Below are 124,068 nucleotides of genomic sequence, written 5' to 3'. Positions count from 1 at the left end.
TAAGGAGATATAATTATTAATTAAAATAATGATTTGAGAGAAAATAAAAAGGGTATTTCATTTATTTGTTTGATAGAAAATAAAATAGAGTTTGTTTTTATAAAATAAAAAAATAAATAAATATAGAACAAATAATAGGCTGAATACCCTAAGTATAAATAGTTATGTTAAGTCAGGTGCCTCTTTTTGGCCTCATTTCCGTTTTTCCTCTTCTCTCAAAACCCTTTCTTTTTCCCGCAACCCACAAAACCTGTCTCAGAAAAATGACGATCTCGAACTCTTTCACCATTGGATCGTCGTGAAATTTGAGTACCCCGTTTGCAACCCAATTTTGAACATTTTAACCGTTGGGAATTTCAAAATCATATCTGAGCTTATAGGAAAACCCTTCGCATTGTAGCATTTTAATTTCCCGCAGAAACCCAAAACTGTCTCGGTAAAACTATGATCTCGGTTTCGTTAACTGTTGGATTTTCATGAAATTTGGATATGTTGTTCGAAATTCAATTTCACACACTTTCACCGTTGAGATTTTGGAGATATTATTCGTGGAGGGAGAAAAAGGAATCGCATGAAGATAATACAAGTGGAGGTTTCAATCTCTTCTCTGTCTCTCTGACGTTTGGGAATTCTATCGGAGCAGTCAGAGAAATAACTGAAGGAATCTCAGGGAACCGCTAGAGATGTTACTATCGCTGGCTGAAGACACGTGAGTCCGCTCAGAGGTAAGGGATGAGTTTATCGCAATTTAGGTTTAGAATGAACATGAGTAGGGACCCTTAGAAAACTAAATTTGGGTTTATTTTGTGATGTTTATTGAATTATAATTTTTCCTTTATGATTATAAATACAATATTATTGTGTTCTATGTATCAATTGATGTCCTGATGAGAATTGATTGATAAACTTGAGTGCTCTTGATGTCTTTGTGTTTAACCCATGATTTTGATACAATTGTGAGAAACTATTTCAGAGGTTTTACACCTCATGTTGCGATAAAATCTTTTGTATAAATTGTTATGTTTAGGTTATGAAATGATGATTCAAACTGTGCGTATGTGATAAATTGAACATGTGATGGATGATGAAATACATGTGTATTGAGATGAGATGCATGTATTGAGTTGTGAACTATGAACTGTGCAATCACACAATTGTAAGACCCTTTAAGGGTGACGAGTATTGTGATGGGATCCATTGTGGGAACCCAACGAGTTAAAATGATTTTGAAAACAATTGAGTAAATGTGTGTATTGCATAGTTCATAAGTAAAGTGTATATGATTCATGAGGTGTGATAACATGTTAAATTGACATTATACCATGGTGATTGGGATTAAGTGTATGTGATAAATTGAGTATGTATATGATTGAGATATATATGTGCATTGAGGTGTTGTGTGCATTGAGTTGTGGACTATGAATTGTACAATCACACGATCATAGGTCTCTTTAAGGGCGACGAGTTAATGCTAAGTCCCTTTTAGGGCGACGAGTTGATGCTAAGTCTATTTTTGGGCGACGAGTTAATGTTAAGTCCCTTTAAGGGTGACGAGTTAATGATAAGACCCTTAAAGGACGACGAGTTAAAATTATTTTGAGAACAATTGAGGAGTCGTGTGTTTTGTACAGTTCATAGATAGAGTCTGTGTGCTAAAATGTTTTCTGGGTTGGACCTGAATCAGGAGGGAGAGACCCTGACAGACTCTTCGGAGTGTAGGCCTTGGGGGTCACACGGTTTGAGTGCTCCTTTAAGCCTGTGTTGATCCCATATGGTTGGAGCATTCTCGCAAAACACTGTGACCCTGACTGGTCTCCCTATGATATTACCTAGTGAGAGTGACTTGACTTACTATTGTGTGGTTTGTCTTGTTATGTACTCCTAGGCGCCCGACGAGGTTTTTCACTGACATGGTACCACATTGCATATAGGCTTGAGTCTTAGCATAACTGTTGCATACGCTTGCTAATTGTTTATTATGAAATTGAAGTGTTATTATGTCTTGATCGGAGTGTGTGATTCCTGTGTATTGTGATTGATGATTGAAAGGTGTGATTGATGGATGAAAAGTGTGATTGATGAATGACAAAGTGATGAAATAATGTGAGATATGCTAAGTAAATTGTATTTGGCTACTATATGTTGTGTTGTTTCTCTCTAGTAGTTAGAAATGTGATAACTCACTCCCGATTTGCTGTTTGTGTTTGGATCCTGTGATGATCTTGAACTTTGTGTTCGGGGGAGCAGATGAATAGGTGGATGACTATGAAGAACCTCATGCTAGAGGACACAAGAACACCACGCTCTGATAGGATGTGACATTAGGATATAAGTTCTATATTAATTGTATGAAACTTAGATGGCCTTCTTTGAGCCGAGATGACTTTATTATTTATTTGGACAAATTTGAATATGATGTAGAAGAAAGTGAATGTGAACCTTTTACCCATTTGAAAGGCTTGTATTTAAAAATGTTTTAAAAATACTTTTAATTAATATTTGAATTTTTATTCCTTTATTAACATATATGTGAGGGGTAAAGAGTGTCACATATCCTGTATAATTCTCTTGTGAGGTTGAGAGTGAGTGTGTTGGAGGTGTGAGTTCCACCTTTGACATGGATTCTAACAAAAGTTCTAGGTGATTTTATCCTCCAAAACCCTTCAATTTATTCCTTCAGCATCAAATTTTGAAGATAAAAAAATTTGAACCTTCGAACATCATTTACCAAACATCATTTATTCCATCATAAGTGATCCTATTTTTTGGGTACAACCGGGACTTTGTGCGTGAATGACAATGGTAGATGACCCTTTGGATTAATCTTGGATATACTTTGATAGCATCTTAGATCCCTTTGGATTAATCTTGGATATACTTTGATTGCATCTTAGATTCTTAAAATGTGAGTTTATGTCTAAATCAACCTCAAAAACTAACTCAAGTGATAGGGTTATCCCTCACTTCTATACTCTAACTTGCCTTTATTTTTAGTCTACATGCGGCTTGCGTTTTACCCAATGCAGAATTTAAATATAAGCTTTGGATGATGAGTGGTGGTGTTGTCATTAACGGCTTTCCTCTCTTTAATTACTTCCATTATCTGCATGCAACATTCTGCATCTTACCATAAGAATACATGATCTTCCATAAATTCAAGTGGAGGATCGGGAATAAAACAGACGTTTTCTTTTTCAAAGAAACTTGATATATTGATCCATTCATCCCGGTTAGTTTCCAAGTAGCATTCACATCCAATACTTCCACGGTGTCCAATGTTGCATGATTGGATTTGAGAAACAACCAAGTAGAAAATGAAACCTAACAAGTTAGGGGGGAGATCCTTAGTATTGACCAAAGGTTGTGTAAAGTGGCAATGGAACCAGTCTCCAACTTTGCCTATTCTAGTTGGTAAATAGTAGCAAACCTTACCAGTTCTTGTTAATTGAAAATCACCGTCGACATTTTCCGATGATGCACTTCTTCATTTTCTAGTGATACTGCTGACAATGGTTTGGTTCTAAGTTTGATCCTATTAATGGCATCTTTCAAAATTGCATCATATGAATGTTAATTCAATTTTATACAGTTAGCTATGGAGCAGAAAAGTACAGTTAAGCCTTTTGGGTAATTCAATCGTTGAACTTACTTAACACTGTCTGAAGAGAATGGCAGTTCCAGACGTCAAAGGACTGAATGAATGGTGGAAGTGCAGATATATGTTGAAGCATTTTGCATTCACCAACTGTAATAAATTCGAGTCTTGGAAAAGAAAATGCTTTGACATTTCTGATATGCAAAATTGACGGGGGCACTTCATTTAAACCTGAATCTTCCAAAAACAATTCTCGGAGAGATTGTGGCCAAGTGTTGCTGCTAAGGCTCATAAGCGGCTTACATCCACGCAAATCTAAATAGGAAAGCTTTGGGAGGGAGAAAATTGATGGATCAACAAAAGACAAGCTTTCACATTCACCCATATGTATAAATTTAAGATTTGGTGCGTGAGATAACTTCGGATACTCCATAAGGTGTTTCGAGCCCCTAAGAATATTTTCTTTTTAAAATTTGGCAAATTCTGCATTGCAACAAACAAATAATGGACCAAACAAGTTAGTACGTTTTAATATCCTGGAAATTTCTTTTTATTAATTCATAATTCATTTTATATTGAAATAAACTTTAATTTCTAGCAAATGTAAAACCGAAAGTCATATACTCACGCCGGTCCTTATTATAAAGTCCAATTAATTAATTTATCGAGAAAATTAATTAACATAGGTGAAAACATTAAATTTATCTTAAACTAATATTTTTTTATCGAGAAAATTAATCAACATAGGTGAAAACATTAAATTTATCTTAAACTAATATTATTTATGTTTATCTCACTATCACGTTATTTTAAAACTAACTTTAATTACGATTAATTATATAAAAAAATAATTAATACAGGAAAAATATTAGATTGAATCTTATAAAAAAAAAAGGATCAAAGCATATTTTTAGTTTGGAACTACTAATAAGGATCCTGGCGAGTAATTGATATGTGAATCATGTGTACCTGTACTCCATGCCAAAGTTTTTTCACATTGCTGTAGGGCATGGAAAACTCAACAAGCTTCTCAGAGCAAAAAGTTGACGGTAGAGATTCCAATGGATATCCATCCCACTCAAAATATCTTAAGCTTTTATGTAAGCATTCGAGACCCTTTGGAAGGTACACTGAATTAATTATCTCAAAGTCTTGATAGGATTTGAAAGCAAGTAATCTAAGGTTTGACATCTTTCTGAATGCGTTAGAGCTTAAATTCATATATGTAATTTGAGTCATATCTAAACATATTCCTTCAACTGCACCATTTCCCTGACAAATAAAAAACAGAATTAATCTTACTTCTTTTGTAATAATTTGCATTATATTATACAAAGACATGTGTTTGGGAATTGCAAGTTATCATTAACTTACTCTATTATTTGTCAATACATCATAGACTTCCTCAGGATTCCACAATCTACTGCGTTGCCCAGGATTTTCGATTGATTCTTGACGAACAACTTCTCTACCCATCTGCTGTATTAGATCGTGCATATCTACGTGATCACCATCTGAAGTAATAGAGATAAGAGCTTTGTCTAAAAGACTTCTTGTCCCTATATCTGCAGAAAAATTGCCCTTTAGAAAAACAAGCTATGTCTAGAAAAATGTTTTTCTCATCATCATCTAATCCTTCATAACTCAATCTCAACACTGCCTGAATTTCTGGATTGGGAATTTTCTTTAATTTACTTAGTGCACCATGCCATTCATTTTCACTTCTGGAACAAAGAAATGATCCCAAAACTTTCAAAGCTAAAGGGATCCCTTTGGCATACCGCATACTCCACTGCTCTTTTTGATAACTCCTCATAACCTTTTTTAGGGTAGGTTTTGCCAAAGGCATTTATGCTGAAAAGTTCAAGGGAGTTTTGGAAGTTCATTTTCTTAACTTGATGAATTTTGTCAACAACTTCACCCATAAGTACATGCTTATCTCTGGTTGTCACAATGACTCTGCTACCCTAGGCAGTCACGGCCCACTCCCACCAATTTGTCAAGAACTTCTGAGGTATTCACATCATCTGTTACGACAAGAACTTTCTTATTCATGAGTCTTCTCTTAACAATATAGGGTATCACCTTAGGAGTGTCAATATGAAGATCTTTCTTTAGTAACTTAGAAAGAAGTTTGTTGTATACGTAATTTAGGCCATGCCTTTTTGTTTCCTCTGCCATATTTTCTGAGAAACAAGTGTCTTCATAATGAGAAGAAACCTTATGAAAAATAGCAGCAGCTAGAGTTGTTTTACCAATACCCCCTATGCCCCAAATTCCAATGACTCGAACTTCCTCTGACTCAATTTTCAGTAAAGATTCAATGTTCGAACAGTTTTCATCTGATATGAAATGACCTCTGAAGTCATTTGGGTAGTTTTTGTGATTTAGTTTTTGCAAAACAACTCTGGCAATTTCTTCAATCATGTCAGATTCAGTCCTATAGAAGGATAAAAGAAAAAGAAAAAAAAAGAAAATTACGATTAATAACTTAGTTAATAAAATGGAACTTTAATGAAAATAAATCAATATTGAGAAGAAAAAATTTGGATTGAAGGACAATTACCTGTTTATACGCAACTAGATTATATGTATATGATATGAGTGACACTCAATTATTTGTAGTATGTTGAAATAATCCTTAAACACTAGAATTTATAAAAATAAAAGCAGAAGCAGTATAAGATATAGAATACCATATGCACCTGTATGCGTTAGAATGGAAGCCAGATAAATTGGTTGCTTCATAGAGAGCGTTCTTCCACTTTTGCATCTTCTCTTCACTCACCTTCCTATCCTTCTCGTGTTTTGCGAATGCCGCATGATAACTGCCACTCTGTTTGCGTACCTGAGATGGGTCTATTTTGTAGAACGCAGGAATAACATGAATGTCTTCTCCTTGTTTCTTGCATTCCATTAGTTTGATGAGTTCATTCAAGCACCAACTGGAAGATGCATAGCTCTCTGAGAAGATAACCAAAAAGAGAATGAAGTCTTTGATGGCTTTCACAAGTTCTGCCCAAACCTCATCATTTCTGGATAGGGTAGTCTATGTAGGTTTCAATGCTGTTTCTGCAGAGAGCAGCATGAAGATGGCTAGTGAAGTCAGGGCGAGTATCCTCTCCTCTAAAGCTGATGAAAACATCATATTTTTTGGTAACAGCAAGAGTGGAGGAAGAAGCAGAACCAACAATAGCAGAACAAGTAGAAGCCATGGATGTGCTATTGCTAGGGGTTTGCAGATGAAAATGCTCTTCTCTGCTGTAAATGTAAATGCAAGGCATTCTGTTCATATCTTTGTTTTCATATGCATGTAAATAAATGTCACTTTAATGTGAATTTAATAGTGATTAGTTGTGTAATTGACTTTAGAAAAAAGATATAGTTTTTGTAGAGGCATGACCGACCGAATGATGCCCATACTGTGATGCTTTTCAAATTCTAACCAGGAATGTCGTTTTTTTTTTCATGCTCCTATCTTTTCCCATGTAATGATATTTATACATTACACTTTTACAGTAAATTATACATAAGGGAGGGAAATAAGAGAAAAAAGAGAGGTGTAAGGGCTTACTTCTCAAGAAAACATTTACCCCAGCTGATCAATGAATTTCGTTTAGAAAAAGAAATTGTTTTATAGATAATTTGCTTCAAATTGTTTGATAGAAACTAACCAGCTACTTATCTTCCGGATACATAAATTAAGGTTTATGTTTTGTCACGCGACTTCGTCATTTTGTCCAGAAAAATATCACGTAAATAAGGAGAATTGAGAATGCTGATTAATCAACGAAGATTGGATAAACAAAATTCTCCCCCTCAAAAGCTCACAATCAACGGAGAGCTTTCATATTCAGCTTTCCCCAGTTATTGATTGGTAAGTCCTTGAATATATCAGCATCTCTTAATTCCTCTTGTTATGTTTTTTTTTTTTTTTCATCCGTTTTAGATTGGAAAGAATCACAAAAATGCAGAAACTCAAATAGCAGTGATAACCAAAACGAGGGAAATATACAAGGCATTGCAAGTAAAAGAAACAACTAAACAAGAAGGGATAGGTAAACTAAACATTCTTATTTTTTGGTGTCTCTTCCTTGCAGACCATTTGCCCGTTAATCTTCATTCCTTGATATCAGCAGTACATAACTTCCTAAACATGTATTTCCCTTTTCTTCAACAGCAATCTGATCATGTTAGCTTGAGTGTTCAAACTTTGGAGCCATAGTTGGGTCCTCTTTTAGCATAACAAGTGATAATGCCCACCAAGACGGGACATTGATTTAAGAACAAAGCCGAAATAGAAACACCAATCAAACTCAACCTGCCATTATATACAAAGCAATGTACTCCCTCACTTGACAATTTAACCACTAGGTTGTTGAAGAGGCCAGATTGGTATTATCTTCATCATAATATAACATGGTACTATATGTAAAGTAAAAAAACATGATTGCACAAAAGGATCCATCATTTGCAAGATACAAGGGTGCTAAGAGTTTCATGGCAACCTATTTCGAAATTGTAAGCACTTCCTGAAACATCTCCAGCATTAGCTCCCTATCTGCATGTCGGAAAAAGGTATCCATTTCGTCTCTAACATCATAAATCTTACCATAATAAAATAAGTATGAGAAACATCCTTTCTTTAACGCTTGCAACTGGTAAAGCCAAGCATCATTTAACCTATCCAGAACATTTCCCGAGTTAAGATCTTCCAGTAGGCTTTCCTCACAGGCATCTTTAAGATCTCCAATCTCGTATTTATCGGCTGCTCCAAGCAATGCAAGCCTGTGTTTCCAGAAATCTTCTTGTTTTATAGTGCCGTACAAGTAACTCAGAAGGGCCATGCAGGACTCTTGAGACATATCTTCCATGTTGATAGTAGATGTCTCTTTTTCATCACCATTGTCAAGATACAAGCTATGCAACACAGTAGAACTAGCAGATAAAACTGCCTTATGAGCCCTCAGAGTACCATCTGCGGTGATAATGGTGAGGTCAGCATGTATAGCCTCATCAAGCATGTGAGACAGGCATCGAAGAGTGCTTTGAGCTGCAACAGTTTGCAGTTTTCCATCAGATGGCCAAACAGATCTGGTTTCACCCTGATTTTCAAAAGAAACGATCAAAGGTCAAGACTCAAGAAGCAACAATCTAATACTAGTTCAAAGGTTCCCAGGAGCTGGAGACAATGAAATTGATCAGATAAAGAACATGATGTGCTGCTTAGTGCTTAGTAAGTAACTTGTACCAATATTTTATAAACAGATGGATATTTAGAGGAAAAAACAAACACCATTATATTTACATAAATCATAAAATTACTTATTTACATCAATATCATATAAATACAGTAATGATTATAAAAATTAGGGACTCACATTCACAGGGCAGGTCCTCAAGTCAAGAAACTCAATATCAATAACGAAGCGACCAAGGAATGCAGTATCAACAGGCCAGACAAAGTCCTCACTTGTCCGAAGAACCCTTTCATGAACTGAACATTACAAGCACATACGGGTGAAGGCATAACCTCTGTCAGCATTTCATTGTACAATCTTGAAGTTGGTACAGGTAAATGCAATTTCAATCTTCATGGTTGCATTTTGAGGTGGTGATGCAAATTGAGCCCTAGGTCTTGTAGGTAAGCAAAAGTGAGAGTGTATGTGTACAACAGCAGATGCCAAAATCATAACACTAGAACTTGTACCATAAGGATATACCCTGATGATACCAAAATTGGAAAGCAACATCAAGCTTATATTGATAACTTGAATTTAGGGGTCGTCCGGATAAAAAAAAATCTTAAATGCATTTTGAGAATGAATTTCTAGATTCTAATGAATTGATCAAGTGTTTTTCACTCAGCATACTGGTGTTTATATACACAGGATAAATAAATAAAGCCCAAGATTAAATGTATTTTTAGTCAAGAATGATAAATTACTTTATTTGAGTTTGGTCCTTCAAAAAAATTTATATTGGTTTTGATCCTCATAAAATTTTAATTGTTTTTTCAAATGGTGGCTGTTAGCCTGTTACCACTTTGTGGAAATGTGACACACATTTAGTCATGTCATGTTAGCAAACATTTCAAGGTGACATGTGAGTGACATGACACAACTAGATGCATGCCATGTCATTACTAATTTTTGTTATTGGACAAAAACATCATGTCATTATTACTAAGTAGCGACAACTAACAAGACCATTTAAAAGTAAATAAACTTAAATGGACCAAAACCAAAAAAAATAGAAGACTAAAACTATAATAATAATAAAAATAGAAGCCATATCTACAAGTACTAAAATCACATTTTACTCAATAGTATTAAATAAGTAGACTGTTTTCTGTGATCCTAATGTTCCCTGTGCTTGATAAATTTCTTTAATTGCCAAAGGCATAACTACTAATATCATTTCCCACGAAGGCCAAAGGCAAGATCATTCTAGAAGAGAAATAACAAAAGGTGTGAAAAATAAATAACTAGGATATGAACTTTCATAACCAAAATTATAATTTTTCAGCAGGACTTTTATCATAATTATAGGATATGTTTCTGGTCATGTAAGCCCAATTAAAAAAGGTTTGTACTAAGAAACTACTAATGATATGATCACAATACAACATGAAAATTCTGTAACTAGTACAGGTAATTAAATGTGCAAGTTGACAATTTTCAAGGCTTGACATAACTCTAGCATTTTAAAGTCACAGATTTCTTATTGCTAACCATAAATATTAAAAATATACATTGTTCAACATCACCACAGTTAAATGTCTTAACAATGTTATTTATTATGAATTCTGAACAAGCAATTTTTTTTACCTGCTTACTCTAGAACAATCCTTTTGGTGATATGGAAACTACTACTGCTGCAGAATAATTCTAGTTGGAATATGAAATTGATAAGCACCCAAGCACTTGGGGAACCCTCCCTTATAAGCTAGCTGTCAAGGGGCATAAGCAACATAAGTACTTCAACAAGGATCCCATACTATTCGATGTGAGACTTGGGCACCCAAAATATCAAAGTCTCTATCAAGCACCGCCCTTTAGAGCCAACATCTCGGCAAATGCACTTTATGACACTTCACTCAACATTTCTAGTCAACCCTTTGTAGGTAGCCCTTTCCAAGACACTAATAACTAGCTTTGATACCAATTGATAAGCACTCAAGCACTTGACGAACCCTTCCTTAAAAACTAATTGTCAGGGGGAGAAAATTAAGCCATTTAAGTACTCCACCAAGTATCCCGTAGTAATCAATATGAGACTTAGGCACCAATAACCAAATCCCTATAAGAAATGTATAATGATCACAAGTTCTTATTAAATTTGTGTCGTAAAAGTTTCTGCATACTTTGTGACACAGAAACTTGAATATTGCATAGACCTAAACTATACTACAGCTAACATCCTTCTTTTTTTCCAACTCCCCTTCTTTTATTTATAATAACCACATAATTTCCAAGCCATTGATCTCATTTGTCGGAACAGTTTGCCATTATTTTGTCCGCCACAGCCCATTCTCCATTAACAAATAACCCACGCTCAGGAAAAGAAATATAGCAACTTATCTAAAGCAAAAATAACCAAACCACCTTTCAAGCATGCCCCACCCAGTGTCCCCGTCTTTCTATGGTATCAAACTAATAGACCCGGCAGAACGATCCCAACAAAACAACACAAAACAAGGCTTAAGCACACACAGAGAAGGCCAAAAGATTTGGATGGTTATGCTTAACCCAGACTTGATTAACCAGATACCAACATAGCCCAAAATTTGAATACAGGGAGGAAGCATAGCTGTGTTGTGTGTAGCAGGATGTAGTACATGAGCAGTGAGATGATGCATCAGTTTGTTAAAAGCTAGTCACTATTCCTTAATACCTGAATCCATCAGCCACATTTGTCTGCAATTTCCTACAACATGAAGAAACACGACAAAACCCCAACAACCGCAACCCCAATTGAAAATCTTGCCCACACAACATAAAAATCACATTGCCCAACATTTTCACTTCTTTTCACTTGGTAGCTCCCCTTACTTAAAACCAAGGACTCCATTCCTTGATAATAGCCACACGGTTATAACTACTGACTAATAAAAATCAGAATCTAGAATCTTAACCTACAAGTATAATCTCCATCAAATATTCCATCATATCTCCTTGCAACCAACAACCCCAAATTCCATCTTTTTCATTCACAAACCACACAAACACGCATGGATCAACTCAAACAACTTGAGATCTTATCTTTTCACATGATCAATTAAGGTCTCACTATCTCAAGTCAAGTCTCAACATTAAGATTTTACTTTTTATGTGCCCAGAGTATCTTGCGCTGAGAGCCAAATACTAATCTTTCATATCATAATCTAATTCCTTGAAATACAAAAATCCATTTAAGAGTCCGACTTCTCCCAACAGATGTTATTCCATATACACATAAATGGAAATCCATTGAACCAATAATCACATACTCTAAAGACATAGTTATTTGCCAACCATATAAATATAACACACCATGTTGGTCTCAAATCTCAATAGTAAGATTTATAGCATGTTTGGAAACACGTTGAGATCAGAGGAATCACATTTACGATGTGAAAGCTATAACTATTAAAAATCACATCCAAAATGTGAAACCAAACGCGCTATTACTAACAGAAAACCAAAACCTGAATTGAAAACCTTGGCTACAAAAGGGGAAAGAGAACAAGGGAGTGAGGAATGTGGCACAGACCAGGGGAAATGTAAACTTTGCGGGTAGGGCCAGAGCTATTGGAGACTCGCAGGATGAAGCGCGCCACGGGTGGCTGTTCCTTAGAAAGCCGAGAAGGCTCTGGAAAGATGTGTATGTAGAGGTACCTGTTCCTCTCTATGGACATGAACCTTAAAAAAAAAACATAACACGCACATAACGTAACAATTCAGGCACAATCACTCACAACACAACACAAGGACATTAAATTAACAAAATTAGGTGTACCTACCAGTTCCAAATTCCGAGCTTGAAAGGATCTGATCTCTTGAAGGAGCAGGGTCCGAAGTTGTCGATTTTCCATTGGGCTAATCTGGCGATGGTTTCGACCTTCGAATCGGACATGATGTCGGTGGTGACTGGTGAGTGTGTGAGTGTGTTGTTGTGTGTAGCTATTGGGAAAGTGCGGGGAGCAAAGAAGAAGAAGAAGAAGGGAGAATCACAGGCAGAAAGACCAGGGTTTGACTGTGTCTAAAAGCATCTTTGTAGAAAGAACAAAAAAAAAAAAAAAGTCAAGTTTCTAAATTTGATGATATGTGTGTCATTGATTGTTAAGTCCCGTTAATTGGGTTAGTTTATTGTTTTCTACAAGAGATCTATAATCTACAAGAATATCCACGTTTGATATCTAACATTTTTCAAATTTTTAATTTTTTTTCTAATTTACATTAACTTTTCACTACTCTTATATTATTAATTTTTTTATTATATTATTTTTTATTATCTATATTTAACTTTTATTTTTTTATTATTTAAAAAATTTAGACAAATACCTAGTTATTAATAATAAAAATTATCTCATTTGATATCTACTTTTTATTAAATCATTTTATCCTTAAATTACTTTTTAAATTTTTATTCTAACTTATATTAACTTTTCACTAATTTTATGTTATTATTTTTTTAATTTTATTATTTTTTAATTAGTTGTATTTAACTTCTATTTATCATTTAAAAAATTTACAGAGACTGTCTTGCCCCTGTAGTAATAAAATAAATAAGTACATTACTACAGCGATGGGTAGTGCCGGGTGTGAACTTGTGCATTTATGGTTACAGGGTCGGTAAAGTAAAGTTTATTATTCTTATTATAATAATTTCTATGATTTTTATTATTTTTTGTTTGAAAATAATTTTAATTTTCGGAAGTTTATTTCTGCTAATTTGTTTACCGTTACATATTGAATATTAATATTATCATGTATATAAATATGCGCAACATAAAAAAAATTACTAAAACATTCTTCTCAAAGTTGTTGTTTCACTTAAAGGTCAATCTCATCCAATTTCTTACTCACATTATATCCCAAATTCTCAATTTCTTTTTTATTTATTTTCATCGAATGAATCCAAACCAATTAAATCTCAAATATTGGTTAAATTTGATGCACCATTTATCAATCTACAATCTCTTCAAATTTTCAAAATCCTTCTATTTTACGAAACCTACAAAATAACCCAAATATAGATAATTTTCAATTTCCTATCAATTTTACATATTTTGATCACCACGAAATAACTTCACCATGGATCATGGCACTTACATGGGTACAAGTAAAGAGCAATTTTGTGAGAAAAAAAAAATCAAGAATCTGAATCTCAAGCTCCATTGTTTTAATTAGATTATTTTTATTATTTTAATGTTGGGTTTTTGTGTTGTGATAATTGTGTATTTTAGCTATTTTATAATTTTAAGTAAAAAAATATTTTAATTATATATTTTTTCTATGCTCCCATTTTCCTATCCATTTTACATATTTTGATCACCACAAAATAACTATGGACCATGGCACTTCAATGGGTACAAGTAAAGGGCAATCTTGTGGGGAAAAAATAATCAAGAAATACCATTTGAATCTCAAGCTCCACCGTTTTAATTAGGTTATTTTTATTATTTTAATTTCGGTTTTTTATGCCCTGATAATGGTATGATATTAGCTATTTTCATAATTTTAAATAAGATTTATTTTAATTTTTATTTTGTATTATAAAAAAATATTTTGCAAAATAATAGTGTAGATAAATGTCATAATTTTTAAATTTTGATTATTTTACAGATAAGATCATTATAACTTAATAAATAAATTGTTGTAATGATGTGAGCTTTTTGGTGTGGTCCATTTAAGAACCCAAACAAAAGTGTTGCATTGGAGAAAATATGTGCTCATGAAGTAAGAGTAGGTGGATCATTACCTCATTTTATAACTTAAATAATTATTTTCCTTGATAAAGATTTTGATAATGATTTCTGCTATATTGATAAAAAAAAATTATCCTTATTTTTAAATAAAATGAGATGTATATAAGATGAACTTGTTTAATTATCTAACTAAAAATTTTACATTAAAAATGTTCTAAGTAAGAAATAAAGAAACATTTACATAAACTAACAAGATTTAACACAGTTGATTGATGTCTTAGCTTCTTAAGCATCATGAGATATTCGATTTCATGATAATGTGTATGAAAAAAATTAATCTATATCTATATTTATATACTATACATTTTCCACTCACTTTCAAAAAAATATTTATCACATGTTAATTTATTATCGTGTTGTCACTAAACAAATCTTAATTGATGATAAATATAAAATAAAAAACAAATTATATGGTAAAAAATTTAAAATTTAGATCAAAATCAAAATGAGTTATATCACATGTATGAAAACATATTTAAATTATCAATTAATGTTGATTTTTTAATTGATTAGGCTAATAGAAAAGTGTTTGGAAATCCATTGAGTAGAATATAACATAACATGTGATAAAATATACTAGGAATTGTCACGTGGCTGGATAATGAATGTCACAAATTTAATTATTCTTATTCATCTCTATTATTCATTAAATTTAATTATTTTTATTTCTACTATTGATAATTATTTGTTGTAAATCAAAATAATTTTTTTTGTCAAAATAATGTGACATAATTAATTGATAATCTTATTTGTTAAGTATATAATTAGTTGTTGGATTCCTAGTCCCAGCATATGTCACAATTCCTTAAATAAAATTTAATACTTTAAAAAATTAGTCATTAATTCTTGACTGAAAGATAGTTGAATTTATATAAACAAATATAATAAGCTTTTTTGAATTTCTTAGCAGCATCATATCTGGGCCCTCAATAATTTAAGTCTGGATTTAACCTCTAACAAATGGGTCTCACTAGATCTGTCCAATTTTAGCAAAATGATACGCAACATGTTGTTTGCTGTAAGGGAGGGTGATAACAAGATTTTTTTTTAATAACTTATATCGCTCTCTACTAAGAGTAAGATACTTTTAAATCATCTTATTTTTAATTCAAAATTATATTCTTTTCTTATGTAAAAATTTAATTATAATACACGGTTAATTTAATTTTTTATAGATTGTAGCTCAATTATAATTTTTCGTTTCATCCTATTAAATCCCAAAACTGAATAATAGAAATTTAAAATTAGTTTGTAACAATGTTAAAAGGACACAAAGAACAGAATACTGTTATTAAAAAAATTATTCATATTAAACATATTCAAATATAACACATATTTGCCCTTTAATAAAAAAAATTAGTTTTATCTTCAACATCTATAAAAAAAAGAGAAAAATATGATTTTTTATTTTATTTTCCACTTTGGTCAATGGGGATGATAATGAAGTTCACACATAACTTAGCCCAGGGTAAAAGAAAAGGGCAAAGCCTTCGGCTTTTGCTTTGTGCACTTAGTATTTTGCTTGTGTACCCAATATTTTTTTGAAATTCTAGAAAATCCTTGGTTACTTCTTTTTCTTTCTTCAAGTTATTCATTCTATTGCTTTCTTCACATTCATTCATTCTGGTGAGAGGAGAGGTCCTTTGTTGTTGTGTCCATTTTGATCGAGGTGCAATTGTTACGGTGGTTTGTCGGCAAGTGGTGGTTGTGGTGGTGGCTGGTGTGGTTGTTAACGTCGGAGGTAAAGTACTGCAACTTCTATTCAATCTAGTTTGTTTTTTGCGTATAAAACTTATGGATTGATAATCCGTAAGAATCTTATGAATTGTCAATCCGTATGATACTTAAGGATTGTCAATCCGTAAGAAACATACGGATTGTCAATCCGTAAGTTTCTTACGGATTACCAGTCTGTAAGTTATTTTTTTTAACTTTTTTATAAATTTGTTTTATTGTTTATTTAAATATAATTAGTATTGTTATTTTAAAAAAATTAAATAGGTATAGTTTCATCATTCATTCGTAACTTTTAGTTTTTATAGTTTAGAAGTGGTATTTATTTTAAAATAATTTAGACTTTTAATTTATTCGAGTTGTTTTATTTTAAACTTGGTTTTTTAGTGCTTATAATTTTATGAATTGCAATTAAGTACAAAAATATTAGAAACACATTTGTAAGTAATTTATCGCAATATAATTTGTAATAAAAAAGTTAGTGTTTATAACTAATTTGTGGGTAATTACTTATGCATATTTTATTTTTGTAGCAAGGAGTAAAATGTAAGTCCCTAAAAGAGTTAATAATTTTTTTGGTAGCTAATACTCCATGAGTATTTAAACATTTATAATATTTATGTAAATATTATTAAGTTGACTACTTTATGGAAGTAAAAGAATAATTATATTGTGTAATATATTAGTTTATCAAACTCTAAATTTAATATATATATATATATATATATGGTTATCAATTTTAATGTATTATATTATTAAATGCAGTAAAAAATTAAAAAATTGTGTGATAGTATATGTATGCTGTGATTAGGGGTCATTTGTTTGTCATTGAATTTTTTTTCAATGTTTTATCGTTACTTGACATTGTTTGTGTGACACCAACATGAATGACATTTTCTGTTGTTTTAACCTATTTGGAGGGAGAACGTCTAAATAATGTTGTTTTCTTAGACGTGATGCATTCCCTGGAGTTATTGTTACCGACATAGATCTAACATTGATGAATGCACTGTTTTCCCTAAGTTTACCAACTTGTTGTGTCAGTTTCACATTGATAAAAATCTGAAGGAAAAATCTAAAACCATGGTTGGTAAAAAAAAAATGCATTTGATTATGTCATGGAAGCCTGAGGGAGTTTGGTGGATTGTCCTTCTGAGCAACAGTTCGATGAATGTCTTATGAAGTTTGAAATTGTTTGCTCACCATGACCAATGTTTGTTGACAATGTCAAGCAAACATGGTTGATTCCCCATAAAGAAAGAGTTGTTAAAGCCTAGACGAATAAGGTGATGCATTTAGGAAACACAATAACTATCAGGTATGAAAGTTGTAAATATTTGTTGTTGTTAGGGTTTAGGATTTAATGGATAAAAATAATTGTCTTTCTTTACTTGTTTGTGTATTTTATATACAGGATTAAGTTTGCTCATTAGGCCTTAAAGAAACTACTACAAAATAGCCTTGGAGACCTATGTGATGTTTGGAAGCTATGAACAACATGATCACGCTGTAACACACCAAAATTAAGGCATCCTTTGAGACAATTACACATGTGGTTGGACATGTTTTTAAAATTACCTTATACATGAAATTACTTGGTATGGTATCAAGGTATGCTTTAAACCAAATTGTTGCTGAGTTTGAGCATGTAAGTTATGCTGGTATTGACAGTTCTTATTATGGACGTGTAATGAGAACTACTCACGGTCTTCCTTGTGCTTGTGAGTTAGCTAGATATGTTGTTGGTAGCATACCCTTTAGCGTAATCCATTTGTTTTGGCGGAGGCTAAGTTTTTCAGACCAAGGGTTATTTGAGCCCAAAGTCATCATAACCAAAGAGATGGAAATCATATCCAAGCGGTTTGAAGAGTTTGATGTTTGTGGCAAAGTTACTCTACAAAGTAAACTTTAGGAAATTGTCTACTCTGATCTAAACTCTATGTGTGCTCTTCTAGAAAATGTCAAAACAAAAGGTGATCAGAAGAAATCGATGACCAAACATCAAAGGTCAACAAAGCGTGATCCTTCTTACTGGAAGTATGTTGATGCATTACATTCTGTGTAAAATAGTAATTCTTTAGTCAAACGTAGTGCATCATCATCTGAGCAAGCAAAACCAAGAAGGACCATGCCAATGTTGGATCAATTTCATCCATGCATTCATGATTCCATTGAAAACATTGTCAATGTCAAAGTTGATGGTAATTGTGGGTATCGTGCAATTGCTGCCTTATTAGGTATGGGTGAAGATTCATGGTCTTTGATTCGCAACCATTTTCTTAAAGAACTTGCAAAATGGTCTGATAAGTATATCAACCTGCTTGGTGGCATAGACAAATTTGAGGAATTAAAGCGGTCCTTACTTGTTGATGGATTATCCATGGTATATAAGTTTTTTGTTATGTTTTGATGGATTAAATTTGCTTTAAATAAATGTAACTAAATTGTTACATGCAGGTTACCATGGATAAACTGATGAATATAACCGACATGGGAGATGTGATTGCATCAAAGTATAATGTCATCCTTGTTTCTCTTTCTCTCTAACAAAGCATGATGTTTTTTTTTTCTCTTAGAAGTCAACCAACAAGAGATTATTTTGTACATCTCATTATATTTGTTAACTTATTGGCAAGTGTACCAATTTTATCACAAGTAGTAAAGATTAAAATGGAAGTCCAAGTGTCGAATCCACATGGACTTTGGTTGTACTTAAGTAATGCATACCCAATTATTAAGCAATAAGAAGAAATAGAATAAGAGATAAGGAATTAGAAGTGTGAAATTTAGAGTAAGGCAAAGAGAAAGATAATAAGAAAAATAAAGAACAATTTAATGTAAAAAGATGAAATCAAAATGTGATGATGTTGGGGTCTAGCATGCCAAAACTACTTATAATGTAGTGTAGAAGATTTTCTCTAATTAATGAAATTCTTGTTTCCACCCGCATCTACTGAATTACCCTGTCTTTGGTTTCCCGCACAAATGGCCTAGTTTATTTATCTTTTTTCCCCAACTTTCTTTGCAGAGATAAAATAACAAATCACATTAAGATAAGAGATGCAAAAATTCTTGGACAAAATATATGTCAATCTATTTCTAACAATGAATTTATTTAGATACCATTCCCTAGTTCTTTAAAAAATAACTATTTTTCAATGCATTACCCTCTAAACATTATATGGGTGATTAGGCCATAACACAAAAAAACATAGAGAAGAATAATAGAAACATAATTGCATTAAATAGATAATAGGAAAAAATTACATTACAAGAGTTTGGCTTGAGGCTCCCAACAAAATGGGTTTAGCCTCTTATAGCCATGAGAGGCTTTATACTTCAGGGGCTAATGGAAGAAGGGGTTGGATGACTAATAGCAAGAAAATGGGGAATGACTAAGAAAAGAGGGTTTCTCCTAAGGGAGAGGCTCAGACTTTGGATTTCTTTACTGGAGAGCTTTGAGACTCGGTGTATCTTTTTCTTCTGCTTCCTACTCCTTTTATAGGCATAAGGTATTACTTTTCACGTTGACTTCATGCTAAGCGTGCCTTGGGCTTTTCTCGTGGGCCTTCTCGTGCTAAGTCTGACCTACACACTGAGCGAAATTGCACGCTGAGCCTGGCTTTATCCGCTAAGTGAGAGTTGCACACTAAGCCTGAATTACGCGCTGAGCGAACTGTCCAATTCTTCCAACTCTTCTTCAATGCTTTTTCTTCCACATTTTTTCATAAATTTTCCTCTAAAGCACTTCAATTCTTCTTTTTTTGACTTCTGCTAATAATAAATTGCACAAGTGTTAATTTCTTCATTATTTCATTAAATACAATAATAAAGTGAAGAAATTATTATCATTATTGGCAAAAAAAAATGACTATCAATTTAGCTCAGATTTCGCAGTTATCAATATCGATCATGTGTATGACAATAATTTTATTTAGGTAAAAGCATGATCATCCTATTTGTGTAGGGTTTATGTAATAAAATATGTTCTGATAATTTGAATGTGTATGTCCCTATGTAACAATTATTTCTAAGAGACCATTGTCCCTTACCGTCAGTAGCTTTGTTATGATCTACACAGTGTCATTATCAAGCAAAGCAGTGGCTTACACCATATATTAGGAGAATGCAACAGTATACAAATTTAACGAGGTTGAAAACAGACTATTGATTTAGGAGAAGATTGAACATTTAGTTATTATTAAGCCAATATTTGTAATGTACATAGTTTTGACATACTTATGGGCTTGTCATGTAATGTGATAATTAACGCGTGTTTTATTGGACATTCATATAATTATTTATTTTACTTAATTGTCGACTGTGCAAACAATAATATTTGAAAAGAAAAAACAAAACATCAAACAATATATAATTATTTATGTTTTAGTGTTTTTATTTAGGATTAGCTGACTAATTAAATTGAATTAGGGTTTAGAGATATTTGACTAATTAGGGTTTATAATCATTTGACTAATTAGGGTTTAGGGATATTGGACTAATTATGGTTTAGGGTTATTTGACTAATTATGGTTATTTAAAGTTTAACATAATAATGTAATTATGTCATTAATTTAATATTCACATACTACATAAACGAAAATAAATAAAAACCTTATCAAATAACACTAAATGATAAACATTGTTCAGTCATATTGCATACATAATTCATATAAAACCTAAAAAATCCTAACAATCTTCATGTGTCCGGCATATGTCGCTTTCGTCTCAATCGAACATATACATTCCCTTAAGCAGTCGTACCTCTAGCAATCCTTAGGTACTCCTTGGTCACAGTGTATGCTTCTGTTCCTTTAGTGACTACCCTCAGGTTGATCAAGCATTCCAACCTTTCTGCTATTGTTTGGCAAGCCTCCTATGACATTGACAACAAGGTAAAAAGTAAACACTTAATGAATGACACATAAAATGACTAACAGTGACAATTCAAAATATATCATACAAGAGCATGTCGAGGCATGTCTACATCAGCAGATGCAGCAGCAGGTGGTTCTGCCATAGTCGCTGCAACGATCGGCTGCTAAGGAGGATCTGGTTCAATAAACGTATCATCGTGCACCACAGGTGGATTTCTAGGAGGATCCTCTGGTTGTGTTGGACTCATGAAGGGATGAGATGTGAAGCAGAACCACTTGATGTAGTTTGCTGCACACTTTCTAGGAGCAACACAAATCTAACCTATTGGTGCAAGGTATTCAAAAAACAAAATTCATCTATCATCAATATCCTCTATAAATAAAGATGGGGCAGTAGGGTGTGGAGGAATGATCTGCACATAACCAAACTGTTGCACAACCCTTTCTGGTCAATGTATGACAATAAATGGACCCCATTTGTTATGTCTGGAAAATAATGAGATCAACTCAAGTTCTCTGAATGCACGGTGGTCACCATAAAGAATCCAACACACAACATTAGACGTCAATCTATCCAATTGTTTACGATACGTCGACATTGGTAATGCCTTCCTAGACTTCCAACTGCAAGCATGTGGTTTCCTCTCATCATAATCTTCAGCAGCAATAGAAGAAGCAACAGTAAAAAAAATGCTCGTATATGCAACACTGCACACATTTAACAAACAAAAAAAAATTGAAACAATACTCAATACAAACTACAAAACTAAAAATTAAATTTAAAATAAATTATAAATACCTGTAAAAGTGTGATATGTCCTGCAAGTTGTCTAACGCTTCTCTTTGACGCATCATTCAAATTCTCATACATATGGACCAGTGCAGCATCTCTCCATGCATAACTTCCAGTTTGGCTGAGGTTACAAAATGCATCCAAGAATACCACATGCATGAGTGTGACATTCTTGTTAGCAAAAAGTGTGCAACCTACCAGATGCAAAAGATATGCTTTAGCTGCTATAGTCCACTATCCTACGTCACATTTGCTATGGTAAATGTCTCACAGCCAGGATAGCCGAACATATGCCCCATGACATTGCAATGTCTCATCTCTTGCTTCTTTTGAACTGAATTCAACCAAGTCAACTAATAGGTCCACGACTTCATCTACATGAAGAGCCTCAAAGCTATGGAGGTGCTTGTAATGAGCAGATGTAGCAATGATGCCACATCATCTTGGGTGATAGTGACCTCTCCTACCGAAAGATGAAAACTACTAGTTTCCTTATACCACCTCTCTACAAAAGCAAATATAAGTCCCCTGTCATCAGCTTCCAAGGAACATGCAATCAGAGGACTTAATCCTATGACAGCCATTAAGCCTTTAAGCCTTCAATCTCTGGAGCAGGCCTGTCAAATTTCTCTATCTTCCTTCCATGGGAGGACAACTTCAGCTCAGGACGTTCCTAAAAATAAAAATTTAAATCATTTCAACTTGAATAAAAAATAGTTATGAAAATATTTTTTATTTTAAAAAATAAATACCTCTCCATTCCAAACTGTGACTACCACATGATGAACATAGTCCATCAAAATTGATGTATCATAGGGTCCGCTTAGAAAACCTTGGGCATCAACAACTACATAATCAGCAACTACCTCCTGAGGTTGTTCATGGATCTCATTAGCTGCATGATCCACATGCTCAACATCCTTAACAACAGGTGCAACTGCCCGTTGCCTACGTGCAGATGCTGTGGGCCTTCGCCGCTGAGAGGTTTCATCCGCATCACCACTAACTTTTCTTCATAAGACTCTTCTTATATTCCTGCCTGAAGCCTGACGCAGTCCCCTGGTTTTAACCATAATCTGCACATTTAAACAGTAATGACAATTGATGTCATCGTTCAAATGATACTTCAATCAATTACTATTTGATAATTCATAAATAAAAAAAATATTATTTTAGAAAAGCTTTTTTTTATTACTTTTATATATTCATAAATGAGTATAGAATTTTTTTTGTCAAATTTATAGACTTCACATCACTAATTCTAATAAATTTAAATTACAATTTTGGTTTTTTTTATTTCTAATAAATGACTATTTTATTTTTTAATAAATTAGTATCTCAGTACCTTTAAACTTTTTTATACAAATGAAGAAATTTTAATTTTATACTTCCAAATACTATTTATATAAATATTTAACATTATAAGTGTAATATATATATATATATATATATATATATATATATATATATATATATATATATATGAATAAAAAAATTGTAATTTACAAATTTAGAGTTTTTTGTTAAACTAAATTATGAAATGTATACTAATAAAAATTTTAAATTTATCATATTTAGCAAATTTATAAAAAACTTTTTAAAATAGCAAATATGATTAAATTACTTATATTTTAAAAATAAATAAATAAATAACAATAATATTTATACATTCACTTTTAAATAAAAAAATTCTTAAATAATTTATCAAAAACCAACTTCAAAAAAAATACAATTAATTAAATAAAAACACAAAAAAACATATAACAATATTTATTTATTAAAAAAAATTTACAACAAAAATATTAATTTATTTTTAATTTGAAAAAAATTATTCAATTATTATTTTATTAAATATTAAATTAATAAATTAAAAAAATTATTCGGATTAGAAAATCTATATAATTCATACAAATCCGCATGACTTATATAAATCTGAAATCTCCCCAATCCTGTGCAATCCTGGAAGGTGAAGACGAAGACGATGGATGGCAGTGGCGATGATTGACAGCACGAATGGCGACTGCGCGAGGAGAAGAAGAAGAGAAATGGGCAACACGTTGGGACATGAAGAGGGAGAGGAGAACTTTTTAAAATTTGAAGTGAAAGATAATTTTCCGGCTTCACTTAAAATATTGGTGCATCTAGCAAATACCCAAGCCTTCCTAGCAACAACTGCATTATTGCATTACAAAAAGGGAAAAAAACTACGGTAGAGGAAAAGGGTATTATAGTAAAATCAAAGAACACGATCTGATCTCTCACACTGCAATCTGTCTCTATCTGTGACCAATCCAAATAATAATAATTTTTCTTTTTTACCGAAATCGAAATTCATTCCCACATTTCACTTTGATCTGATCTCATTTCCATTCATTCATTCGTTGTTCTTCTTTCCACCAACAAGAAAGAAAACAGAGAGAAACTTTCATTTCATAGATTTTCATCATCTCAGCAAAGGAATCAATCAATCAAGCCATGGCAGGCTTCAGTGGCGACGAAACCGCTCCTTTCTTCGGCTTCCTCGGTGCCGCTGCGGCCCTCGTCTTCTCCTGTTCGTCACTCTCTTTTTATTTGTAAAATTTTATTCAATATAACGATAACAATAATAATAATAATATTAGGGTCTAGATCTATCGTAGTTGGTTGAACAGTTATTGTAAAAACCTTTTTGTACCTGTCTTCGATTGCTACAGATTAAAAAATGATTTATTCTGTGGCTGTTTTATTTTATGATTGGTAGGTATGGGAGCGGCGTATGGAACGGCGAAGAGTGGGGTGGGGGTGGCGTCGATGGGAGTGATGAGGCCGGAGCTGGTGATGAAGTCGATCGTGCCGGTGGTTATGGCGGGAGTGTTGGGGATTTACGGGTTGATTATTGCGGTTATTATCAGCACTGGGATAAACCCAAAGGCTAAGTCTTACTATCTCTTTGATGGATATGCTCATTTGTCCTCTGGCCTTGCCTGTGGCCTAGCTGGCCTCTCTGCTGGAATGGCCATTGGGATTGTTGGTGATGCTGGTGTCAGGTAATTGTAATTCATCATCATCATGTCATGTCAAGCCTATGGGCACTTGTAGAATGTTAGGTGTAGTAAGTTTTGGAGATCCTTATATTGATTAGTGATATGGCAATGCGAGGGGGGAGACAACTCTCAGTCTCGGGTTGAGTTAAGCTCAAACCCAAATTGTAAGATGGTATTAGAGTCTGTTATTGTGGTTGGGCCTATTGGGTCACTTTATATGGTGTTGTTGTTGGACTACTTACAAATGTCTAGATTGCATGTTGAGTCATTGGCGGTGTGAGAGATATGTGTTAGAGATCCAATATTGACTAGTGATATAACCAAAGTGGTGTGTATAAATTGGGGGATAACCCATTTCATGAGTTAACTTTTGAAGTTGAATTGAGCCTAAATAAGACTTTAGAAATAGCAAGGAAAGTGTAAGTAATTACTCAATATAATATAATGGGGATTGGGTCTAGCAGAAGGAGGTAGTCTTGCACAACGTGTTGGACTAAGGAGCTAGTGCCCAACCATGCTCCAGGCTGGATTTTCTTTGAAGGAGGATACATGTGGGAAACCAAAAAAAAAAAAAAATAGTTCAAAACTTATAAGTATTTTTATGTTGTTGTCCAATTACCTCACTAGTTTATGTAATAAAAATTTGGATTAGAAAGGCAGCATTTGTTATGGAGGGAAATCTCCAACTCTGGTAGGAAAATAATACAACTGCAACTAAGTTTTGGACATTGGTTTCTGGCATGACTGGTAGTAATGACATTGATTAGATTGTTGTCTTGTAAAAGTCACATGTTTCTTTTTGTTAGCCATTGCTATCTTTATGGTAACTTGTAGGAGACCTTTCGTATTGGTTCAGGGTGTTAAAATGTATTGTGCTTGCAATTTTGTTTAATTTGTGCTATTATATGGTTTAGTCCTTTTCTTATTCAAACTCATTTTCTGTTGATCCTTAAAAATGTTAGCTAAAGGAGTATGAAATATGAATCTTGTTTGCATAATTTAGGTATTGAATTGTAAACTTAATTAAAATCATGGACTAAATTGTGAGTGAGAAATGTTTTCGACTTCAAGAACCAGTGTGCTATTTTACTTGTGGGAAAAATATGCATTGTTCCTCACCACTAAGGTTAGATGCGTTGCACATGTTCTGTTATTTATTATGGATTTTGTACAATCATTTGTGTACACGTTTGCACTGAAGCATTCTTTTGGTGACTCGGAAATTAGTGACTACTAATGCTTGGCTAAATAGGCATTTTGACTTTTTCAAAATATCTGCTTGTGGAAATTGCTGCTCAGTTTAATTCCTGCTGCCAATATTGTGTATTTAAGTGTTCGTTATATGTTGTTGGAATGTAATATGCCTTAATGTATGTTGTTTTTTTTTAAATTTACGGACTTACTAAAGTTTTATGCTTGTTGCCTGTGGTTAATAAGGATTGAGCTAATGAAATTTGTTTGTAAGATGCTTGCTTTTAATTTTGTTAGAGTTTTTTGTTTTTAGAAATATTGTGCCTCTTTCTAGTCCACTATTTTTTAACTGGAAAGGGTAAAATACTATAAATTTATTCGGGAGGGGATAGCTAGATTGACTTTTGTTATATCACTTGTTTGTGTGAATGAAGACCTTCTTTCGCTTTCTCCAGTGGTTATTATTAGAAGGGAAAATTCATAACTTAATGTGCTACTTGTGGAGATACTTATCTATTTTAGAATCTCATTTTTAGTTTGCACTTTTTTTTTACAATAGACAATGAGGTTTGAACTTACAATCTCAAGCAAATTATGCAAACTCTCAAGTCTCAATCACTAGGCCAACACTAGTGGGTTGGAATTCACTCTTTATTTCATGTTTTTTGATTAAAAGAAATATCGCTTGCAAACATTTTCAGCCGCTGCTACACTCTTTCTCCCTCTTTATATAAATTTTGACAATGTAATGTTGATGTAAATAACTCTACAACCGTTTTCAGGATTCAGATGCTTAATTCTTATTTGGTTCTTGGGATTTGTCCATTTGATGCTTAACTTTTTCCCTTTTGGCTTTTCATCATGTTGTTTTTGTACTTTAATGCCTTGCCATTTTGATTTTCCACCTTCAAATTGTGTGCATGTGTGTGGGTGCTTGCTTGCTTTTCTCAGCTAAAACTATAGTTTGTTTCGTAGATCTATGTAATATGTATGTTATTATTAACTGAATACTTGAACACTGAGTAAGGTGATTCCTTTTTGTTAGAGCTAATGCCCAGCAACCGAAGCTGTTTGTTGGCATGATTCTTATCTTGATTTTCGCTGAAGCTCTTGCTCTGTATGGCCTCATTGTGGGTATCATCCTCTCATCTCGGGCAGGCCAATCTCGTGCCGATTAAAAGCAGTCAACTCAATCATACTTGGTAGTCCAGTAAATTCCAATATCAGGCTTGTATTTGAAATGGGAGATACTTGTCTTTAGTATATTATTACTATTATTTCATTTGTTTTCGTACACAAACCCTGTATCCAAACTCCATCAGTTTTATGAAGTATTTTCCTATGGATTACATATTTGGATGGCTTGTTTTAATGTTTGTTGTGCAGAAACTCTTGATAAAACTTATACAATCTAAAAGTTAACACTATTGGTGACTTGCGTATCTTTGTTGCAATATGAACTTTTAACTTACTGATATAAACACATTCATGAAATTAGGACAAAAGGCATCTATTAGAACAAAAGGCATCTATTAGAAACAAAAGGCATTGCTTGCTTTCCATCCTTTGATGAAGATAAAAATTAGTTTAGGGAAAGGAAAGCTAGCACATTCCAAGTCCAAGGATTTTCAGGTGCCTCAAGAAGTCATATACTTATTTATACGTTGCCTAATGGCAGTGCGAATCAAATATTTAAGACTTCCAAACATAGTGCTGAGTACATGTATTCGCATATATATCACGTATGTACTCTAGATGAGATAATGTGACTTATAGAGATGTGCAACTTGCAGTTTTCTAAGCCTTAAATGTATGTTTGGTAGAGTGAAAAAAAAAAGATGAAAGTAAAGAGTAAAAGTGTGGGTCTCTTGGAATTTTATCATTCCTTTTACTTCTTTTCCATCATCTTTCGACTCTATCAAACGGTTTCTAAAGCCCCAGTGATGCATAGAGTAAACAACTCAAATATTGGCACATTTGTGAGCTGTAACTACCATCAATTAGAAATAAAATGGCATGCATCAATTATGCTTCAGAGATGGAAAGGGTGAAAAAAGCGGCGAAGCACAAAAGTCGTGGAGCCACTTCATCTGTTAGTTTTCATTCTGTTCGCATCAATTAACATCCGAATGACATAGCTTGATCATATTAAATATTTATTGACTGAAATTATAAAACTTCACAAGAAGATTTTTTTTATATATAAAAACATTATATTCGTTATTAAATTATTTAAAACTGATGTACAAAATGCATATACCACTTTTTTTATATGCTTAAAAAACTCCACATTTCTTTTTTTACTTTTATTTTCTAATTACATATTTTTTTTCTTTTTGAAATTACTATTATCAAACAAATTCTTGTTCATGGAATAGTATTCCTAGGCCTAATAATCCCAAGAATGACATTTTTAAGGAAGGACAAAACCGGAATTTTGAGACGCAACATTAGCCATCTGTATGAGGCTTATTGGAATTGACAAGAAGGGCAAAATTGGAACTAGATTTTGTACACAAACCCTGCCTTTGTACAAATACCTAGAAATCCGTATGAGTTGATTTCTAGGTTTTCGTTCGATTGCAATCGCGTTTGTATAATTTTATGTTTTATCTTTTGTATTTCTCACTTTTAAGTACGTTTATGCTTCTATGTTTCTAGCTATCATGAGTTGATTTCTAGGTTTTTGTCTAATTCCCCATTGAAAAATAGTCATGTTTGATTTGTTTTTTCTAGTATTTTATACTCATCTTCCACGAGGTGATTTTACAGGAAGAAGGAAAATGCATATGATGGCATGGGTTAGGTGTTTCATTTAAAAGTAAAGAGAGTAAAACAAGGGTATATGTTCCATGACTTGTCTTCTCTGTTGTTCCTGTACTGTTCCTTCGAAACGATATTATTTTCATGATTTTTAAAATTGAATCATAATTAAATATTAACACAACTGTTATACGTCGTTTTGAATGAACAGCACAAGGATAACTTGAAAAGGAGCAACAGAGAAGCCAAATCTATATGTTGCATTGACTAATTTATGAAAATTAAAATTCTATTTTTTCTGCTTCTTTTCTACAATTTTCTTTAAAATTGTGGCGGTTAAAGATAAACCTTCAATTGTGTGACCGCTAAAAAAAATCTCACCATTTTTTTTCCTCTCACCTTCCATTGATGGAAATGTACCTTTAGGTATGCTACGCACTTCACACATTTCTTCTGTTTTATACATAGTGTTTGACTCTTTTAGCTTCATGTACATGTCGTATACTTCAATATGACAAATACTTCAAGCTTATAGTAGGTTTTTTTTTTTGTGGCACTTAAAGAAAAACCTTTGATTTTGTGATGGTTAATTTTTTTTATAACAACTTTTAGTCATCAATAATTTAAAAAATAAAATAAAAAAAATGAAAAAAGTGAAATCATATTTCATTTGAGTATATTGAAATCGTCTTTCAAAACATGACTTATCCATTTGTTTTCTTAAAAAATTACCCATTTCGATAATTAATTGAAAAAAATTGTACCACTTTTGTAAAAAAGCCCAAAGTTGCTTCAGCATGAGAATTTACAGGAATAGTGTGACATAGGTTATGTAGCCTCTGAACTAATAATATACACTTGAAAGGATTGTGAGCAACGTATGAGATTCATTGGTCATGGGTTCTAGGCAGATTGAATTTCAATAGTCGTAGATGGGTCGAAATCTAAGGTGTGATGTTTAATTCCAAACTGAATTAGCCCGACATGCACGACAAATTGATTTGGTTCTAAATAATTATAGTAGTAATAATTTGACCTTGTTTAAGCTAAGGATGTTCAACGGTCAAATAAAGGTGTGATCCCATATTGAAGTAGTTTGTTTTACACACTTTTTCTTTTTGATAATTTGTCATTCCACTAGATTATATTGATGAAATCCACTTTGATTTCCATACATTGCTGCAAACTTTTAGGGAATAATTGTATTTGTGTTCCTTTTAGTTTAGATTAAGCGGGTCCCTCGAGTGTGTTCCAACTTTCAATTTAATTAAGTTTCAAATTAATTAATTTTAATTTTTTTATTAATATTCTTTTATTTAAAACTCTTAAACTATTGTTTATCTATTCCAATATTTTTCCACATATAAAAAATCTATCCCAATATTTGGGGGATTTATATTACAATTGGGACATGAAATAGTTTTAAGAGTTTAGAAATAACAAACATAGTTAAAACTTGATAATTTTTTGAGTATTCAACAACTATAGTGCGGTTTAAACCTAGAATTTCATGAAAACTTGATAGAATTTGAGTAGGAAATGAGAAACTGTTGATTTTAAGTAAAAAAATAATAGTAAAGGGCCAATGTTTCTAAATTTTAAAAACAAAAAATTAATTGATTCAAAAAAGCTTAAAGAACTAATAAAATAAAACACAATCCAAATTAACTTATAGTATTGCTTAAAGAGATTAAAGATGCTTCTAAGGTAACTTTTAGTAATGGATCAATTATTATAGGAGGCCACTTTGTTCCTGATCTGCGTGATTTTAGGAGAATAATTCCTTCTTTGGGGTCATTTTATTTAATTTTCATCGTGTTTCGCTATTTTAATCATTTTGATGATGGAAAAATACACTTGTATTTTGCTTTATAGTACGGTGCTGATGATTTTTGTGTCATATTTGTGATTTGTGATTGTCACTAGTTCAATGATATTTTATACATTATAAAAATTAAATATAAATTTTTTTATTAAATAAATCGTTTTCACTTTCATGAATATAATATAATGATACCTGTACCAATCCTTTGGTTGTTAAAGTGTTGATGATGGAATAAAGACGAGGAATCTTGACCCTATCCAGTAATTAATTATAAAGCCAGAGGTGAATGTGATTCGCATTTCAGCATCCATGACTTGAATGTGAGAAAGATTATAGTTGCTTACATGTCAATAGTGCAAGTTGTGGCATCGCTCCTTAGGATGTGTATGTTTGGCCAAGTAGCTAGTCATAGTAGTCTGAGCTACTTGTTGGGTTTGACAAGTACTGATCAATGATTAATGCTTGATCACTTTAAAATTAGAAAACAAACTTAATCGTACTAATTAAAAGGATTTTATTTAAACAAACTTTTTTATGTAAAAATTAATATGAAATTGAGGGTTTTATTTTATGTTGAAAATAATTGAAAGTAGATTTACTGATTAAATTCAAACAAAAAAGATCAAAATTTCTATTGCCATTTAGTCACGATAGAAGGACCAAAATACAATTTAGCCTATCATGAATGGAAAACTTATGAAAGTTTGAAATTTGATTGTTTATTTTTTATAAAAAAGGAGGGGAAAAGCATAAAAAATAAGCTTATGAGCATGTTTGAATACAAATCAGAAATACTTTTAAGAGTTTATCTATTATAAATATGGAGTTTTTTTTTCAATAAAAAAACTCTCAAAAACATTTTTAGTCTTATATTCCAACATACTCTGATAGCATCCTAACTATGTTAACACCCTGTACTCAAAGAATTCCTCTGCCAAAACTATCCTAAATTTATTGATAACAAAACAGAAGCAAGACAAAACAACCTGGGGCACTAGGCCAAAACCCCAGGCAAATGAAAGGTGAACCTATATTGAGGTTGCCTTCTAAAATTTCAGGCATAGTCATGAATGTTATATACTTCCTGTGATTTAAAAGAAAAGTCGATCATCAAGGAGTTATAGCTCAATGGTACGTACGTGAATGTTATATACTTCCTGTGATTTCTATATACGAAATAAAAAGAAAAAGAAAAATCGGCCAATCACATAAAAAGTAACCTATGATAAAGGAAGCAATAATATCCAGATATTATTAGACTCCAACATATGAAACTAATATGACTTAGCATCGTCAGCTTCTTGACCATTTTCAAGGTAGAAAGACATGCAAGCACACTTGCTTACGAATGAGGTCTCCGTCACGATTTGATTACTGAAAATTGGACAAATAGTTCTTCGACTAAAATTTTGTTTGGATAATTTTTTATAAGAATTTATAAAAGAAAAACAAATAAATAAAATGTATTAAACTATTTACAAATTAAAAAATCAACTTATGTATTTTTACAAGTTTAAAAGATCGAGCTTTTTATAAAAGTTTAGTCCCTAAATTGACATTTTACATTTTCATTTTTTTCCTCTTATATAAATATTTATGCCGAAGTCTATCTTGAGCTAATATTAACATTTCATTAGTTCATTTTTATGGGATTACTAATAGATAAGGACAATTGCTGCATATTGGCCAAACTAATTCAGCAAAACATATAAAAAGGAATTCCACCCACTATATATATTTGTTTGAAGCACATTATGTTACATATACCGTGCATGCTAGATTTCCCTTTCCCCTTTCCCCGTATCTACAACCCCGTGTTTAGTGAATCAATCATACGTGATACGTCTTTGTTCAATCTTTTAATAACGTGTAACCAGTATTTTCGTGTGTGCACATCCTTCATAATGGATGACATGAAATTGACTGATAAAATAAACATAGACATTTTTTTTTTAAATTATTATGTATCTATAGTTAAAAGAAATTGTCCAAAAATAAAAGATATGCTAAACATTTTGTGTCAAATTTTCTCGCCTTAATTAATTGTTTTGCAATTTAGTTTCATTATAATTGGATTACATTTTTTGCTTGTCCACTAACTTCTAGTTGGTCGTAGAAACCCCGAAGATTTGTTATAAGGCTTTCTTTTTTGTGTCAGTAAAAAGGAACAAGAGTGATTAATAGATATTAAAGTGAAAGAACTTTTAAGAAACTGAAAAGAATGAATAAATGTATTTTCTTTGACCAAATGTTTGGACCACAATAATGCAACACGTTAGTGATAATGTTTTATTCATTTTTCCAAGGAGATAGGATATTATCATTGTTATCTTTGTATGGTAATCAGGCTCCTATTTGCATTATTGTTTGTATGGAATCTGGCATCTATTTGCACTCTTCGTATTCTTCACGGTCTTCTTCCCATTATTTTTGAATTGTCCTTTTTAGGGTTTTTTTTCTCTTTTCTCTTTTCTTTTTGGGTTTTTTTTCTCTTTTCTCTTTTCTCTGATTTGATCTTTATTTATCATTATGGGTTTCTCTCTGTTTTGCTGTCTGATCTTAATTGTTGAGCTATGTAATGGGCAACCATATATGTGCATACCTTTACTTATACACGTGAAAACTTGCACCCCCAGCTTTGAAGAGGTCATGAAATTGTCTTAAGTATCGAATTCAATAAATTACAGTTTTGATGAAGTGAATGTTTATCGAAAAAAAGGGAGTTAAAAAAATCTGTAAGTGTCATTTTAGAGTGAGACCTTTTTGACAAAAAATTAGTTATGACGAACGTTATACATTTGTCTACAAGACATTGATGAAGATATTTAAATTTAAAAGAGAAATTGTATCAATTATTCAGAATGCGAAGCAAAACAAGTCACACTACTAAAAATTCTGTTTTATACGATGATTATTTTCTGCATATTATGTTGGTTTTTGATCGTCGTCGTAGGTGATATCGTTGAATGTTGTTACACCTACAACAACGGTTTCTCATCCATCTTAGAATGGGCCTCATACAAAGACGGTTACATCATGTAACCAGTCTTAAAATCACCTTCATTCAAAGACGATTTTTTCGTCAAAACCGTCTTAAAACATCCTACATTCTAAGATGATATGCACGTCAAAACCGTCTTAGAATAAGACTCATTCGAAGACGATTTATGCGATATAACCATCTTTGTATGAGGACCATTCTTAGAAAGTTCGGTCAAAAATCATCTTACAATGTATATTATTTTTATTTCTTTACATTGCACCTATTATATCACATACATACCTTGAATTTAACCTGCAGATAAAAAACAATATAAAATCCTCAAATTAGCAACACAATTAGTAGAGAATATATATAATAAAAATGTAGAACATTAGGAACGAGTTCTATATGAATAGATTTGAGTTCTATTTTCATTTCAACTAACCAATTCAACAACAGAGACTTGTCACAGAGAAAAGACATGGTTAGTCATTAAAGGTCTACTCGAAGTAGTTATTAAACATCTTAGACTGCAATTTTTGTTATACATGAACAACTTAACATTTTAACATACAAAACTAATTAAAAACTTGAAGTATATATTGAAATGATTGCAAATTCCAATGTATCCGAAATAAAATACATTATTTTTGAAGTATACCATGAATGTTTTAAAAAGCAAAATGACAAATATATATATAAGATATCACATGCCATATGTTTATACTTAATTCTATTTAGCTATCCTCCTATCCAGATTGAAGTACTTGCACTTCATATTCTGTTTGTGTGTTTTCTTGCAAGTTCTTTGTTTAAGTTTGTAATTAACCTATTGTCTAGCTTAATCTTTAAATGTTTACTTGATAAATCCATCTGGAAGTCCAAAACTACCCTCTAAGGTATTTTTTTTTCTTTTTTTAGGAGAGATATATAGTAGGATTAATACAAATTGTTGAGAGTTTGAGATATAGTCTGAAGTTGTGTAGAATATTTGATTGATATCATTATTTGGGGGGAATCAAGGATATCATGCATATGTTGCAAGTTAGATGCAAACAAAATTTGCATGGACAAACCACCAAATTTGGGTGTTGCAACAACATTATTAGCTAAAAGAGAAAAATGTCCAACAATAAAAATTACCTTTGAAGTAAAGGCCGAACCATTTATCCTGATAAAATTTGCACTAGCTTCAATTGCAAGTGCCTTGGCCAGAAGGGTTTTCACAGTGCCAGGAGGACCAAAAAGTAAAATTCCTTTAGGGCTGGAAAAAGTTTCTTCAAATTAGTTACACACACATGTAAGGAAGAGAACAAATAAATTTGGATACACTAAGAATGCATACGAGAAACAACAATCATTACCCACAACATATTTCTATGAGAGAAAAGATTTGGCCTTCTCATTGGAAGAATAACGAATTCATTAAGTGCCATTTTCACATCTTCAATAGCACCCATGTCATCAAATTTCTCCCCAATTTCACAAGGGGGTACTACAACTGAAATGAAATTGCTCTCAAGCTCATCCTTTGCAAGGTTTTGTTACAATATTCATATGAACAATATCAACCTAAGACAAAAAAAAGGCCCTCAATTTAAAATTGTTAAGAAATTTTACCCTTTGTGGGTGTGGGTTTATGTATCTTAAGTGCATTAAGCCAAGACTTCAATGTAGTAGAGTATAATCCAGAGGATACAAATACCCTCCACACATTAATGACATGCATAATAACATTTTAATTATAAAAAATATAACTTATAGTAGCACAAAACAATAAAAAAAACGTGTCTTGAGGCTTTAAGAAGGCTTCCATGACATAGTTTCCTGGCCCATCAATCTTGAGACTACAATTTCCAGACAACAAACAAAGAACAAGTGAACCTTAAAATTGTACCCAATCATATATATATTATAGAATAATAAGATTTATATTTATACCTTTCACGAGATAGGCACAATCTTTGTCATTTAACAAAAGGAAGCAATCACGATGACAAGTAATGAGTTTTTGCCCAGCCTACCACTTTTTCAACTTCTAAAAACAAAAGCACATGATGTACAAAACCATGACATGGAAAATCTAACAAGTAACAAATGCCATTGGGACATTTGTTAAGGATTTAGAGATGGAAAGTGATGTGATCCTGACTAGGAATAGATCGCTTGATACAGGCTATGGAGATTTGGATGACACCACTTTAGGTGAAGGAAGATAAGTCAGGGTAGACGCCATAAGGATTACCTTGATAAGTCTGAGATTGGTTCAACAAGGAACCCAGAGAGAAGCTCTCACCAAATTTTATCAAATGCCAAAAGTCCTTTTATTGAAAACAAAAACCAATACTTATAGTGTATCTAAACAAAAGATAAAAATAGACATAGGCCTTCTAAACAGTTTGGACCAAAATTACAATAAATAAAAATTATAACTAAAAAACATATTTAACTTGGGCCTTCAAATTAGTTTGGGCCTTCAACAACAATTAATAGTCTTGATAGTGTCTCTGCCTCTAGGCCTTCATCCTTCTCCACTTGGGCCTTCATCCTTCTCCACTCGGGGGCTTTGTCCTTCTCCACTTGGGCCTTTGTCTTTCTCCACTTAGGCCTTTAGCCTGTATTTGGCCAGTTTCATGATTCTCATCATTCCCTCCTTCTTGGAAAACATTTGTCCTCAAATGTCCAGGATCATCACCGGGTTCAAGTACCACTTCCTTCCTTTTCTTGTGGGCTTGCTTGGCATAGCTTTCATTCTTCTTTGCAGTTTGCACCTTCACTTGGTCATACAATTTTTTCACATACTCAACTTTGGCTGTGCATCCTTATGCTGAGTCTCTTGGGGCTTGCTGTTGTAAGTTGGCCTGTTAGGCAATGAAGCTCCGGGAAGGAGATCAACTTGATGTTCTATGCCTCTTAAAGGTGGCAGTCCATGAGGAATCTTCTTAGGAAAGATATTTTTAAATTCCTGCAATAAGGGTTGAACACTAGGAGAAATAGAAATAGTAAACTCATTAGAATTATCAGTATAAATTTTACTGTCTTTGCAATACTATAGACAGAGTGGTTCATGAGCAGGTAACACTTTCCTCACTTCACTTGCCTCTGCAAAATAATTAAATTTTCTCTCATATGTATCACTCTCTCTCTTATGTGTATCACTCTTTCCCTCGGGTGTATCACTCTTCTTTTCCCTATTCCTCTGTGGTGCCTCACTATTTTCTTTCTCTTGTTCTCTCTATTCTCTCATTCTGATTTGGTCATCACACACTTCTCTAGGGGATAGAGGTTTAAGAATAAACAAGGAAGATTTGGCTATTCGCCTATAGAGCTCTTCATTGTTACGGTTCAACAAACGTTGCATTTGTGTAGTCATTGCATCCAGTAATAAGCGTTGAGATCCGTCCAGTTGATGATATACACCACCATTGTCACCCACTCCTGCCATGATTAAGGAGCAAAGAATTTTGTAGTAATTTAAAAAAAAGATTCAGGACCTCACCACACTCTACTCACGTGTTTCTCTCTTTGATGGTAGTTCACTCGTGCTTGATGCTCTCAATATAGGCTTTTGTGTGATGTTTTCACTCTTGCCTTTTACCACTCACTCCTTCTTAAGTTCCTGGATGAATCAAATTAGACACACAAGGTATATAACAAGAAAAACAGTTTAATTATCACAGACTGTGTAGCTGATTAATTTGGATAACAAATCAGATTTGATTTTGGTTAACAGATTAGACTTGATTTGGATTTAGATTTGATTTGGATAACAGATTAGACTTGATTTGGATAACAACTTGGATTTGATTTGGATAACATATTAGATTTGGATAACAAATTTTGATTTGATTTGATTTGGATAACATATTAGATTTAATTTGGATAACAGATATGATAACAAATAAGATAACAGATAAGATAACAAATAAGATAACAGATAGGATAATAGATAAGATAATAGATAAGATAACAGATAAGATAAGATAACAGATATGACTAGTAAACTTCAAATGCTCATAACTTTTGCTATGGTTGTCCGTTTGAGGCCCACTATATATCAAAACGCTCAGAATTCAGAGGAGAACCCCCACAATTTTCCCAAAAAACGCTTCTAACTGCCTCAATTTCGTGTTCAAAGATCAAACACCCATTTTTTTTCTTTCTTCTTTTCTTCTTTTCTTCTTTTTTTTTTTAAATTTTCTGCAACGTTTTTTTTTACTTGAAACAGAATTCAAATAGATTTTTTTTGACACAAAGTCTGAAAGACACAAGAAACAAGAACAAGAACAAAAATGTGACAAGAACAAGAACAAGAACGAAACAAAGACACAAACAAGAACGCAACAAGACTAAAACAAGAAAACAAATAACTGAACAAGGACAAAACACGAACCTGGACAAATTACAAAGAAAAATAATAGGATAGGATAAAACCTGTATCAAGAGCCGAAGCTCTGATACCAGATGATGCGATCCTGACTAGGAACAGATCGCTTGATACAGGCTATGGAGATTTGGATGACGTCACTTTCGATGAAGGAATATAAGTCAGGGTAGACGCCACAAGGATTACCTTGATAAGTCAGAGATTGGTTCAACAAGGAATCCAGAGAGAAGCTCTCACCAAATTTTATCAAATGCCAAAAGTACTTTTATTGAAAACAAAAACCAATACTTATAGTGTATCTGAACAAAAGATAAAAATAGACATGGACCTTCTAAACAGTTTGGGCCAAAATTACAATAAATAAAAATTATAACTAAAAAACATATTTAACTTGGGCCTTCAAATTAGTTTGGGCCTTCAGCAACAATTAATAGTCTTGATAGTGTCTCTGCCTCTAGGCCTTCATCCTTCTCCACTTGGGCCTTTAGCCTTTATTTGGCCAGTTTCATGATTCTCATAAAAAAGTATTACCTGAAAGATAAAGGTTTTTAAGTTCCCAATACAAAATTTTTGCTAGTTTCTCATTAATGTTAAAGTGAATTTCTGGTGAATGAAATACAAGGAAACAATTTTCATTAATGAGCTTCTGAACACATACCAAGGGCATAAACAATTTGTCATGATGCCATAATTCAGTTATGCCCTCAGGTAATTGAACCATTTGAAAGGTGAAAGGCAAGGAAAGATCAATATTAATGAACTACATACTATAAAATGTTATGACATAATTATGTTGTGTGCAATGCAAGCCAAGTCTGAGAAAGCAGATTGTGATGTCTTATGGCAGACACAAGGAAAAAATATTGCAATTAAAATATATATGGCTATACAATCCTATTAGTTGGCAAACACCATTGCTTATATCAATGAGCTCCAGGCTAAAGCCAAGATCATGGAAGCCGAAAGAGAGAGATTTGGAAGCATTTCAAATGATGGATCAGTCTTGGAAGCTAACTCGAGATTGAAAAATAAAAATCAGGAGAAAAAAGCTCTTGCTAATGTGGATATTCAAGATGTTCAAGATGAGGCCATTGTAAGGGTGAGCTGCCTTTTGACAATCATCCTCTTTCAAAAGTAATTAACCATTCAACGAAGCACATATCAGTGTTGTAGAGTCTAAACTTGCAGCTGCAAATGATGCTATTTTTCACACATTTGTAATTAAGTCCCAAGGAAATGAACAACTCACAAAGGACAAGTTAATTCCTGTTTTTTCTCCAACGAAATCCAACTCATTGCAACCATTGCCATTAGTTGTATAGTAAGGAGAAAGTTGCAGTTAGCATAATGCATAGGGATGTCATACATAGAGAAATACCAATTTCTAAAAGCTTCCTTAGAAATTTTTTGTTTTACCGTGGAGGATCTTAAAAGAAAAGCATTGGGAACTAGAATAGTGGAATAATAAGTTCCCATTAACGATGTAGGCAACCAATTTATGTTTGTCTATAGTGTAAACACAACAAAAAATTGTCCATGCAATGTCAATTATTTTAATTAGTTTAACCGATCTAATTGTCATGGTTTAGTTTATGTCTTGATGCATGTCTTTGAAGTTCTTGTTTTTTCATGTCTTGTTCTGTGCATAAGAGGAAAGAATTCTTAATTTTTTATGCTTTTGTTATTTGAAATTATTATGATATAGTTGTGCTATTCCTTGTTGAATTGTAAATCTATTTTTTTTGTATATTTTAAGCAGTGAAGTGTTCTAGGCTGTGGCAATGTTAAGGATTGGACCTTGCTAAAAAGTTAACGGTCTTGGCATTTGTATGAGCATGAGCAGGAAAATTATATTCACAAGTCATGGTCTCAAATGTTCACAAGTGATGGTGTAACAATATTAAAAAAACACACTATGTTTATGTCCCTCTCCTCCCATTTAGTAGACAATTGAAATCAAATAAGTGTTTTATTCAACCACAACATGATGAATTATAATTAAAACCTTAAGATAGATAATTTGCTTTTTTGGTAAATAATAAATAAATAGTGGTTGAGGGTTCTACATAATATTACATTTGAGCCGATATAAAAGCACTTGTGGGGAGTGAAAGTCTTGGTATCTAAAATGAAGATTAGTCTCACCCAAAATGTGTAGGGGAAACATCAAAAGTTCCCAAAAACAACTTATATTTTCTAAAGTAAATTACCTCATTCCGGTCACGAGTACACTGGTCACCAATAATATGCTTGAGATATTCTTCAAATTATTCATTAGGAGCCTACATCAAATGATAATGATATAGACATTCCAGTAAGATGAGAAAAAGTGAAAGAAAACTAAGATAACAGACAAATTAAGATGCAATATGAACTGATTGTGTTCTAATTTTCAGATACGATGAACATAGGACAATTAAAATAAATATAGAGTTAAGCTATCCCTATTTAAGAGAACCAACAACACCATAACCGAATGCTATTAACAACATTATATTGGGCAATTAGATACTTCCAACAACAGAAGTATTAACTACACTTGTACAAGACTAACTTCTATAATAGATATGGATGGACAAAGCATATTAGGGAATGATTATAGTAGCCTCAAATTTTAAAATACAACAATTGAAGTAATGCACCAAACGAACACCAAAAGCTTTTGCAATGCCTGCTATGGTAACATATGAATACAGTGGACTTACATCTCCATATATAAATACCTACAAAATGTAGGCCAGGTAAATATTCTGAACCATCATTTTATCATCAAGAAATTCATGTATAGAATATAAGCGTGTGTATCTTACCATATCACTTTTAGATTTTTGTCTCTCAACTTCTTCGACCATAGAATCTATCTTGTACAGAAGTCTCATGTCACAAACCATGAAATTATAATATTTACCTGAAGAATGCCTAAATTAGAGTTTTCACATGGGTCTTTATCAACAAACTCATAATAACACCTTTAAGTGTTGATGTTTGCAAAGCGAAACAGTTCATATAAACATACATATGACTTTTGTAGAAAAAAAACTCACATTGTTGTGCACAACAGAATGTTCAAACACAGACCACCCAATGTAATGCAGTTTCCAACACAAATAAGGTCCCAACTGATCCTCAACAATGCCAAACCTGAGCTATGGAATAGAGTAAAGAAAAAGAGAACATCACCAATACAGTTAAAGGATCATAAAAAAATTAATTAGTAGTTCACTACACACCATGACATGATAGCTTTTAAAATTTTAAATTTATTTTCATCTTACCTCCTAGAAGGATGATGAGCTGCTAAAAGTTGAAGAAACTTTATAAGTGAAGCATGAGTTCTTGGCTTTTTAAGCGCTATAGTTAAAAATTAAACCCCATTAACACAATGCAGCAAGTAAGGATGAAGAAGATCACATGCAAATATTAGTCACATGTTATTGTTATATAGTAAGCAATCTTTGGAGAGGTAAAAGGGATCCTACCATTTTGCGGCAAACTTGTTCAAACATATCGATAAATCCAATGACCAACAAATCAATGTAAAATAGCCAATTCATTAAGGTGCATTCCAGCCAGTTTTTCCCACTGTTTGAACTTGCAAAGTTCAATAACATAACATTGTTTTCCGAAATTTACTCCCAATATCAATTGGAAAAGAATGACAAATATGTAATAGTTGTGGTCCAATGAGATTAACTCCTCTAAACTGAATACATGTGTAAAGTTAGAAAGTGATGACCTACCTACCATTGATTTAAAGTAAGTTATGCTTAGAAAATGAGACCTAAATCAATGGTTAGTGGATATGCAAATTCAAAGCAAATGATAGTAGCTAATAGGATATTTGATTATCAATGTTGTTAACTTCTTTCCTACTTTTTCACTTTGTTTCTTCACCTTCTCCTGCAATTTTTTAAGTCTCGTGTTCATTGTCAACCTATTTTCTTGTGAATAAGACATTGTGTAAAGCAACAAACCATACCAAAAATGAAACTGATCACTAAAACATGAAAATTCTGACAACAAGCAAATCAAAGATGCTAATCAAAAGAACAAACCTTGACATAGCTGACACTTGCTCATTTCTTGTGTTGGTATCAGTCAAAATATGATGAATAGTTATAAAACAAGTACATACTAACTAGTAAATAAAAAAGACAAAAATATTGGGCTATTTGTGCACATCACTTCTCTTTTGTTAAAACATGAAACTTAAACTGAAACTGTTGTTGTAAGCTTCGTTGAGCCTGGAAGGAAGAAGTTGTACGGTCTCTGGCCTTATCTTCGGCATGTGCTAATACATTGTAATGAAAAAATTGTAATAAACAAATTTATATTACTACTTAAATAATTGTCATATAATTAAGAAAGTTCTTTATAATGTTAACAATAAATATGTTAGGTTGCAAACAATTTAGTCCAATATCATCTAAAGCTTTCTAAATGACATGTTTTTAAGTTGTAAAAAAAAAGTTTTGGGACTTTCAAACTCCGTAGACAATGACAAAAACTTTTTTTTCTCTTTTGTTGACATTATGTGACATGTTGGAGGCAAATAAGTACGTCAGCCTTCTGTTATCGGATGCAACTGTTCTCGTATACGCATGTCAACCAAATCCTAACAACATTTCAAATCATCCTTTGTCTTGCCTTTTATGTTAAGAAGGGTGTCAATTAAACTATCACAAAAAATTTTCTCCACATGCATTACGTCTATACAATGATGTACATCTAGGTCACACCAGTAAGGAAAATAAAATAATATTGACATTTTCTTCCAAATGTTCTTCTCAGACGCATCCTTCTTTTGAGTTTTCCTAAATATAGTTATGATGTCCTTCACCCAATGAAATACTTGTTGTCCAAATAACGGTGTCAGCGCAATTTCAATCTCTTGGCTTCCATTAAATGCTTTCTTCCATCGATGATATAGATGATAAGGTTTCAAAAATCTTTGATGTCTTGTATATATTCTCTTCTTCCCATGTTTTAGTTGGATGTAACTTGTCTCTTTCTCACAAATAGGACATACGTGGTGTCCTTTAACATTATATCCACTCAAATTCCCATAAGCTGAAAAGTCATTAATTGTGCAAAAAATCATGCATGCAACCTGAAGGTCTGCTGGACATTCCCATCATACACATCAACCCTATGTACCCATAATTTTCTCAAGTCTTCAATCAACCGTGTTAGATACACATCAATATCATTTCCTGGTTGTCTTGGACCCGATATCATCATACACAACATCATGCATTTTTGCTTCATGCACAACCATGGTGGAAGGTTGTAAATCATAAGCAAAGCAGGCCATGAACTATCGCTGGTGCTTAAGTTATCGAAATGATTCATTCCATCTGAAGCAAGGCCAAGCCTTAGGTTCCTTGGGTCCTGCCCAAATTTTGGATACAAACGATCAATTGTCTTCCATTGGGGAGAATCAACGGGATGTCAGAGCAATCCATCACTTTTTCTACCAATTGCATGCCATGTTAAGTTTTTTGCTTCGTGTTCATTAGCAAACAAATGTTGAAACCTTGAAATTATTGGATGATACTACCACACCTTTGCTGGAAAGTTGTTGTTCGTGGTTGGATTGTCACTACAGGCGTCATCCTTCACTATGTAGCGTGATACCCCACATGTAAGACATTTGCGCATTTCGTTAAACTCATTTTTGTACAAAATGCAATCATTAGGGTATGCATGTATTTTTTGGTACTTCATACCCATATTACATAATGTCTCTTTGCCTAGTAGTGATTTTTGGGTAATGTGTTTTGTTCAGGAAGCATTTTCTTCAATAAAATAAGCAATTTAGTGAAGCTTTTGTCACTCTAGCCAAATCTCGCTTTCAAGTTCACAAAATCTAACTCTGTCGATGATCGTGTAAAGGTTGTGCATCACTACTACAATGACTTCTTAGAATCACTATGTAAATTATCATAATAAGGTGCATTTGCTTGGCGAAAACCCTCTGTTCCAAGATCGTGTATCATGTCTTCTATACAATCTTCAATTTGTACATCGACAACCTGAGTGTGGGGGAGTGTTTCCATGTCTGCCAATTGGCCATGCCATATCCACTTTGTATAATTTGGAATGATACCGTCACATATAAGATGAGATCGTATGTCATTCAATGTCTGTCATCTCCCATTCGCACGTTTCACACATGGACAGAAATACTTTCCACCCATTACTGGTGCATTTTGTTGCATAAATTGCATGAATTCTTCAACCCCATTCTCGTATACATCACTTGTGCGTGATGCTTTCATCCAAGTTTGATCCATGGATATGGGTCTGTCATATTGACTATGTTATGCCAAATGCATGAAAATCTTAATTTTTTTCATAAAAAAGGTGTGGTCCTATCCCATTTAGGAAGACATTTTTTATACTTCATTCATACATATTAGTTACGTACGTTATGTTAACTTTGATGAAAATTTGGTAGCATTTCGTATTGGTCTCCAAGTACACGACATGAAAGCAGTGATATGTACTCACCACCATTGGGTATGCACCCAGAGAACAAAAAAATATGCAGTAAGCTGAAATTGCATCAAATTTAACGCAACATACTTAACCTATAAGTATGAATAAAGAAAAAAATAACTCTTCCCAAACTATCCAAATGGAAAATTTAAGATTAAATAAACTATTAATCCAAATTGTCCATATTAATCATTGTATTCAATCTCGATCGGGAAACTATGGTTCACTCACAATGCATATAACTTTAACATTAAACAATAGGAATAGAACAACGAACATGTAATAAGCACATAACTGTAACAATGACATATATACTAGGAGATATGCTGACTATGAAAAACAATAATTGTAGTGCTATATACGATTTCCTCTTCACTCAAGCAACAAGAAGTTCAAAGTGTGTTCACTTCGTATGGCAAGTAAATACTTGTACCTACACACAACAACAAATGCTCAACATTTGAGTAGCAACAGAACTACCATAACAACATTAATTATAATTACAAATTATATGTTACAACATAAATTTGGTTCACTAGCGATAAAGTTGTTACAATAGATTAAGTGTTGTTTTTCTAATTAAGTTGTAATGAAAACCTAAAACACTAATTGGCAGGAACAACTAACTAAACATGAGTAATGTTACACATATAACAAAAAAAGCCCAGAATTTGAGGGTTATGTTTCATGAAATAGATTGGTTGGTTCCACTGACTCAGGGTGTGTGCAGATGGCATCATCAGAGAAATCGAAATCCAATAATTTGGAAATTACTACGAACATTTTGGACTTCACAAATACAAAATATAACAATAAAAAAATTGTACGTGAAAATTGAGATTGAAACATGTTCCTTAAGTGATGTATCTACACTGTCCAATGATGGAAGAAAGTGATAGCACCCATGACCCAGAGGATATTCTTAAAGCCAAAAGAATCAACAAAAGACCCAAGGGTTGGGACAAATACATTCATTAGACCTTACAATTAAGTGTTGTAGTGATTCAGCTAGTGGTTTAGCTTTTGTCTAGTAGTGAGCCAACTGTCAGCTAATAATTTGAGTGTTAGGAATTTGGTATTTGTGCTTGTAGTGCTGCTTGCTTAGTGCTATAGTGATAACAAAATCAGTTAGGAATCTGTTAGTTGTAATAAGCCTTTATATAATGTGTATGAATGAAGAAAACACATCAAAAAATTACTCACTAAAATCATTCTCTTATTTGTTCTTTTGGAGGTATTTTCCCAGGCCTCTAATTCAGGGAGTTTATTTTCTGCCTTTAGATTTTGCAGCTAACAGAAAGTCAGTTGTGTGTCATTGTAAATTACCTAGGCATGCATATATGTCTTCCCTGGTCTTCATCTACCTTTGACCTTTTAATTAAAACCTTAACCATCCCATTTCCCACTTGGTTGCCAAAATAGATTCCTTTCAACATAAAAAATAATGGTAAATATTGTTTCCAACTCTTCTACCAACGTCATTTCTTATAACATGCAACCCACGTTCAATGAACCAAACTAAAAAAAGAAATAGAAACTATCCCAACCCCCCATCAAATATTAACCTCTAACTATTTTTTTTGTCAATTTCTCACTCCTTAAAAAAATCTCCTATTTCATTTGTAACTATAGCTTCTCCCCTATTATTTTCCTCCCTTGCCACAATGCAACAAACTTGAGTTTCCTTATTTCTGTCTTAGTCCACGAACCTGGAAACCCCATGTTTTGTTGTTGCTTGTTCATCCCTTGACAATTTTCCTTTTAAAAACATATTTTTACATTAAGAAAAAGGAAAAAAATGGTAAAAGCAATGGAACAAGAACAAGAAAGTCTCAGGTCCAGACTATTCCATTTCAAAGGAATGCTTGAAAATACAAGGAGTCATACAAAGAGTTTGAGCATTAAGAGTGCCGGTGCATTGGATCCTTCTCCTTTGGAAGAAGAGCCAGTGTCATCAAGAAGTCAAGGATCAAAAGCTCTAAATGATCTGGATAAGGTTCCTAGGCCAAGGAAAAGCAAGGAGGAAATTGTAGCCAAAGAAGCCAAAGATAAGATAGTGCAATGTAAACATTATTTTAATTTGAATGAAACTTTTACTTTGCTTTGATATGATTAAATGAAATGTTATATATTTTATAACTATTAACATTGAATATGACCCTTATACATAAAAGGAGTAGAGAATTGACGACAAGTTTGAGAGTGGACAAATGCAGCTATTGAGTGGAGATTATTTGGAGTAAATCTAGAGTTTTTAGTAGAGATTTTTGTTTGTCTGTTTATGCTTTAACAATATGTTTTTATGAGTCATGTGGTCACACATTCCACTTTTGGAATTGCACTCTCATGTACTTGACATTACATGGCAAAACTCAACAATCACTTGTCTAGACAGTGGCTAATTTATCATTATGCAGTTGCTCCCCATTATTGATCAAAATTCGTGAGTCATATTGGTGTATCCTTTAATTATTGTGTGCTTGACTCATTTTTAGATTCTGAGATAACAATATGCATGTATGTATAACACTACCTCAAACTTAACCACATAAGACAATTGCATTTTGTTGATCATGAAGAATACAAAAATAACAGAACAGAAATTTAAAGGACTTCTTGATTTAGTCTGGTGGAGGAAAGAGTGTTTCTTCAGCTTTGGCATTGTCAAATGCATTCACAAGCCTTGCTGGTATGTTGACCTCTCGCTGTCTTTCTCCTTCAACTAAGACATGGCATTCATCTTTTTTTTTTCTACTACAAATCTCCAATCATCATGTCAAAACATTGTGATGTTCCTTCCATTTTCAGGAGAGATTGACAATAGAAATGTTTAAAATTATTTATTGTTAGTTTCTCTCATTCTTTTCTTACTGAGAATGCATCAAGAAAGCTTGATACAATGCTTATTGTAAGATCACTATGGTTGAACCTAAACTCTGATTATTGAATGAGTTATGATTACACGACAAACAAATGATCTCCAAAGACCAAAATGACACAATATTATGTATCAAATTAAAAGATGCCGAGAATGCAGATAGAAATAATGATACCAAGTGGTGGATGCCTACACCTAAGGTTCTCATAGACTCTTATTATCTGATGTGGAAACAAGGTTTGTCTAGTATCAGATAGAAATAATGATACCAAGTAGTGGATGCCTACACCTAAGGTTCTCATAGACTCTTATTATCTAATGTGGCAACAAGGTTTGTCCAGTATCAGAAAGATCGTGTGAACCATGTTCTTAAAGCAGGTATGGCCATAAATGCTCAAACTCTATCAGAAATAAAGATCTCTAAAAACTATATTGAATCCCTACTGAAAGTAAGTCAAAAGGAACTATATTTGCTTAAAAGTTATCATTGTTAACATTCAAACATCTTACACAAACCATTATTTTTTTAATTGTGTTTTTTTAGAATGAAAGATCAAGTCTAGGGGACTTGATCTAAGTTCTTTTCAAGGAAAAAGAGGGGAACATGGAACTATGGGTTCTTTAACCCATTTTGTTTTTCCAATGCTTGATGCACTTGTTGCATTCATACTATATATTTTAACTCCAATGGTTAACAACATCAAGAACAGAAAAACCCATAGACAGAGTAACCCCATATGTACTTCTTCATAACTATGTTTCATCACTTAGCTAAGTTGCACACCAGTTGGTCAATAACCATAATACAAACCTTTTTTTTTTAGGGTAAGTTGCTATAGATGTAATAATATTGGCCTAATATATTTTTGTGTCCAACTTTTTTTGATTTAATTGGTGCAGAAGATAATAAAGCTAGCTAGACAAATATGGAATGTAGACAAATTGTAGAAAATGGATCAAGGAGAAAAGGGAACAAGGGAAGTCATGTAGAGATCCAACAAAGTGAAGAGGTTTTAAAGAACATTATTGCAAGTCATCCTTTGTATGAAGTTTTAATTCAATCCCACATCAACTCTATTATTAACTCTACATATGATACTTGTTAACATGATTCATATTTAGGAATTGCATCACAAGCAAATCCGTAGTAGGAGAAATAGAAGTAATGAATAGTATTACTTGTGTGACCAAAATATGAAGGACCTCAAAGCATGAAGAAAAACTTACTTGATCCCAAGACTTCCCCTGAGCAAGTCGTAGAAACAAAGGCACTTTGGGATTCATAAACAATATCAAATTGGAAACTGGCAGAAGCTTAGCCTGCAATGTTCAATCATACAACTATAAGTCAGCCCACAAATGAAGTGCAAAGTCTGAATGGACATATGTTGGTTCCATATTAAGTGCATTAGTGTAAAATAGTGGCTGCCATGGTACATCTAAGTTGAGAGTCAATTGGCAAATAAGCAAGCATGCTTTAGTTAGAATGAGAAGGAGATATTAAATATTAGAACACTTAAAAGAATGAGAAGGAGATATTAAATATTAGAACACTTGAAAGAGCCTAGAAGCACATTTAACAATCTACCTGAAAATAGCGCAAAGGAGAAATCTTCATGTTCATTGATCAACTGGAACTTCAAAAAAGCTTTTCCTGTCTTCGTATAGTGAGTTGGAATAATTGGTAAACTTCTACTGATACAAAGTTTCAAAAAAATGACAAGAGTAATGCATCACTTAAAAAAATAATCCAACCTGCAATTTAATTTAATACAAGATTTAGGACACACACCTAAATTGGGGTTGGGCTTCTGTATGGAATCACTTCTTTTGGATCATTCAAAGTTGCAAAGGTTGATGCACTTCGATGAGGACAAAGGTACATGGTGGCAGAGCAGCACAGGAGACGATAGGGCGGGCTACGGTTGATGGAGGGCACGATCTCAGTAAGGACACGAGGCATGGTCAGGTTAGTGAGTGAAGGATCCAGAGAGTGAATGAAGGATTGAGTCATTGAGGCCCAGAAATCAACAAGCAAACAAAGACGGTTTTTGGGTTTAAACCGTTTTTGTACAAAACCTACAATTTATAAATTTGTCATTGCATCTTTATTTTCTTATTCTACAAAGACGATTATATGAAAATTGTCTTAGAATGTGTGACGTAAAAAACAAATTTTTTAGTAGTATCACACTTTTAGAAATATGAAGTTTATAAACTATTTATAGGTATGCCAAAAATATAGAATTAGACGGTTAGATTAGAAAATCTATAAATAATCAACTCATTTCTCTTTTTATTATTGAATTACTACCACTCAAATATTTTAAACACAACCCACTTCGAACACATTTATGGCTATTGATTATAAGCAATATTCATCCTACTTTTAATAAAATTAATTTTTGTTTTAAGTTTATTTTATTGCACTTTTCTCTAAACTTGCAATCTCTTTTCAATTTCTATTTTTTCTCATAACTTTATTTTTTTCAATCTCAATTTCTAATGTACTTTAAAATATTTTCAAATTGTGATAATTAATGTATAGTGATGTTATTATCGAATTAATAATGACCAATGGTTTTGTTATTATATAAATATTTTTTTTTATGTTGAAAACTTATAATTACTTGATTGATTAAAAAGAATTTATAATCAAAACTGGTAGATTCGAGGATTCATAATATAAAATTTTATTTATTGATAGAATCTTATGTGAAAGGTGTAGAGATATAAAGGATATATGAAAATAGTTTTACCATTTTCACATTTAACACACCTATACTATCGTCTGGCACCTATTTGCACTCTTCATATTCTTCACGATCTTCTCCCCATTATATTTTAAGTAGGTGGTTACAAAGGAGGATTCCACTCAAAATAATGGTTCCCATAGATTGTTTAACAATTGGATACTGCCAGAGAAAACATGCACCCACAGCTTTAATTTTGAGTTTCGAGAGAATTTGTGCAAAACATGACTCGTACTAAAGATTTTACCAGTAACTAGTAACTGGAGGGTTAATCATTGTTTACTCCAATTGAAGGGCACACAGCGTTAGGTACTTTCACTAAAAGTAACTTTTACCATGATATTCTTTTGTTGACTTTATTTTGCATAATTTGTACATTAATTAACTAACGTGACGTATTCAACTATTCATCACTTGCTATGTATATTAATATTAATTAGTGCAAGTGCAAAAACTTGAAAACGTTAATATGTTTGATCAAATAGTGGTTAATTGGTACTATATATATATATAACACAAGCAATAAATAAAACTGTGGGTAATGTAAAATTATGATGTTGCTGAAGTGTGTTCTGACTCGTTATTAATTTGATCAAGTTGGTGATCAAGCAAGCGAGTCTAAGGGTATACTAGTCCACTAAATAATACAGCTTTTCCTTTTAGTTGGTGGGGTGGAACTTTACATGGATGAGAAATTGGATGGGGTAATCTAAATTAAAGGAAAAACTTTAAACAATGGTCTACGACACTTATCTACATGCTATGCATAGTGGGTTTTGTTTTGTCTTAATCATTACTCATGTTGTTATATAAGGAGGACCATTTCATGCATTTTAATAGCATAACCACCTTTGCAAACCCTTTCCAACAATTAGCAAAACATTTGTTAAACGATGGAAGTAATGTGTGGTGCCAAAGTTGGCAATATGGTCCATAAGGCCAAGCCTTATGTGTTAACTGTGGGGTTGCAATTTGGGATGGCTGGGACATACCTCTTCACCATGGCCAGTTTGAACCATGGAATGAGCCGTTTGGTGTTCATTGTGTATCGCAATGCCATTGCTGCATTGGCCCTTGCTCCCTTTGCCTTGATCTTTGAAAGGTGCTATAATTAATCATTGTGGTACTTTTTGATTAATTTATTGATATTGTTTCAATGTATATATGGTATTCATATCAATGTGGACTTACTTTGTTTAATTAATTATCTTTGTTACAATATTTACAGGAAAGTTAGACCAAAGATGACATGGACTGTCTTCATACAGATATTAGTACTTGGATTTCTTGAGTAATTACCTTGAACTTATTCATTATAGTGTACACATGACATTAACATTTTTTTTTATAGGAAATATGTTAGTTATTAGTTTTTATTAGTGAAAAGATTCAAAATAATATTTTTTCTTTATTATTAAGTCAATTTTATATCCTTTTCATATGACATGTAACATGAAAAATTGGAGAATCACGGCAAATTTATGACTATTTATTTAAGAGAAAAAAAATTATGTATTGATAATGTAAAATTTTTTAAAATAATCTATTATGTATGATAAATTTATTAATTTTTAAAATAATTATCTTAAAATAATTTAAATGATAATTTATAATTAAAAATTATGTAAAACTATTCTATACTTGTGTTAATGCATATGGATTAAACTCTCTACTTTACTTAATAGACACTATCACCTCAACTTTAGTTACGGCAACCACTCATCCATTTAGTAATTATTTACTACTTATACCGGTGTATCATGTTTGAATCTAACTGAGATTTGCGGTTGTGGAAAAACTTAGATAGGAAAAAAGAAAATTCTAACCATAAGATACCTAATGAATCTGTCATTAAAATTGAGAACTTGGTCAAAGAAAAAGTTATCTCACATATTTAGAGTTTTTTTTTTCTTTGTGTATATTATAGGAATATGAATAATCTCGTAGGACAGTAAGGTATAACAATTTTTTTGAAATATGGAAAAGAACATCTTAATATAAAACTAGCCCATAGGTTATATTTGATTTGTTTTAAGAATGACCTTATTATTCCAGTCTCTTTTTCCCTGTTTGAAATATTCTTTCCTTTATACTATATTTTCCAATAGTCGTCTAGAAATTTTTCATTAGAATAATCGTTAAACTTGACATAAATAATTACGTGATTCATTGCTAGACAAAAGGATTGATCGATGGAACGGGCTTATTAAACTTAATAACTTCTAAATCATTATTTTTTTGAAGAAATTAATTTATAAATTAATATAGATTGTGATTATAACAATTTAAAAAACATAAATAGTTGAAGAGGAATTTTGATAGAGAAACAAATGGATAAAAGTTAAAAACACATTAATAAATTAAGACAAGGACCAATTTTATGCTCTCTAGATAAACACACAACAATTTTGTGCATGCTGATAATTCGTTCTAAATGTTTTATGTTGTAGGCCAGTGGTTGACCAAGGATTCACTTTCTTGGGGATGCAATACACTTCAGCTTCCTTTGCATCCGCTGTTATGAATGCCGTGCCCTCTGTAACCTTTGTGCTTGCAGTAATTTTCAGGTGAAGTTCTATTTATTGAATATAAATTTACTTTTATCTTATTTCTAGTAAAACTTTAGATAAAAATTAGTATGTTAAATTTGTTAACTTTTTTATAATAGGTATTTCCTTTGCACTGAAATATATATATATATATATAATCACTATTACTAAGAATATTAGTTAACATTTAATTTGACAATTTCAATAAAAAATTAATTTATTTCCTAAAGTATCATCTACTTTTAATTGTATAGGAAAAAAAGAGAATTAATATTGTTAGAAATAAAACTTTAATTAAATAAAGAATATTTTAGAAATGACAAGGGAGAATTATTTTAAAAATATTTATATTTTGATCCATTACACATACATTTTTTGTTGATTATATTTCAGTCTCAAAAAATACTTTAAAGGTCATAAATTATGGTTTTTTTTTATTAAATAATAGAATAAAATACTATTTTATATATTGTTAATACATCTCTATTAAACTTAACTTTAATGCTTTTACTTCGTCCAAACTACTTTGTTAATCTCCAATTGCACCTATTGATAATAATCTCCAACTGAAATTCTATATACTTTGTGTTCTATCAGGTTAGAGCATATAAAAATAAGGGAATTACGCAGTCAAGCGAAAGTAATTGGAACCTTAGTAACCTTTGCTGGGGCTTTGTTAATGACACTATACAAAGGCCCTCAATTCGACCTATTTCATCATTCAAACACAACCCACCAACAAGGTGGAAGCCACACTCAGAATCACTCACACTGGGTCGCAGGAACTCTCTTCATTTGCCTGGGTTGCCTGGCTTGGTCTTCCTTCTACATATTGCAGGTATCTAATGCATTAAGAGTATTTTTTTTAGTATACAATGATTAATTACATTAAGGTTAGAACGTATAACTTCATTCAGTCCAAAAAAATAAGAAGAAAACCTACAACTTCATGTCATTACGTACCAAAACCTTCTCACCACTGATTTGGCTCTAGTGAATTTGCATTAAAAGTAAATAGTATATGCACAAAAGCGTATATCATCCGATCATAAATTATAAATCTGATGATTGATATTGTAGAATTTTTACCGACAAATGTACAAAAATTAATCTCATGCACTAATATAAGTTTAACTTATATGTATGGGTAGTGTAATATTTTTATGCCATCAACTAATTAGAAATCATGTTAGGAATGATATATAATATTGTTATGTTAAAAATTAATAAACTTATTATATATGATATTTTTAATTGGTTGATAGTGTAATTTTTTTACTCATGTAAATCTATAGACTATTTACCCTTAATATGATTTCATCAAATTAATTAGGCATGTGGGACTGAATATATTTTCTGCTCTAATAATGTACAACAAAATGTAATTATGCAGTCCATAACGGTGAAAAGGTACCCTGCGGAACTATCACTCTCATCGTTGATATGCTTGGCGGGTGCTTTGCAAAGTGCCGTGGTTGCTCTGATTGCAGATCATAACCCTCGAGCATGGGCTATCGGTTTTGACTACAGCCTCTACGGTCCTCTATACACTGTTAGTGCCACAATTTCCATTTTTGTTAGAGTAAATTATATGAACTCTCCCTGAGATTTTTTCTTATTACATCTGATATTATTTCAGTAGAGGTTCAGATGTAATAAGAAGAACTTCTATTAGTATGTATAATTTACTCTTTTTGTTAAGTCTCTTGGATCAAGTTTATTGTTGAAATGGTGCCATATCTAATTGAAAAACTTTTTTTTTCTTCAAAAAAAAACTTTTCTTTTTTATTTGGATATCAATTCAACAAATTTTTTTAGTAAAAAAGAATAAATAATACAAGTGGGATCTTTTTTTTTTTTTTTGCAGGGTTGTATCTACAAGTAACCCCATTTCTTCACGTAAAGTACTTAAAAAGAAACAACAACTAGAGAGACAATCCTGATAAACATGTTTTCAAAATTAATAAATGTGTGTATCGCTACATTTGTGCATGCAATTGCAATTGAAAATAAAAGTTAGGAAAATTTTAGAAACGCATTTAATTTGAGAAAATATTTTTTTATTTATTTTAATATTTCATATATTGCAAAAATATTTTATTTCTTATTTTTAAATATGTATATTAAAAATTAATATATATATATATATATATATATATATATATATATTATTTTATTACTTTCTATAGAAAAATATTTAAAAACAAAAAATATATGACATTTTCATAATTATTTATAAAAATGGAGAATAGAAAATGAAAATGTAAAATGTTGTTTTAAACCAAACAAGTCCTCACATTTTGTTGTTTGAAATTGGATTCTAGTGTTCAAGTTATTTGTTGAGTTTTATGTTATGGTCTTACCAATGTTTAACAAATATCAATTGGGAATAATGAGCTTTCCCCCCCTTTTTTTTAATCATAGGGAATAATGAGTTCAGGAATAGCATATTATATACAAGGGTTGGTAATGCAAAGCAGAGGTCCAGTGTTTGTAACATCTTTCAATCCTCTTTGCATGATCATTGTTACAGCTTTGGGCTCCTTCCTTCTAGGAGAACACCTCTACTTGGGAAGGTATCTTACTATTTCAGGGTGTTTTTTTTTTCCAGTACTTCCAAAATTGCTTCCTACACTTCTTGCTTTTAAAATGTTCATTTTAGAAGCAATTGTTGTCACTATTTTATTGCTTTGGGCCTAATTCAGATTTTTTGTTTTTTTAATCCGAATTTAAATTGTTTTGTTTGCTATATTTATTAGATAGTGTATTTTAACAATGCACTGCCAATATTTATTGACAAAAAAAATAAATTGCATAAAACGCATAGACATTTTTTTACAACATCCTGCAAAAGCTTAATTATATAGCCACATTAATTTGTGTTTTATCCTTTTTTGAAAAGAAATTTGTGTTTTATCCTTTTACTCAATGTGTGTCTCCTTTTTCAGTTTGCATGTCATTTTTATAAGTAACTGTTCAATTGTCCCCTTAAAAAAAAAAACAGGTTAAGTAATTGTCAACAATACTTATTAATAGAACTCTATCTTACACCTTTTATCTGATTTGGTTCTCACTTCAACCCCTGAAGCTTATCAACAATATATACTTGTACACTAATATTTGTTTAATTTTGCATGAAAATATATTAAATTATATATGCTTGTATAATTTCTGATAGTGATCTTCATTTATCTCCCAATCATTAATTTTCTGAATTATCATATCATATGATTAATTTGAAATTGATCTCAGCATTAATTTTCTGAATTATGATATCATTGATCTCAGCATCATTGGAGGCATCATAATCGCAGTGGGTCTATACTCTGTGGTGTGGGGAAAAGGCAAAGACTATAAAGATGACACGTCATCACCAGCAACAACAAAAGAAACAGAAACAATGCAGCTTCCAATTACCTTACCAAATAATAAATAACAGACACTTTGTGTTAACTTATAGAAAAGAAAAATTACATAGTAATTCGATCGACTTATGTTGGCGGAAGTGACCGATGATAGCGTAATTTGCAAATCATATAGTGATTTGTTGTGCTGGTGTGGGCACTATATTTAGCCATGTTAAGTTGAAACACGACTTTGTTTAAGTTAATACTAATTTGTTAGAAAGTGTTTTGCTATCGTTAATTATTCCAAGAGTTTAAATTGTTAATCAATGTGTAATTTTATTTTCTTCCTGCTTTTGTATTTTTTTTATCATGATATATGATATATTAGTGCGGAATATTTATCACGATGAAATCAGATAGCTGGTTTAATAAAACCAAACTCAATTCCACTCTCAATAACCTTTCTGATTTTACTTTTGTGCTTGTAGCATATCAAGGAGAAAGTAGTTAAATTGTGTGTCTGCTTTTTCGTATTTTGGTATACGTAAAACATTACGTACGTAACTTGAATCTCATTCCTTTTACACCAACTAGTTCTGATCCGATCCCTTACAAAAGATTATGGAATGCTAGATCTGATTTCCATTTGCAAGACATAGAACAAGGAAAACGCAATAATGCATCGACATTTGTTTTCATTCCAACTTTCCGAAAGACAAAAAGGGGCCACTGTGATTGAATTGTCGCATCCACATTCTCCTTGCACATTACTTAAAATAAAAATAGAATAAGTTTTAAACAATAAAAGGGTAATAATCATTATATATATACTAAGAATAATGCTATGTAGTACGTAATGTATTCTGCACGGAAAGTAGGAAAGACTAATTCCATATATTTGATTGGCTAAATATTAAATATAAAAAGAATAAAATAAAATATGGATGAGAAGAAATCATGGAAAACCATTTGATTGAAGTTTACATGAATTGGTGTATTGATGGCAAATTTTTCAGTTTGGGGTTGTTTTACAAACTTTTTCCCAGATTGGGTCTGTCTGCAAACTATTTTCCAGGGAGTGCTGTTTTTGCACGTACCCAACATGCAAGTCGCAATTGGGAGTGGCGACTTCATGCATGGCTGATACGTGGCGAGCGCTGGAGGGACGTGCCAATCTCATTGGCGATTTCAGCCCACGTGAAGTGGGAAGCGCCAATACTGTTGGCGCCGCAGTGGAAGCGCCAGTACTGTTGGCGATTTCAGCCTAGGGCAGACAACTTTTTAGCAGCTAGGGCAGCTTTTCAGCATTTGCAGATGGGGTAGCGCTACTCCCTTTGGCGATTTAGGAGAAGTAAGAAAACGCCACTCCCTTTGGCGTTTTAGGCTGTTTAAAACGCCACTCCCTTTGGTATTTTAGGCTGTTTAAATACCACTCCTCTTTCGGTATTTTCCAGCGCTTCACTTTACGTCTGCAAGTTCTTTTCCTTTGTTGGCTTTGACAATCAAAAAAATCCTGTGGTATGAAATATTTCTTTAAAGTATGTTTTATATTTCATAGACTTTCCATAGACTTGTAAGTGTGTATTTAAATGTGTAAAATAAAAGAAAAATTAAGTAATAATGTTTATTTGAAGAAAATTTTATGAGTGAAAATAAAATATTTTGAATATGAAATTTGTAGTACTTTTTTAATTAGATTAAGTTGATGTTGATGATTTATTAGTGTGTTAATAATTGATGAACGCTTGATCTTTCATTTAAAAAAATTTGTAGATCATATTTATTTGAAGTATTTTGAGTACGAAATTTATTTTAATATGAAGTTGTAGTATTTTTTTTAATTAGATTAGGTCCATTTGTTGGTGTGTTAAAAATTTATAAGCATTCAAGTTGAAAGTATTATTTGATGATGCTTTGTTGTTTCTGGTATCATATTTATTTTACTATATTTGTAGTAATTTTGTAATTAGCTATTTTCATTTTGAATTTATTATTGTTAAGATTAATTATTTATACTACTAACTTCGTTCATGAATTATTTTATTTTGTCTTTAAAATTACTATCTTGAATTTTTTTTTTTTTTAAGTGTGTCCCATGAAATTAATTTGAAGTTAATTAAATTTTTTTAAAAGAAAAATTTAATGTCAAGTTCCAATAAAGGGACCTTTTGTGATTACATTTTATTAGTTTGGATTTAAAGTTTTATAAAATCGTTCGTGTTATTTAAGTGTGTTGATGTGAAATTTATTTAAAGTTAATAATTTTGATTACATATTGATTAGTTTAAAATTACTACATTGAAATCGTAAATTTTTTTAAAGTGTCTTAATGTGAAATTGATTTGAAGTTAAATTTTATTTTAAAATAAAGTTTTATTTTGAAGTTCCAATAATGACTTTTTGTGATACCCATTTTATAATTTATTTGACGTGTTAAAATATTGTTTTTGTAGGTACACGATGAATTCGGTTATAACAGTGTTGTATTTCAATGGAAGAGTATATGAAGATAATGATGGTGTAATATTTGAAGGCAGTAAAAAAGCGATTCAGATTAAACGTGGAATTAGTTTCAATGCTTTGAAAAAAAAATTGGAGATAAGGTAAAGTTACAAAATAATGAAATTATTTCTGCTATCAGCTGTAGATTTTGTGTCAGGAAAATATATTGCCTTGCAAATTTGTGATGACGAAGACGTTGAAACGATGTTGGAAAGTTTTAAACAACAAGACCAAATGTCAGTTCTGGAATTATACATAAAAAAAGATGTGGCTGGTGGTTCAATGTTTCATTATGCAAATTCGCTTACATCATGTGGAAATTATTTATCTAATGATGAGACACAACCGCCAACAAATATGAGCAATTTACATATTGACGAAGAAGATGATGATGATGATTATCTTGTGTCTAACTCATACGTTGAAGAGTCTTTAGACGAAGATGATAGTGTTGACGGTATATCTGATACAGATGATGAAGTCACCGATATTCCTCAACCAGTAAGAAATGTTCACCCAGCAGAAGGTATAATTTGTTGTATAAAAAAAATTAGACAATACATTTATTATTTGATGACAATTGTATTTAATGCTAAATAAGTATGATTTGAATTTTTATTTTGAACTGTAAGGTGCACAACGAATTGAAAATCCATTTTGGGATGATGCTTTACATTATAACAATATCAACTGGAGTTATCCTGATGAGGAGGACATTTGCGGTTTGGAGATGTCGTCAACCTTTAATGTTGGCCAAGAATTATATGTTGGCATGGAATTTGATAGTAAAGATGCGGTAAAAAAATGCAGTCAAACAATATGTTATGAAGGTGCATTAAAGTTTCAAAGTTGTTGAAAGCAAATAGAACAAGTATGTGGTTTGTTGCTTGAATAAAAATGCAGAGTGTCCTTGCCCTTTCTATATGAGGGCAATTTTATCTAAAAAAATAGATACGTGGAAAGTCACACAATGGGGTGGACTACACACATGTCTGAATATGACCATGACACAAGATCACGAAAAACTTGATTCAGATTTAATTGCCACTTGTGTAGTAGGTACGTATTTTATGTTCATATTATGTTCATTTTTTGTTAATTGTCATTTAAATTTTGTGATGTTATTGACAGGCATGATCAGAGAAGATCCATCAATAAAAATTTCTTTGATTCAAGAGAGGATTAATAGTGAATTTGCGTACAAGGTGTCGTACAAAAAAGCTTGGTTGGTGAAACAGAAAGTCATTGCAATTGAATATGGCGATTGGGATGAGTCATATGTGAAACTTTCGTCGTGGCTAACACACATGCAAAATCATTCTCCTGGATCATATTTTGAAATACTACATGACGATTTTATCGTTGGGAATACGGTTAGTCGCGAACACCTTCAGTTTCATAGAATTTTTTGGACTTTTGGCCAATGTAAAGAGGCTTTCAAGTACTGTAAGCCAATCATACAAGTTGACGGCACAAATTTGTATGGAAAATACTGTGGGACCCTCTTAATGGCCACATCACAAGATGGAAATGGTGGTGTCCTTCCTCTAGCATTCGCGGTGGTTGAAGGTGAGATGTTGACAGCGTGGTCATGGTTTTTGGCACACTTGCATGAACACGTCACAGATAAAAATGGTATTTGTCTGATATCTGATCGACACGCGAGTATAAAGTCCGTTGTCGCTAACGAAGCACTTGGTTGGCAACCTCCCCACGGTTATCATGTCTACTGCGTGCGACACATAGCAAGCAACTTCAATCGGAAATTCAATAATGTCAAACAAAAAGAAATGTTGAAGAAATTGGGTAAGATTTCATATTTGATGGTCACGTTTATTTAACTTTCATATATACTTAAAATTGTTATTCATAACTAATTTTATGCAGCCTACACTCCTTGCAAGCACATTTTTGATCAAAATTTAGAAAAATTTTGTGAACTAAGTCTAGCCATAAAAACATGGATTGATCGCATTTCAAAGGAAAAATGGACGATGGCTTATGATAGAGAAGGACGTCGATATGACCACATGACAACCAACCTCTCAGAATGTATCAATAAGGTTTTGAAGGATTGTCGCAACATTCCCATAACAACATTGGTCAAATCAACGTACAGTAGGTATTGAAAGTACTTTGTTGAGTGTGGCCGCCAAGCCCAGCGACAGTTAAATGAATGGCAAGTATATTGTTCAAAGCTTGTTAAAGAACTTAGAAAAAATCAAGAACAAGTTTGTTCGCACATCGTTCGCGTGTATGACATCCACTCCACAAGGTTTGAAGTAGAGGAGACCTTCAATCCTATTACGCAACGTGGCGGACAAAAGTGGGCAGTTAACTTGAATGGTCATTATTGTCAACACGGAAGGTATTTTGTGCTTCACTATCCATGTTCACATATTATTGCAGCTTGTGGTTACGTGAGCCTGAACTACTACCAATATATAGATGTTGTTTATACAAATGAGCACATCTTAAAAACTTACTCCGCACAATGATGGCCACTTGGGAATGAAGCGACTATTACTCCTTCTAATGACGCATGGACACTTATCCCTGACCCGACTACAATTCGTGCGAAAGGTCAGCCAAAATCAACAAGGATAAGGAATGAGATAGATTGATTTTGAAAATGAGGGTACCAGTAAGGACAAACATTAACCGGAAGAGAGTTGGGTGAAAGGTGGATAGAGTGATTAGTGTTGCGGGAAGGTGGAAGAGTGGTTGGTGGTTGAAATAGGGAAGAAAATTGAGTGGTTAAGGCAAGGATATTAGGGTGAAGTGTGGGAGATGATGAAGCCTAATCACAGACTCTTATGTGAAAGTATTCGACAGCGTTGTGTGTCTGTGTTAAACGGCGGAGTTGAGGTGTAGTAATGGTGAGAAGGGAACTATCTGAATTGCCTTTAAGTTCAATTAAGCTTCCTTGGTAGATAAACTTCATAGACAGTGTGTTATAGTCCAGTTAACACTGGTCCGAATGATTTGAGCTACTGAACCCCGAGGATGACATCGGTCCCACACAGGGGAAAAACATGAAGGTCCACCATGAATGTCTTGCCCTGCACAAGAATTTTGACATCTCGACATAGATGGTGGCATTCCAGTTCATTTCCATTTCCAACCAGCATGCGCAATGGCGGAGTAGGTTGAGCTTTCAAGCCCAAAGACTTCACAAGGTGTTCCTGCACAAAGTTATGTGTACTCCCTCCGCCAACGAGGATGACAACGAGCTGGTGCGAGATCCAACCCACCAGTCTCAAGGTTTCTGGAGCAGTTTGGCCCGAAAGGGCATGTAGGCTTATTTGGGCTAGAAGTGGTTCGGTTTGAGGTTGGGTAAGGGTCGGGTTATGTTGTGAGTCGGTGCGGGTAAGAAGGGTCGGGTCATTTAAAATAGGGTTGTGTTGTGAGGATATATTAGGGTTCGTATCCTCAGAAGTGTGGTCCTCGTCCGCGGCGAGAAGAAAAAATTGTGGGGCACAATGGTGACCCCTTGTAAACTTTTCATCACAATTAAAGCATAAACCGCGCTCCCTGCGGTTTGCAAGTTCCTCGACAATGAGGCGTCGGACGGGAAGAGGAGGAGGTTTGGCCAGGGAGGGTAAGAGAGGGAGGTTAGGGTTATTGGTGGGAACAGGGGCTAGTAAGGGTAGAGCAAAGGGGGTTGTGGAAGGTGGTGGGGCAAAGGATGGTCCTGGAGGTGCTGAAGCAAAGGTGGGTCCTGGAGGTGCTGAGGCAAAAGTGGATCCTGGTGGTTGCCGGCCACGAAACCCTTTGTGGTTTTCGTGGAGTTTGTCCTCCATGAGGCATGTGAGTCCCGTGGAATGCACAAGGGAAAACAGCTGGAGAGGCTGCACCTTGCGATGAATGTCAAGGTCGAGGCCAGAGATAAAGCAGCTGAGGAGAAAGGAAGGGGGCAAACCAACAATCCTTTTGGCGAGGGCTTCGAAGTTGTTCAGGTAGTCCTTTACTATCCCTTTTTGTGTCAATTTGTAGAGGAGTCCAGTAGGATCCTCGTACGGCGAGTGGGCAAATCCGGCCTCAATGGCTTGAAGGAAGCAAGGCCAGGTGGTGAGTTGATGGTTTCGCATCATCCACTGAAATCATGCCAGGGATGGCCCTTCCACATAGAAGGATGTTATGGTAAGCCTGTCTGACTCAGGGGTTAAGTGATATTCAAAAAAACTGTGTAATTTTGAATATCCAGCCCGAAGGGTCTGATCCATCAAACCTAGGAACGTCAAGCTTCATTTGAGGAGGGTGATTGCTGGGTGTGTTTGTTGCAGGTGTGCCTCAATACAATGAATCAAGGCATCAAGTTTTTCGTTGGTGTGAAGGTGGTTGGAAGCAAGTTTGGCCACTGTCTCCTCTAAGCGTTCCATGTTTGATTTAGAACGTGTTGCGTCAGTCATGAGAAGAAGGCAATGAAAGCATCAAGTTGTTGTGAACTACAGAACAAGGCTAGGATTTGAGATCCTCCAGAATAAGGGTAAGGAAGAGCTTCTATTATTTCATATCCATTAGAATTACATATCATTTGTTTATATAGATGTTTCTGTTGTAAATTCTAGATACAATTTTCTAACGGATTTTGGCATTTTCTGCCTTGGAGGAATTTGGAAATGCAGTGCTGAGGGGAGACAACCCATAATGGCACAACGGCTCTGAAGAATTGGTAGATTCTACTTCTCAAAGTTTGTTGCCAGCTCATCACTTGGCCACGTAGTCATCCAGGTAACGTGGCCTTTTGCTACCTCGTTTTGGTCTTTCTTCTCCTTCTTTTTTGGTTTCTGTTGCATACTCTGTTTCTGTTGCATCATCCTCATCATTTGCATCATTCTGTGCGCATTGCTCTATACTTGGGTTCTCATTCATAACAACTTGCCTTATTTTCATTGTGCAAATGATGGAAAAGGGTACCATTGTTAACAAACTCATTGACCAATAATGGGACTTCAGTGTCTAAACAACAACCTATGAGTTTTACCACACTCCTATGGTTGATTTGGGACACGATAACCACCTCATTAATGAATTGCTCAACTTGGCTTTTGTCCACTACTTTGGACTTTTTGATAGCCACAACCTTGTTATTTGGAAGGACTCCTTTGAAAACCGTACCAAAACCTCCGTTGTCAATGATTAACCTCTCATCATAGTTATTGGTGGGCTTCTTTAGCTCTTCTGATGTAAAAATTTGTGCAATGGGGTGGGGGGGGGGGAGGGGTGTCTTGTTCTATTTGGAAGGACTCCTTTGAAAACCGTACCAAAACCTCCGTTGTCAATGATTAACCTCTCATCATAGTTATTGGTGGGCTTCTTTAGCTCTTCTGATGTAAAAATTTGTGCAATGGGGGGGGGGGGGGGGGGGGGGTTTTTTGTGAGCTTTTTGTTGCAACATTTTGCCGAAAGAACTGTTCTCTTTGTTTAATGAATTTCCTGTTTTGATATACTAAGTATAACCAGGAAATCAACCGCAGAGCTATAAAAGCTATGCATGCACCCGCATTTAAGTATGGCTGGAACATATCAAAGGATTGCACAATCAATATTCTACCCATGACTAACTATATGGCTTTATTGGTTCATCAATAATATTCTTGAAAACATGATAGCCTTTATGCTTAATGTCATTGGGCGGGAGGGATTAGAAACTGTGACTGAGGTCCCCACCAAGAATTAGTCTCCTTATCCAAATAATTGAAACTTATAAGAATATTTTAGGATTCACTAAAAAGTTAAAAACCTTAATTATGGTGATTAAAATAAATCCTTCTTATATAGTCATGTGTCTTAACATTTTGTTAGCTTGAGTTCTAGGCTTCTATATTAAATCAAAATATTTTTTTTCCTTAAATTAGTGTTCCAATTAAAGGAATTTTAGTTTCCCCAAATAGGAGTACATAGTATCTGGAAAATAGAAATCAATGCATACTTTAGGAGAAAATAAAAAATAAAAAACAGCACGAGTTGGCATATAATTAAGGGAGGAAAAGTGACACTGATTACTAAACATAACAGAAATTCTTAGTTGCTTACCAATATTAAAATTGGTTAGAATATTTTTCCGCTGGATTGGCCTGCATACTTTGTCGAATTTTCCATTTCCAACTTGCCCAGGAGGACAAAAGCATTCATAAGACCCATCGGTGTTGCGACAATGATTCTCAGATATGCACGTATGACTTTTTGTCTTACATTCATCAATATCTGCATATTAATTGGTCATGAAAGTAAAATTCTTACATTCATCAATATCTGCATATTAATTGGTCATGAAAGTAAAATGATGAATAAGAGTTTAATGGCACTGATAGTATTTTTTTAATAATGATATTCAATTACAAATCAATATGATAAATTAATATTAATTTTTAAGATAATTATTAAAAAAAATTAATAAAATTATATATAATTATTTATGATTAAATGACAATATAAGTACGTGATATTTTATTAAAAAAAAAGTAACACATTCCTTAAGTAATACAATTAATGAATGAAACATTGCTTTGGAGTAGTTTACTACATACGAGTCAAATAACACAGGTCACCAAATATTGTTCTATTCCAGTGGCGTAATGAACAAAAGGCATTACTAGGCATTATATAACTATTTACTGGAAAATAAAACAATAGAAACACCTGTTGTGTTAATATTTTTTTAAATCTTTTCTTTCTTTTGCAATCATTTTTTTTCCTGAACGAAGGAAATGAAATATTTTGAAAAGCAAAAGCGTTAAAGGGATAATATAAAACCAATACTAGCTAGAAGTTTAAAATTTTAAATGTATTGAAGGAATTAATGATGTTAGTAACTAAAAAAAAATAGAAACCAAAAATTAAAAAAAAAACAAAAGGGCCAAAAATAATAATTGTTGTATATTACATGGATAACAAAAATATTTAAAATAAATTTTTTTTTATCTTGTCACGAGTATTTTCTAATCTATTGGACTACAGACCAATTCCACTTAGGGTACTATGATGATTTTTAGTTTAAAAGATTTTCGCACACGGGATTCTTCGCTACTAGATCGTCCTCATTTGTGAGTGTAAAGTGTTTAACCACTGTACCAACTCATCAAGAATATAACATAAGATTATAACATAGTTAACTATTGAGAAGATATAAAATTGGCTTAATGATTGAAAAGAGAGACTTAAGGATGAAAGGAGAAGAGAAAGAGATCATGAATTCAAATTCTCCTACTCACATTACAAATAAAACACTAAACTAATATTTGTCAATATAAAAAATATAAAAAACAGATAAGTGTTGGTATAGATAGAAATGATCAACCAATAGCCTATGATCATTAAAACTTCAAATTGAAAATAAATAGATAGATTAATGTTGGATAAAATTCATTACCTAGATAACCATTGGGATGATAAAGGTTTCCATCATAACCTTCTTAACATCTGCATTGGTATCCATAACTAATCTCAATGTCATGACAATAGCTATTGTCCATGCATGCACTTTTTCGAAACCGTTTCCTAAAAGCCTCACATCCCAGGTCATCTCTAACACTCCAATCAACAACCATAGGGATGGTGTTAAACGGCTTCTCCAAATGACTTATATCAAAGTTGTAGGAGCCACGTTTGGGAACAAAGGAATGACCACAAGTTTGGAAGTAATTGGAAGACAAATCGAATCTATATGCTTCTATGCTGATGTTCTTCATGTTGGGAGGAATATCCACTTCACAACACCCTATCCCTGAATAATCCCCATTGGTTGCTACATCATCAGGGAACTTGGAGCATCTAGTTAAGCACCCAGTCGAATATTGCACGCCATTGTAGAAGCTATATTGAGGAAGCCATAAGTCTCGCAACCAACACTTATGAACTTGTTTTCTTTGCTGGAAATGGTGAAATTGCTAGCAGTTCTAAGAAAAGGGTCATTGGCCACTCCGTTGGAGGGTGTTATTGCAAAGTATGGAGACATAAAACAACTGTCCATAAAATGGCCTTTTAGGGTTATGTCTAAAACTTGCAAATTAAACCTTGAATATAAATTGTTGTTTGGGCATGTTAGATTCAAGTTTTCTTCCAAGAAACAGTTCTCACCTGTTTCTTTAGAAGTGCCTATGCCGAATGGATATGGAATTGAAACATTCCTGCACGTGTCCATGTAGCCATGCAGGGCAATATCACGTGTGGTAATTGCTCTTACATGTACTACCAATAATGCAAGCGCTAACACTAGGGCAAGTTGTGTGTGCATGGCTTTGAATAAAAAAATTATATGGTTCTTAATTTACCAATTGATGATGAAACGTTGTTCTCAATTTATCATTTGATGTTATTAGGTTAGCAACTCGCGATGAAACGCGATTGGGATCTTCCTATTCTAAATTAAGGACATATCGAAACAATGAAAACCTAATCATCATCAGCTAATAAACTTATAACTTCCTTGGTCACAATATTAGTATCAGAGCTTAGAATTGATGAATATTGTCCTGATTTGACACATGCAATTTTAATCTCTTAAATTTTATAATCGGACAAGTTTAATTAATCTCTTGTGTTTCATAATTATGTGATTTTCTTTATTTTTTTAATAAATATCTGCAAATATTAAAAACAAATGAATAGTTTCCGTTTAATGTGTATTCACGTGGATATGAATAAATATGGGGAGGATATTTCTCAACGAGACGCATAATGGGGACTACTACAACCACCTCTCTCTCATCCTTTGTCATCTTTAGGTGTAATTCTAGATTTAATTAATGATGATTGACATAATCTTCTTAATTATACTAACTATTTATGATAAAATTATTTAAATTCATTTTTACTTAAGATAAGTTAGATATCTTTTCATAGAATATCTGACAGGTAAATGATAAAGAAATGTGTAAATGGTCAATTTACTTTTTAAAGTTGTATTTATTATTAAAAAAATAACTTTTTATGACGACTCTAAGAGTCTTTTAACAATGATTTTTTATTGTCTTTGAAGTCAACCTTATAAAAAATATTGACTTTTCATGACGGTTTTTCAAACCGTTTTAAAAGTGTATAATTTTTAAGATGATTTTATCTTAGAATAGTCTTAGAAATTGTTCTTTTTTTAAAAAATGGATGCTTCTAACATGGTTCTTGGGAAAAATCGTCATAGCAAGTGAATTTTTTAAGATGGTTTTTCAGAAAACCTTCTTAGAATATTTTTCTTTTTAAAAAAAATATTTTAAAAAATTGATAATTTTAAGATAATTTTCCTAAAAATCATCTTAGAAAGTAGGTTTTTTCAAATAATCATCTTAGAATATTTTTTCAAAAAAAAAATAAAAAAATTGAGGATTCTAAGATGATTTTTCCAAAAACCGTCTTAGAAAGTAAATCTTGAAAAAATGAAAATGAAAAAGATTTTCTTAAATCAAAGAGACCTTTAACGTTTACCTAGTAATCCTTCTGAGTACTTGTTTGTGGGGCATGAACCAACTCCTTTCACTATATGTAAAATTCTCAAAAGCAATAAGCTCAAGACTTTTAAATTGCCGATCCTTTTCCTTGTCAATAATTGCATGAACAAACCTAAGGATCAGCTTCACTCAAGCAAAATAAAAACCAGAAACTAGCAAGTATAGTGACTTATTTCTTGCCCCCCTTGAAACACTCCACCACAAATGAGGACACAAATGAACCACTAATCATGTACACAATATAATCTCAACTCAACTGTACCTCCAAGAGCTTAATTAGGAAAAGTAAAACCAAAACATACGATCAAGGAAGCTCTCTGCCTCAATAATTATAAATGAAGTAGGGATCATGTATTACTACTATTATTAGCAATCTTATTTGTATCACTAAATTAGTTAGACAAACAAGATCACAATACTAAATTAGTTATCAAATGTCAGGCATTCAAACTTGAAAGGGGGCAACTTCCATGTATGTAAAATTCTGAAACATGAAGAAAGCCTAACAAACCTTAATCAAATTCAAACATGCAAACATAAATTCATTAAGTGTTGAAAGGGTTTCAAATAAGAAATTCCAGAGAGCCTAATCAATAGGAAAATAACACTAAATCAAAGAAAAAAAAAGGCAATGATTTGTATACAGAACAACCCCTGTGAAGGCCCATATCTCACACTACCGAAGTTGCATAGCACAAACATAATTATTAAATATAGGTGTTTTATTAAGGGTCCTAGTGTTTACCTCAAATGTAGACAAATTCTTTTAATTGACTTGTAAACATAAATGAAAATCCCCTAACATGAGGGAGAGAGAGATAGCATTTTTACTCATATCATAAGCTCCTCAATTCCCCTATAAACCAAAAAATCAAGATCTTATTAAAAGAATGAAACTGGGTGGATAAAACAAGCCTTCATTCTGAAAGGCATGCAAGTTATTGATCGTTAATTGGGAAAACTTAATGAGCCCACAAACTTACCATTTAAAACCACTAATAAGACCAGCACGATCCTAAGTACTTTCTAGCTTGTGGTTATATGCAATGCTTGAATTCAGAAACTGTGCAAGTAATCATGCACTTGCAATGGAAAATAGCTCAAATCGTCATACATAAGCCTCTTGATGCTAAAAAAATGATTAAGATACTGTAGGAGAATAGTTGATAATAAACACATTATGGACCAAAATTTAAGAATAAAAATAATGAATTTAAAATTTAGTCGTATCATATTATAACTGCACCTTTCATAATATATTTATATTACTATCTCATAAATATTGATCTTAACCAACATTATTCCAAGTGCCTTCGTAATATATATTATCACATATTCTACAGGACACGAGCAAGATTAATCACTTGCCTACGAGATGAAAACCATAACAATCAGTGTTGGAAGCCCCACTTCAATACATTTTTCCAACTATAAAATAGATGGAAAGTCAGTAAATAATCCTATTATCAAGTCCTAGACTTACAATTAACTAAATTGCATAAAACTTGAGAATTAAGATTCAAGCATTCAACCTATTTGATTGAAAAATTGAGAGACTAATGTAGAACTTTTTACCATTGGAAATACAAGATGATAAAGACATTGTCCAGTAAACGTTACATAAGGTACTACAGAAAGTGGGTTTAGGAACCTAAATCAGCACAAGAAGAAGCAATTAACTAGATGGATATAAAATGCTAAAATTGATTAAAGGATTTTATTGGCTCTAACAAGCCAAAAAAGATGCATGCCATGCACTTACTAAGCTGACAACAAACCTCCAAATGCCCAAGAATCCCATACACACATGGAAAATTGAACTTATGATCAAGGCGCCTTGTATTCCTCTAATTGTGAGCGAACCTCTGTTTATCGGCAACATAATAACAAGGAGTGAACATCCCCAAGTAGAACCACGGGTCCACAAGGAATAAGTTTTCACTACTAAAAAAAGGACTTTTTAAGACGGTTAATAAGTATATTTAATGACAGTTATCAACCGTCGTTGTTTGAAATGTCGTTAAAACGAAATTAATTTTTACAACGGTTATTATAATAATCGTCTTTGAATGTACGAACTTTTCAAAGATAATTATTAGCTAATAACCATCTTTGTATGCTGTGTCAGCATTTACATTCATTCAAAGACAGTTATTTGATAATAACCGTCTTTGAATGTGAAAATAAAAAATCTTTATAATAACCGTCTTTGTATGTCAAACAAAAAAATCTTTCAAAGACGATTATTTCTTAATAACCGTCTTTGAATGTGAAAATCATGAACCTTTTAAAGACGGTTATTATGAAATAACCGTCTTTGAATGTCAAACGAAGAAATCTTTTAAAGACAGTTATTTCATAATAACTGTCTTTAAATATCAAAGTGAAAATCTTTCAAAGACGGTTATTTCGTAATAACCATCTTAGAAAGGACATCAAAAGTAACATTATCAAACATTAAAATTGATATCCAGGTACTAAAATTGATATTCAACTTAGTACGCACTAAAATTATCAGACAATAGTAACTATAATATAATATGTCCACTTTCGCAATGCATGGCGGAAGAATTAACGTAACAAATAACGCTAAGTAAAATTTCCAAGCTACGACAACTTTATACATAAGCCGCCCCATAGTTCAATACATGATGTAAGATTATGTTTCACATTATAGTTATTCTATTAATTTCCTAGGGAAAAATATGACAATATAATTGCCCAAAATTGACAAAATTTCATTCTAGTCACAACATGCAAAATTACATTTATTTTATACAAGTAGTATATGGCTCAAACAATAGAATTTTGAAGCATACAGACACTGGCAGTCAATAACAAATCAAGAAAATGTAATGAAAGAAAAGTAATAGAAGTCTGGAACACTCTACGGAAACCTTACTTTAGCATATCAAAGCCTGTCTAACGTGATGTGTCATGGTCCAACAGGTCATGAAAAATAGGGGTGTCAAAATGATCAAATCAAGTAGTGAATCAAACAGTCAAACAGGCACATAAAACACAAACACTAAACAACGATAACATATTATTATTTTAAAATTCAAGTAGTAAATCGAGTAGAGAATTCAGGTAGACCAGACAAAGGGATAACATAATCAAAGTTATATTATTATTTTAAAATTTAATAATAATTTGAAAAATAATATTTTTAAAAAATTGCTAATAAAATAAAGGTATGTCAGCTAACATAATAACAAGAAATAACAAAAAACACGGTAAAACAACAAATAAAAAAGTGATAAAAAAATTCGTAATTTTAAAATTTAAAATTTCATAAAATACAAATACTTAGAAAAAGATAAGAATGAAATTAAAAATTTTAAAATGATATATTTTTTATTACTATTTGATTATATAGATACATAGAAAAGAAGAATATATAATAATAGTAGTAGGAATTATTGATGGAAATTAATTAAAAATGCATTATTAATTAATAGTAATGTAAAATATTTAATTTAAAATATACTAATAATTCATAAGTCCAAACTTACAGTGGCGTAAGGCCATTTAGAATGAGACCTGGGACCGCCACCAAACTTACAGGTAATTTGAAATATTGTATTAAAAACCTTAATTGCAAATCTGTCTTTTCCTTGAGAGCTTTAGGAATTGGACCCGAAAGCTTGTTCCCTATCACAACATGGATACATCCACGACTAGGATGAGAGGTAGCAATCTAGCTTAATAGTACATATTTAACACATGAAATTCTTAAAAATCTAGCTTCAATAGTTATTCAAAGTTGTATACATAATTTTTGTAAAGATTAATAATTCAAATTAAAAAAAATGTATAAAGATTTGACAGTGAATTGAAAGATTAATAATTGATTATATTATATTTATTAAATATATTATACAATAAATGATTAATTATTTATTGTGGTTGCACCCACCTTTAAACTAACTAACTACAACAGTGGTTAAGCTAAAAAAATAAAAGATCGATACATTCTAATTAAACACTTTTTTTTTAAATAATCATAGGAGTACTATATTAAATTTTTCATCTATTTTTCTCGGAAACTGATTAAAAACGTCACTTTTTAGGCCGAAAGTAGTTTGAACAGCATTTACGTGTTGAAAGAATAAATGATTACATAATCTTAACAAATTTTAGGTGACATATAACATTAACAAATTATATTATCTCTTCATAATAAACTGAAAAGGTTGAATATATGTTAGGGAAAAATTCAACCTGGACTCCTTCGGGGCTTGCATGTCACATGCTCTAAGGCCCACGACAATTTCTGAATTGTTACTCTGTGCAATGGCTCGATGACCAGCTATGAGGTTCTCTCCTCCCTTGATCAGCAGTCACGTCTCCCTTTTCTAGCACTTGATCATGAGTTCCTTCAATGTGAGTGGAACCAACTATAATCACTCAGATTCCTGCATTTTTTTCTATTTATTTAATGGCATGATTATGTCTATGAACTATGAAAAGAACAATTATTTTGAATACATTAAATAACATTGTTATGAGGATATCTTAGCCTCTATTCTTATAATCTCTTCTCTAATAAAACTACTCTTATTATTTATTATAAAAAAAAGAGGTATGATCTCTTACGGGTTTTCAATGAAGTTGTTTCCAGTAGGATCATCAAGAATAAATGTGAAGCTGCCTCAGCTGTCTCTGGAGCAACTTTCTAGAAGGTAAAAAGCATAACATTAAAAATTATTAAAAGATAAACTAATATATCAAACCACAAATTGAATAATTTATTATATGCGCTTAATCCTCCAAATTTACACATCCAAACATCTACTAATTGGCTCATTCTTTTTCTCAAAAATTACTTTCTTTAATTCTATTTTCATTACCAATAAAAAAATTCCACACTATAATTCTTAAATCTCAACAATCACAGCACAACCTTCCCACAAAACCATTTATGCACACCTCAAGTAGGACTTACATCCTTTATTAATCGAATGACATCCCATACAATTTATCATCATCTTTTCCTTTGCTAAGGGGAGAGTGACATCCTAGAGTAATTATCCACATACAACATATGTTGTTCTTTTTTTAAAGCATCTTATATCCTATTTTCATATCACACTTTGTCTTTTTTAATTCAATTTGGACTTCACTATTTCTAAATCAGAACTACGGCTGACAAAGAGTGAGGTAGTCAAATCTCATTTGCTAACATTTTAATAAGTTAAACTTGGCAAAAGAGTAAATATGCTAGCAGAGCTTTTCCAAGTTGCTAGTAAAGAAAACTACATAGTTTTGCAGCGGTGGTATTACCAAAAATGAAGTGGTCCAAGCTACTATTTGGCATGTATTCATAGACCAACATATTCAAACTTTTTATGGATTAACATTTGCATGTTTAGTTGGATCGCATCAATTAATGAAAAGCAGAAAATGATAGCAATGAAGAAATTCAGCATTAAATGATAGCAATGAAGAAATTCAATGAAAACCATGAGACAAAATTCAAAAGGATATACTCATTTTGTTTCGAGGGATGCAGATCCAATTTTCACAAGGGCAAAATAAGATGTGTCTGAATTCTCAAGATGAACTCAGGTTAAGGAGTTAGGACTATCAGAAAATAGGGGAGGGTTTGTTTCAACAAAGTTATGAGATTCATCAAGGCAGTAATCCTGGCCGATTAAGATTTTATTCCTATAAAGCTTTGAAACCCAATATAGGAGTCAACATATGCCTCCAAGTTGGCAATCCCCAATTTTCCAAAACAATTAAGTATTTTTAGCTACAAAAATCCAAAACATTACTAATTTATTATTTTTAGAGTTTAATTCCTATGTCTTTCTGCATAATTAATCAATAATTGATGTACTAAAATTTGATAATTTATAATTGGATAAGCATGTAAAATCTGGATGAATTATTTTCTAAAAAAATGATATATATCATCATGTGTGTGGTAAAGAGTCTTGGGTATAGGTGGTCGTAATTTAGAAAAGAAAAATTATAAATATTTTTTTCTTTCATCTTGTTTTTACTTAAATTCTTATTTATTTTTTCCTTCTTTTAAATCAAATTAGAAAGTTATGAATACCAAACTTTAGATAAAATATAGAGATATAAACAAAAACAAAAATAAGAGATATAAATATGTTAGTTAATATAAGGTGATAGAGAAAAATAATGTATTAATAGAGTATTTAGAATGATTAAGTATCCAAATATCACTAATTTTATCTTTTATTTTTACATTTTACTAAAAAAAAGAGAGAGAGGGGTTTAAAGAGAAACTCGTGCACAGTGACCTGATACACAAGGCTTCTAATTCTATCTCTCATAATTTAATACTTTGCATTTACATAATCATTAAAAATATGCAATAGTGACAAACAATGGACCTGGAAGTGAATGTTCTCTGTTTTATCTATCAAAAGCTCAACTTTTGCCCCACGGTCAACAACCTGCCAAATAGGATATAAATGTCATAGCAACTTATCAGTAAAAAAACTTATGAGAAGTTTAAATTCAAACCCCTCCATATATGCCTACAAAAAAAAAAATGGGTTTTAGCCTCAAAAAACACTTTCAACCCATCCATAGCTAAAAGGATAAAAGGATAATTGCTTTACCTTTTAGATAGTTTCCATCATAACTCCTTTGACTTGTCAAACTTGAGCCTTAACTTTTGCAAGCTTGCTAATTTCCTCTGCATGATCAACACAATACTTCATCTGCTCCTTCAACTTGAGCAACAAATATTTCCCAATAATTAATGTCATTATAGTAAATTAACAATACAAATTTGCAGTACATATACATACCCAAACTCTCTGTTGAGGCTCTGAGCAGCTGTTGTTGCTGCTTTTCCTCCAACATATTTCTTGGTAAAATCCTCGTTGATTCGTTGAAGGAAAGCAATTGGAATCTGCCGTCTAGAAAACTCAATGGTAGCCACACAATAAGCTACAACAATCAGCGGACACTTAATTAGTTCCAACTAACAGTAATTATTACTTCAGTCAATGAAACAAAAACAAAGAAAGTATCAGCAGCAGAAAGCAGCAAGTTCCAAAAACACAGTCATGCTACTAGCAATAAAGCAAGAATTAGTCCTTTATAATTCCATATAGTGCATCACCAGAAAAACCAAAATGATTTCTATTCAAAACCCTAGTAGCATTACTAAGTTTTCCACAATCATCCTTAGTTTTTGGACTCTCCACAATGGTTGCATTGCAACTGCAATTGTGGCAACATTAGCCACAATTATCCATAATGTGAAGGATCATGATGAAACCACAACCACAATTATTACATGGGAAAATATAACTTTTCATGCAGTAAGGAGATTAACAAGAGCTTGAAGGGTCCTAGAACAGTCTTGAATGGGTTTCCCTCAAAGCAAGCCTACAAAATTGACCACCATAAGGACTTAGAGACAATAACAACAAGCTTACTCCAAATAAACACACATGACAAATCAAAGAAAACAAGCTGAAACAGCCACAGACTCCAAATCATGTGAACAATTTCATCATGTTACAGTTTACCTGGGAAGATGTTCGTTGATATCCAAATCTAGCTCTCTAAAAATATGACCTAGAAATTTTTCGAGTCATTCAAGGATTCATTAGCATGTTTGCATATTTGGGGACTAGCAAGATCTAGTTCATAAAAAATTAAACAATGAAATGAAGAAAAGGCGGAAACCTGAATAGAAAGAAGAGAAAGAGGTTACCCCTCAACGGCAAAATGAACGTTGTCGTTTTTTGAACATTCACCTTGACTTTTGTTCCCTCTCGCCCTCGTTGTCATTGTCTCCACCAGGCTCGTCGTCTTCGTCGCCATCACTCTCAATTTCAACCTCCCTGTGACCCTCCACCTCACCCTTGCCCTCCTACTCCCCCACACCCTCCCCCCTCCCTCGTCCTATATAAATGACAAAATAAAAACCTCTAATGACGACGTCGGTTTCTATTAAAAACGTCTTTAAATAAACATTTTAAGTTTGAAAAGTTGAAAATATTTTCAAAAATGCCACCGCGTAGGATACAACGTCGGTTTTATTACAACCGCCTTTGAATAGGTGTCGTAGAAAAATGTTTTTTTAGTAGTGTTTTCTATAAGCACTTATAGAAAAAGAAAATAACAAGAAAAAAAATTATTTTAAATAGCTTAAAAAAACTGATTTTAACTTATGCATAAGTTATTTTTAGCTTGTGAAAGAAGTTTTATTTCATTTTTCCTTCTTATTTTCTGCTATAAGATAAGCTTATCCATAAGCAATTATAATAGCATAAAAGATAGTCTCCTTGACCTCATAAGGACCTCTATATTTATTGTATCTCTTGGCATGGACAATTGACATTGTGGGTATTATGCAATTGTATGAACCAACAACTATAGTTGGCAATCGTGTTCCAAACCAAGTTTGGAGAAATGTGCTTAATCCAAAAACAAACAACAAATTATGTATCACCTTGGCCTTCTCAGCCTACATTGAATTAATGATTTTCAGTTTACTCACAACATTTAAAAATTTGAAAAAGAAAATAAATGGAAGAAAAAAGTTGCTTAGATGGCGTCTACCCATTTCAGGAACAATCATAGTTGGAATCAGAACGATCATGACAAGAGTCAGAATATAATGTTGGAATCCCAATAGCAGTGCTTTTGTTGAATGCATGGCAATAAAAAATACATTTAAAATGTTGAAACAAGCAAGAAGATAAATTATGGTTCACGAAAAGTATAAGCATGTTTTTGTTTATTTATTGGTCGACCAACAAAATGACACACACATATATATAGCACAAGAAGTGTGAATTAAAAAAGAGCAAAATAGAATGTTGCAGTATATCACATAACACGAAGAACTAGAATCTTGAACTATACATCCATACAAATGCATAATATAAGATACAAGCTCCAACTGAAGTTACAATACCACTACTAGAAAAGTTCCTTTTTACGTTGTCATGCATATCTACATCGGTTATATAAAAACTGATGTAGTAAATGATACGGTGACATTTTTGAAAATAAAGCAAACTTTTTTAATCTAGTTACGATGGTTTTTATGAAACCGCCTTCGATGTGAACGTTATGAAGGCGGTTTTATAAAAACCGTCTTTGTTAGTCGACCTAACTACTACAGTTTTAAAAAACTGCCTTTGATTGATGTTATAAAATTTTTAATTATTTTATTTATTTCATTTTTCCTTTAAATTAATAAAATATATTATACAAAACACAACCAGCAGCAACCCTAACACGAAGCTCGTCGTCGCTCCTAAGGCCTCTGCCATCTCCCTCGTGCCAGAGAGAGAGGCGGTGATGTCTTCAATTAGATTCCTATGGATCCTGATGGTGTCTTTCACGACATCATGTGCGTTAAAGCCAACCGTAGAAGCTATCAGCGTACGATGTTATGATGGAGTACGGGTTCCCGTTGGGTCTTCTTCCCAAGGGAGCCATAGGGTATTCGCTTAACAAAGACAACGACGAGTTCACAGTGTATTTCCAAGGAGTGTGCAGCCTCGACATAGAAGCCTACATGCTCAAGTACAAATGAACCATCACGGGTGTCATCTCCAAGGGCAGGCTCTATAATCTCAAAGGTGTCACTGTCAAAATATTGCTCCTTTGGCTCAACATCGTCAAGGTCTATCGTCAGGGGAACGATTTTTACTTCTCTGTCGGAATCACTTCCACTGATTTTGACATCGAGAATTTCCTCGAAAGCCCCCAGTGTGGTTGTAGTTTCGATTGCAAACCACTACCCTTAAACAGTGACGTTTCCGTTTCCTCAATTTAATTACACTTTTTTTGTGATTCAATTGTTGATTGAATTATTGGGTTTGGTTGCAAACTATAGATCTATCTAGTATCTATCATCATCATCTTCTTTTTTATGCTTTTTAAGTTAAAAAAAAACTGCATATAATGTTTGTCCTTCAATAGTATGACTTCCTTGATAGGGCCTTCTTCCTTAGTTAGACAGCTACACCGGCAAATTCAAAGTATTTTTGATTTTATTATACTTGCACGGTTGCGATAGAATCTTACGAGTTTTAAGGTCATCATAACGTGTGTTATCAAAAAGGAAAAAATGTCCGGTTTAAAAGGGATTGAAGTGATAGTTTTGTTTTAAACATTGTGAGTTTGTGATAATCACTCGCGAATCGCGATGAGGACGAGCTCCAATTCTCAGTTGGAATCACTTCTGTGGACTTTGCGGCCAGTAGCATCTATGTATGAGTCCCAGTAGTTGTAGCATAGACTGTTTGATGGGGTTACGAGTTAGATGAACAGAGAACTGGTCCAATAATAAATAAGGCTTAAAACAAACTTTAAGATATTTAAAAAAAAAATTAAATGAGAGTTATATTTTAGACATCTTTGCAAACATATGATGTTTTTTTTTTAATATATGGAATCTTTTTTCTTTATAAAAACTAATAGAAAATATTTATTTGTTTTATTCTTGGCCAACCTTGAATGAACCAGTCAAGTGGTTTTGTGTTATCTTGTATTTTTCTGTTGTGATGCTTATTAAATAGGATTATTATGGTTATGATTTGTTGGATGTTTAGGTACAACTTCAACATAATAAAATGTGACATTTAATGTCAATTTTCCAGTTGGGAAGCATGTCCAAAACCAATAGATGGCTTATGGGCCCCTTGGTGGTATAAAACTGTACACAAATCTACTGGCTTTAAGGAAGAAAACAAGTATCCTCAGGTATGCAGTTGTTTTCTGGTGTGCCTTCACTTTAGTTCCTATTGCAAGGAGTCCAGACCATTAATTCTCTCCCTTTGTAATATTTTCTTTTTTCCTTTTTCTTTTTTGCTTCTCTTTTTATATAGGAAATAATCAATCTCCATGTAATGATGTCATGTGCTTAATGACTGCTTGAGAGTTGAGAATTAAGTTCTGGTGTTGTGCTTGTGAATTGACATGGTTTGAGACTTTTCCAAATTTTATTTTCATAATCTTACTTGATGAAAAATGTTTTGTATATTGATTGTTTTTATGTAATAACAGTTGTCTAGAACCAACTCTTCTAAAAGCTTAAGCTTTTGAGTAGAGGCATAACAATGGTTTTAGAAAATGCACATGCCTTCTTTACTTCATGCAGGCATTTAGTTATAAAGAATAGTGAGGTCTTCAAGAATTTTCCTATAGTACAAGGATTTTCTTTCCTTGTTTTTGGATGTACATGTACTTAACAAGTCCATTACAAGGTGGAGAAGTGCAACCATTGTAGGAATAAGACCCAAACAAGTCCATTACAAGGTGGAGAAGTGCAACCAATTGGATAATACAAATGTTATCAAACAATAAGAGTGTCAGATTCTTTGACTCAACAGCAGATATAGTGATGCAGTCAGATTATCAGAGATGATCGCCATGTCAATTAACTCTCCTAAAAGCTTAAGCTATTAAGTGAAGGCCTAAAAATGACTTTAGTTTTTTTTAAGTTAACCTGAAAACAAGTTGGTTCAAGTCAACCTAGTGAATATGAGATCATTAATTTTGTTTCTGACTTTGTCTTAGTGATATGTTCCTACTTATATTTTCTTTTGGTTATCACGGATGTAAAACTTTTCTTTCCTTCAATATATATTATTGAAATATGTTAAAAAAAGACAAGACCAATATATTCTCTGTTATTGTATTTTAAATTCTCTATCTTTAGGTGGTTGGAGGACGTTCTTCATGTAACTCTGGCAAAGGCAATAGCAATCATTCCTCAGTCAAGTATGGTTATAGCCTAGTTAAAGGTAAAGCAAACCACCCGATGGAGGACTATCACGTAGCAAAATTTGTCCAGTTCAAAGGGCGAGAGCTTGGGCTTTTTGCTATATATGATGGACACCTGGGTGACAGTGTACCGGCCTATTTACAAAAGCATATGTTTTCTAACATCTTGAAGGAAGTGAGTTGTTGAATCAAACCAAAGATATGCATTTATTACCATGATCTCATCTGTTTTATATAGCATGACAATTATCTTTCTGTTCTCAACTTCACATACTTTTTTTTTTTTGCAATATCAACCACATAAAAGGATAAGTCATTTTAGTTTTAATATCTTGAAGAGGTTGGTAAGATCTCTGTCCTTGCAAAAGAACTTTGAAAGGATGCGTAATGGTAAATTTGGCTTATTATACTTGTTATAATGACTTTTGCTGTAATTATGTTTATGATTGCGAATTTGTGAGTCATTACCCAGGAGGACTTCTGGAATGATCCATTCATGTCCATTTCTAATGCATATGAGACAACAAATCAGGAAATTCTTTCTCACAGGCAGTAACTGCAATTCTCATAAATAATAAAAAATTATGGGTAGCCAATGTTGGAGATTCATGAACTGTTGTTTCAAGGGGAGGGGTGGCTGGACAGATGTCAATTGATCATGAACCCAATATTGAGCGGGGCAGCATTGAGACCAGAGGCGGCTTTGTCTCAAACATGCCAGGTTCTTTAATTAACCATGTGTTCTATGAGTTGTTGCTTTAGATGTTTCAACACTGATTTATCTTTTCATACTATGAGATTTCATACGTATCTTAAATGTTCCCAGAATTTTAATTTTTGAAGTAATTGTTTTATCCAAATAAGCTCATTGGTAGCTATGGTCATAGCTTACCTTAAACAATTGACTAGGCATGATATTGTACTTTATACATAAAAATACGTTTACACTATTGTAAAAGAGACTTTTAAATAAGTTGTTACAAAAGTTAGATTAGACCTTAAACTTATAGCATATAAAAGATTTATGCTTGACACTTATAAATCTAACCTACGTATTTTTACCGTTATTTCATGTTTTGAGTAACTTTAATTATAATTTTCATTTTCATAATTTATAATTTATTTTACATATGCTTTTTCTTTTCATTGACTTATTAGTCGCTTAGTGCATTTAGAGATATGTCAAACCTTAATAATAGAAAAAAGAGAGAAGTCAAATCTATATTAAAAAGCTTTTAATACGAAATAAATGTTCAGCTAGACTAAAAGATTAAATCATACTTTTAAAAAGATGAAGTCAAACTTAAAAAAACTTATGATAAATAACATACCTTAAACTATTTTTTTTTAAAAAAAAGTAATGTGTTTATATCTTTTATATTTTGGTTATATTCGACGAAATTAACTAAAAGATTAGTTGGAAGCTAAAAGGTTAATTGAAAGCTAAAAAAATTATCTAGTAGCTGAAAGTCGATATCTGAAAGTTACAAAAACTAATTTATTAAATAATAAGTATTCGATAAAATTAATTATTGAAATAGTTAAAAAAATATAAAATGACAAAAAATCAATAAAATTGTGATTTACTTATAAATGACAATAATGAAAATAATAAATATGTTAAAAATAAAATAAAATAAATTAACATTTTAAAAAGTTACTTCGAGTAACATTTTAAAAAATTACTAAAAACACTTATTTATTGAATCATTAAATAAGTTTTTTAGATAATAAAAAAATTAAAAACTAATTGTAATTTCTTATGAAAATAATCATTATCAAATTTTGTGTTAGTGGCTCTTCCCATAAGAAGAAGTGGCTCTTCAATTTCCCAATTGAGGTCCACACACTTAATTAGCAAGCCATGTTCTTTATTTCCTTTTTGCTTGCAAGGACATAGTTCAAGTTACTTCCCAATTCTACATTGTATCTCTCTATGTAGAAAAGAAGAAATAGGGAATGACAAGAGATGTTGGTACTCAAAGTACACCTCCTTATATTAGTTCAACCAGTCTCAGCCCTGCTTCAACTCCGTCCATCACAGAGAGATCAAAACCTCTAGTCTCTGACTCGCCTAACTCAAATGCAAAATCAAAATCCGAGGAAGAGGTATGTGCCACAAATTTTTCACCGTATATTCCTTTAATGAGTTTATCAGAAATTCAGAATTTTATTATATACGTTCTAATTAAGACCTCAAACACTTTAGATTCAATACATATTTCCCTTTTCTTTGGTCCTCAATTATGAATGCCATTAAGTGAAGAGAAAACACTAGACACAAAAAATTTCCTGTTTTTTTTAAAATATTGTGATTGTTTTGTGCCTCTCACGAAAGTGTTATCTCATATGCAAGTGTCAAATTTTGCATAACTCCTCAATCAAACCTTGTACTCCTTTCTTGAATGATTTAAACATATATGGAAGCAATGTGGTTCTTTTTGAACATATATAGCTCTTCCCTTTGTCTCATATGAAAGCACTGAAGACTAGTCCCTACTCTGTAAGAGTTTAATCCTTTCTCAAATGGTAAGATGATTTCTCTCTCAACCTTCTTTTTTATTTATAGGCAATATGCCTTATTTGTACGAAGGTTGTTATTTGCATATAATGAAAATAACAATTAGTTCTTCACATGCACGATGAAGGTTGTTCCATCAAGCTAGGAGAAAATTATAATGTTTCTAGTTTTTAAATGGTAACTGTTGTTTAAATAATTGTAAAATACCTGGGGAAAAAATTTAACATGAAAAAAAATTAAAAAATCTAAGATGGTTTTTTGGTACAACCGTCTTAGTATGTATATGATTCTATGATGATTATTAAAATAATCGTCTTAGATTGCTTGACATATTAAAATGGTTATGAAATCGTTGTTGTAGACTAATGATTCATTTACGACGTGTGTTTTGACGACAGTTCATAATCGTCGTAAAAAGTCAAAATAAACCAACTTAGTATAGTGTTTTTCAAGTAGTGTACACTACCATGATACCAAAACACTCGTTCACAAATCACATATCTACACATGCAATGCATAATTTGCCCACCAAAATCATAAATTCATGTTCCTACAAAGCCTCCTGATTATAAATACAGCATCATCATCAATCATGAATCCCATGATAATTATCACTTAGTAGGGATCAATCATTTTCCGAAATGTACAAATTAGTATATGCATGTTTTTGTTTTAGCCAAAATGTTCATATTCTCGTTGAGTTCCTCCTTTTCTTTGTCTTTTGCCTTCAAAATCGAACCAAACCAAAGAATGAGCATAAAAAAATCTCATCAAAATAAATGAACATAGTTAGGGTTAATCCTTTATAGAAGAACAATTTAACTATCCTACGAGCCTAGTATTTTGTTTCCTAAGAGAGAACAAAGAAAAAAGTGGAAAGAGAGAACCGTGTTGGTACTTGAGCGGTAGAATCCAAATCCATTTGCATTGGTGTGTTGTCGAGTTTGGCGTCTCTGGAACCATTACCAGTGTCCATTTTTCGATTGAAAAGGTTCTCTTCTCGGCGTTGTTGTTGTGATAGCGATGTGGAAAGAAATGAGACAACGCGTTTTGTTCTTCAAGTGAGGACATAGGTGAAAGGGAAGTTGGGGTTTTACTTCTTTGGTTTTCTTTTTTGCGCAATGAAAATGAGGGTTTAAGAACGCAACATGTCGCTACGAAAAATGACACAGCATTTCTCCTGCTTTTTTGCCTTGACAAGCTTCGACGAGAAGAAAGCGAAAAATCATGCGAACCCTAGCTTTCTCTAATTGGGATGAAAAGCCAAATGTGATAGATCTATGCGATGACGAGGTCGAGAACAATGGACAGTGATGGTGAGGGGAAACGAAGATGATGGCATACGAAGGCAAGGGCATAAGTACGAGAGGCGATGGCAAGAGTACAAGAGGTTCAAAGAAGATAGGCAAGAGAGTGAGGAAGATGAGCATAGTTTTGAAATTAGAATTCTCCAACAACAGTTTTCTAAAAAACGTCGTTGAATGCAATAAATAAAGGTGGTTTTATTAAAACCGACGTCATCCATTTCATTTTAATTATGATATTGTCACCATATTTTTTTATGACGATTTTTTAGGAATCATCGTCGATAGAGTGTCATGAAATGCTATTGTTTTAGTAGTGATTTCCCTACTCATTAATCTTTGAAACTAAAAAAAAAATAAAATAAGTTTCAGAATTTTTTTAGGTTTTCATTTAAGTCTCTAATGTTTTTTTTTTTCATTTTGATCTCTATATATACAAATGTTATAATGATTTCATCGGTCCCTGAATTAGGGTCTAAAATAAAAAAGAAGACTAATTTTAAAGACTTATAGTGTGTTTGAAAACATGTTAGTTTTCCGTTGAGCAAAAAAGCTTCAATTTCTTGCTCTCATGTTTGATGCATAGAAAAGCGTAAAAACTCATTAGACGGAGGTTATTACGTTAAAAGAAATTAATATGTGTACTCAAATGAAGAACTTATTTGTGCTTTCTTTGTTTCATATGCTATTATAAAATTAAGATACAAAGCATATATAGCACCAAACTAATTTGAGTTTTTTCCAGCCAATATGCCTAGTTAAGCCGTTGGCCGTTTAAATTACTATATGCTTGTGAATTGTCATTTATGTGGATTGTGGAAGTCGTCATCAGTCAAGCACCCATACGCTTGTCATTCCTGTACTTCAATGTACTTGAAGGCGGCGTTTTGAACCACTAACCATATAATTTAACATGTCTAAATATTAGAAATTAAAAAACAAAAATCAATAACAATTAAGAAAGAAAGGCCACAAAGATATAAGGTGGGTTGAAAAGAGGGAAATTGATGGATTAGGTTCTATTTCTTCTACTAACAAAAATTAATATTAATTAAAATTTAGTTAAAATATATACTTTTAGTCTTTAAATATAAAAATATTTAGAATTTTTTGTTGTAAAATTTTTAATATATTTTTTTATTCGTATAAAATTGAAATATGTTTTTTTTTTCTGATAACAAGGTTTAGATGACATCTTGACCTATGTGTATGACTTTTTTACATCATTTATATATATAAGTGAGGTAAAAAAATCACATTTTATATATGTTAAAAGGTCATCATCATAAATAGGTTTGGATTTATTTAAATTTCCATCTATATCAAAAAATGATATATTTTATTTTTGTAAGATCAAACAACATATTAAAAATTTTATAAGGATAAATTTCAAATATTTTCATATATTTATATTTATGAGGATAAAAATATATTTTAAACTTAGAATTATCAATCAAAGAAAAAGTTTTCAATATTTAAATGAATTTTTCCGAACTTCCATCCATGTAAAAAAAATAATACATTTTAAGAGGTCAAATAACATATTAAAAATTTTACAAAAATAAATTTTAAATATTTTTATATATTTATGAGAATCAAAAATATATTTTAAACTTAAAATTATCAATCAAAAAGTGCAGCACAAACATGTTTGAGTAATTCATGCCGGCCTAACATAAAAATTTACACCTCGACGATTCCTTCCATGCAAGAATTAATCTCACTGAAAAGTTTTCAATATTTAAACTGTCTTAATTTGCTTCCTAGTCATTCACATGAATCTTGCCAAGCATCAATATCTTAATATTTTTTTTGTGTACACCAATTTTTTAAGTATATATTGGCGTCATGTTTTACGAATTTTCTGAAAACAAAATTTTAGAAGTAATATGAACGTTACTTGCTAAAAGCGTCAATTACTATTTATTAATTAATTCTTACTTTGTGAATGCATGTTTGATTACTAGACACTAGTACTAATTTTCTGAGAATAACAGTGATGACATTATTAAACAAATTGACAATAAAAAGTGAAAAGAATGAAACTGATTGGGGTATCTTCAATGGAGGCAAGGAAGAACACGAGTGATAAAAGAAGCTTGAGGGTAGAAAGATGAAAAAAAATAGGTTTTTGTTTTAATCTTAACCTTGTTTAATTCTTTTTTTAGCAAAATTTTTTGTTCTTTAATTTACTAATTTGAAAATCTAAAATTAATGTATTTATATTTAATATAAATCTCTTAAGATATTATACATTTTCCTCTCAAAAAAGATATGATACATTTATTTATTAATAACGTAGTACAGCTCTATACTACACTTTTAGGTTTTAATACAGAAATAGACAAGGGGTTTTACGCAAAAACATAAATAAAATCAGCTTTAACTTGAGCCTTAATAGAGTCAAAGGTACATACACAGTCATTTCCCAATATTTGGCATTCTCATCAATTAATGACAATTTTATTTTTAACATTAAAAGCTATATTTATATTTATTCAATGCGAATATTTTATAAATTTAAAAACTCAAATAAATTGTAACTTCCACATGGAGATGAGAAAATAATTAATGATTTTTTTTTCTTCTCCTCTCATATTGATATGCTACTATGAATTTGGAGGACGCAAACATATGTTCCACGCATGCATGTGCCTTCCGAGGCTGACCATTTTTCCGAACTCAGCAAACTCCAAAGTAATCAAATTTACGAGAAGGGTACCTCCTCATCCATTGGGGTTTTTCTATTGGTTTACTTTACATCTTTTGCTTTTATAATTCGCTAGGTTTCAAATTAAAGCAACACATCAAAACATGTGTCTTTCTTATGGGAGCTTCAACTCTGGTGGGCTTCGTCAAATTAAGTTTCAAACACAAGATCTTCAAAGGATCATGCGTAACTTGATAAAGTAGATCGATCAATTTGTCTCTATGGAGTGGGGCTTAGTGATTTGAAATAAAGTAGGAAATGGCATGCACGATTGTCATCAGTTAGGTGATGTTATTTGTCCATTTTCTTAATTTCGTGGTTAAATTTTCAATTATACATACCAAAACAAAAAGGATTAATTAGATATGGAAATGTCTTTGATCAATCACACAAAGATTCATTCAATTCATTTTGAATATGTTCACATTGAAAGCCTAAAGGCGCACGCTGTCTTTTCTTCAAAGAAAATAAGGATACCGACTATAATCTAATGAATGTGATTGATTTAGAGAAGCAATAATAATTGTTCCAAGAAAGAACAATGTCAGGAGGTCTCCTGATAGCAAAAGACTAATGTATTAATGTAAGAAAAAGAAAACACTTGATCAAAATACAAAAATCAGAGCCCAAACAAGTGCAAAAAGATTACAAGCTTACCCTCCGGGTCTTTTATAGGGTCAAGAGATTTAAATAAAGCAACCAAACGTTTGGCGGGAAGCTGCCAAGGAAGGGTCTCGAGGAAGGCTAGGTTCTCCTGTTCCTCTTCCTTTGATCAAGAAATCCTTATGGGATACTCGTTATATGACGTGGCACCTCAACCTAGTAAAATGGAAACAATACATTTTCATCCTTATAAAAAAAAAAAAATGAACCCTTCCAAGAATTGGCCTTATGATAACTTTAAAAACCTAGTCTTAAAATTTTTATGCTTAGCTATCAAATTTATCTTTCTATTTTGTCTATTACACTAAATTGATCATTTGTTTTTTAATTCACCATTTGAGTCTCATTATATATTAAAATATATTGTCTTATTGACTAGAAAGTTGACAAATATTTTCTTAAAAAATAAGTATGTTTAAGGAAGAACTAAAATCATAATTCTTAAAATAAAAAACACACTCTTTTATCATTACACTCAAGTGATCATTTAAATATTTGGTGCAAAATATAGTATTAATATAAGTTTTATGCGAAAATAGTTCAAAATTTAAATTTTATTCTTTTTTAATTTATTATATTTTTATAATCTTATATATTATCTTTTAAAATATAATATATAAGATTAAATTCTATTTTCACATAAATTAGAATACTTATATTTATATAAGTTTTATTTTTATTGTATATATCATATTTATCTTTTAAAATAATACTTGTGATTTAGTGATAATATTTTATTATATTAAGATATTCACTTTATTTATTATAATATAAATAAAAAAATAATGTCAATAAATTACATTCCTAAATATTATAAAAATAAAAAATACTGTACTTTTATTTAATTATGTATCTTTGCTATATAATTTAATTCTTTAAAAAACTTGTACCTGATTAAATAAAGTTAAATATAAATAAAAAAATACTATTATAATAAATAATAATAATATCTTAATATAAATAAAAAATATTGTCATTAAATCACATATATAAATATTAAAAAGATAATAAAATGGTGTCATTTTATGAAATTATAACTTAAAAAAATATACATTAAAGATGAAATTTATATTATATATTTACTTTATAAAATAAGTTTTGAATAGTGTGATAAAAATACATAAGATTGTAAAAATATAATATAAAAAATAAAAATAAAGCTTATATAAGTATACATATTCTAATTTATGTGAAAATAGAATTTAATCATATATATTATATTTTAAAAGATAATATATAAGATTATAAAAATATAATAAATTAAAAAAGAATAAAATTTGAATTTTGAACTATTTTTGCATAAAACTTATATTAATATTATATTTTACACCAAATATTTAAATCAGCACTTGGATATAGTGGTAAAAGAGTGTGTTTCTTACTTTAAATCCCATGGTTTTAGTTCTTCTTAAAGCATATTTTTAAGTTTTTATTTTTTAAGAAAATATTGATCAACTTTCTAATCTAGTCAACATTTAAATTTTAACGGTAGTCAACAGTTAAAATTAGCCATGAGAACTAATATAGTGTATTTTGAAATATATGAAGACTCAAATTGTGAATTTAAAAATAGGGAGATTGATTTAATGTAATAGACAAAATAGGGAGACAAAATTTATAATTAAGCCAAAACAAGGGTCGAGAGGCAAGACGAACCTAGGACACCTACCTCGCCATCATTTTCAGCCAAGAACAAAAGAAATAGAAAAACAACCCAGGGGTAACCTTGGTATAAGTATACAAGCATAATGCCTGAATGGCCACCCACCCATTCAGGTGCAATTGAGAAGGGGCGACATTCAAGATTCGAAGATACATGAAGGTTCAAGTATATGCAGTCATACATATAGAAAAAAAAATCATTGTTTTCTTTTCCTTTATTGACAAATACAAAATTTGTTTGAGGATGAGTATCGGTTTGATACAATTGCAGTGTTACCAAACAAAGCTCATCCTCCTCTATCAGACATACCAGGATGTAATCAAGGAAGTGTTGGATACTAAATTTCTCGTCAAACCTAGAAAAGTACACCCTGACCTCCCCATCTACCAATGTATAACCCAACAGCTTGATTGACGAAAACTCTTTATTTTCTTTAATGACTTTTTGGTAGCATTTCAGCCCTCCCTCCACAATATGGCTACATGATGCTTCCATCTCCCCCTCGGCAGCATTATTCACATCATCAACATTGTTGACCACTTCCTCAACACTCAGTCATCATCGGACCCCTTCTCGACACTAGATAAGAAGGACGAATCAGTATATGTTGAAAAAAGGTCAATAAACTCTAAGTTGTCAACCAACACGACTACAAGTTTAGAACCTGGCCCCTTAAACTCCCTCGAAAAGCTTCCCAAAGAACTCATGAATCACAAAAGCTATTAAACAACACACCTGCAACACAAAAGGAAGTGGAAACACCAAACAACACTATTGTGAATGTATGTATACAGGTCTTGATGATGTCAAAAACCAAGGTTGCTTCAAGCTTTAACTCAAGATCAAGAAACTAAGATCAAGAGTTAGATAAAGATTTAGTTTATGTGTTAAAAGAATCTCACATTGGTTAATAAGGTTTGGCCTCAAAGCTTGATTTTCAAATGATTATATAAAGCTTTAAAAGATGTTTTACCAACACAAAAATAAGTATTTTTACACTGGTAATCAATTACCAAGTATTGTAATCGATTACTAAAGACAGATTGCATAAAAATTGTTTCTAGAAGGATTTTGAAATTTGAATTTCAAATACTATAATCGATTACCACCAGTGACGAAACTTCAAAAGTTAACTTTGAAAAGTTATGACCCTTCAAAACATAATTGTGTAATCGATTACCAAGAAGTTGTAATCGATTACTGGTGAGAGAATTTTTGAAAAATATTCTGAAAAGTCACATCTCTTCAAAAGCTTTTGAACAGCCACCAAGGACCTATAAATATGTGACTTGTCTAGGAAAATCTTTAGAGTTTTCCATCAAAACCTAAGTGACATGTTCTTTCAAAAACAAATCATTGGTCAAACACTTGAAAATCAATTGAGTATTCTTCTACGATCTTCAACTTGTATCATCATCTCTAAAAGGAGACAAAATCTTCTGTACTTTCTAAAAAACGTTGTTGTAATCAAGAGACTGTTTGTCTCTTGACTTGTGAGAATCCTGAACACAAGGGAGAGGAACCCCAAGGTTGTTCAGAAGTTGTAAAGAGTTTTACAAAGTTAGTGGAAAATCTCAAGTGAGTTGCTTGAGAATTAGACGTATGCACAGGAAGTTGCCGAATCAGGATAAAACAAGTTTGCATTTCTCTCTTCCCTATCTTGGTTATTTTATCTCGCATATTTTTATCTTGCATACTTGAAGAATATTGTTGAAATAATTTGCATCGTCATCTTCATCTTCAATAGTTTGAACTTATATATTTAAAAAGGGAATTAGAACTTGATTAATGGAGAAAAATTTTAAACTCAATTCACCCCCCTTCTTAAGTTATTGAGACCACTTGTCCAACAACTATTAGGTCGAGAGACAATTTAGACGATGACAAAAAGTGCAAAGGTGAGGTAGTTGAATGCTTCTGCTACAAGAGCTTGGCAAATAGTTTGCATCGTCATCTTCATCTTCAATATTTTGAACATATATATTTAAAAAGGGAATTAGAACTTGATTAATGGAGAAAAATTTTAAACTTAATTTACCCCCCTTCTTAAGTTATTGAGACCACTTGTCCAACAACTATTAGGTCGAGAGACGATTTAGACAATGACAAAAAGTGCAAAGGTGAAGTAGTTGAATGCTTCTGCTACAAGAGCTTGGCCCATGAGGGCCCAGGTCCATAACTCAAACTGGCCGCCAAATCATTTGAGATCAATGGATCAAATTACATGATGCTTCAATCCTCCCAACCCCAACGACTACCTTAGCAGTTGTATGGAGAAGTTGAAAAAAAAACGTGTAAAAGAATGTGTCCCTCAAGTAGGTAACCCATTCACATCCTCATAAAGAACCTAGAAACCCCTACTCAAAAGTACCTTCATTGTAAGCATCCCTCGAGGCTTGGGGGAAGGTATACCAAATAGGTATTTGACCAACCACTTCAAAAATCAGTCACTCCAAAATGATGAATTTTTGAAGTAGCGGAATCTTACGAAACAAATGGATGGGTATTCGACCATATTGCTAAAAGCCTCTTTGTCCTACAAAGTCTTCAAGGCTTGGGGGCATGTATACCGGATGGGTATTCGACCATATCGCTATATGGTTGTAATTAAGCATTCAAATAACTGAATACCCATTCGGCCAACCGAAGGAGTAGTGTCGCATCAACAAACCAAACACGATAAAACAATGAAGACATCTTGTTTATACCAAGAATCATGGTTAAAGAGCACAATCATAGTTAAAGTTGGATTACCTAAAATGGTACTCAGATACAAAAGCCCATAAGGTCCAAGGCCCATTAAAGTGTGAAAATTTCGAGGTAAATTGTTGTTTATTCTCATTTATTGCTCTAGGCCGAAACCTTACTTATGCATCGGAGTGTCTTTTGTAGTTATTTTATCCTCCGATAGATCACTTTAGCCAACACTACATAAGACCTTAAAAAGAAGAACATTACAAGGAGTAAAAGTATCATATCATATTTAGGCAAGAACAATAATCTTGTACCTTAAACTTATGGTAATGAGTTGAAATCCTAACTTATGTATGAAAAAATATTTATTAAGATATAAATCTTTAAATAAATCTCGGTATCTTAAAAGATTAACCATTAATTTTTTACAAAAGAAAAACCTAGTTCATAAAAAAAATTATAAGAATTGAAAGGAAATGAGACAGAAAGTATGGATATATTTTAAAGGTTCTAAAAACATGCCTTATCCTTAAAATTATTAAGAAAAAAGTATGGATATAAAGGTGGGAGAAAGAAGGTAATCTAGAAGTTTGATTATGTTATCAAACGGTTCAATGTGCAAATTCATGTTAGAACAATGCCCTACTGCCAGACTTATGATTAGGTTTAGACATGGAAGGAGAAAACACGTTGCAGACAATAATCAGGTCCCGTACTCAATCTCAAAGAAAGAGATTTTAAACAAACAAACGCAGTGATACCTATAAAGTAGAAAAACCCCTTGATGGGAACAGATTCGCAATTCAGAGAAGATCTAATTCAAGATCAGTAGGGAAAGGGGGCCCCGCAAAGATTATATTTGTTTGGACCCACATAAGATTTCAACCCTTGCCTTTATTAATGTCCCCTTTACTCGTATGGATTACGAATATAGATATTTTAAACAACTCAGATAGTTTTACATCAAGATTTTCAAACCATTTACACATCTATTCATGATAGTTCAATTATAAGCTAATATGCATATTGATTGGTTGATGAATAATTAATTTATAATCTTTGTGAGACTTTCAATATCAATAAGTTATTTTAAATATTCCTAATATAAAATCAAATCATTTTTACTACAAAAATATCATTTAATAACTGTTAACGTTTGATTTCATTAGTTTAATTTTTAACTAATAAAACTGAATTGTCGATATAAATTTAACTGTTGACGATGGATTATATTAACAAATAATTAATATAATATTAGTATATCAAATATTGATATATATATATATATATATATATATATATATATATATATATATATATATATATATATATATATATATATATAACGCTTCATGTTATTAAGTACACTCATAAGGACTATATTAATAATTTATATTTTACTAAATAAATACTATACTAATAAAAGTAACCTTGATGCTTAATGCTTTTAGGACTTAATTGCCCTTTTAATTTCTTTAATGTATATTATGTGTGATATTGGTCTCACAAGTTTTTGTCAAGCTAGTTAAAACTCTTGGTTATAAAATTTAGCTAATTTGGTCCCTCATCAATTTTTTGTGTAAAACCATTAAATCTTTTACTTTTTATCCAAATATTTGGTGTTTTACGATGGAATTGGGATATGAAATTTCATGGAAAGATGATAAAATTTGATAGATTTTAAATAAGATGTGAAATTAGAATTAGGAAATGTTTGAGGTTTTTTTATATATTTTAGATGAAATTTGTATTTTAGTAGGTAAGGAGGGATCAAATTTGCTTAATTTTAGAAATAAAAGGGACTTATTTGGCTAAAAAAATTGAGACAAAAAATGTTCACAAGCAAATTTGGGAAATAAAAGATGTGTAATCATCAGTTCAACCTCAGAATCGATTGAATGAATAAAAAATGAATTCAAATTAGATCGATTACATATCCGATCCAATGAGTAGTTTAGATCGATTTTACCACCAATTTTCAATCCAATCGATCAAACTAGTTTGAGCAACTATGCTGCCAAGCTCAATTATCTAACCATTCAACACTTCTCATGGCTCAAGAATACTCTCATGCACCAAGGCTCCAGTGTAGATGCAAAACAGAGGATATCATGAATGCAATTTGTTAATAATAATAGACAATGTTGTAGAAGCATATATGATATGAAATTTTGATGATGCCAAAGATGAGCGCGATTCAAGTCAAGAATCCAAAAATTCAAGAAGAACGATGTACTTAGTTCCTAGGATCTTAGAAAGAATTCCTTAATTGATGCTACATAGGTTTGGCTAAAGGATATTTTACAAAAGCTTTTTGAGATTTCAAAAACATGATATTTTCTCTCTAGTAATCGATTACCAGAGGATGTAATCGATTACCAGTGGCCAAATTGATTTCTGAAACAGTTTTACAAATTTTGAATTTGATTTTAAAAAGTTGTAATCGATTACACAAGGTATGTAACCGATTACCAAAAGTTTAAACTATTTGTAACAACTTTTAGAAATTTGAATTTAAAATTTAAAAGCCTGCAATCGATTACTAGACATGAAAATTCAAATTTCAAGTCTGAAGAGTCACAACTCTTTAGAAACTAACTGTGTAATCGAATACCACATTTATGTAATCGATTACCAGTAAGAAATTTTTTAAAATAACTCCCAAGAGTCACAACTGTTCAAGAAGTTTTTGAATGGTCTTCAAAGGTCTATAAATAGGTACTTGGGATATGAAATTCCTTAGAATTTTTCTGAATAAAATGTGTCTTATCCTCTCAAAAGAAAGTCTTGGGCAAATACTTTCAAAATCTACAAGGATTCTTGTGTGTTCTTCATCTTGTAATATTTTTCTTTTCAAGAGAGAAAATATCTTCTTACTCAAAGCAAACATTTGTTGTTCAAGAGACTGTGAGTCTCTTAAGTTGTAAGGATTTCCAAACACAAGAGAAGGATGTCTTTGTGTGATTTAGACTTTGTAAAAGGATTTTTATAAGATAGTGAAAATCTCAAACGAGTTACTTGAGGACTGGACGTAGGCACAGAGCGTGGCTGAACCAGTAAAAAATGAGTTTGCATTCTCTCTTCCTTTAAACTTCTTTTATTTTTTGTTTTAAAGAAATTTATTTTGAATTGTCTTTTGAGTAATTCATATTAAGGGTGCAATGTTAATCCAAAAAGATAGTTAAATTTTAATTAATAATAGTTTTTGTATCTTAATTCAACCTCTCTTTCTTAAGATAATTAAGACTATTTGTCCAACAAATACAAGTCGAGGCCGGTGTTCACTTTAAAAGCATCTTACATATTTCACCATATAAGAAACACCACTCTAGCAAATAAAAATCCTATAAGTTATAAGCCTAACAAACCTAGGATAAATAACTCTCTAACCACACACTCTTCATCTACAAATTAACTTTGATTTGAGCTTCAAAGTTATAGTAGATATTTGACTGAAGTTTGGTCTGCAATAAAAGATCATTTCAAATTCACCAATCTATCTCAAATATTATATTAAAATTTTACTCGTAAATTAAAATCATGTTTAAATTAAAATCATGTTACGTATTTAAACTTTTAAAAATGTTAAATAAAAAACTTCTAAAATAGTTAAAGTTCATAAACTATGAGAAAATTTTAATTTAGAAGTTTACTAAAAGAATTCTTTAAATTAAGTCATAGCAAGTCCTTGTTGGTTTGTATGGCTAGAACCTAATTCCCAAAGGAAGGACTAAGGGTGATTTGTTACTCTTTTAATAAGTCATCAAAGTTGAAGTCACCCATTGACCTAAGAAACGTTGGCGTCAGTCTTATTAGGCGATGTCAACATTGCGTCCAATTTTAGGTAAGCACAATATCATATTCCTTATAGTGATATCCGCGTGATGATCTTATTCCAAAGATCTTGTTAAATGTTTTCGTAATTTTGGATGCTACCTAGCTAAGATTGACTAGATTAGATCAATTATCATAATAATCAACACAAACAGAACTAATTAACAAAATTTTAATAAGCATCTAGTTGAGAAAGTTAGTCAATGAGCAGTGATATATATACAGGTAGAATGTTTCAAATACTGATTTCTATGCTTTGGCTATACATAAAAAAATAAAATTATAAGACTTTATTAAAATTAGAATTTTGTGTAACCTACCTTTTTAATTAATTTCCATATTAGGCACTATTAACTTACATTTTTAGGAGATTGTTAAAAACCATACATTTAATTTGTTACTATTCTGCTTCATAACTTCGCATATGACACAAGAGTTATATGTGTATGCAAAATGGTCTAAAGTATTAAAAAAATAAAGCGAGTTCTCGGAAACGTTTACAATGAGATTTCCTCGGACGTACAATTTTTTTTCCTACAATGGTCAAACAAATACGAAGAAAGAAAGATAACAGGAATATTCTTATCATTTTTCTTGTGTATATCTCGTAGACAAATGTGGTATTCTAAAGAGAACGGCAGGGTTTGCAATTAATATCTCTTCACAATTTCAGACTTAATTGTTTCAATCAAAAGTATATATAAAGGATAAATTCAAACATAATTCTTTGTAAAAAGGGATCTTGTGTAGTCTAACTAATAAAATTCGTTAAATTTAAGACTTTAGAATATAAAACAAATTTTTAAACATTTTTAATATTAATTTTAGTATTTTATTTAAGATATTTTATTTTTATTTTAAAAATTTAAAATTAATTATCAAGATTTAGGCTAAATTGCAATTTTGATTCCCTAATTTTTTAAATCCATAATTATGGTCTCCTTAAATTTTAGTGGTAACATTTGATCTCCCTAATTTTATAAGTTACATATTTTGGTCTCTTGATAGATTATTTACTAATAAGTATGATTATTAGAGATATTAAATTAATTATAAGTTAAATAAAAATTATCAATGATTATAAAATTTTAATAAAAAATTATTAATTCTAATAGGGTTGGGTGCGATAATAGTGAAGATGAAAGAAATATTTGTGGAGAAAAGAAAAACATAATGTTGTGGAGAATTAAGGTTATTAATAATTTATATGAAATTTTTAATACTTAATGATTTTAATTAACTTAATAACTCAATTAATCATAATTATTAATAAATAATCTTTTAAGAGGATCAAAATCACCAATTTATAAAATTAGGAAAATCAAATATTACAACTAAAATTTAACAAGACTAAAATCATGGATTTCAAAAGTTAACAAGATCGGCATTATAATTTAACCAAAGATTTAAAACTAATTGAAAATAATTACTATATATATATATATATATATATATATATATATATTATCAAAATAAATTATTATATTAAAATGGATTAGTATATAATATATCTCTGTTTTACAAGAAAAAAAAGTATAAATTTTAAATTAAACATAATTTGAACATCTATCAATAATTTTCTTTCTTATGCATAGCTATCAGAGTTTGACTTTTCCCTAACATACTAGAAGGGTCTAGCATGTGAACACACTACACAATATCAATAATTTCTTCATGTTTACATCATCGTGATAAGAAAGAAATCATGTTGAATAAAAGACCACCCATGCATAGAGAAATACTAAGCTAAAGTATCTGTTAGTTGGATCATAGTCTTCCCAACCCATGCATGCCTTAAGATTTTTTTTTTTTAAAAAAATGCATGTGATAGCAGTGAGCATTATAAAATGGAATTTAAAAGTGAAATAGAAATAATAAAGTTAAGACAAGGAAGAGACGAATCCTACTTACCTTCTTACTTCCTCTTTTTGATAAGTATTTAATGCATTATATATTTCCAATATATTAAATACATTGATATTTTCTAATACTATATTTTTAAACTAGTAAAAATATTTATAAAAAAAAAGTTGCAGAAAGATATACTATTACTCACAATAATTTATCAAAAAAATTACTCATAATAAATATTGAATTTGTTATAACTATTACTTCTAAAAACTTATTTTATCAATAACAATCAAATCTTCTTATTGAACACAAATCCAATCAATTAAAATACATTTGAGAAGAAAAGAAAAGCACTTTAACGAGGTAATTAATAAGAAAGAAGGGTTGCCTTAATTTTCAAAGTCTTTGACAAATATAGTCCATTAATCCAATCCACACCGAAAATCAACCCTTTTTCCACCATGATGATGATCGAATGGGAACAAAGATGTTGGCTTTTTTCTTCTTCCCCCTAGCAATCAAATAAAATCCAATTGAAAGTGAAAAGAGAAAGAAAGTTAGGAGTGATAGTTGAATTAATAAGGTAGAGAATATCTAGGGTCAAAAGATCATAGCATGAAGCACACACAAGTTTGTTTCTGTGCCTCAACAGTTTTTCTTCCTCTCACGCACCCACTTTTATAGAAAAAAGCTAAAGACAGTTACATGCCACCTCTCATTCTCATTCACCATGTTTCTCTCTTTCTAATCCCCCCCCTCTCTCTCTCACACACATCACGCATTGTGTGTAATGATAAATATAAACGAATTTTCAAGTAGATAAGTTAGCTAACAGGTTAAGAAGATTGTTTATCTGAACACTACGTACTGAGATGGAGCTTGTGAATAGCCAAAAGCTAAAACAACATGAGCAGCAACAGCATTTTCATGTGTTGGTGGTAGATGATAGTGTCATAGATAGGAAGCTTTTGGAGAGGCTCCTAAGAGATTCTTCATGCAAAGGTAAGTAGTTATCACTAGTTGTTCTTCTTCTTCTCTTCTTTTTAATTTCACGGTTTTGTTTTTCCGGCAAATACTAGCAATTAATATATTTTGTTTGTGGAGAGATTTAAACTTAGGACTTTCTTATTACTCCAACCCTTACGCCCCCAACCACCAAACCATCTTGTGATGACTCCCAATTTTATGGTTATGTGTAATGGTTTTGGCCTTGGAACATTATTCTCTTCTCAATTCTTTCCATTTTGTGTCTAATATTTAAACGTCCAATTTATGATTTTTTGGTTATATGTGGTTTTGGCTTGTTATATGAAGCAGCTACCTTTGTGGATTCTGGAGACAAGGCTTTGAAATTTCTTGGCCTGCTTGATGATGACCTTGATAATTCTTCCTCAACTTCTTCGGAATCATTGCAACTAAACGTAATAATCTTCTTAATTACTCCTTCACTAATTTCTCTTTGCTGGGTTTTCTTAGATGTAGTTATTTACTGCATTTTAGCTAAGTTATTACTTATTACCTTGTAGCTGACGTTTCCTTTATTCGATTTCTTCAGAATCATTTTTTTTTCAGAATTCCTCCCATTTTTTATTATTTTAAAATAGAATACATATCCATAATTAAATATATGTATGATAGAGAACGTATGATTTAGCAATTTTTTTCTCTTATAAAATTTTCATCAAAATAAAGTGAGGCGATTTCTTGTTTGTTAGTAATGTAAACAACATGAAGCTCATAGCAGACTATATAGTTACGCAAGGTAATCTTAACAGTTAATGTGACTTTCTATATAGTATTGAATTCTCTCTTTCATCGTTACTTATATTCATTTAGACCAGTTATAGTATATGTATCAAAATGAACTATGATTTAGAATTCGAATTTCAGTCCATCATCAATTAAAAGTTATATATATGGCATATATGTCATTCGTTCCACGTATATATTGCCTAGCTTCTTGAAGAATGCGTTAGAAACTTAGAATATATATATACGAGTCATCATTTGATCATATCAGGGAGAAAACGTATATTTTAATAAAGGATTTGGCTGTTTTCTTGAAAAAGAAGCCTTTTCTAATTGCATTTAGGTACGAAACTCCCATTAATTAGTTATTTGAAAAAGTGAAGGATAACACTAGGTAGGAAGCTCTTTTTCTATTGGTATCCCATTAACTAGTTATTTTAATAAAGGATTTGATTGAGAAAAATATTAAACATTTACCCCCATTTTTTGAAAAAAGAGAGGTAGGAAGTAAAAGTAAAGGAAGATAGAATATGGATAAACGTGACAAATAATGTATAGAAAATGAAGAAAGATAGATAGAGAAAGAAAAACGAGGTGAAAGGGAGATAGAAAAGAAGTTATATATATTTATATATAAATTGTTAATTCAGAAAAAAGAAAAACAAGTTATTGATAACCCTATGACTTAACAGTAAAAGAAAATCCCTTTGATTTAGCATAATTTCCTTTACAAGAAGCTTATTATCTAATCTCCTCTTTTCTTTTCTTTAAATGTCTCTTTTGCTGGTCCATCATCATGGTAATTTTTCTCCCTAGTAAATTCTAATGCTATCTATGTATCTAGTTTTAGTATAACTATATAATACCTTCATTAATTCTAATTGTAATTAAAAACATGTACTGTTGAATCTTTTGAATTACAGGGAATCAAAGTGAATATGATCATGACAGACTACTGCATGCCAGGAATGAGTGGCTATGATTTACTCAAACGAATCAAGGTCAAAATTAAGTTCCATTCCACTTCCTCGTGAATCAACAGTTTAGAATATATTCATAATGCTTCTCATTAGCGTGCATGAATGCCTAGCCAGCATCAGTTTTTCATTAAATGGTTTTGAGTTTTTGTCATGAGATGTAGCTTAATTAATTGCTTTAGTCAATTTTATTTAAATTATGTGTAGTTATTACTACGTTATAAGATTTTTGTGTTAATCAAGATTTTTATTACTGAAAATTAGTAAATTTGTTGATTTGTAAAAAAAATTCTTTCTAGAATCCTTAATTATCATTTTCATTAAGATATGAAATGATTTTAAAAGTTTATTAAACGGAAATTGAAAAAAATATAACATGTAATAAGATTAAAGTTTGAAAATGAGAGAACTTGAGATTTTTTTATTTTATGTGAAATTTGATATTTTAATTAGTGAGTTTGGGATAAACAAAAAATTGTTTAAGATATCTCATTTAAATTATAAACATTTAAAAAAAACTACAAAATTTTAAATAAAATAAAATCATAAAAAAGATCATATTATTTAATTAATTTAAAAAATAATAATTAACTAAAAATTGAAAAAAAAATCACAAATAATTTAAATTAAAAATGTCACAGTACACACTTAAACCTATAATCGAACTAGTAAAAGTACATGAATAATAACATCATTCTAACTTTATATTTTATGGTTAAAACTTTATTTTTAAGTCTAGAAGAGACGCTGCAATTTTCAGTAACAAGAAAGAGAAAGAAAAAGGAAAAGATCAGATTTCAGGATCAAAGTTTACTTTTTCTTTTTTCTTTTCTTTAATTATTTGTTCCTTTTGTTTTCCTTCTTTTCTTTTGTTGACATTTGTTATAGCTGCAGGGATCTTCTTGGAAAGATGTGCCCGTGGTCATAATGTCATCAGAAAACGTACCATCTAGAATCAGCATGTAAGTTTATATTTTATTTATCCTTGACAATATTAGAAAGACAACATCAACAAAATCCTTTTTTTTTAAAAAAAAAAACTAATCTTTAATGATACCTCTTTGCTTTACATTTAGGTTGTGTTTCGAAAAAACAATTAATAAATTTATTAAAAGTTCAAAAGTTGATTAAAATTTTTAATTTAATTTTAATATAAAGTTGTTGATTAATGGCTCATTTGTTTATATTTTTTTAAAAAAGAAGTAATTTTAGAAAAAAGGTACTTTTATATAAATAATTTTTAAGAAACATATAGGATTTGCTTTTAAAAAAATAGAAAACTATTTATTTTAAGTAAAAATAATTTAGATAAACACACCAAAAATCATAAATCTATTTATTTTATTTTAAAAAAATATTTGTTAAAAAAAAGCTTAAAAAAACTAGTCCTATATAGTAAATTTTTTAAATTTAATTGATTAAATTAAATGTATTTAATGTAACTAATTTTTTAATATAAAGTGATACAAAAATGTTAGGTGTATATATTTTTTTATTAAATATTATTTTTTATTTTCTATAAAAAGTACATTTTAAGCAATTATAAATAATTTTAGTCTTTTTAGTTGACTTTGAATATTTATCATTTTTCAAAGAAAAAATGTTTTATTAAAATAAATAATACAATATTAAAGGACATTTTATTAAAAAAATTATAATTAGTTATAAGCTCAATTATTATTTTAACTAATGTTAAGAAAATGTGCTATAACCTTTCAAATAAAAAATGTGCTATAAGAAAACAAAATAATTTTTTTGGAACACACATTGATATACTGGGCATTCTATAACTGGCATGTGTTTGGCAGGTGCTTGGAAGGAGGGGCAGAGAAGTTTCTATTGAAGCCTCTTCAGCAATCAGATTTAGAAAAGCTTCAGCCATGCTTTCTCAAATCCTCTGATAATTCTAGTGAACAAGACCAATCTGCTGAAAGATCTGTAGCTTCTCACGATAATGACAATTATATCGATACCATTAAGGCATTGTGTCCGGAGCATGGTTTTAAACTGCAATTTGTATCGACAATTGCAACTACAATATTGCGATTTTGGAAGTCTCTATAGTTGCTACACAATTATATATGTAATTGTGTCAAGTACATTTTCCAGTAATTGTACACAGTTTGTTTCTGTAACACATAACTGTCACAATTTAAAATTACATGTAAGACATCAACAAAGTTTAACTCAATTATTTGAGTAGGAATGTATGAGTTATTATAAACCCACAAACATTAGTTTTGATTCCCACCAATAAGAAAAAAATATATAGAGCAAGACTTAAAATGTAGAGGACTAGTGGTGGAGTAAATTGATATTATAGAGAGTGGTTGATATATATATATATATATATATATATATATATATATATATATATATATATATATATATATATATATATATATATATATATATATAGAAAAAAAATAGTATTTTGACACCCAACACGAAATCTTGGGAGAGATAAAAAAAAATAATATGCTAAATAATATAATGTGATAAAATTATAACTATGATTTTCATTGGTGTAAAAAAAAACTATATGTGAATGGGAGAACACACTTTAGCTTATTACCAATTGTTTTCTGTAATAAGTTTAAAAATACCATTACAAAAGCTAATACATCTAAACATGCATAGGAATTTTTTACCTTTGGGATCAATGCAATAACTGTGCGTTTGAATACAGTAATTTAACGGAGCAAATCAATTATTTAATGAATTTAAATTACTATGCAATTTGTTAAGCTGTTTGGATAAAGTATTGTGAGAGAATTTAAATTCACGCCATTTTGGAAAAGAATTCTGATCACTTCAAAAGGTGAGAATTAAAATTACACATAAATAAAGAGGATTTGAAATTCTCTCTCACGTCTCCTGCGACTCTTCTCTCGCACGTCTCCAGTGACTCTTCTCTCTCATTGACCTCATTTCTCCTCTTTCATGGACCTCACTTCCTCTCCAACGACCCTTTCTCTCACGTGACTCTCGTTCTCCCTTCTAGCCTCGTTCTCCCTCACTCGGTTTGCTCTCTCCGTGGTGGGTTCTTCTCTCTCGCAATGGCTCATTCTCGTTCTCCCTCACATGCTCTGTTCTATTCTCTAGGGTTTTGTTCTCCACACTTTGTTCATCACTTTCTGGTGAGTCTTCTTTTAATTGTATTATGATTTTTTCCTTCAATGTCTCATTTAGGGTTCATCACCCTCTGTAGTGTAGCTGCTTTTTTTGTTGTTGTTTGTTTTTTGTCAATGAAGGGGTTTGTGTTTATTAAACTGGGAGTTATTATCTGTTGAGCTATTTTATGTCACAATTGTCTTATTGGGGGATTGAAAATGTGAATAGGGATTGATGTGCCTTCTTCCCAAATGGTTCTCTGACTTAGGAGCAAAAGAAGGTTTTGTGAATTGTTTGTAAGCATAGTGTGTTTGCTGCCAATTGGTCCAAATTATATGTTTTCATCTTATGTGTGTACCTAGCATTCTACTGACCATTATACGGGTACATTTGGCATGTCTCAAGTTTTTGTGAGCTCCTCTACTAATTGAGTCTCGATTCTCATCCTAATATAGCACACTTGGATAGTGAAACATACAATAGATTATTTAATTCAATCTATAAGGGCTGCTAATAGATTGAATCTAGTTTTTCATTAAAATTTGCTAAGGGCCGCTTGCATTTTTATTATTTAATTCAATCTAGTTGTGTTCTTGTTTGTTGTTTTTTTTTTTCTGCTGGTCTATTTGAATGTCTAGCATGCTTTGGTACTTAGTATAATTTATTCAACCTTAAGTAGAGTCTGCGATATCTGAGATCTCATTACTAAATGTGATATGTGCAACTAGAATATTCACTCAATGTTTGAACTCATTCTAGGAATATGGATGAAGGGAAGATTATGTTCTAAGAATCTGTTTGGTATCCCCCTAAAAGTGAAGTGAGAATTTCAGGAAGAGTTTTTATATACAATTTTTATATATAAAATCATATCTACTTTCATTTTTAAAGACCCTTACCTCTGACCCCAAGAAGTATCAATTAGGAAGGTGAGGTTGCAGGTTCTTGATTAGTTTGAGTGCTAGTTGTTGTTCATTAGAAGAATCAAGAGGTTTAGTTGAAATGGAAAGGGAAGAAAACATCATTAAATATGGTGATTGTCATAACAACAAATTTAAATTTCTATTTATTTTGAGGAGTGATCCATAGCAGATTTTTAATAGTTCAAAGTAGGAAAATGAGTCTGCCTAGCTCGGATATACACACATGCATGTGATGAGACACACACGAGTGAGATTCATGTGCATGTCTAACTTAGCATTAATCATTCAAGTATTCCTTTTTTTCACTGCATCCATATTTTTCTAATGGCATTATATATGATTGAAATTCTTGTTCTATATATGTCAATTTTTTTATACAATTTATTTTATACAACAGAGATCTATTCAACCTCTCTGGATGCTTGCTGGAACCTGCAACTGTGAGTGTCTCTCTTTTCTTGTGTCTTAAAGATTTATGTTTCTGGTCTTTTTGGAGCAATCTTTAAAGTTTGCCATTACATTCTCCTATTATCAACATTCATGACATTTTCATAAAAGAAATATATCATATAATATAAAAAGTCACACTACTGTTGAACAACAACCAAGGAAAAATGCAAGGGTTCACTACTAAAAAAAAAAGGCTTTCTACATCGGTCAATTAACATCGGTTATTGCAAAAACCGATGTTAACAAAAGCGCGGTGGCATTTTTGTAAATAAATGGAGTTACTTAACATCGGTTTTATAAAAACCGATGTTAACTACTTAATGTTAACATCGGTTATTTAAATAACCGATGTTAACATGATGTTAAGATGAATATGTTAACATCGGTTTTGTAAAAACCGATGTTAACTTCATAGTGTTAACATCGGTTTTGACAAAACCGATGTTAAGGAGTTGAACTGAACATCGGTTTTTTGAGAAACCGATGTTACCTTGTAACCGATGTTAACAGATTCATCCTAACATCGGTTATCCTTAAAAAACCGATGTTGATGTTGTTATGTTAATAAGTTAAAACGTGTTGAAATTTCACAACTCGCGTGCTCGAAAACCCTGTTGCACTCTCTCTTCTCTTTCTCCTCTCACCTGAAATCTGTCGGAAACTGCTTGGTCGACACCCACATTGCCCCACATTCATTTCAATACTGTCGAAAACCGCTCGCTGGAACCCACAGAACCTCCTATCGAAGAAAAGTCGAAGAAAACCCTGCATTGCTGCTGGAACTGTGGGTCGAAGAAAACCCTACATTGCTCTTGGAACAGTTGTGGGTGCTCAAAGCTTTCTACGCTGTCAGTTAACAAGGTATGAGCTCTACCTTAGTTTGTTGCTCTTCTTAGTAAGTTCTTAATCAATGCGGTGGCATTGTCCGAAGGTTCTTATCAAATTATTGGGTCATTTTGTCCACTTGGCTAACCATATAAAAGTATCAATAAGAATTGTAATGTGGGGTTTCATTTTGTTGTGGTAGTTGATTATGCTTTACGTGGTTTTCAAGCATGACGAGAGTTACACGCCGAGCAAAGTTTCCATCCGTGCCGGTGATGGTTTTCACAACTTGAAGGTAAATTTTTATTTTATTGGTTTGGGTTTGATTGGGATGATTATGCTTAATTATTTGGTGTTGACTTTGGGAACATTTTTAGGAGATTAAGACCGTGGAACTCGTGAAGCCAACTGGGTGGGTTTATCTATCCTTGTCTAGAGCTGATCCTAGGTAAGTACAATGTTCTTTCTGTATCCAGTTTTTGTTGGTTTAAGTTTGTATCCAGTTTTTGTTGTTTGGAGGCGTGGATTTTTGTTTTCAACGAAATTTTGTGTGCATGTTTTGGTAGATTTCTAACATAGAGTGAAAATGAATTAGTATACTTTTCTTCATTTTTATCCCCGCCACAATCCCACACAGCTGATTTAATCTCCACTTCTGAAAATCTAGCTACAAGACTTTCCTTTTCTCTTTGAGGAAGAGAAGGGAACTGTACACCATCTAGGGTTGGCCTACTAGTATTCTCCTCAGCAAATCTACTTTTGAAATAGTGAAGAGCTGCATTTTTAACACTGCTAGGATCATGCACCCACACGCCATTTATGAAGAGCCCTTGAATAGCATTTCGTCTCCTTCTATGGTTGATCAATCTATGGAAATAATTGGACTTGCTGTCCCCTTCTTTTAACCACCTCACTCTAGCCTTTTGTCTCAACATAGATTCAACTGCATAGGCTGCATTCCAGAGTTGTTCCTGGAATGATTTCTTAATTTTGACTTCATCTTGAGATAAAATTTTGTTGGTGAGACCATCCTCCAAAGCATTCAGCTCCCTCTTAATTTTGACTTCATCTTGATATTGCAAGATATTAATCTCCTCCTTTTGGCTCCCCACTTGATAACTGCTGAACATGTTTTTAGAGATAGTTGTCCTCATCAATTCAGTAAGGCCTTCAGCTGCTATGTTAAATAGGAAAGGTGTAAGGGGGTCTCCCTGCCTTAAGCCTCTCTCGGGCACAAACTCTCTACTTGGGCTGCCATTGATTAAAATTGATATGGTTGCACTAGAAAGCATCCATAAATCCATTTCTCCATCTTTCACAAAACCCATCCTCATCATCATGTAGTTTAGAAATCCCCAAGAGACCGAATCATAAGCTTTTTCAAAGTCAACTTTGAAGACCATGCAAGGATTATTTTTGGATTTAGCTTCAGCTATAACCTCCTTAGCAATCAGCACACCATGAAGAATATGCCTTCCTTTCAGAAAAGCAGTTTGCCTTTCATCAATGAGGTGAGGTAAAACAAGAGCCAGCCTAATAGCTAGGACTTTGGACACTATTTTATAAGCACACCTTATAAGAGAGATGGGTCTATAATCATTAAGAGATTGAGGGTTAATGATCTTGGGGATAAGGGCTATGAAGGAAGCATTGCTTCCTTTGGGGAATATGCCATTAATGAAGAACTCATCCAAGAACCTAATAAAATCAGGTTTTAGAATCTCCCAAAATTGCTTGATAAAATTAAAGTTCAAGCCATCTGGGTCAGGGCTTTTATCTCCACCACAAGCCCACACTGCTGATTTCATTTCCACTTTAGAGAATCTAGCAACAAGGCTTTCCTTCTGCCCTTGGCCAAGGGAGGGAAACTGGACCCCATCCAAGGTTGGCTTAGAGGGATTCTGCTCTGAGAATCTATCTTTAAAATGATTGAAGACTACAATCTTAACACTGCTAGGCTTGTGGACCCACCCACCCTCAATGAACAGACCTTGAAAAGCATTGGCCCTCCTTCTATGATTGATCAATCTGTGGAAATAAGATGAATTTCTATCCCCTTCTCTTAACCACTTCACTCTGGATTTTTGCCTCAGCATGGATTCATAAGCAAGAGCTGCACTCCACAGCTGTTCCTGCAAAGATTTCTTGAGCTCCACTTCAGCTTGGATAAGGTTGAAACATTAAACCAGCCTCTAAGCATTTAGCTCCTTCTTTAAATTCTGGATTTTATTAGCAGTAATAACCCTATTTTGTGAACTCCACTGCCTTATGCTGTCTTTGATGAACTTTAATTTCTGCTTGAGAGCATAACCACCCAAACCACTAGGATGATAATTACCCCAGTTGTGTGCCACCATATTCTGAAAGCCTTTGTCCTTCAGCCACCAATCCATTATCTTGAAAGGTTTAGGCCCCCAATCAATGGTTCTGGACCTCAAAAGGATGGGGCAATGATCAGAAAAATCTCTATCCAGGACAAATTGGGTAGTATCTGGCCATTGGGACAGCACAAATTGGTGAAGTGGGATGATATGGACAAGAAAGAATTATATTGCTTTCTTTTTGTGAAAAAATTATATTGCTGTGAACGATGTTGAAGTAATTTTTGGATTTGGGTGATGGGGGAGCATTGATGAAATCTAATTTTTTATGCAGTGAGTACTAAATGATTCATATTTTAAGGTTGAACTTTTATATCTAATGACAAATAAAGTTAAATAAAATAAATACTCTTAAGGTCTTTAGGTTCAGCTTGCTATCAAATCACCTTGTCTTGTTAGCTACTAATTGCATTTCATATTTTATTAGGCCCTTCCCATGTACTTAGAAAATACGATTCTGCTCCAAAGCTGGTCTGATTGGTGAACAGTCATTGATGTTTTTGAGTTCACTTAAGTTGATATAAAGCTATAAAATTCTTCCTATTATTATTATGATAAGATTTATTGTGCTTCTGTTGACTTTGAAATTATCCTGTGGTGATAGGCATTGTTGAGAAGCCAGAGGTCATTGTTGTTTCAAATTAATTAAAACTGGTCTTGCGGTCATTGCTGGAAAGTGAATTGTGCTGAAGCCTCGAACTCATGTATTTATATGTTTTATTCGAAAACTACTGTCAAATTGTTTGTATGCATTATTGATATACTTTTAGAATTTTTTGATATAGGATCACCAGTTGTTAGTCCTGTACAGCATAAATTGCAATGCCATGAAAGTAGTATTTATTGAAAAATTTAGAAAGTAAATAAGAAATAATGAATTTGCAAGCCCAATACCATTGTTTGGTAGATAAATTGTTGTATTTGTTTGACTAACTTATCTAACATCTAATGAGTATCTGTGAATAGTCCTCCCCTAAAGCTATCTTTGAAATGCAGGTTGTGTTGTTCACACCCACACACACACCCACATACACACACACAACCACAGACACACACACACATACATCCACAGACCCACAGACCTTCCCCCCCCCCCACACACACACACATACACATACATAACCACACACACCCACAGACCTTCCCCCCCCCCCCCCCACACACACACACACATACACATACATAACCACACACACCCACAGACCCACACACACACACACACACACATACACATACATAACCACACACACACACACACACAGCGACACATACATACACATACATAACCACACGCACACACACATACACATACATAACCACACACACACACACAGCGACACACACACACACACACACACACACAGCCACAAACACACAAACACACACAGAAAAACAACCACACACCCACATACACACACACACACACACAGACTGCGACACACACACACACACAGCAGAAAGTTGAAAATACACAAAAAAATTTTGAAGTTATAGCAAAGCACAGGTAAAATCAGTAAATCTGTCTATACCATAGATATTTATGGGGAGGGGAAGAGGACATCAATCCAATTACAACCTTAAGCTGTGGAAAGAAACATCCACGTCAATTTAATTACATTCCATTTAACTAATGTAGTAAATAGAAGGATATGATATGTATCCATCTTCAATATTATTACCTTGAAGAGTTTCTTGCACTCCTTGTACTCCTCTTGATTGACTCAATTCTCTGAAGCCTTATTTGCTCTATAAACTTAGCAATGAACTCATCAGCCTTCTTATCCACTTGTGGTCCTTCATTACCATCTGTTTTTGAACTTTCTCCACCAATAACAGGTGGACCCTTTCCCCTGTCATTGTTCTGAGCAACGGTTCTTCCTCCTTCAACGTCTTGGTCCTCAGTTTCTGTGTCATCGTCGTCATCATCATCGTCAGATTCCACAAGAAGGCTTTCCTTCTCAGCGTTTGAAGACAACATTATAACATAAGTGTTTCAAGACAACATTATAACTTCAGCTTTTCTATTGGAATTGCTTGAAAATCCTTGAGAAATTGTTGACCTATTTAGAGATTGAACATCTGTATCAACACCATCAGCTTCAACTTCTGCATTTCTATTTGAATTTCTTGAAATTTTTTTGAAGGTTGTTGACCTATTTAGATATTGAACATCAGAATCAACATCAACATCAACAGCTTCAACTTCTGCTTTTCTATTCGAATAGCTTGAAAATCTTTTAGAACTCATTGACATGTTCAGAGATTGAACATCAATATCTTCTTCAGATAAGCGAGATTTCAAGCTTCAAATGGGCAAAAGCAGAGGCTTATCCCCACTCTGGTCATCAAAACTAGAATACTTTTGCAACCGTGGAGCCGCAACAACAACCACAGGTTCGTTCCTGTAGTGTTGGCTGCTCCAAGTTTGGACTTTTGTTTCATCAGACTCGACGGGGCTTTCACCGTCGTCCTCGAAAAAAGAAGAAAGCTGAAGGAACCTTGACACAAGAGTTTGTGCAATGTCAAACCTGAAGGAACCACAGACACACCCACACACACACATATACCCAACTACAATAATAAATCATAAGCACCCTTCAAACCCAACATTTTAAATTAGTTACATAATCAACTGCTGATGTCTATATTTGTCTGTAATTGAATTTTACCTTTTGTATGTTCTTGTATGTGATCAGTGTAATTTGCTATATAAACAACTGTTGTTCATGCTGAGTAAACCTTAGATTCCCGTTTGAGACTGAATGTAATGACTCTTGCGGACAGTTTGCTTTAGTCATTGTATTTAGTCTTGAATTGTCCGTTTGGACAGTTTGGGGAGACTGATATTTTTATGTTAGATTCATTTGTGAAGGTTATTATTATTTTCATTAATTTGATTAAATTTTGGTTCAATGCATTTCATATTGTTCTCTGAGTGCATACTTGATTATCGAGAAATTCATTTGACCGATGTCATGTCGTGTACTTGGAGACCAATGCGAAATGCTGCCGAAATTTAGTCAAATTTTTGTAAATAATGGTAACCCTGACGTTTGAAGCTAACATAAAAGACAGTTTTCCTAAATGGGATAGGGTCACACCTATAAATAAAAAAGTGAGATTTTCATGCATGGAATTGCTTAGATGGATCGAAGTTGGATGAATGAAAGTCGCATGAGGCCAGAATATGAGGATGGTGTCGAACAGTTCTTGCAATTTGCTTTAGAAAGAGGTCGACCGAATGAAGAAGGAAAATATTATTGTCCTTGCATCAATTGTTTGAATGGAAGACGATAATTACCCGATGACATATGGGACCATCTATTGTGTGATGGGATTAAGAAGAATTACACGATGTGGATATGGCATGGTGAAGTCACAGACATGCAGAGTGGGTCCCAATCTGAACCGTTTGATGTAGAAATGGGAGATCGATTAGAGGACATGATTCGTGACCTTGGACAAGAGTCTTTCCAGCAAGCACACGCCCCTGTGTATGAAGGATTGCAGAGTGATTCTAAGAAGCCTTTGTATGCAAGGTGCAAGAATTCCTTAACCCTGTTGTCTGTTGTGTTAAGTCTGGTTAATGTGAAGGCCAGGTATGAGTGGAGTGACAAAAGTTTCACCTCACTACTTGAGGTAGTGCACAATCTGCTTCCAGAGGACAACACATTGCCTAAAAGTTACTATAAGGCGAAAAAGATATTGTGTCCGATGGGTATGGAGTATCAGAAGATTCATGCTTTCCCCAATGATTGCATATTGTACAGGCATGAATTCCAAGAAATGTCGAAATGCCCTATCTGTGTGACTTCACGGTACAAAGTGAAGGATGAAGAAGAAAGCAGTTCTGATGAAAACTCGAACAAGGGCCCCCAGTGAAGGTTTTGTGGTATCTTCCAATCATTCCAAGGTTTAAGCGTCTTTTTTCTAATAAGGATGACGCAAAAGACCTTACATGGCATGCAAATAGAAGGATTTCTGATGGAATGGTCCGTCATCCGGCTGATTGCTCACAGTGGAAGAAGATTGATGGTTTGTATCAAGATTTCGGGAAAGAGCCAAGAAATCTTAGACTTGGACTAGCCAGTGATAGAGTGAATCCATATGGCACCTTAAGCACTCAACACAGCTCATGGCCAGTTCTGCTAGTAATTTATAATTTGCCTCCTTGGTTGTGCATGAAGTGAAAATACATGATGTTTCTATGATGATATCGGGCCCAAGATAGCCAGGAAATGACATTGATGTTTATCTAAGTCCGTTGGTTGAAGATCTGAGAAAGTTATGGGACGAGGGGGTTGTAGTGTTTGATGCGTTTCGCAAGGAGACCTTTGAAATGCGTGCAATGCTTTTGTGTACCATTAATGACTTTCCAGCATATGGGAATCTCAGCAGTTACAGTGTTAAGGGTCATCATGCATGCCCCATCTGTGAAGAAAATACAAGTTACATACAACTTAAACATGGGAGAAAAATTGTCTACAGTAGGCATCGCCGCTTTCTAACACCCAATCATCCTTACAGACGACTGAAAAAAGCTTTTAATGGAAGTCAAGAGCATGATATTGCGCCGATACCATTGACTGGTGAGCAGGTATATCAGCGGGTTCAACACCTGAATACTGTATTTGGGAAGACCCAAAAAAAGGATAAAAGTCAGAGTTACATATGGAAGAAGAGGTCCATTTTCTTTGATCTTCCGTACTGGTGTGATCTTGACGTTAGACATTGTATTGATGTTATGCATGTGGAGAAAAATGTTTGTGACAGTGTGATTGGGATGCTCCTTAACATTCAAGGCAAGACGAAGGATGGCTTGAATACCTGTCAAGATCTAGCTGATATAGGTATACGATCACAGTTGCATCCAAGGTCTGATGGGAAGAAAATTTACTTGCCCCCAGCCTGCCATACTTTGTCCAAGAAGGAGAAGATAAGTTTTTGTCAGTGTCTTCGTCGGGTGAAGGTTCCACAAGGAATCTCTTCAAATATTAAGAGCCTTGTGCAGTTGAAGGAGCTTAAGCTTGTAGGGTTAAAGTCTCACGATTGTCACGTGCTCATGCAACAATTGTTAGTCGTGGCTATACGAGACATCTTGCCAAACAAAGTCAGGTTAGCGATAACTCGCATGTGCTTTTTCTTCCATGCTATATGTAGCAAAGTCATTGATCCAGTCAAGTTTGATGAGTTGGAAAATAAGGCCCCAATTATACTGTACCAGTTGGAGATGTATTTTCCCTGCTTTCTTTGACATCATGATTCACTTGATTGCGCATCTGGTCAGAGAAATCAAATGATGTGGTCCTGTTTATCTACGGTGGATGTACCCGGTTGAGTGATACATGAAGATCTTAAAAGGGTATACAAAGAATCTATATCGTCCAGAAGCATCTATTGTTGAGAGGTACATTGCAGAAGAAGCCATTGAATTTTGTTCAGAATACTTAGAGAAGGCTGAACCTGTTGGGCTTCCAAAGTCTCGACATGATGACAGAGTGGGTGGTAAGGGTTCAAGAGGACTGCATGTGATCACTCCAAGTGTAGAAGATTTGTTATAAGCTCACTTGTATGTCTTGAACAACAGTAATAAATTTTTGTCATACATAGTTAAGCATGAAGCTTTAGTCAAATAGAATAATCCGAAAATGTCAAAGAATTGGGTGTTGAAAAAGCATAACAAGACTTTCTGTGATTGGTTTAAAGATACAATCTTTGCAAATGAGAATGCTTCAGAAACATTAAGAAAGCTAGCAGATGGGCCTAAAAGAAATGTTATAACCTGGCAAGGATACGACATAAACAGGTATTCATTTTACACAAAAGCACAAGATGACAAAAGTACAATGCAGAACAGTGGGGTCACCCTAAGGGCTGAATCTCAACACTTTGCAAGTGTCAATGACGCCAATCCCTGTGTAGCTTCCATCCCTTACTTTGGGTTCATTGATGAAATTTGGGAGCTTAACTATGTGAAATTTACGGTATGTGTTTTCAAATGTAAATGGGTTGACAGCAACACCGGTGTGTGCACCGATGATATAGGATTTACGTTGGTAGACCTAAAGAAACTTGGTTACCACAATGACCCTTTCATCATGGCAGAACAAGCTAGACAAGTATTTTACGTGCAAGACCCTTGTGATGAAAGGTGGTGCGTGGTTCTGCAGGGCAAAACAATTGGTGTTAATGTAGAAGATGATGATTCATACATGGACACCTATGTTAGTCCTTTGACCGCTCAAATCACTCCTAACATTGTCGGAGAAGAAGAAGCTGACGACGTTCATGCTAATCGAAATGATCATGATGAAGGAGAATGGATCAACATCGTCTAATGTAATTTTCTGCAGAGACAGAGGTCACCAAAACAAGTAAGTGACAGCTACATTTTTCTTTGATTGAGGCATCGGTATTTTGTTTTAGATGGTATCCTTAAGACTTCTTACAACTCATGTTTGTCGCTAGTTTCATCATCCACCACCATTTTCTTCTCTGTCTTCTCACGTTTATTGTTGTTAAACCCATATTTATGCTTTCTTCCCTTCATGTCTTGTTTTATCAAAACTTTAGCCGAATCTCCTATCTTCAGCATAGTTGAATCTCCTGTCTTATTCTCCAATGACACACTTTGATGGCCTGTATCTCTTTTCTTCATATGTTCTAGTGCTTCAGCTTCAGAATGCATATAACAATCTGAATTTTCCAGTGATCACCAAAGTTTGGTTTATGCTTCTGTGCTGCATTTCGTGCTTCCTCCTTATAAATCTTAGATTTATTCGAGGTTGCACTAGAACGATCAGCACCAATCTGTGCTTCTTCCTCGTCTACCAGCTCAATATCTTTCATTTCAACTTTTGTTTTGTAAATTACAATGTAGTTTACAAAAGCAAAGGTGAAACGAAAGATATTGAGCTGGTAGAGGAGGAACATGCACGGATTGGTGCTAAGGAGTAGGGCACACAGGGATCCTTCGTCCCCCATGGGCGTCAGGATGTTCTTGCCGCTGCTATTGGACGTCCAGAGCACCCTGGACGTGTCCGTGCTGCTGGAGTCGGTGTCACCATCAAGCAATACTTTGGATCGACTCCACGGGCGTCCCGCAGCTCTTCCTCCTTGCCTCCTGACAAATTGCAGCAGCTGACCCAGCAAATCGGGGACCAGCTAGAGGAGTCCATCACAGAGAAAGTCACGCGGCAGGTCATGGCATCCTTCAGCCACATGCAGTCTCAGTTTTAGTCGCAGATGCAATCTCAGGGACTTGCAGTGCCTCCTGACCCTCTGGTTGGTCCCTCCGATCCTCGAGTGAGCACAAAGGGAAGTTGTGTTGATCCCTCAGGAAACGATCCTGAGACGGGTGACTCTGACAGGTGCGGCTTGTACATAGAAGCAGATCCTGCCCGCCTGGTTGCCATGGGGAGAGTTTATGAGGGATCCACTGTTATTCATAACACTCCTTTGCTGCCTGGCCAAGTAAAGGTGAGTGTGGAGGAGGTTACAAATGCAGATGCTCCAGTTCCTGTACCCACTGATGAGGTTTCCTTAGTGGGGCAGACACTTCACACCTTCCTTGCTTGGCCGACACATCTAGTCAAGTCTTTATCACAGCAGATACTTATTGTCCTTACTATATGTTTCTTCTTTTTAAATTAATTCATTAAGCGTGCCTCAAATTAGGCTATTTAACTTTGTTTCATGAACATGTAGCTGTGTCTCCGGCAAAACCACCTCCAAAGCCCGATCCGGAGGTCGATGATCCGCTTTATCTGATGACATTGGCCATCCTAGAGCTTTTCTTGAGGCCTTATTAGGTTAGATGGGATGCCACCGTGTTTGGGGTCTTTAATCCAGATTTCCCCTTCTACATAAAGCACGAAGACCTCTCCGAAATCGCACACGGTGGTCAATGTCTCAGCATATTAGTGTTACAGTTGTGGATTCTATAAGTCATTTTATATTACTTTTAATTACTTAAGTTATTGCTTTCAATACATAAATATTTAACTTTGACTTAACATAAACAGGCATCTCACTGAAACATGTATGCGAGTGGGGAATTCTGATATCTATGGATTCCTCGAGCCACAGTCCATTCAGAGGTTTGGGCAATCGCAGTTTGAGTCTGAAAGTTACATAAAGAGTTGGATGCATAGTTCACAAAGCGATGTCTATCTTGGAGCCTACCTAAATGGGTAAGTCACAAAATAACTAAATTTAATTAATATTTACTAATGTACTAACCCATTTTAGGTTCCACTGCAGCGGACACTGGCAGATGGTGGTCATCCTGCCCAAGGAACACCTAGTTGTCTGGTTTTGTTCATTGCATAACAGGTCAAACAACTACCTTAAGGGGATTATTAATAGGTTAATGTTCTTTTCAATACATTTGCATTGTAATACCTCAACGTACAACACCAGTTTTTAATTGTTATTCATCTGGAACAGTGCTTTAAAAGGTCTTGGTGATGCTCCACAGCCTAAATCAAAGGCTTCTGCTAGGTGGATTGTCGTCAAGGTACGTCATTTACTTAAAACTTCCACTTATATATATATTTCTTTATGTGTCTGTACACTAGTTGTTTAATTAATATCCAAATTTCATTATGTATTTAGTGTAATAGACAAAAAGGAAGTACTGAGTGCGGCTACTATGTGATGCACTAGATGTCCACCATCATTTTAGGAACTTTTAGGAATAATTGGGAAGCGGTAAGTTTATTTCAAACAAAATCGATTTATTTATAATTTTTATTACATTATTAACTTATGATTTATTTCATCATGCAGTATTTTAACAATCCTAGACCATTGGAGCCAGAGATATTAAAGGCATTGCGGATTCAGTGGGCACAGTTTTATCTCCGAGTTAGAGATCAGGCCTAGGATTTAGGGACATTGATTTTTTCCTTAGTTTACTTTGGTTTAACATTTTTGACATTTTCTATGTAATATGAACATTGAATTCATTTGATGATTGTTCTTTCTGATAAATCAATTATTTGATGTTTATTATCATTAAAACTGCTTGAAAGCATAATAAAATGTTTATTTACTGTGAATTGGGCTTGAAATTGCATTTGACAAGTACAATTTTGGGTTTACTGTAAAAACAAAAAGTATATATAAAAAAATACTTGAAAACAACATCGGTTACTAACAAAAACCGATGCTAATATGATAAACAACATCGGTTATTTACAAAAACCGATGTCGACATGAACCTTAACATTGGTTGTAATAGACAACCGATGTTAACGTTTGTATATTAACATCGGTTATTTGTGTATAATCGATGTCAGCGTTTGTATTTTAACATCGGCCATCCGTAGATAACCGATGTCAACTCTTGTATATTAACATCGGTTATTTATAAATAACCGATGTGAAAATTTGAATATTAACATCGGTTATCTACAAATAATCGATGTTATACACAAAGAAGTACACCAAATAAGTGTATGCATCATCAACGTTGACATCGATTTTTTAGAAAAACCGATGTTAATGGAATATATTAACATCGGTTATCGTAGGAAACCGATGTTAATATATTACATTAACATCGGTTTTTCTAGAAAATTGATGTTAATATAACATATTAACATCGGTTTTACTGCAAAACCGATGTCAACGTTCATCGTGCGTACACTTTTTTTGTTGTTGTTCATTGTGTTTAACATCGGGTATTCAGAGAACCGATGTTGTCATATATATGTTAACATCAGTTTTACAAAACCGATGTTAACATTGATACATTCAACATCGGTTTTAGAACCGATGTAAAATGTTCTAAATAACCGATGTTGAAAGTGTATTTTCTAATAGTGGTTGAACAATGTATTATCCAATTAACCCATTTTGTTTCCAAATAATTAGTTTGCAAAAGAGAACTATTTTCATTCTGCTCTCTCAAAAGGCTTTAGTTGGGAAAGTTCCTATGTTCTCTAAGAGTTATACTTTCAACAGTTCAGATTTGATATAAACTTTACTATATGATATTTTAAATTTAATCCAATGGTATGAATAGGTATGCTATTCACATGTAATGGTTTTAGAGGATAGTGCGTAGTGCTCTTTGTGTACATTAAATAATTTCTCCTTTTAGAGGCAGCCCTTAACAAGAACAATTAGATTTAAATATTTTTTTATGGATTCGTAGATCCATGTATCCATATCAAGCAAGACCAAATCCAAATAGTTTTACTGGAGTTATACTGGACATTTTTAAAGATTTTGGTGCGCTTATAATGGGTAACAAAGTTTTCTTTCTTGATTTCTAACTAAGTTACATGGATTTTCTTTATTAAACTAAACGTTTTTACAAGTTAAACATAATGATAGTGCGTTTAGTGAAATGTAAATTAGGTTCTTGTTCACACAGGCAAATCTTATTTTCTTTGTACTCTGGATTCCCCTGTGAATCAATTTACAATATGTTCTTAAACTGTTGTAAATTGCATTTCATATATTTTGAACTTACTCCCTTTGTCTTTTGGTCAATAGTCAAACAAACTGTTATAAGGAGGTAGTATATACATTGAAGTATAAAGAGATTTTATATGATAAGTGTACCAACTTTTATAATAGTCACCTTAAAATTGATATCTATTATGATTTTTAATTAGCTGATAACATAAAAATATTTACACTTACGAAACATAAAAATTAAACTTAATTAGCTGACAACATAGAAGTCTTTACTCTTTACTTAAGTTGATGTACACTAACTAATAATGTGTAAACACATTAAGAAACTAGGTCTCAATATCGATATTGGATTATAACAAAAGATATAGTAGAAAGTAAGTACCGTGAAAATGCCCCTAGATTGTTGTTTTTAATCAAATACACTGTAACCATGTATACAATGCTATTGCCAATCCGAAACAAGACTTTCGTAATGCTTTGGGTATCTCTTATGCCCTTGTTTATGTATATTTTATATGCATAATAGTACTATTTTTTTTATAATTTTTTACATATGCTGAATCTAAAGCACTTCATTATAGAATTAATTAATTAGTACTTTAATTACATACTTTTAATTCTAACAGATAATTTTAACAAATCTTAAAAGTAGTATATCTAAAACTTGTACAATCATATATACCATATCAATCTCATCCCCTTTGCAATTGCCTAAAGTGTATTGGTTGGATCAAAGGGACTAGCAAGTAGCAACAATGATTTGTACGTACGGGATAGGGAACCTTACTAGTATCCGATTTTTATGAATGAAACTTGTATGTGATACATCTATTATCTATCAGCCACAAATCTGTAACAAGTTGGTCGATGCTTCCATATGGAAAAGCCACAGATCATTAATATGAGTGGAATTAAACTTGAATTTCTTAAGCTCCCTATGTCTCGAGTTTAATTTTTTATTACAAGGGTCTAATCAAACCCAAAAAGAAAAAAAAACTTCTTTTTTTGTTGTGTATATATAGTTAAGAGACATTTCTTGTCATCCAATTTATATTCTGCTAAAGTTAACCTCTAGGCTCTTGCTTGTGACAGCCTAATGTAGAAAAATATGGGCATTAAAATTTAGAGCTTATTTACATCTTACATATTTGTTTTAAATCTCAAAATATTATCTTATATCATTATCATGCAGTTTGGATTGAGAAGAAATGGATCCTAGCATAGTTGACACTGCAATGACTTCAAGAAAACGTAAAAGAGAAGAGTATAAGAAGATAATCTTATTAGCTGCTGCTTGTGTTGTTCATATGGTCATTGGTGTAGTGACATGGTATCATAATAATTTTTTTGTTAAGGAACCAACCCGTAATTGGGAACTAGAACGTCATAGCTTCCTTAATCGTCTTTATAGAGGAACAAATAAAGATTGCATTGAACAATTGAGGCTTAGTAAAAATGCATTTTTTAACCTTTGTAGAATTTTACAAGAAAAGGGTGGATTAGTAAGAACAAGAAATGTTCCAACAACTGAAGCAGTAGCAATGTTTTTACATATCCTTACTCACAACCTAAAGTATAGGGTAGTGCAATTTAGTTATTGTAGATCTAAAGAAACCATAAGTAGGCAATTCAATGATGTCTTGAGAGCAGTAATGAAAGTGAGCAAGGACTATTTGAATTTTCAACCTTGTACTTTAGAAGGTGCGGAAGCAAACAAGTGGAGATGGTTTGAGGTAAGTTTATCAATTGTTAGAAGAGATTAGTTAATTATAAAATTTTCTTAGAATCTAAAAAAATTGTCTTGTTTGTAGAGATGTATTGAAGTACTTGATAGGACTCATATTCCGGTTACAGTTTCTCCTGATGAGAGACCTAGATATCGTAATAGAAAGGGTGATGTGTTACCTGGGTGGGAAGGGTCTACAGGAGATTCTCGAGTATTACGAGATGCATTACGTTGTCAAAACAAACTTGAAATTCCAACTAGTAATATTTCTTAGAAGTAATTTTTTTTTTTTGGGTCTAGTTTAAGTCTATGTTTGTTATTTTAAACATTGTAGGTAAGTATTTTCTTGTGGATGCGGGATATACCAATGGTCCGGGATTTTTAGCACCATATCGAGGGACTAGATATCATCTCAAAGAGTGGATTGGAAACACCCCTCAAAGTTACAAGGAGTTATTTAATCTTCGTCATGCAAGTGCCCGAAATGTAATAGAAAGGTCAGTTGGGATCTTGAAAAAAAGATGGAGTATATTAAGAACTCCTTCATTTTTTGATATAAAGACACAAATAAGAATTATCAATGCTTGTTTTGTGTTACACAATTTCATAAGAGACGAACAACAAATTGATCAACTTTTAGAAGTTCAAGACTTAGAATTCTTATCTGTTGTTGATGAAGAATTTGTCCATCAATCAAGGGAAGGAGTTCAAAATAATGTCATAGATGATATCACAACTATTCAAACTACCGAGGAATGGACAAGATTTCGAGATACATTAGCTATGAATATATTTGCTAACTATCAAGTTAGGAGAAACTTTGCTTAGGGATAGTTCTTTTTTAAATGTAATTTGCTATTGCAGGCAAACTTTGTGTGCTTTGTTACTATTGTACTTTTCTATTGAAGATAGACTTTTATGTACTTTGCTATTGCATAAAAACTTTGCTTGAAATATTTTCTATGATTGTGTAGTGGACCAGTCAAATGAATAAAGTAGGTTATATCTAATATTTGTCATGTGCAGGTTGAATAAGTTGAATAAGTGACATTAACTTCAATGGAGTCATCTAATGAAAAAATGATGGACAAAAGAAAATTTTTAGGAAAAAATGATGAGGAAACAAGAAGTTATTTTACATGGAATTTGGAAATGGAACGTGTATTGGCCGATGTACTTAGAGATCAAAGGAATTTGGGCAACAAGGGTGATGGAGGTTGGAAAAGGTCAGCATTGAATGTTGCAGCCGCAATGTTGTCTACAAGCTTCAATGTTAATGTCTCATAAGATAATGTCAAAAACCGTATCAAATTATGGAGATCGTGGTATGGCATTGTAAGTGACATCCTTGGCCAGAGTGGATTTGATTGGGATGGCACTAAGCACATGATCACAGTTGAGAATGAAAATGCTTGGAATGAATATTGCACTGTAAGTATTCTTTAATATGTTACTATTTGTTATTCCAAGTAGATTGGATTTAACTTTTTTTTCAGTCGCATATATCGGCTAAACCGTTTCGATTCGAGGTGATTCAAAATTGGGATGATAGAGTGGATTTGTGTGCTAAAGATAGAGCCACCGGTCATGGAGCTGAAACTGCTATGGATGCTGATGAAGCGATGAGTAGAGAAATAAATGAAGTGGAATTCATGGGGTTAGGTGCTACTGCCATAGATTTAGAAGAACCAAACTCTAATAAAAAAGGAAAAAGACAAGGTTCGACTTCGTCTCACACACATCCTCACAAGAGAAAGATGAGAGAAAAAGAAGGAATAGCAGCTTCTTTGGATAAAATGACCAACTCTTTTAACCGAACAAATGGATGGTAAAGGTGATGATGAAGATATTCAAGAAGTATTAGCTTTGATACCAGATCTTAATAGACAACAATGGGCTAAAGCTATTAAATGGTTAGCTGACGATCCAAAGCAGTTAGCTATTGTGAAAGTCCTTCCAATTCACCAAAAGACAAATTATGTTTTAACACATCTTGGAGAATGAAACTTGGTGAGTAACCTTTTGTCTACATTTCCCATTTCAACTTTCAAATTATAAATTTGTGTCTTTTTTATGCCTAATTGAGCTCATATTTTCACTATAGTTATTTGTCTTTCCTCTTCTGACTTATATTATCTTGTTTCTTCTCCCCTAAATGACAGCATTGGATGTTAATTATTCAGGTTCATTGACCTTTTACACTTGATGATGAATGAAGATTAAGGAATGATGAACATTGTTTTTTTTTTTAATTTGGACCTTGTAATTCTTGTTTAAGATCTTTGTTTGGAACTTGATTAATTAGGACCTTGTAATGCTTGTGTTGATTCGTGTTTATATGTTGGTGCGTTATTAACAATTTGAATTTTCTTCCCGTACTAACAATGAAATTAATATCATTTAAATTTTGTACGAGATAATTGTTTTTAAATTACATAATTATTTAATTTTAATATGTTTTTAAAAATTATTGCAATACTAGGTAATTAATTTTTTTAACAAGAATAAAGAATTACATATTATTCATCTTTTAATTTTGCAGTATTGTTTAATCCAAGTTTTTTTTTGTGTTACTACAAGAATATTGTATAAGATTCAAAATTGTTTAGCATTAAAATTATTTTGATTATTTAATTATTAAATATTTAAAAAATTTATTATTATATATTTTATAACATTAAATTTATTTTGAACATTTAACTATTTAAAAAATGACTCATGTTTATTTTCATTCAATATTAAAATTTTAATTTTTAAATAAATATTTAAAAATGGAAAATTTGAATTTCATTGAAATTGAATTACTTTGTCCAAACAAGGAAATTAAAATACAAGAAATTGAATTGCCTCATCCAAACAAAATATTTACAAAATGAAAGGAATTTAAATCAAGGCAATCAAAATGCTATGAATTTGAATTTCCTAGAAATTTTTAAATTCCCCATCCAAACACATAGTAAGAGTCTTATTTAAACAAGTTGGATCATCTTCCTCATTCACAACTTTAAGGAATACTGAGGCCACATCCTCTAAACCCCCCTCTTCCAGCACATCTCTGAAATTCTGAGTTTCTGAAATTTCTATTATGTAGTTCATAGTTACTTGGTATTGAGATTGAAATTTTAAAGGAGCAAAGTGACTTTCGTTCTATGCAAAGTAAGAAACGTAAACAAATTAATATTAAAGTTTCATCCACTGTCTGCAGTGCCTTCGAAATTATTTCAATGAATCAATCTCTTAGAAAATTTATCTTATTTTTTTTAATAAGATCCCTTTTAAAAATTTTAAGCTATGCATACACTTCAAATATTGCCATATATATAACTGAGGCACTATTTTAAAGACGCTTCCAATTTTTATATCAACATTTTGCCTATGTTGTAAATATCCTGACTTCTAATGAGCCAACACCTTACCTTTTGCATCGGTTTGGTGAGAACATGACAAGGGTGTTGTTAGGTGCACCCAACATTATGACTGGTGCACCCAACATTTTAAGTGAATAGGCGAAAATGTCCTTCTCTTAAAATATAAAACATGTACACCCAACATTGTTCACTCATTTCGTACATTCCTCTTACTTGCGTCATTTGGTTGTTTTCGCGATGAGGTTCAAGCTTCTTCTCCTCCCGGCGCTATTTGCTTTCCTTGGAGGTTCGTTTGCCGCGCATTGGGTGCTTCGTTGTTGGCATTGAGGACCTTGAAATCATGCTTAGTTCTCATGACACAACCGCAACGAGAAGGATTCTTGCCAGCATAATGTACACGCTCATACTCAGCAGCGATTTGATTTAAAACATACCTTGAAACCATGCTAAGAAGCCTCTTGTATAAGGTAACTTTAAAAACATGTTCAACCACATGCGTACTTGTTTCAAAGGATGTTTTAATTTCAGTGTGTTGCAGCGTGATCATGTTGTTCATGACATCCCAAATACTACATAAGTCTCCAAGGCTATTCTGTAATACTCTTTTTAAAGCCCAATGAGCAGATTCAACCTTACATTTGAAATACACAAAAAATAATAAACAAATATAATAATTAAAATCCATCAATTCATCAACCATAATAGAAAAACTTGAACATTTTCATACTTGTTTGTTATTGTGTTTCCTAAGTGCATCACCTTATTCATCTAGGTTGTAACAAATTTTTCCTTGTGGGAGATTATCTATGTTTCGTTAACATAGTCAACAAACATTGGCCAGGGTGAACAAGCAATTCAAACTTCTTAAGGCAATCATCAAACTGATGTTCCGAAGGACAATCAACCAAACTTTCTCAGACATCTATCACATACTCCCAAGCATTTTTTTTGACAAATTAGGGATTTACATTTTGTCTTGACATTCTTGTCAATGTGAAACTTTCACAACAAGTTTGTACACTC

General features: G+C 32.5%; 4 protein-coding genes, 2 long non-coding RNA genes and 3 pseudogenes across 19 annotated transcripts; 6 read left to right on the top strand and 3 right to left on the bottom strand.

Annotated features, from left to right (window-relative positions):
- Positions 1–2,782: 2,782 nt before the first annotated feature.
- On the bottom strand, positions 2,783–6,851 carry LOC102663280 (disease resistance protein RPV1-like; annotated as a pseudogene).
- Positions 6,852–7,564: 713 nt separating this feature from the next.
- Positions 7,565–12,922, bottom strand: LOC100786905 (BTB/POZ domain-containing protein At1g21780). The gene is made up of 4 exons (XM_003543763.5): positions 12,600–12,922; positions 12,350–12,498; positions 8,977–9,092; positions 7,565–8,700 (listed from the first exon to the last, which is right to left on the bottom strand). The coding sequence occupies exons 1-4, from the start codon at positions 12,710–12,712 to the stop codon at positions 8,104–8,106; spliced, it is 975 nt and encodes a 324-aa protein (XP_003543811.1). The 5' UTR covers positions 12,713–12,922; the 3' UTR covers positions 7,565–8,103.
- Positions 12,923–24,192: 11,270 nt separating this feature from the next.
- LOC100777816 (V-type proton ATPase 16 kDa proteolipid subunit) lies at positions 24,193–27,538 on the top strand. The gene is made up of 3 exons (XM_003543031.5): positions 24,193–24,522; positions 24,712–24,997; positions 27,231–27,538. The coding sequence occupies exons 1-3, from the start codon at positions 24,447–24,449 to the stop codon at positions 27,361–27,363; spliced, it is 495 nt and encodes a 164-aa protein (XP_003543079.1). The 5' UTR covers positions 24,193–24,446; the 3' UTR covers positions 27,364–27,538.
- Positions 27,539–51,106: 23,568 nt separating this feature from the next.
- Positions 51,107–56,494, top strand: LOC100782997 (WAT1-related protein At4g08290). Its single transcript, XM_003543041.5, has 7 exons — positions 51,107–51,377; positions 51,504–51,566; positions 52,726–52,842; positions 53,422–53,662; positions 54,218–54,376; positions 55,249–55,400; positions 56,113–56,494. Exons 1-7 carry the CDS (start codon positions 51,169–51,171, stop codon positions 56,258–56,260), a joined length of 1,089 nt encoding a protein of 362 aa, XP_003543089.1. The 5' UTR covers positions 51,107–51,168; the 3' UTR covers positions 56,261–56,494.
- An 8,039-nt stretch (positions 56,495–64,533) lies between these two features.
- On the bottom strand, positions 64,534–76,050 carry LOC100787969 (uncharacterized). 14 transcript variants are annotated; one of them, XR_005888147.1, is made up of 9 exons: positions 75,831–76,027; positions 75,643–75,691; positions 74,914–75,055; positions 74,722–74,835; positions 74,491–74,553; positions 72,719–72,797; positions 71,022–72,537; positions 69,882–69,984; positions 68,348–69,770 (listed from the first exon to the last, which is right to left on the bottom strand). It is a non-coding gene; the product is annotated as an uncharacterized lncRNA (long non-coding RNA). The 14 variants fall into 14 exon arrangements; XR_005888151.1 differs by having other exon boundaries at positions 72,344–72,537; positions 75,831–76,020; XR_005888149.1 differs by having other exon boundaries at positions 68,348–69,984; positions 71,022–71,041; positions 72,344–72,537; positions 75,831–76,018.
- Positions 76,051–77,428: 1,378 nt separating this feature from the next.
- On the top strand, positions 77,429–77,988 carry LOC112998758 (uncharacterized; annotated as a pseudogene).
- Positions 77,989–78,281: 293 nt separating this feature from the next.
- On the top strand, positions 78,282–80,721 carry LOC106795623 (probable protein phosphatase 2C 9; annotated as a pseudogene).
- Positions 80,722–97,671: 16,950 nt separating this feature from the next.
- LOC100790440 (two-component response regulator ORR9) lies at positions 97,672–102,046 on the top strand. Its single transcript, XM_003543054.5, has 5 exons — positions 97,672–98,103; positions 98,419–98,522; positions 99,774–99,851; positions 100,722–100,789; positions 101,636–102,046. Exons 1-5 carry the CDS (start codon positions 97,974–97,976, stop codon positions 101,889–101,891), a joined length of 636 nt encoding a protein of 211 aa, XP_003543102.1. The 5' UTR covers positions 97,672–97,973; the 3' UTR covers positions 101,892–102,046.
- Positions 102,047–102,722: 676 nt separating this feature from the next.
- Positions 102,723–119,282, top strand: LOC121173388 (uncharacterized). Its single transcript, XR_005888144.1, has 3 exons — positions 102,723–102,967; positions 104,262–104,304; positions 119,144–119,282. It is a non-coding gene; the product is annotated as an uncharacterized lncRNA (long non-coding RNA).
- Positions 119,283–124,068: the final 4,786 nt, after the last annotated feature.

Source organism: Glycine max, chromosome 13 (assembly GCF_000004515.6).
Source record: "Glycine max cultivar Williams 82 chromosome 13, Glycine_max_v4.0, whole genome shotgun sequence".
Lineage (NCBI taxonomy): Eukaryota > Viridiplantae > Streptophyta > Magnoliopsida > Fabales > Fabaceae > Glycine > Glycine max.
This window is presented reverse-complemented; position numbering and strand designations above follow the sequence as displayed.

Bases quoted from the DNA above. Each gene is read 5' to 3' on its own strand.
- LOC100777816 (XM_003543031.5), top strand. From the start codon at position 24,447: ATGGCAGGCTTCAGTGGCGACGAAACCGCTCCTTTCTTCGGCTTCCTC. The intron at 24,523-24,711 runs GTTCGTCACTCT...TATGATTGGTAG, and splicing joins TGCGGCCCTCGTCTTCTCCT to GTATGGGAGCGGCGTATGGA. The intron at 24,998-27,230 runs GTAATTGTAATT...CCTTTTTGTTAG, and splicing joins GTTGGTGATGCTGGTGTCAG to AGCTAATGCCCAGCAACCGA.
- LOC100786905 (XM_003543763.5), bottom strand. From the start codon at position 12,712: ATGTCCGATTCGAAGGTCGAAACCATCGCCAGATTAGCCCAATGGAAA. The intron at 9,093-12,349 runs GTCTGTGCCACA...TGTAATGTTCAG, and splicing joins CAAAGTTTACATTTCCCCTG to TTCATGAAAGGGTTCTTCGG. The intron at 8,701-8,976 runs GTGAGTCCCTAA...TTTGAAAATCAG, and splicing joins TGAGGACCTGCCCTGTGAAT to GGTGAAACCAGATCTGTTTG.
- LOC100782997 (XM_003543041.5), top strand. From the start codon at position 51,169: ATGGAAGTAATGTGTGGTGCCAAAGTTGGCAATATGGTCCATAAGGCC. The intron at 51,378-51,503 runs GTGCTATAATTA...CAATATTTACAG, and splicing joins TTTGCCTTGATCTTTGAAAG to GAAAGTTAGACCAAAGATGA. The intron at 51,567-52,725 runs GTAATTACCTTG...TTTATGTTGTAG, and splicing joins TTAGTACTTGGATTTCTTGA to GCCAGTGGTTGACCAAGGAT.
- LOC100790440 (XM_003543054.5), top strand. From the start codon at position 97,974: ATGGAGCTTGTGAATAGCCAAAAGCTAAAACAACATGAGCAGCAACAG. The intron at 98,104-98,418 runs GTAAGTAGTTAT...TATATGAAGCAG, and splicing joins AAGAGATTCTTCATGCAAAG to CTACCTTTGTGGATTCTGGA. The intron at 100,790-101,635 runs GTAAGTTTATAT...TGTGTTTGGCAG, and splicing joins GTACCATCTAGAATCAGCAT to GTGCTTGGAAGGAGGGGCAG.